Genomic DNA, 144179 nt, shown 5'->3' on the forward strand with positions numbered 1-144179 from the left:
ACACCTTCACTGCCTCCTTCTGCTGCACCCTGATCCTGTCCCTGCGGTGCCTGACCTGCCCCCATGTATGCCCCTTAGAGGGGATGACCCCGGTCCTTAGCAGTGCAGGCAAGCAAGGTGTGACAGTTGTCACTCTACTTCACTCCTTGGCATTTGGACATGGACTGGCCATTGGCCTTTTGTTTGAACAGCATTTAACTTTTAATTTGCTGAATAAAGCTTTTTTCTTTATCCCTGTGAACTTGATTTAGCTGTACATTATGTTTAGGCTGTCCGGTTTTCGGTTAAAACCGAATCTGCCCGAGATTACCCTACCGATTGCAAATCAGCAGACCCGGTTTAAACTGAGTATCGCTGAATTTTTTAAATTGGATTGGATTGGCCATTTGAATCTTTTGGCCACTTGAGGGAGCCAAAGCAGTACAATACAGTCATTGCTTATAGGAACAAATGGAATATAACTCCCTAGTAGGTCGGAACATCGATCCAGTGACTATGCCAGTAGCAACCTATTGGAACGCTCAATGAATCCGGAAATAACTCTACTGTATTGATTTTCGATACATATCGAGATCCCCGCTTTGTGAATGCCGGTTTGCCCTAGATAGCCATACAGTGTCAACTACTATCTTCTACGGAGGCACCTAATGGCTTTTGGGCAGGATACAACAACTTCTGTACATGCCGGACACATCCACATAAAATCTCTAGGCGGTTAGATTAAACATAAAGGGAATTCCTCTATAAAATACAAATGTGGGATTAAGCCATAATCAAACAAATGTCGTTATTGTACTGCTTTGTTCCTAAACTTTCACATTTGCTGGGTTCACTCCTGGTTTGCAGCATCTGCAGGTCTAGGTTCAGGCGAGAGACGTGGCATCAACGACATCTGTACATATTCCATCCGGTTGCCCAAGAGAAATAAGTCCGCTATCATGATACAGAAGGCCACTTGATCTAGCGAACAGAGGGAGGTCTGTTTCTTTGGGGGTGCCTACTGTATCAGCCAATGTTCCGTCTGACGTCACTTGCGCTTCCTCGATGTTCTTCCTGTCTCTGATGCTCTGGGTGTTTCGCTGGTGCACCATATAGTCGTAGGTGCTTCAGCCCCCCCCGTCGTGTTTGGCAGCCCGGGATGAGACAGCTTCCCGGCGCACACACAGCCGCACCCGAGTACTTCACAGGTCTTTAAAAGACCTTTAGCTTGTTAATGAGGCTTTTATGGTTTTCACCCCTGCTTAGAGCCCCTGCAGCTCCACTCTGCCTTTTCCTTGAATAATCACCCCCCCTGTAAATTTTTCCTAGCCCCCCCCCCGAAATTTGCCTCTAGTTGCGCCTCTGGATGGAATACCAGCAAGTGTCCAAGCAGCAAAATAGGTATGATGCCCAATATCACAGTGATAACTGCTATGGCCAGAATTCCTGCTGCAGTCGTCTCAACTGGAGCAGCCGGAAGAAAGACTAATCAAGTAGTGTTTTAGGTCACTCCCTCAAACTGCGGCGCTGTGCGGAGGTCCGCCGGGTTCACAACCATCGTCAAGAGAAAGACTCCAAGGACGGCAGACCCCACCGCGCCGAAGAAAAACCAGTAGTTCTTTCCTCCCACACAATTATTCAGCCACTTACAGTGGTGGTCGAAGTCGGAGATGCACTTGTTGCAGGCGCTACAGTGCTTGGCCCTAGGCCCCACGTCGACTTGGCACAGGTAGCAGTGAAGGTTTTGAATGACGTGCTTGTGCTTGGAGCGGTCCAGAACCGGCATGGGGCGGCTGTAACTTTTCTTGGCCAGGACATTGGGGTCTGCAGGGTCCACCGTGATGGCGACAAGATGTGTGACAAAGTGTCCAGCGAAGAGTATCCCAGTGACCACATAGGCTGCATCCTTCCACCCATGAGGCAGCAGAGGTATGTATGCAGAGCCCACACTAGTGTCTTGTGAGCTGCGTTCCTGGCAGCGGATTCAGAAGGGAGACTGCAATTTCATAATAGCATTAAAAAAAATTTATCTACGTATATTTATTGACCAACACTTGCTAAGTGACCAATTCACGCTTTCATTTTAAACAAGCATTTGCAATAGGTCTTGCATTTACGCTATTGACATTGCAAATAACAATGCCTTTTATTTTTGTTTTTGTTTTTAAAACATAAATAAAAGGCTTTGTCATTTACAATGCCAATAGCTTAAACTCGCATAAATGTGAGACCTATTGCATTGCAAATGCTTGTTAAATCTGAGCTACAGAATCAAAGGACAATGGAAATTTTTTAATGACTGTATTAAGCTTCTGAAATGTAGAGCAGTATACAATTTCTGAAGAAAAATGGAAAAATCAATCATAAAAGCAAAGCATTCCATAAACACCGGCAAAACACTGTTTCATTTGTTATGGCGCGAAAATGAGTAAACACTGAAAAGCACTGTTTTTTTGAGGTATGGAAATCACTGGAAAACACTGAAAAAACACCACCAGAATTTACCAAAAATAGAAACTGAAAACAGGAAAGCCTAATTATGTTGATGATGTTTAACATGCCCTTGCACCTGTGATGCTTGGTTTCCAATGTTGAATACTGATGTGTTGCTGTGAGGTACTCCCTGTGGTCCATGAGATATGTATCCTATTCTGATGGGTATCCATGTCATCCTTTGCAGCTACCTGGGTGTGTCAGGATCAGCTATTTGTGGACATCTCTGTGAACATTTCATTTGCATGGTCACATCTGTGGCTTGCACCCCTGCACATATGATGTGCTTCCCATTGTCCAATTTGTCACTTCAACAGAATTTGTGCTCCTCAACACTGGACCTACAGGTGTGGGCATCATTGGTATGGGAGCAACTGGGTCCTCTGTGCAACTTGATAGACATATGTTTTGGGTATGTGAAGATGACTATGGGGAGACTCACGTACCCAGGCTGTTGTGACCAGAGCCTTCATTGTGTGGTAACTGATGGCTCACTGACCAAGTGTTCTGCAGACATGAGTGAGATGTGCGGGGAATATGTTTGGCACAGCTGGGCTTCCACAGGAGTTGTGTCCCCTCAAGTAAGTGTGTTGTCCAGTGACATGGCCTGGGCCCATGGTGTGTATTGTATGAGCATGTGTGTGTGTCCACATCCCTGTTCATACACAGACAGTGTTCCCTTGATATGTTCCTGTTGTTGATGCTTGCTGAGTGGTACTTGGTTCATCCCACTACTTTTCCAATGGGCTACCAGATGTGTGGGTGCATGACACACTACTGTTAATTGGTGTATCATCATTGGGATTTGTCAGTTCTGAGTGGTGATGATGTTGTCAGACACAGATGGGACACAGTCAGGGTTCCCCAAGGCACCTGTTTATTGCTAAATCATGTAGTTGTCCCTAGGTGGTACCTTTCAGTGATTGAGACGTTTGTATGTGTGTGTGACTGCTCCCACTTGTCGGGTTCATGGCTGCGATGCTGGCAGGTGTCAGCATGTGTGCCTTGTGGTTCTCCTTGGCTTCTGCATTGTCCTGGGACTGTGGCAGGGATTCTGAAGGTTACATGACCTTTGAGGTCATGGCCATGTACCGCATACTGTGCAGTATGTCTGTCATTCCCCAGGGTTGTAAACAGTTCTTGTGTGATGTGTCTGTGCACCTTAGTTCCTCCCAACATTCCTGTGTTTGTCATGGGTGCATGTGCAATGTCACCTGTCCATGTGGGCTTCACAGATACACATTGTTGCAGTTCAGGGTGTGTGGTGTTGAGGGTGGACAGATGTAAATGTTTGCATGGATGGTCCTCTAGCTCCTGTTTGTCCATGGATGAGGGGCCATGCTGAGTGATTTCTGTTTGTGTATGTGTGATGTACGTTTGTGGCACAGGACACATGTCTGGGTTTCCCAGTTTGTACGACATCTGCCTTTGTCATCACAGTGGAGGTGTCATGCATGCTTGTGTCACCCCAATGTCTGGTCCCTGGGGGTAGTGGTGTTGTGTGTCAGTCTCTTGCTGTGTACGTTTGTGTTCATTCCAGCTTGTGTCACATGTGTCTGTTGTGCTCCATCTCATCTCCCAATGCCTGATTGCCCACTGAGGGTGTCCCAATGATGGTTTACTTTTGTGTGGCACTGTGTCACATCTGTGTCACTGTGGTTCAGCCCCCCTCATGTGTTGTGTAGTTGCCTGGGGATACTGTGACACACACACATGCTGTGTCAGATGTGCAGTGTGAGGTTGCCTGTTTGGGTTTGTGCATCTGCACCAGTGCATTGGTATTGCTGTTGTGGGCCTTTGTCTGGATGGTGTTTCTGTGATTTTGCCTGCTGTCCCTGTGAGTCATATCACATCATTGTGCACATTCATCCTGGTTGTTAGGTGCCATTGCTGGCATGGAATGTGTGTTTGTGAGCTGACACCTACAGTCTACACATGTTGTTTTGATTAGTGTATCTATTTTCGAGATGTGTGCATGCTTTGTGATGGTCACTTCTGCTCTTGTGTCATTGTACACTGTATGCATTGTCAGCCCCCATGTGTGGTGCTTGCCTGCACATGGCCAAGAGTGTGTTATGTTTTCACAGCACTGTTAGCCTCACCATATCTCTGTGGGAATGGGACACAACCACTAGTTTGCCCCAGAAGGGTTTAATATGTTGGGAGCAGGGATCATACATGCTGTTTGTTATTTGCAGCTTTGACCATGATGACACTTACCTTTTGGTCACTGTGATGAGGGGGGGGGGGGTTTGTCCCCATCACCACAATGCTCAACATCTGCTGCATTTTGGAAGCCCACACTTAACTTCTGTTCTACACAGTGAGGGGGTGTTCTTTTTACATTGCCACAGTGCTATGGTGATGATTGCCTTGTGTATGTCACACTCATGTGTTGGTCACACATGTGCTGTTAGTTACATTGTATGTTCAAAGTCATAATCACTGTTGTGGGCATTTGTCACAGACTACACACTGTTGTCATGATGTTAGGGGGGATGTATTTTGCTGACATACCTGATGTTGGAGTATGCTGGATGTGTTACACATCACCCATCCTATGGCTGGGGGTGGCAGTAGTGATGGGCAACATAACCCCTATGGCTGGGGGTGGCAGGGGTGATGGGCAACATAGTCTCTATGGGTGGGGGTGGCAGTAGTGATGGGCAACATAAGCCCTATGGCTGGGGGTGGCAGTAGTGATGGGCAACATAAGCCCTATGGTTGGGGGTGGCAGGGGTGATGGGCAACGGGTCCCCTATGGGTGGGGGTGGCAGTAGTGATGGGCAACTGGTCCCCTATGGGTGGGGGTGGCAGTAGTGATGGGCAACATAAGCCCTATGGCTGGGGGTGGCAGGGGTGATGGGCAACATAGTCCCTATGGGTGGGGGTGGCAGTAGTGATGGGCAACAGGTCCCCTATGGGTGGGGGTGGCAGTAGTGATGGGCAACATAAGCCCTATGGCTGGGGGTGGCAGGGGTGATGGGCAACATAAGCCTTATGGCTGGGGGTGGCAGTAGTGATGGGCAACAGGTCCCCTATGGGTGTGGGTAGCAGGGGTGATGGGCAACAGGTCCCCTATGGGTGGGGGTGGCAGTAGTGATGGGCAACATAAGCCCTATGCCTGGGGGTGGCAGTAGTGATGGGCAACATAAGTCCTATGGCTGGGGGTGGCAGTAGTGATGGGCAACAGGTCCCCTATGGGTGTGGGTGGCAGGGGTGATGGGCAACAGGTCCCCTATGGGTGGGGGTGGCAGTAGTGATGGGCAACATAAGCCCTATGGCTGGGGGTGGCAGTAGTGATGGGCAACATAAGTCCTATGGCTGGGGGTGGCAGTAGTGATGGGCAACAGGTCCCCTATGGGTGTGGGTGGCAGGGGTGAATTGGCAGCAAAAGCCCGATGGCTGGGGGTGGCAGTAGTGATGGGCAACAGGTCCCCTATGGGTGTGGGTAGCAGGGGTGATGGGCAACAGGTCCCCTATGGGTGGGGGTGGCAGTAGTGATGGGCAACATAAGCCCTATGGCTGGGGGTGGCAGTAGTGATGGGCAACATAAGCCTTATGGGTGGGGGTGGCAGGGGTGATGGACAACAGGTCCCCTATGGGTGGGGGTGGCAGTAGTGATGGGCAACAGGTCCCCTATGGGTAGGGGTGGCAGTAGTGATGGGCAACTGGTCCCCTATGGGTGGGGGTGGCAGTAGTGATGGGCAACATAAGCCCTATGGGTGGGGGTGTTAGTGGTGCTGGCCATGCAACCCCTATGGTGGGCTGTTGTTAGTGGCCAGGATGTGGATCCCCTGAGTGTGTGTGCCATTTTGCGGGTATGTGTTGTTTGTTTCATAGATGTAGAGTACTGGTATGACCTGCGCAATGGGATTCATGATGTGTTCGTGTCGTACATGCTGCTTGTTGCTCCGTCTCGTACCCGCTGCAAGCTGGTCTGTCTCATAGCCGTGTATTGAGTTGTGGCCCGAATCGTAGCTGATATGCTTGTTTTCCGGATGCTGTGACGTCCCGTACGTGGCGACCCATCCGGCGCGTAGGAAGTACGCATCGTACTTGTCATGCCGGAAACTGCTATGGATACTGCTTCCGGGCGACTCGGTTCAGCGTTAGGAGTTACGGCTCGGACGTAGAATGGAGCTTGAACCACAGCCTACGTGTCGGTCGGGTTTTTGGCAGTTATGCGCATCGTACTTACTCTACAGGACGGACCGGCTCCGGGTACGCGTCGGTCGCACGGTAAGGCTACGGACAGCTGTCCAACCGGGTATCGGAATCGGCCCCTCTGTGTTTGAAAATACCACTTTTATAAAGTAGACATTTTCTTGCCTAACCATCCAGTGTACCTCTGCTAGGTTTGTGTATTGCATGTCTGGCTTTTGGATGACAGGAGCTGGAGGAGCGCTGTTGCTCCAGAAGTCTGATGAGTCAGGGCTGGGATGAATAGACCTAGATTGCATATGGAGTGATGGGAGGAGTAGCATCTTCACCTGAATAGGGCTGTGCCTGCCTTCCACAGTGACGGCTCTGCCCCCCTGTGGTGTGTATGAAGCCAGAGCTCACACTGACAAAGGAGGCTGTTGTGTACTTGCAGAGTGCCCCACAGAACTGGTTTTGGCTGGGTACAGATACTGTCTGCCTTCAGAGAACAAAGGATTTTGGTGTAAAAAGAGGGGGCAGACCCCCAGACTTTTAGATCACTTCTGGGAATCAAGAGAAACCTTTGCCAAGGAAAAGAGCCGGATAAGCTGAGGAGGAATACTACCCCTGTGCTGTTTGCTGTCTGGGGTTGGCCTGCAGTGGCTACTTACTGCCAAGGAAAGGAGAAAAGGACTTTGCTGTTGCTTTGTCATCTTGAGGAAGATCTTTAAGGGCTTGAAACTAAGCTTGCCTCCGTTCTGAAGTCTCAGGGACACAAAGACTTCACCACCTGCTCCCCTGCTGCTGTTTGGGACTCTGGAGACTGTTTGACGCTGGGAGCTGGGAAATCGATGTAACACCGAAGAAGCGTGTCGCATCCACACTGGTTGTCTGGCGCATCGCCGAAGAAACCGTTGAAGCGTCTGCCGCGGCTCGAGGAATCGCCGCCACCGCTCCAATCCCGACGCAAGCCTGCTGTGCGGCTGCACGAAGACACGCATCATACCGGATTGCCGCATCGCATCAAGGCGTCAAGATTGTTGCATCGTTGGGGTCCGCAGTAAGAAACAGACGCATCACCTACCCTGTGTGAAAGGAACCGACGCATCACCTTCCCTGCGGCCATTTTGTTTACTTTGTGTACAGCATCTAAGGTACTTTTGAGAAAAGTGTTCATTTGAAAGCCTTATTTTTAATACTGTATTGTGGATTTTTGTCGTTTGGTCTTGTTTTGGTTTAGATAAAGATTACTTATTTTTCTACACTGGTGTGGTGTCCATTTGTAGTGTTTTCACTGTGTTACTGTATGTGTTCACAAATGCTTTACAGACTGCCTCTCAGATAAGCCTGTCTGCTCGTGCCAAGCTACCAAGAGGGTGAGCAGGGTTTATTTTAGGAGTGTATCCCCCTTACCCTGACTAGAAGCAAGGGCCCCTATTTGGACTAAGGTACCTACCTCTGCCAACTAGAGACCCCCATTTCTAACATTGGTGGTCAGCGGTTAGGATCCCGGACTTGCATTTGTGATTTACATACAGTGATTGGTGTACACTACTAGTGAGTGCAGACCATTACCCAACCACATACATTTTAGTAGAGTTCTTTGTGGGAATTATCTGCATCTTGAGATTTGCCAACTTTTCACCATAAGTAAACAAGGATCCATTGCATCTGTGGATATTGAGTTTGAAGAAGAGAGGGTTGATACCTACACTGTGCCACAACTTAAAACCATCTTCCAAAACATTTTAAATCTCCCTGAAAGGAGGAGTTCCAAAAGGCACTGAGGACCTGGTTGGAAGCAAGGAATGCCAGTGGGCAGGCCGAGGATCCTATGGTAAAAGGGGAGAATTTAGTAGGGCAGCAGGATGGGTTAGTGGGCCTAACTGGAGGGGGAGGGCCTCCCAGGGAGGGCAGCAGTGTGTCTTCAAGGGGTCTGTCTCCAGAAGAGTTGGAGGACAGGGAGAAAAGCAGAGTGCATGAGATGGAGCTTGCTTAGCTCAAACTGAAAAGCCAGGGTGTCTTAGAAAATAAGAGGTTGGAGTTCGAGTGAAAAAAATTGGCCATGGAGAAAAAGAAGATGCTCAGGGAAGAAGTGTTGAAGGAGTTAGAGCTAAAAGCAAAAAGCTCTCCCTCTGGTGGCAGCACACCGTCAGTGCCTGTAGAAGGAAAAGTATTTATTCCCAAGGATGTCATTAAGGATTTCCAGAAGCATGAGGATATTGGGCAGTGATTTAAGACCTATGAAGTAGCGATGAAGTCCCACTGGGTCCCTGAGAGAGATTGGGGAACGGGGCTGTGGGGCCGCTTTCTGGGTGAAGGAAGGGAAACCTTGCTAGCATTGCCCACTGAGGATCAGATGTCCTATGCCCCCATGAAGGAAGCCTTAGTATCTAGGTATGGGTTGACCCCAGAGCTTTATAGGCAGAAATCTTGAAATTGCAAGAAGTTGGAGTCTAGCACCTAGGTTGAATCTGTGTCTTTTTTTTGCAGAGCATTGGATGGTTGGGTGAAGGGTAGTAAGGTGAATGATTTTCAGGCGCTCTATGATTTTATTGCATGGGAGAACTTGTCCAGTAGGTGTTTTCCAGAGCTACGCCAGCACCTGATTGAAAGCAAGCTGACTGACCCCAGGAAACTTGCTGTGGAGGCGGACTGCTGGGTCAGTACCAGGGTACACAAGGGTCTTGTGGGAGACTCTGCCAAAGGTGGGCAGGGTCCCCAGCAGAAGAGTGGGGGGGACAAGGGTAAACAAAAGGAGTTCCAAAAGGGCCCCAAAGTAATTGCCAAGGGAACCAAGGTAAGGGCTCCCAGCCTTCTGGTGACAAAAGACCATGGGTCCCGCCAGGTAATCCTGTGCAGAAGGGTCCCAACACCTGTTTTAGCTGTGGTCAGGTGGGCCACTTCCGGGGGGATCCTAAGTATCCCAAACCGGTTACCACTGTACCCACTGGTGCACCGCCCCGGGAAATGGATAGTGTAGCCTTGGGGGAGTAGATGGGTGCCCAAGGTGGGTGGGGTCCCGCAGAGATGTCCCTGGTCTCTTTAGGAGACAGCGAGATGCTCCCTAGGGCTCATCTGCCTGATAACACTAAGAAGTACAGGCAGTGGGTGATCAATGGCCATAGTGTGGAGGCTCTGAGAGACACCAGAGCCAGTGGGACAGCTGTCAGTTATCGGCTGGTGTCTGAACAGCAGGTGGTCCCCAACACATTCTAACCTGTAGTTGCCGCTGACAACTCAGAGTGCCTCTCCAAAGTGGCACAGGTTCCCTTTGACTGGGGGGGTCTCAGGTATCTTGAGAGTAGCTGTGAGGCCAGTTATGACTGTTGACTGTCTGCTAGGCACTGATTTGGAGAGCTCCCCTTGGGCTAAGGTGGAGCGGAGGCCTCATTTGGAGATGTTGGGTCTGCCTAAGTGGGCATGTGTGACCACTCGGTCAATGGCAGCCGGTAAGGGCACTCAAGAGGACCTGGAGCCTGAAAGAGTGGCCCAGGTGCCTGCTGGGAAGAGAAGAGGCAGGGGGCACCAGAATCCGGCCCCCAAAGTTCCCACGGTCCTGGAGGAGGTAGACCCTGAGGGGGATTCCCTGGAACCTACATGGGAACAGGTAGCTGAACTGGGGGACCTGCCTAAGCTGACCCATTGGCAGCAGGAAGGAGGACCCTCCAGGGAAGAGTTCTGCGAGCAGCAGAAGAAGTGCCCTTCTCTTATGGGTTTGTGGCAACAGACTGCAAACGAGGCAGCAGGTGATCAGTCTGGATCACATTGGTTTAGTGGGAGAATGGTTTCCTGTATAGCAAGCCTAAGGTAGCTGAGCCTGGGTCAGACTGTGTGCTGGTGGTACCCCAGCGCTTCAGAGCCTTCCTACTGGGTCTGGCTCATGATGTACATTCAGCAGGACATTTGGTGCAAGACACGACCTTTGAAAGGCTTGTCACCCACTTCTACTGGCCCCAAATACGCAAGAGTTAAGATACTCATTGTAGGACTTGTCAGACTTGCCAGGCAAGTGGTAAGAGTGGAAGGAAGCACAAGGCTCCTCTCCAACCTTTCCCTGTGGTCAGCACCCCCTTTGAAAGGGTGGACATTGACATTGTGGGGCCTCTGGATCCCAAGACAGCCATGGGCAACTGGTTCACCCTGGTCTTGATGGATCATGCCACCCGGTAGCCTGAAGCCATCCTTTTCTGGACTGTGATGGCCCAGTCGTGAGTCGTGCATTTATGGGGATTTTCTCCTGTGTGGAGTTCCCCAGAGAGGTGGTGTCAGACTGTGGTACCAACTTCATATCTAAGTATATGAAGTCCCTGTGGCAGGAGTGTGGTGTAACCTATAAGTTCACCACTCCTTACCACCCCCAAGGTAATGGGCTGGGTGAGAGATTCAACCGGACCCTGAAGGGCTCGATTATGGGTCTTGAGGAACCCATGAGGCATAAGTGGGACGTCCTCTTGCCATACCTTTTGTTTGCTTACAGAGAGGTGCCACAGAAGTCCTTAGGGTTCAGTCCCTTTGAGCTGCTGTACAGCCATCCTGTGAGAGGACCCCTGAGTTTAGTGAAAGTAGGCTGGGACCTACATGCTGGCCTTCAGAAACCAGACAAGGCGCTTCAGACAACTCGCTCAGGCGAATCTGGAAGCCAGCCAGGAGGAGATGAAACGTTGATATGATAAGAATGCCACTCTAAAGGAGTTTTAGCCTGGACAAAAAGTGTGGGTCATAGCCCCAGTGGAGCCTTGTGCACTCCAGGATAAGTGGACTGGACCATTTGAGGTGGTGGAGCGCAAGAGTAACGTCACCTACTTGGTGAACTTGCAGTCTCCTAGGAACCCTTTGCGGGTCCTGCATGGGAACCGCCTAAAGCCCCACTTGGAGAGGTCCAAAGTGGGCATGCTCCTAGCAACAGATACTGGGATGGAAGAGGAGACTGAGCCTCTTCCTGACTTCCTGTTTGCAAAGGATCAAGATTGGTCAGTGGACAGTTTTGAACCTCTCTTCTGCCCTGACCCCTGAGCAAAAGAATGACTGCCACCAAGTTTTGGAGCAGTTTTCTGATTTGTTCACCCTGATCCCCAGTGTTACTCAGTGGTGTGTCCATGATGTGAACACTGTGGACAGTCCTCCAGTAAAACATAAGATTTACAGAGTGACTGACATGGTCAGAGCTTGCATCAAGGATGAAGTCTCCAATATGTTAGCGCTAGGGGTGATTGAGTCCTCAAACAGCCCTTGGGCCAGCCCAGTGGTCTTGGTCCCAAAGGCTGCAGCACCCGGTGCCACACCTGAACTCTGGTTCTGCGTGGATTACCAAGGGCTCAGGACAAATGGACATCAGTAAAATCACCATAATATAATAGACTCTCACATCTCGCTGAAATGTTTCCCATATTTACACAAAGTTCCTACAACAAAGGGGCCGATTCCGATCTCGCTCGGAAGGGCTCCGAACGCCATCCGGCCGTAAAAAGTACGAGCCGTACGCGGGTTTTCCGTCCGACTCGTACAGCTGTACGAGCGAGCAAGTACGATGCAAGAAACACAAAATTGCCGACCGAATCGTTTCTGGGTCCAATGCGCCGTACGTCTCGTCCGTAAGCAAACTGTGCCGTGCAATGGAGGCGATTTCCGACCGAGCCAGTACGATGCACGATTTGCACAGCCGGATCGTGTCGGAGCCTCCGACATGTAAACGCTCCGGGAAGCAGACTTCGGGGGTCTGCGTCGGACCCCCCTTCACTTGTAGCCCTACGAGTCGATAACAGTCCACCTACACATGCATGTACGGTGCGGGTGGCACGGACGAATCCCCACTACAGGGGGCACCTTTGTGCGCAACGTACCTTTTTCATCAATGGGAGCCTATGTACGCGTCGTACAACAGGCTCCCATTGAGTTCAATGGGGCTCCGAGCGACCCGTGTCCATCAGCTCTTGTTCGTATCGTACTCGGGCGCTCGGAGCCCTGGAGCATTAGTCGGTTGGAAAGCCCTCCGGATCTGAATCGGATGGAGCCTTCTCCCAGTGGGATCGGAATCGGCCCCATCGCCGTATAGTGTTAAGTTAAACCAATGCTGGAGCACAGAAGGTGAGACAAAAACCTCGTAGTGGGTCCGCCATGCACTCTCCATCAGCCCCATCAAACGAACTTAGATTTTTTTTCCAATTGTGGGAACATTGAGAAACAATAAATTAACAACAAGTAAAATGCACTTGTACCTGGCACAGATTACACTACCCCGCATTGCACCATAAAATTGCACACTATGGGGCCTATTAGGATGGCGGTCGAAAATTCTTCCCGACCGCCATGGTTGCGGGAAAAGACCGACCGCAAGGACCGCGGCATGACCACCAGTCCAATTAGGATGCTCCGCAGTCGAAATCCGACCGCGGCGGTCGGATTCTGGCTATTAACATTGCGGCGGTTGCTGCTGCCAGCAGCACCGCCGCAGTGGGAAAAGGAGCATGTCATGCATGTCACTGCACAGTGCCTGCCACCTGGTACAGGGACATGCCCCAGTGCACCCACACACCCCGCAATGGCCCCCGGACCCATTCCCCACATGCCTTTCCATAGCGGTTCCACCACAGCGGAAAGGCTGCCTACCGTCGGCATCATAATCATGCCGGCCCTGCACCGGCATCATTGTAGCGGTCCAGTTCCGTCCGCTAGGCATGCGTGCAGACTGGTACCGGCGGAAAAGTGGCAGGCGGAGGTCTCACCGTCACGGTCGTCACCACCATGCTAATGGGACTGGCGGTTTTCAGGGCTGCGATCGCGGGCGGATGTCCGCCGCCGGTCCGGCAGTTCCCACCGCTGGCCTGGCGGCGGCCATCCGTCCGCCATCCTAATAGACCCCTTTGTCTCGTTGCTATGAAAGAGGTAAAGAAAGTTTCTTTCTGGCATAAAAAAGACAGCCCATAAAAATGATGCCATACTACAACAAATTGCCAGCGTGGGCAGAGATTGTAAATATAGGTACGCAGGTCGGGACTGCGTGAAGTGTGCCCCTCTTTTAATAGGTATATAAAACGCAAAAAACTTGCAAAAAAACACCACGTGCATAGTATTCTGCGCCATTGCATCACTGCAAGGGCAAGTAGATAAAATTGTGGACCAATCGTTCACATTTGGGAAACTAATCAGTCAGTGAAAGGTACCAGGTCTAAAACAGTATGCAGTCATAATATCGAGTTTTAAATATCGATATACCAAAATCTCGATATGACAGAATATCGACCTGCAAGAATATCATCAAAAAGAATATCGACATGCAGGTAAGAAATATAGTTTTACTGAATATCGAAGTTAGTAATATCGTTAGTAAAATTGTCGTTGTTTATAATATCAATTTTTTTTTTAGTGTTCTGTATGTTAGTATATGTGTCAAAAGTATAGCTTATTTTTTAATGTATGTTAGAATTTTTTAGAAATAATTTATTTTATGTTAATTAATTTTTGCGTATTTTAGTTCCGTAGCGGGTTGTGGGTTTATAGGAGATTAGGGTGGGAAGTAATTTAATTATAATATATGTATTATTAATTTTTTAGAAGTTATTATTTTTTTTTAAATAAAATATTGCGTTTTAGTTCTGTAGCGGGTTGCGGGTTTATAGGGGAATAGGGTGGGAAGCAATTTAATTGAAGTTAATTAAATAATAAGTTTATTATTTACTATTTTTGTATTTAATCATTTATATTGTTAATTGTGTTAATTATTTTTTTTAGTAATTAATTATTAATTTGTTATTAATAATTAATTGGTAAATATGTTAATTGTGTAATTGTTTTAGGAGCGGGTTGTGGGTTGATAGGGGAGTAGGGTGGGAATTAATTTAATTATAATTAATTAAAAAAAAATATTAATTAATAATGATATTGTTAATTGTGGTAAAAAATGTATTAATTAGTTATTAATTCGAAATTAATTAATAAAAATTAATTGGTAAATATGTTAATTGTGTAATTGTTTTAGGGGCGTGTTGTGGGTTGATAGGGAAGTAGGGTGGGAAGTAATTTAATTACAAATAATTAAATAATATTTTTAATAATTGATATTTATGTAATTAATATTTCATATTGTTAATTGTGTTTAAAAAAGTTATTAATTCGTTATTAATTGGATATTCATTATTGATAATTAATTGGAAAATATGTTAATTGTGTTATTTTTTTAGGAGCGGGTTGTGGGTTGATAGGGGCGTAGGGCGGGAAGTAATTTAATTATAATAACATTTGTATTAATTTTTATATATAATATATATTAAAAGTTATTTTATAGTGTTAATTGTGTGAACTCATTTATTTTTGATGGTTTTTAAATTGCTTGTTAATTGTTATTAGTTAATTAATTATATTAATTGTGTAATATTTAACAATATTGGTGGTGTCATTTATAGGGGAATATGGTGGGAGGTAAATTATTTTTGAAAAATTAATGATTTGGTCATTTATATTAATTATTTTGCAGGAGTGGGAATAATAAATTATTCCCCTCCACTATCCAACACTTCCCTGCTCTTGTATTTGCTGGAGTGGGAACAGTAAATTACCCAACACTATCCAACACTTTTCCTACTGTTACATGTGGTGGAGTGGGAATAGTAAATTATTCCCACCCACTATCCAACACATTCCCTACTGTTGCACTCTCTGGAGAAGGAATAGTCATTTATAGTCAACCGCTATCCTATACTTTCCCTACTCTTGTAGTCACTAGAGTGGGAATAGTAATTTTTATCCCCCGCTATCCAACACTTTCCCTACTGATGCATTTACTGGAGTGGGAATATACATTTTTACCCACCCGCTATCCAACACTTTCCCTACAATTGCACTTGCTGGAGTGGGAATATACAGTTTTACCTCTCCGTTATCCAACACTTTCCCTACTGTTGCAATTACTGGTGTGGGAATAATAATTTTTACCCCTCTTCTATCCAACACTTTCCCTACTTTACCATTCATTGGAGTGGGAATAGTAATTTTTACCCACCCGCTATCCAACACTTACCCTACTGTTGCACACACTGGAGTGGGAATAGTAATTTTTATCCACTGGCTATCCAACACTTCCCCTACTGTTGCACTCGCTGGAGTGGGAATAGTAATTTTTACCTACTCGCTATCCAACACTTTTACTACTGGTTCACTCAGTGGAGTGGGAATAGTAAATTTTACCCACCCGCTATCCAACACTTTCCCTACCGTTGCAATTACTGGAGTGGGAATAGTAATTTTAATCCCTCTGCTATCCAACACTTTCCCTCCTGTTACACTGCATGGAGTGGGAATAGTAAATTATTCCCCTGCGCTATCCAACACTCTCGCTACTGTTGCAATTGCTGGAGTGGGAATAGTAAATTATTCCCCTTCGCTACCAACAATTTCCCTACTGTTGCACTCTCTGGAGTGGGAATAGTAATGTTATCCCCTACGCTATCCAACATTTGATTTACTGTCATAATTAATGTAGTGTAAAATATTTTTTTACACATAATTATTAATTTAAATATTTTTTTATTTAATATAGATATCTTTTATTTTTATATTTATATGACAGGTTTATGTATATATATTTATATGTATTTATGATTGTTATGTTTCTAACATTTCATAATTAAATACAATAATTATTTATTAATATTATTAAGTTAATATATATAAAAAATAAATAAATATGTGTTTAATTTTTTTAATGTTACATTTATTATTTATCATTTTTAACATTTAAAAACAATTCTACCTACATTTTTTTACATTATATTTAGTTAATTTTATATTATTTGTAAGACATTTTAAAAAAACAATATTTTATACAACGATATTTTAAACAACGATATTTTGGTTTCAATATTTTTGTACTTACCTTTTTAAAGATAGGATGTCGATATTCTGTCCATCGATATTCTAGACTCGATAATCTTGTAGGTCGATAATTGGTCCATCAATATTCTGTCAGTGATCCGTCTAAAATGAGTCAGCACAAACCTGTGTCTTGCATTTAAAACCGCTTTAAGATAGGGTTGCATATCATAGGTACTTAAAATCATTTGATCTTCTAAAACACTAAGGGCATCATTAGGATGGCAGGCGGACTTTGTCCGCCCGCCATCCTGACGTAATAAGGGACCGCCCGCCATAAGTACGGCGGTCCCATGGGGGTGATTAGGAAGCGCCCGCCACACTAGCCGGCGCATCCTGCATTTTTAACATTGCGGCGGGCGATGCTTTCAGCATCCCCTGCCGCAATGCCAAAAATGCATGTTGTGCATATGCATGCACAATGTGGCAGGCACCGCGCGGTGCCTGCCATGTTATACATGCAGGGGGTACCATAGGTACCCCCCATGTACCCCCTCCACCCCCCCAACATCCTGGGGGCCCGCGACGGGCCCCCAACTTCAAGATCTGCATGCCTTTCCGTGGCGGCAACGCCGCCACTAAAAGGCTGCCCCCGCCTGCATCCTGATATGGATGGCGGTGTCTAGCAGACACCACCACCATATTAAAACCTTTTCTCCCCAGTCCACACGTTGACTGGGCGGAAAAGCGGCAGACGGTCTTCCCATCCGCCGCGGTCCCCCCGCCATACTAATATGGTGGGTGGCGGGCGGGGAAGGATGTAGGACAGATCGCCACCGCCATGCGGGTGGTGGCGATCCGCCCTACATCCTAATGGACCCCTAGGTTTACATATTTCAAATGCAGGTCTAACATTCTCCAAATGGGTCATGATTTCATCCTTTAAAAAACCTCTGCTAATGGAAGCCAATGTTTCTGGCTTCTAAAAATACTCAGGGTGCCCCAAATCATTACAGAAACGTTGAATATAAACAAGCCATGGAATGCGCTGGTATAGACTTGATTTAAGACAGTCCTTGATTATTGCACAATTTAAGTCAGTATATACAGACGTCCATACCTTATACCAAAGTAGAATAGGCTGTAGCAAGATCAAATCTGCAATGAATGATGCCCCAAGTTCGGCATGACATACATGTACTGAAGTGCTTTTCGGAACGGCTAGAAGATATCTAAAGAACTCATTTTCCACCAATTGAATATCTCTACTTTTCTAGTATCCCCCATGCCTGTCCCATAAGGTGCAATGCTAAGGCATTCGACTTCATAAATTGACATCATCAATGGGGGGGATTAGATCTCAACCACTTAGCAAACCCCCTGAGTGCCATACAGGCTTTACTAAACATCAACTTCCTATATAGACTAGCCTTCTTCCATAGGCACTCGTTATCAAATAAAATCCCCAAGTACGGGAAAGTAATAGTAGTGCCTATAGTTGTACCATGAATATTTAGGTCTCTGCAGTTAGTGGTGTTCTTCCTACATTTCATGACAAAAGTTTTAGACAGGTTTACCAGAAGGCCAAGATCCTGCATATATACGGCAACATTTGTCAACAGGTACTGGAGGGCAAGAGGGGTACGTGCCATAAGGACGGCATCATCGACATAGAGGAGAACCGGTACAGGGCGAGTCCCAACTTGTGGAAGATCCTTTGACGATTCGGCAAGCACCGGGACAATAAGAAGGGGGCCAGAACACAGCCCTGTCTCACCCCCTCTCCACCCCAAATGATTCAGTGCATTCCCCTCTAATGCCAAATCTTATTCTAGCTTTACAGCCAGAGTATAGGTCCCTCAGGAAATTAATTATCAGCATCTCTACCCCCAGCTCTTTCATAGTTAACCACAATTTAGCGTGTATAACGCAATCGAATGCTGAGGAGAGGTCAACAAAAGCTAAATACATATTTCCTCCTTTGATGTTAACATATTTCCCAAGTACCATGCTTAAATTTAGGTTCTGCTCGTTTGTTTCAACGCCCGGGAGAAAGCCATATTGTAAGTCTCATAGGATGTTATGTGTTTCTGCCCAATCTTGTAATCTGTTCAGGATAATGCGGCCCGCAATCTTCACCAAGGAATCAAGTAGGAAAATTGGAAATTGGCCTATAACTGGCCGAGTTTAATCAATCTCCCTTTTTAGTAAATAGGGACGATAATTGATTCACCCATGTAGGTAAAAAACCCTCCATGCAGCATGCCCTAAGGACTATAGTTAGTAAAGGCCCCCATAAAGTGATGTTGGCCTTATACAAGTCTACTGGAATAGTGTCCGGACCTGAAGCTTTACCGCCTTTACTGGCCAATATGACATCACCATAGAAGTTACCTGTGGAGTATCAGCCATCATCACCTGACTAATTCCGATGCCACATTAGGTAGGAAAGCCGCATCAGCTATCAGTGGTGCGGAGTTAATTATTCTCCAGAAGGCTCTATTATCCTTGATTGCCCATTCCTCACACAAAGATTCCCATGCCTTCTCCCTTAGTTGTGACTTCCTCAATGTTACTGCCTTCTTGTAATCTGAACTACTAGTCTGAACCTCTTGACTACACCTGAGAGATTTGTGTAAGGCCACTTTTAGCCGCTTATGGGCCCTAGTGCATGTCGTGTCAAACCAACCCTTCTTCTCCTTTCTTGCTTTTTTGCTTGCAACAGTCAGGTTCTCCTTCACCCACTGTGTAATTGTCAGAAATGCGTTAATAACATCAGTGGGTGCTGTTGAACAATCTAGACAGGTCAGGAAAGCCTTTCTGTTACTATTTATGAGTTGCTTGAGAAACACCTCTGGAACAATCTGTGCCCATCATAAAGTATACCCTTTGTGTCTTGCTAACTCGATTTAATCTACTAGTAAGGTAGTATTATTGTCCCATTTCTTGATAAACAAATTTGACAATAATTTGATGTTCAAAGGGTAGTGGTCACTTTGTGAAATGGAATGGGTAATACAATTAAATGCCTGAGCTGCACACCTGTTTGATAGTAAGATGTGATCAATGATGCTGTGTGCATTTCTACCATTAAAAGTACACTTGCGTTGGGCAAAGAGGGAATAAATCTCATTTGCAAAGGCCAAGTCGAATTTGAATAGTAATTAGTTTATCTTGACCCCAGCAACACTATGACTAAAATGTGTTTGGTCAACATCTTCCGCAGCTGTCGTGGCACATACCTTTCCTGGCTGTGCATGACACAAACATAAAGTAAAATCTACTCCCCATAAAATAATAGTATATTTCCTGTTATTTGTATATATATATGCCCTACATCGTCATTCAATTGCTGTAGTGTTTCTATGAGGGCTTGCTTCTGGACATTGTTATAGAAGTTGATTATAAGTAGCCTAGCGGTGCCTAAGGAATCACCTAATAGTAAGTGGTAGTACGGATTATGTGTTTCCAGAGAAACTTTAGTGAATTGTAAAAGGTTTGACACATATATACACAATCCACCCTTTGATCTACCATGCACCGAGGGGAGGGCAGAGGTAAAATATGTTTTATACCCATTCATATGTATTGGCTCCATGAGCCAGGTCTCCTGCAAACATATGAAATGAAAGCCGACTACAAACTCCAGCCACTCTAAATTTGGTCCCTTATTGTGCAAGCCTGCTACATTCCAAAAGACGAAACCCAGGTGGTCATAGAGAGATAATTCAGGGTTAGGTTTATTATTGTTACATGTAGCATCTAATTGGGAGTTACTAAGAGATTGGGTGTTGTCAACATATCCTGTGATAGTCCCCTCTCTAGGTGTAGTGGGGTGGGTCCTTTCGTCTTCTTCCCATTCCATGGCGATCTTGCCATTAAGTCAATTCTGCCCATCCAGGTTTGACAAACTTTGAAAACGGTTAAAGATTGGTACCATATAATTATAGTTCTGTACATGCCCTGGAATGGTAATGGGCCACAGCCTTTCACTGTCAAGTTGTCTTACTGGCTGGTAAAAATATCCCAACGGAAGAGATGAAATATTAGTTGGGGAAATATTTGGAGCACTGGACCTAGACAGCACAGTATCTACCAACTGTGGGGTTTTGAGAGAAAGGACTATACAGTCCCCAGGTAGAATCTTTTGACTTTTGCCCACCCATTTGACCCTCCTTGCCATTTTAATGTCTTTAAATAGTTGATCGGTTAACTCTGTTCTTAAACCCAGCCAGTTTAGGAACTTATTTCTTAATGCAAACCAGTCCTCAGTTCAGTTTGTAGGTAGAGGTGGCACATTTGCCAAGTCTAGCACATATTGGGTGACTGCAGGTGTAAGATCAAGGCGATCATCCACCTACTCTTAAGAATTGATGGAATTATCAGCTACAGGTGAGGCTTCTACAATACGTCCACCCCAGTACCAATCACTTCATGAGTTGAAATTCCCCCCTTTAGCGTTCTGGCTTTATTCATGCTTGGATTATTATTTATACCCCTTGAAGAATATGAGTTGGAGCTATCGGAGGCAGTTCTATTAGTTGCAAGGGCAGTTGGTATCTCCCTACGGGGTGGTCATTCTTATTAGGTATTGCATTTACCGTTTTCCCCTTTGCAATGGTGTTCAACAGATTCAGGCAAGAATTAGTTTTAGTTTCTACTGTCACTAGACGCATATGTAAAATATGTATTGTAAAAATGTTGCTCGAGCAGCTTCAGAGATTCACCGAAAGCATCAAATTTGCTGCTTATTAGGTTGTTTGAAGCTAGGTTAATGGTTTCAGGCAGAACTTTTTCTATAGGCTGAGGGCCCCTTTTTAGGTCTCGCCTAGCTATTGCGTTTACGCAATCGCTAGGCGAGACTCTAGTAAAGGGGCATTTCAAAGTGCTCCCAAAAGTGGATTGCATGGCGAGCACGCGCACAATCACGTGCATCGTGCCGCCATGCAATCCGTTTGGGGAAGCGCTTCAGCCCACTGGCGCCCTCGGCATCATACTCCCCCGTCTGGAATGCGCTCCCCCGCCCCCGCCAAGCGCGCGCGCCACGCTTCGCCGGGCTTGTCTTGTTTCAGTGACAAGGATGTGGCGTCTTTAGAGCAACCTTCGTAACCTCTCAGCACTCGCTTAAGTGGAATCACTCGGGCCATATTCCTGATGCTCTTTTCAGAAGCAATTACTTTGCCACTGGATTCAAGCAAGCCTGGCTGAAGACGGCTGAAATGCCAGATACCGGTCCTAGGAAGCTTGTTTCCGGTCCAGGGAAGACATGGCTTGGCAGTTCAGGCTGGACTGTTCTCATGAGGCACAGGGTCAGACTGATTTGCATATGGCCATGTCTGAACTGGGGTGGCAGAGTGGGCTAAAGAACGGTGATGGATTAAACCCAGATCAGTTGACTGGGGGTGAGTGCTTGCTATGTTCAACACTCCGTCCATCATTCCCTTTGGTTTTTGCTTTGTTCGCCATAAGTTGGCAGGGTATGCTCAGACGTGAGTCCCTTGCTCACTTTGCCACTGGATTCAAGCAAGCCTGGCTGAAGACGGCTGAAATGCCAGAAACCGGTCCTAGGAAGCTTGTTTCCGGTCCAGGGAAGACATGGCTTGGCAGTTCGGGCTGGACTGTTCCCATGAGGCACAGGGTCAGACTGATTTGCATATGGCCATTTCTGAACTGGGGTGGCAGAGTGGGCTAAAGAACGGTGATGGATTAAACCCAGATCAGTTGACTGGGGGTGAGTGCTTGCAATGTTCAACACTCCGTCCATCATTCCCTTTGGTTTTTGCAATTACTTCCATGCCATTTCTATAGACATTCATAGTGGGCCGGAGAGATGTTGATTATCCGCCCCGTCGCTTTCTGCCCACTCCCTCCCCCCTGTGCGCCCAGAAGACCAGGCTTTCCGAAATGGAGTATTAAACAAATAGGTTGTCAGTGGCGCGTCGGTGCTTTGAGGGGAGAGCTATGCCGCCAGTGTCATGCAAAGCTCGACGCCACGCGCATCTTCCACATAGCGCCTCTTCACCGTCAATCAAGGCCTGGCTCAACTAATTACCAAAAATTGGGTGAGTCACAAAAGAAGCTACTAAAACTGCACATGTGCGATTTTGTACACGAGTAAACAACAGTGCAAACTCAATTTTTTTTTTGTTTCAGATTTATATGGCGCGTACTCGACCCGAAGGTATTGATTGGAGCGCTTTACATGAGCACCAGTTACGTTACACACGATGCATTCAGTTTTTTGGGGGGATAGGCCCAGGATCACAGGATGTGGAGTCGACCCCGAGGCTTGGTTTCCCAGGTCCAAAGTCGGCATCTCCAGCCGTGAGAGAGACCACATCCTCTCTCCGAATCTCAATCCTTACATACAAACTTACAAGTTTGTTAACACACCCCCTAAAAAATAATACACATAATAAACATCAAATTAAGCAATACTGGTTATATACACACTAGAACATCACAATATTCCATTTGAAAGGCCACAAAGCTCACAAAACGAGCCCTGCACAGGGCCACTGGAAAGATGGGCGCACGGTTCCTGCCCAAAAATGGCGCTTAAAAAGCACTTGCCGATTAATCCATCATCTGCTGCATTATTTGCAGATTTCAACACAACATTGTTTCTAACTCAAATACAACTAAAGTTACAAATATATATATTTTTCTATAAAGAATCGCCATTTGCAAAGGTTAACTGTCACCTTATAGCAGCTTATTGCTGTATCAAGGTGTTAAACATGTACTAATGAGGTGAAATGTTTGCCGAGGCAGTGTTAATGTGTTAAAATGAAAGACTAGACAATATTACTGCTACAGAATGTGCCACATAATTTGCCATTGGGTGTAAAATGTAGTCAACCCTGCGGCGTTATTGTTCTCTGTTGCAGTGGTTGTTACATGCAAACATGGGGGAACCAAGGGGAAAGCAGAAGCGTTGAGCCAGCCCATCAAACACAGGAACCCTCGTCATAGTATGGTATGGTATGAATAGGGCTCGCAAAGATCATGGCAGGTCGTATGACTCATATACACGAACAATAAGAAAGGTTTAAATTCCATATGTACCACACCTGTAAATTCACTCAATAATGTTCGAGAAGCACTTAATGAAAGAACATACTAAACATAACAAGCATTGGCATAGCCAATAGGTCTCGCATTTGGGACCTTATAAGTGATTAACCATGCAACAGTTAATGTTGTTGCACCAAGGATATTGTGCTGCATAACAAAATACTTATAAGGTCCCAAAAGCGAGACCTATTGGCTATGCCAATGCTTGTTTGGGTAATGGATTGCTTTTTCCGTGGACGCTTTTTTACAGCACAGGCGTTTATGGAGCTTTTACGGGGTTTTCTTACTCGCTTAGATGGTGGAGGTGAGTTAGATTTCGATAAAGAGATTGATTCGGAGATAAGTTGAACCCACCCATTATCTCCAACCCCCCACTTGCTACATTACCCCTTCCTACACTGTTTTTTGTAGGACCCACTATGGGGTCCTTAAGGTCCTTAGTTGAAACATGGGTCAAGGTTCCCGGGGCTATGGTGGGCTCTCCATAGGTTAACAGTACCTCCTCCACTGAAGCTATTTGCTTATCTATTGCCCCATAGCCCCTGTAATATAATTTAGGAATGACAGTTGAGACTTATAGGGCGATTGAATCCGGGGCTAGCAACAGAAACTTGATGCTTTCTCTTTCCCATATTTAGTCAATTTTGTTTAGGCGGAAAAGTACTGACAGATTATAAACCCTAGCGAAGAATGGCCTTGGTTTCTAAGTTAAATATCACAGTTAAAGTTCAATAGTTCAACAGAGTAGAATGGTACCGTAAACATGGAGCGGGCACTACGGGAATACCTTGTATCTGGTCCTCTTGCTTGCCCGAACTTTACCAAACTCCTAGCTCAATCCGATCCCTCGGAACAAAGTCGGCAGCACGTGATGATAGAGCTGCCTGGTACCAAAACGTCTAATATACCACTGAAGCTTGCCTCCCTCAGCTCACACTTGCCACAGCAAAGTTGATCAATCTGCAGGTAGAGATAATCAAATTTTTAAGGTCTCTTCCTCAGCCAAGCCAAGGGGGGTGGCCCCGCCCGGCCACCTCCTGTCGCCGACAGGCCTGGGCTTTGCCACGGCGCGTCCCGTGCCGCAGGAGAGGCCAGGTACTTTTGTATGGGTCTTTGACCCCTCCTCCTCCTCTGGGCAACGTGGATTCCTGGGACTGGAAGTCCCCTCACAGCAGCAGTCCAAAATCGGCAAGGTAGCGCGTCCTGCACTGAGGGAGATACCGTGTACCTTTGTATGGGTGTCTGAACCCTCCTCCTCCTCTGGGCAACGCGGATTCCTGGGACTGGCAGTCCCTCACAGCAGCAGTCCAAAAGCGTCATAGTCAGATTAAGAAATCAGAGAATCAGTTGACCTTTAGTTTCCTATTACGATGTCCGGTGGAAAGCCTCTGGCCGACACCGACTCAGAATCGGGGCCGACTGACTTGAGGTCGGCAGTTCCCTACGGTAGCTCCTGTTCTGCCGAACAACCGACCGTATCACAGGCTCCTATGTGGAAATGGGGAGTTTGTAGAAAACTCTGCACCTTGTTGCAGGCACCCCATGTGTCTGCCACACAGTGCATGGTTTTACAGGGAGGTCCCTTAGGTACCCCTTGCCATCAGTAGTAGGCCGCAGGGCCAAGGGGGACCTCACAGGGCCCCCCAAAGTCACTTTCCGACAGCCTTTCCGTGTCGGACAGGCTGGTGCGGAAAGGTTGTTGGAAAACGACATCATACTCATGTGGGCATAAACGCTGCTCATAGGGGTGTACAATGTGGTTCCGAACAACACAGATGCGCCGCGACTAGCTCAGAACCGATTCAGAATGACCACGAACATTCTAATCAGCCAGTCAAATGTAAACCAGCCTAGCCGGTCGGAAGGGATCTGATGTGGTTGAGGAGATATCGACTGTCGGGAGGAGGCTTTCCGCCCGACATTTTAATCAGCCCTTAATTGTTCAGTGGTCCCTCTCCATTTGTCTACATGTTTCGTGCCCTATTATCTCACATGGTCAAGTGGTGTTTCTTCAGGACCTTCTAATCACACCCTACTATTTCAGGACAATGTCTAAATCTGTAGTAATGTTATTATACTTATTACACTCAATATGTATGTATCAACCAGCACATGCCTACATTTAGGTAGTTACTGTCCCTTGTGGCACTCCTTGGTTTGTGTAATTATACCTCTTGTCATTAAATGGAACCCTTTAAGTATATTTTCACCGCTACTCCAACATCGTCATGCTTTTAACCAGATAAATCAATAAACCCAGACTTAATTGAATTCTTCATTCAAAATGTTATTTTAAATGTATTTGTCACTTGTTAATTATAATGTTTTCAAAATTCATATGTTTCCTTGTAAATCCCTAATATTCCAATTCCCAATTGCATTTTGGGCCTCTCCCCCTCTCTGTGATCAAATACATCTGTACTTCGGGCCATATCAGTTCTTTGTCCTAGAAAGGTGATTCTTATTCTGACTAAGCTGTATGACTGCAGCCTGGGAAGCATCTCTGAGAGCTCACTGTTAAGGAAAAATGCTAGAAAAAGTTCAAAAACTTGAACCCCTGATGAATGGTGGGAGGCCCGAAATGCATGCCAATTTCCTGCCAATGTTCTTCACTGTTTGATATAGGGCTTAAGCTACATGACGGAGCTCTGCATCAAATATTTTTCTTTTTTCTTTTTTCTTTTTAAAAAGAAAATCCTTAAACAAGATTTTTTGTTTGAAAATAAAAATGAAAATGCCATCATTCACCATGGGAATCATCTCTCATAGTGAAGGGGCCATTATTCTTATTTTACTGTCCCTTACCTCCAGGGTTTGCCTGGCAGTGACAGGGAGTAAAGAAATCACTATAGGTCCACCCATCCTAATTGGGTGGGCAGACATATAGCCATTTCTCCGATGGCCCTCACTCCATTGGGTCAACAAAAGGGCAGGCACTGTTCCAAAGTGAGTGATGTAGGAGATCACTCACTCACTCCAAGGAGGAGAAAAGGCAGGGGGAAAGGAAAAAGGGAAAAGGAGTGCTAGGTCTCAGACTCAGTGAAACGAGTGAGGGGAGGTTTGAGAAAAGACAAATCTTGTCTCTTGTTGCCCTCACACACCCCGAAGGATGTCATGCTTCATCATTGAGCAGTTGCTTCTCGTCGGTTCGGCGGTGCAATGCCCTACGGGTCCCCCGAAGGGTCCCTTTAGCTGAGATCTTTTTAGAGAACTGCCGTTGGGTGCATGTGGGTTCTTCATTTGAAGCACAGGCATGTTTCCAAGATATGCAATAGTCTCTGGTGGTCAGCAGTATCAAAATCCACCAAAACGTTTAGCAGCACAAGAAGAGATTCAGTTTCATCATCCAGCAGGCAGTAACTATTATCCAAGATTTTTATGGAGGCTGTTTCTGTACTGTACCTCTTTAGGAAACCAGGTTAAGAAGTGGGTATGATTCTTTCTTCAATATGATTGTTGTGCTGAATGGTGACGCAATTTTCCAAAAACGTTTTTGTTTTAGTTTTAAATGGGAAAAAAGTTCAATGGATTCAGGTCGAGGTTTCTTAACAAAAGAGGGATTTGAGCAGTCTTAAGAGATTCAGGGAAAGAACTGACAGATAGAAACGTAGCTTTGCAACTGTAGGAGTTTCAAATTATTGGAATTTGGTGGAAGGAACATTCTTGCTGACTTGATTATTCTGATGGAAAAAGACATCCAACGCCCATGTTTTTGAGTCCGACTTCTCTGATAGTTTTGTTTTATATCCCATCTGGACTCAAAGGTATATGATGGCTTCAGACTGTGATGATAAAGAAGAAGTGGAATTCATATCAGATAGAGTGTTATGGATGTAATCATAGTTAGCATTGACTGAGCAACAGTTTGGAAGGCAGACACAGAGGCGGCGATCACGATCCGTTAAAAACCGGGTACGAACCGTCGGACGGAGCATATTCTCCGTCCGACGCGTACCCGGTCGTCAAAATCTACCAACATGGAATTACGATTCGCACGGAAACACCATTTCCGTACGAATCGTACAAAACCCAGACCGACGAAAATAAACATACAAATGCGATCCGGGAAAGCGCCGACCTGACGTCGGGACGCACGCAGCCTGCCATTCACGAACCAGGAATTACGATTCGCACCGACGTCATCCCGCACGGTGAATATTTTCCGGCAGCCAAAAACTGCCGGGAAATCAGGACGACGCGAACAAGGAGTACCAGTACGCGACGGACAGACAGGACGACGCGAACAAGGAGTACCCGTACGCGACGGACAGACATGGACCCGAACCTACGTGTCATCCCGGCCCTCATAGCAGTCGACCTCCTCTACAGGTTACGACGCAGACGCCGCAGAAGGTCAGAACAACTAAGGGAGGGGGAAAGGGGGGGGGGTGGCAGGACCAGGGCAGGCCACAAAACCCCCACCAAAGTCACACAGCACACATGCCCTGGACATACCTGACTCCCAGGCCCTGGTCACTACGAGGGGGTGGGGGCGTGTCCAGCTAAGCCAGCGACCGCCACAACGGAAGTTCTTGACGCGAACCGGCAACACAACCAGACAGGTACGGATATGTACGGACCGTACCCCCACCCCGTATGCATGGAGCGTACCCCCAACCTCAACAGTGTAAGTACGACATGTACCCCCACCCGCGTATGCAAGGAGCGTACCCCCAACCCCAACAGTGTAAGTACAACCCGTACCCCCACCCGCGTACGTATGGAGCGTACCCCCACCCCAACAGTGTAAGTACGACCCGTACCCTCACCTCGAATGCATGGAGCGTACCCCCCATGCCAACAGTGTAAGTACGACACGTACCCCCACCTGCGTATGCAAGGAGCGTACCCCCCATGCCAACAGTGTAAGTACGACACGTACCCCCACCCGTGTATGCAAGGAGCGTACCCCCCATGCCAACAGTGTAAGTACGACACGTACCCCCACCCGCGTATGCAAGGAGCGTACCCCCAACCCCAACAGTGTAAGTACGACCCGTACCCCCACCCGCATATGCAAGGAGCGTACACCCCATGCCAACAGTGTAAGTACAACACGTACCCCCACCCGCGTATGCAAGGAGTGTACCCCCCACCCCAACAGTGTAAGTATGACCCGTACCCCCACCCGCGTACGTATGGAGCGTACCCCCACCCCAACAGTGTAAGTACGACCCGTACCCTCACCTCGAATGCATGGAGCGTACCCCCATGCCAACAGTGTAAGTACGACACGCACCCCCACCCGCATATGCGAGGAGCGTACCCCCCATGCCAACATTGTAAGTACGACCCGTACCCTCACCCGCGGACGTATGGAGCGTACCCCCCACCCCAACAGTGTAAGTACGACCCATACCCCCACCCGCGTATGCAAGGAGCGTACACCCCATGCCAACAGTGTAAGTACGACACGTACCCCCACCCGCGTATGCAAGGAGCGTACCCCCCACCCCAACAGTGTAAGTACGACCCGTACCCCCACCCGCGTACGTATGGAGCGTACCCCCACCCCAACAGTGTAAGTACGACCCGTACCCTCACCTCGAATGCATGGAGCGTACCCCCCATGCCAACAGTGTAAGTACGACACGCACCCCCACCCGCGTATGCGAGGAGCGTACCCCCATGCCAACATTGTAAGTACGACCCGTACCCTCACCCGCAGACGTATGGAGCGTACCCCCCACCCCAACAGTGTAAGTACGACACGTACCCCCACCTCGAATGCATGGAGCGTACCCACATCCGTGTATGTCATGAGCGTACATATTGTGAAATAGGAGAGGTGGGTGCAGAGTCCTCCCAGCAGTGCCCTGAGACAGGAGGGGTGGGTGCCTAACACGCCCAGCAGTGCCCTGAGACAGGAGGGGTGGGTGCCTATCACTCCCAGCAGTGCCCTGAGACAGGAGGGGTGGGGGCCTATCACTCCCAGCAGTGCTCTGAGACAGGAGGGGTGGGGGGCTATCACTCCCAGCAGTGCCCTGAGACAGGAGGGGTGGGTGCAGAGTCCTCCCAGCAGTGCCCAGACACAGGAGGGGTGGGTGCAGAGTCCTCCCAGCAGTGCCCAGACATGAGAGGGGTGGGTGCAGAGTCCTCCCAGCAGTGCCCTGAGACAGGAGGGGTGGGTGCCTAACACGCCCAGCAGTGCCCTGAGACAGGAGGGGTGGGTGCCTAACACTCCCAGCAGTGCCCTGAGACAGGAGGGGTGGGTGCCTATCACTCCCAGCAGTGCCCTGAGACAGGAGGGGTGGGTGCCTATCACTCCCAGCAGTGCCCTGAGACAGGAGGGGTGGGTGCAGAGTCCTCCCAGCAGTGCCCTGAGACAGGAGGGGTGTGTGCAGAGTCCTCCCAGCAGTGCCCTGAGACAGGAGGGGTGGGGGCCTATCACTCCCAGCAGTGCCCTGAGACAGGAGGGGTGGGCGCAGAGTCCTCCCAGCAGTGCCCTGAGACAGGAGGGGTGGGTGCAGAGTCCTCCCAGCAGTGCCCAGACATGAGAGGGGTGGGTGCAGAGTCCTCCCAGCAGTGCCCTGAGACAGGAGGGGTGGGTGCCTAACACTCCCAGCAGTGCCCATGGAACGCAAAGGGTGGAGTAGCCACAGATACCATGCCCACAAATGTCAGTCAGGTGCACAAAGACCCTGCAGTACATGTACCACATATGTGCGAGGCTGGGAGTATACGCATGCATAGGGCCAAAAAGAAAACATGTACACATGAAGTCATGTCAATAGTCCACGTACACAAGTACAATGACTACCAAGGATGCCACGAATGATGCAGGTGGAGAATGGCTCAGCATGCATGTGCAAAGTTGAAGGAGTCCGTCACACACCCAGCTAATGTACACACAGCTCGGCGCTAAATATTGGGAACACCCTGCAGGGAAGAAGTCAGGGTACACAGAGGAAGGAAAACACCTTGGGACAATTTCAACATGCAGCAACTGCTTACATGAATTGAGAAAGCTAGCTAATACCGTGTGATGGCACACAGATCCCATGGTCCTCCCTATGAGCAGCACACTACTACATTTCCCACACACCCAACACATGAACACCACCCACAACCATGTAGCAGCCCCACCGACAGCAATGCCAGCAAAGCAGGAGTGTTCCAAGGGCAAAAAATAAATAGCTTTATTCAGCATGATCCAAAAACTGGTATGTAGTAAGTTCAATATTTACAAAGCCCATAGGGCAGTCCAGGAGTCACAGCTGGATGGGGGACACAGTGGGATGCGTGTCCCCTAGCTTGCCTGCACAGTTACAAGCCGTTGTCTTCCACAGGGGTGAGGGCATCAAGTGGGGGGGAAGGAACAGGCACCGCAGGGACAGGAGGGCGAAGGGTAGGCGACGTGGGTGCAGGGATGGAGGACTCCACCACAGGGGGTGGGGCAGGGCCAAAGGTGGATTCTAGGAGCGCGCTGCACACCTCGGCAAGGTCCTCCAGGGACTCCCCTGCACCCGAAGGAACCACAGGCCCCAAGGAGGGGGGGGGGTCAGAGGGATGGGTCGCAGCGCCACTGGGGGAGGGTGTGGACAGGGGGGGGGACTCAAGCACCCTGACCGTGGACTTCCTTGACCGCTTGCGGGGTGGTGTCACTGTGGGGCTCAGGGACAGAGCGGCCATGAAGGAGTCTTTGGGGGAGATGTGGCCAGCAGAGCTGAGGGGAGGGGATTTGGAGGGAGTGGATTGGGTGGAATGCGGACTCCCACTCTGGCTGCGTGTCACACGTTTGCCCCCCGACCCAGTGGGTGTGCCTACTTCACCCTGTGTGTGCATGTCAGGAGGTGTGCGGCGGACCTTCCCTGCTGGTGTGGTGCCTGTGTCTGTTGTGGTGGGTGCATGCTTACGTCTGTGTGTATGTGGGACAGGCATGGGAGTGGGAAGTGTGGAAGGAGCAGGGGTAGGGGGTGGGACATAGCGCTGCAGGAGACCCACTGCTGCAGTCAATGTGGAGTCTATGGACCTCAGCAAGTTGCGTTGGTCAGCCTGCGATGAATGAATGCCCTCCAAGTATGCCTCCATGTTGTTGAGGACCTGGCTGTAGGCATGGAGGACATTAAGGATCGCAGTCTGACCAATCTGCAACTGCCGCTGGATGTCCACAGACTCAGCATTGGCGGCAGCAGTGGAGACAGGGGCAGGGGGTGCGGTGCCTGGCAGGAAGGAGACATGTGGTGACCGGGCACGTTGGGAAGGGACACGAGCAAGTGGGAGGCGGCTGATGCCAATGGAGGGGGCGGTGCGAGATGTAGGGCTGCTGTCATATGGTGGTGCAGCCACCGCCCACACAGAGAGATCATCCTCGGACCCGTCAGCTTCATACTCTGTTGTGCCAGTCGACAGGTCCCCGGGTTCACTCTCCTCCACCTCAGTCCCACTCGAAGTGCCAGGCACGATGTCACCGCTGGCACTGGTGCTTGGTCCCTCCGCGCCGTCTGTGTCCATTTCTCCCTCCGTGTCCCCCGACGATGCTGTGGGCAGGGTGAAGAGACAGAAATTAATCATACACCTGTATACATATGTCACATGAGTCAAATCTACTTAGGTCACAGTGCATAGCCTGAAACAAAGGAAGAGTTACAACTACAAAACAAGGTACATATGTAGGCCCTGCAAGACACAGTTGTGTGACCCAACATGCCATGGAAAAACTATGGAGAGCATGACACAATAGCAAATGAGATGACATGGAATTTTGACTGAGGAGCAAGGCCCTGGGGACAATCCAGCACTGCATCTGCACCACACAGCGTGGCAGGCAATAGGGATGAGCAGGGACCACATCCAGGAACTAGAGGCACATGCAGCATAGGTAATACTGATAACATGCCCACCCTGACTGGCACAATGCACCTTGAGTGTATGTCCAGACAAACATCACACACTGGCCAGTCCTAGCAAGGAGATGACAGGTCTTGACATGTAGGCCATGCCCGCACCACCTACCCCCTACATGAGACAAATCTGTGGAGACACAGGAAGCACTTACATCTCTTAGTCAGGGTGAAATACACATGGGATGCAAAACTTCAATATTGCACACAAACTACCCTAGGTGCGCCTGTCCAAATAATCATGTACAAATGGGCATCATCAGATGATTGCAACAAGACACAAAGGCAATGGCCACCGTGAGTATGTAATTGGAAAATCAGGTCAGGCTGGACAGTGGACACTTGTAATACATCTCACGTCAATATACATGGTGCCAGGGGACAATGGCACAGAGCACAACCTATGCTGTAGACACAGAGAATGTCGACATTCTCGGATTACACACATGATACCTAGGAAAAGATGCCCCTGGGGACAGTAGTGGCCACACAACTCCATGCTCCTGAATGTGAATGACTGCAACACACGCTAACATCCCTGCACTATGCGTAACGCACAATCATGCACATCATGTCACAGGCCACCACATGGGACATGCCTGCTGGAAGGCCTCGCACTCGAGAGATTAACTCCCATGTCTGGAATCAGCATTAGTGCCAACTGACATGGAACCCACAAGTCCAGAACTGGACAGGGCACAGGCAAGGTCACTAAACCTGTTACACACCACCCCCACACATGATGCTGCAGGCATTGTACACTTGGAGAAGGTGTCAGGCTACATAACCTTGTGATGGAGTGACTACACACAGACCAGGGAACACATTGCAAGGAGGGGAAGGGAGGCAGGAGAGCCCTGCAACACTGTGGGTAACAGGATCTGCACAGCACCATAAACCCTGGAAGTGTATCCATGGAACAGTGCACTTACAAATGCTGGTGAAACACAACAAACACACACATGTACCTACCCCCTTCCGGCTGCTGCATCTCCTGTAGGCGCCTGTCCAAGTCAGGAAAGACCACCGCCAGCACACGTTTCTGGATGTGGGAGAGACGGCGGCGCCTGCGGTTCTTATGGCTCTCAGGTGAGTCCCCCAGCAGGACCCGTGCGATCCTCCGCGTCCAGCACCGGATATCCTGCCAGCGTTTCCTCACCTGGGACAGGCGCCGCTTCCGACCATCCGCACTCCTCACGGCGCTGACGGCGTCCAGCCATATCTTCTCCTTGGCAGAGGCGTCTACCTGTGAGGATGGACAAGTGACACTACATCAATACACCTGGCACATGTCACAGGGACACAGATTATAACACATTTGCTGTTTACAACAAGGCATAGTATGCATCCAACGCATTGCACCTTTGTCATAGGGACATGATCCTCTGGGGGAAGGCCAAAAGCAGTACGTGCCATTGAAAGGACACAGGTGGAATGAGGGCAACTACACAATCAATGATCCAGGCTCACACTGTGCATCACACCCACCCCTCCTGTCTCAGGGCACTGCTGGGAGGACTCTGCACACACCCCTCCTGTCTCAGGGCACTGCTGGGAGGACTCTGCACCCACCCCTCCTGTCTTAGGGCACTGCTCGGAGTGTTAGGCACCCACCCCTCCTGTCTCAGGGCACTGCTGGGAGTGTCAGGCACCCACCCCTCCTGTCTCAGGGCACTGCTGGGAGTGATAGGCACCCACCCCTCCTGTCTCAGGGCACTGCTGGGAGTGTTAGGCACCCACCCCTCCTGTCTCAGGGCACTGCTGGGAGGACTCTGCACACACCCCTCCTGTCTCAGGGCACTGCTGGGAGTGTTGGGCACCCACCCCTCCTGTCTCAGGGCACTGCTGGGAGTGATAGGCACCCACCCCTCCTGTCTCAGGGCACTGCTGGGAGTGATAGGCACCCACCCCTCCTGTCTCAGGGCACTGCTGGGAGTGTTAGGCACCCACCCCTCCTGTCTCAGGGCACTGCTGGGAGTGATAGGCACCCACCCCTCCTGTCTCAGGGCACTGCTGGGAGGACTCTGCACACACCCCTCCTGTCTCAGGGCACTGCTGGGAGTGTTAGGCACCCACCCCTCCTGTCTCAGGGCACTGCTGGGAGTGATAGGCACCCACCCCTCCTGTCTCAGGGCACTGCTGGGAGGACTCTGCACCCACCCCTCCTGTCTCAGTGCACTGCTGGGAGGACTCTGCACACACCCCTCCTGTCTCAGGGCACTGCTGGGAGTGATAGGCACCCACCCCTCCTGTCTCAGGGCACTGGTGGGAGTGTTAGGCACCCACCCCTCCTGTCTCAGGGCACTGCTGGGAGGACTCTGCACACACCCCTCCTGTCTCAGGGCACTGCTGGGAGTGTTAGGCACCCACCCCTCCTGTCTCAGGGCACTGCTGGGAGTGATAGGCACCCACCCCTCCTGTCTCAGGGCACTGCTGGGAGGACTCTGCACCCACCCCTCCTGTCTCAGGGCACTGCTGGGAGGACTCTGCACACACCCCTCCTGTCTCAGGGCACTGCTGGGAGACATCAGGCATTCCCCCCCCCCCTGGTACCCCCCCTACAGTACATAGCATGTGTGTCACACCTGGACACAATGGCAGAAGTCACAGTCACAAAAAAGGGACACAGTCTGTGCCAGTGGACACTGCACTCACCTGATAACCTGGTCGCCCATACAGCATGGGGTACCGTGGGAGGATCACATCCACCAAAGCCATGTTCTCCTCCAGGGTGAATGGCTGTGACCTCTCCACAGCCCTTGACATGGTTCCAGGGAATCAGTAGCAGCAGCTGGGTCGTGGAATACAGAGATGTGCAGGCAAGTGCTCCCTCATGGGACCTGGCTGCCTTATATCTGCCTTGCTGGCCCATCTCATGCACAGGAGTACAGAGTGATTGGTCACTCACATTTGCATCCTATGTTTCCTCCAATCCCTTCAAACCTAGCAGTCTGTGGGTTCTCAATCTGTTTTTTTCTCCTGCATGATGTCAGCCCCACAAACACATTGCAACAAAGTAGATTCATTCCAACTGACTTCTGCCGTGCAGCTTCCTGAACAAATTCAAAATTTGAACTTGGTCTCCATGACAACCAGCATGCATGTAGGCCTTAATACTTGTCCCTCATGTGTCCCCTATGGAATTTGGAGCTTCACACACAGGTACGGTGCGTTCCGGGGCCCTAGGGCACCCCAAATGCATAGCAACGGCCCGTACACGCGTGCCTAAGTTCACTATCACTATGGGTGTCCTCGCGTATGCGTACTCGTAGTGGTACGGGCCGTACACGCGCCTGTATGCTCCCTATCACTCTGGGTGTCCTCGCGTATGCGTACTCGTAGTGGTACGGGCCGTACACGCGCCTGTACGCTCCCTATCACTACGTGTACGCATACGCAAGAACACCCATAGTGGTAGGGCCGTACACGCGCCTATACGCTCCATATCACTATGGGTGTTCTCGCGTATGCGTACACGTAGTGATAGGGAGCGTACAGGCGCGTGTACGGCCCGTACCACTACGAGTACGCATACGCGAGGACACCCAGAGTGATAGGGAGCGTACAGGCGCGTGTACGGCCCTACCACTATGGGTGTTCTTGCGTATGCGTACTCGTAGTGGTACGGACCGTACACATGCCTGTACGCTCACCATCACGATGGGTACACATACGGCAGCACTCCCATAGTGATATTGGAACGTACACAGGCCCTCTTAGCAGCAGTACGGCGGTTTTCACACATCACAGTGGTGACAGGCAGCACACAGGAAAGAATAGGGCGGACATACTTGTCCATGGATGGACATCAAGGCATTGTCTGTGCATTACTACATGTGTGGGGCACAGGTGTGACAGGCTGTGATGTGGAACATTACTCCTGAGTCGAGAAGGCACCAGATGTATGATGAGATGTGTACAGATGTAATGTGTGATGGTGCAATGTGTGCCAGGCATGCCCTTGACTCCTTTGACATGTGTGCATGTCGTACTGCACACTTGGGATGAGCGTCACTGGCATGGCACGGACACCAACACACGGAAGTGTCCCCTGATGCCCGGTACAGGGGTTACCACACCTGACTTGTCACTACCCACGGTGCACGATGTGACTATGTCATGTATGTGTGGGGGGTTCCCATTAGGTTGATGTTGGAGCACCCTCAAAAGCTGCAGCTGTTGCAGCAACCAACATGTGTCTGTGTGTAGATTGACATTGCACACTGTTCCGCACACCATGCCACATGTGGTATCGGATGTGAGGTGCGTATGTATGCATGGGACACGGAGTAGCGTGACAAGGACATGTCTGCATCCTCTCAATGAATGTGTGGTGAGTCATGACATGTGCACCTTCATGGCAAGGTGTGTGGGCTGTCCTAGTGTAATGTCATGTGACCTGTGGCTCTAGTGTTCCGCTACCAGTCTCTGCAATCGGCATCCTACTTCTGCTGATGTTTGGGAGTATGTCACTCCTGTGTTGCGTCTGGCTGTTCACTTGCACTGGGACACAGCTAATCCCATGGCATGGCATGTGGAGGTTCTCAATCTCCGTGTGTAGCTGGGTCTTGGTAGGAGTGTCACCTGCCAGCCATACGTGTCCAGGGCATGTGGCACATACCTGACTCCGTATGTAGCATATGTGTATAGACAGATTAACATGTGCTCAGTACAAATTATTTGTTGTTGTGGGGCACTCACTCTTCCTTGTCACTTCCAAATTGCTGCAGAGCGCCGCCTCTTCCCCGAGCAATTCCGGACTTGGCTGCCATGCGGGAGAATGATCGTATCCGGTGCTACCGCTTCCCACAACGGTTGATTCTGGAGTTGACGGCGAGACTGGCACCACACCTGCAACCGCTGCACAGGTATCCTACGGCACTGACACCCAAGCTGAAGGTAATGGCAGCCCTACATTTTCTAGCCACGGGTACCTTTCAAAATACCATAGCTCATGTTGGTGGGATGCCCAGAGCATGTTCTGCCGTGTGCTGCATGATTTCTAAGAGGCCATGTTGATTCACCTGGATGACTTCATCAAGTTCCCAACCCCTGAACAGTTGACTGGGGTCAAGCGTGGATTCTATGCCCTGGGAGGGATGCCCCATGTCATTGGGTCCATAGATGGGACACATGTTGCTTTGGTACCACCACACGCACAGGAGGTAGCGTACCGCAATCGGAAGCACTACCACTCCATCAATGCCCTTGTGGTGTGTCTGTCCAACATGGTGATTTCACATGTCTGTGCTCGTTTTGCAGGATCAGCACACGATGCCTACATCATGAGGCGTAGCAGGGTGCCTGAAATGATGACGCAGCTGCGCAACGAACGAGCATGTGTTGTTGGTGGGTACAGTCTGTCTGTCCTGTATTTTGCATAGCCTACCAGCACGACCGCTTCACCAGTTCTAACGATGTCCATGTGCTTCCCATGTAGGGGACGCTGGCTATCCCAACATGCCATGGCTGCTCACACCTCTCCGCAACCCCATCACGCCGGCCCAGCTCTGCTACAACATCGCCCATGGCCGGACAAGGTGAGTGATAGAGAGGACGTTTGGCCTGCTGAAGAGCCGATTTAGGTGCCTACACAAGACCGGCTGTGCGCTCCCATATGCCCCTGCGAAGGTCTGCAAAATCTTCATGGTCTGCTGCATGCTGCACAACATGGCAGTTGAGAAAGCTGTGCCACTCATCCTGGATCAAGATGACGAGGACCATCCACCCGTGGAGGACGAAGGCCTTGGCAATGGGGCTAGTGATGTGGAGGATGTGGAGCCGCAAGAGGACATCCGGACTCGGCTCGTACGCGACTTCTTTGCTTAGTGGTAAGTACCACTGTCTGAGTGTGCACGCATTGCTCCACGTGTGGCATGTGTTGTGATGTGTGTCTCCACCTGCATGTATGGCACGTGAGTCAGAGGTGTGTGTGGGTGTGTTACTGGAGTGATGGTGGCAGTGATGGTTGTATTTCCCCAGTCATAATAGTGAACTAGCATGTTGTCATCCATACATGTGTCGAGTACATGCACATGCAAGTGGCTGTGCTTTTTGTGGCTGACTTCTTGTGTGTCTCTCATCCCCAGGTACCTGCGCATGCCGTCTGCTGGTTGCATTGTTGTGGCACTGCTATTCCTCATGGACACGTCATCGTGTGCTGACTCAGCGTTACACGCACGGACAAGTTTGGAAGTCTCCTTAGGGTAAGGGATGCATCAGGGGTGTATTGGGTGTGGCAGTTGTTCACGATGTATGCACACTGCCCCTGTCGATGTTTGGTTCCTCTGCAGCCATGTAGCATCACCATGGGACACGACATGCAGCTGTGTACACCTGAATAGATGGTCTGACTGGTTGACAGTCATCAGTGATGGGATAGTGGATTGTGATGATGGCATCAATGTGTGTAACACTGCCCTCGGACACATACGGTTTGCATTGGCTTGACATGGTGTGGGACTTCTACATCAGCGGATCAATGGTGTATGGCAGTCTCTCCGTGAGCAGCTGTGGGTGTTTAGCTGTTGGCCGACAATTGTGTGCCAGTTCCATGGCTATCACGCATTTGTGCTGCAGAAGGGGGGTGCCAGTGTTGGACCCACATGTTACTCCACATGAAGTGTTCATGTGTACTTCAAGTTGCCTCTGCAATCCCGAAAACATGACTAATAAAGGTGTCCCTATGCCTCCAAGGTGCCTCTTCTCAGTCAATGCTGGTGTGTTGCCACGGTGCATCCAGCATGTCTGGCATGGTTGTCCCTGGTAGTGGCTATGTGTCTATGTGTCGAATAGCAAGATGCAAGCTGTGTGTGTGGGCTGAGACTGTGTATTGTGCATGATGTCCATGACTGTGTGGGTATTGTGACATGTGCCATCCCCATGCATCCAACGTTGGCCAGGCCCCCATTCTCTGCATCCACCGGACTCAAGCTTGCAGGACATGGTTCTGCCACCTGTCTACACATACCTGGGTGCCCCCCAGGACACTGGACTGGATCCCTAACCTCTGCGCATGACTGTTGCTGTACTCAATGTGTCTGTCAGCACGGTTGTGCGGCCACCCCCTCAGCTGGTTGGGCCCATCACGGGTGTGTATGGTGCTCCATGTCTGTCTTGCCTAATACACTGTGACCCGTGTGTCCTGTGCCAGACTCAGGCCCCAGGGTGTGGATGGTTGAAGTCAAAAGAGAACTCAGGCATGTTTAGACTTTACAAGACACATGTAAGGTAATAATGCAACCAGCAGGCATCTTCTCTTCATGGTGTGAATCTTTTATTTTGGGGGGGGGGGGGGGTATGACGTGAGGGGCTTTCCGGGAGTTTGGAATCCAAAGTTCAGTAGGGAGTTGGTGTCCTTGCCATTGGAAGTCCTCAGAGTCCATGCCACAGTCTTTGTCAACATTGGTCAGACAGTAACCAGCAAGGCCATGTGGCTGAGAATGTCTCTTGATGCTGTGATGCTGTTGCTCCAGTGGGCCAGGTGCCAGGCCAGGTGTCCTGGGAGATGGTGATGTAGCGCCGACCCTCACGGTCCTTTCCGTGGACGACCCGGCCTCCTGCGGGGACCCTCAGAAGCAGGCCGTGACGATGTTTGGGATGCTCCATCGGATGTTTCCTCCTCCTCCTGATCCCTCCCTGTGGGTGGTGATGTTCTACGCCTTCTGGCACAGGGAGGGTTGCCCATGTTGTCGGCCATCCGACGGAGTGTATTGTGAATCCCCTGGAACACCGTCACGAGCTCAGCCTGTCTGTCCTCCATCCTCCGTTGGTGTTGCAGTAGACAGGCATGTTGCTGGGCCTGCTGGGTCTTTATCTCATCGAGGGTCCCCTTCATCTCATTGAGGGTGGACACAACCTGGGCCATGCCCGTGGTGTCCTGCCGGTATGTGTCCAGGATGTTACGGACATGGGAATATACCGGTTCCCCAGCCAACTGGTCAGGCTGGTGCCTCCGCCGTCCTCCACTCCCACCACCCCTGCCCACTTGCTCCTGGCCTGCACTTGTGGGCACATCGGGTCTCCGGGACCCCTGAGGGGTGGCATTGGCGTTGTCGCCTGCCTCCTCCTGGGTGCCCGGGACACCGTGTCCCTCCTGGCCAGCCTGGCTGCTTTGTGGTGGTGGGGCAGGGATCCTGGGTGTCTCCTGGGATGTGGCAGGAGTGGGGGTGGTGGTTGGCCCCGTTGTACCTGATGCAGGTGCTGCAGGTGGTTGGACACCAGAGGGGCCAGGTTGGTCGGGGTCGTCCACAGAGTGGTGAGAGTCGTCGCTGCCGATGGGATCGGCCTCCCGCAGATCCGGGTCCTGTGAGTCTTCCCCCCCAGTGTTGGGGGGTGAACCACGAGGTTGACCTGTGTGTGAGAGAGACAATGTTAATTTTGGTCCATGCAACATCCATGTTTCATCAGTTTCAAAGTTGGCACAATTCCTCTTGGAATTAGGATCTGTCTTGCCTTCCACTCACAGTGCACTTGTGCATGGGTGTGTCCCTTGGGCACCACTTTGGCCCCTTTAACTATGTGTGGCACAGTCTTACTTGCTGCGTCAAGTGTGACTGCAGTCAGCAGTGGAGTGGGCAGGTGTGGCGAGCCATGCATTGGCGCCTTCCGTGTAGCACTGTACATGTGCACATGGAGTGGCTCCACACACTTATATAATGCAGGTAGCTGTTGTTGTGCTCGTGCACAGGTTGTGACATGGCCCTGTGTTTTGCCATGGAGAAGAGGGGGGGTTCTGGCACTGGCCACCCTTGGCTACATGCACGCAGTCTACCTGCTGACGAGCAGACATTCCCACACACCACACGGCTGATTTGCTCTCCCTGTGTCTCCCACCCTCTCTGTCCCCCTCTCCCTCCCTCTGTGTGTCAGCCTCCTCCCTCTGTCCGTGTCCCTGTGTCTCCCTCCCTCTCTGTCCCCCTCTCCCTCCCTCCGTGTGTCAGCCTCCTCCCTCTGTCTGTGTCCCTGTGTCTCCCTCCCTCTCTGTCCCCCTCTCCCTCCCTCCGTGTGTCAGCCTCCTCCCTCTGTCCGTGTCCCTGTGTCTCCCTCCCTCTCTGTCCCCCTCTCCCTCCCTCTGTGTGTCAACCTCCTCCCTCTGTCCGTCTCCCTGTGTCTCCCTCCCTCTCTATCCCCCTCTCCCTCCCTCTGTGTGTCACCCTCTGTCACCTCAGCCCAGCTTCCTGGGCACACACTGTTAGCAGATCTTTGAATGGCCCTTGGCTTGTTGATGTGAGTTTGTTTCTGATCTCCAGGCACCCATTGGGTGTAGTGTGTGTCTCGGCGCTGCTGCTGTGGTGGTGTGTGCTGCCACTCTTTCACAATGTTGGCTGTTCATTAGCTGCTGTCATGTGCAAAACAGTGCCTTCACCCCCATGTGTTGATGCAAGGCGTCCACCATTTGCTGGCGAGTCTTTCCTGTGTGGGGACACACTGTTTGTCTGGCTGTGACCTAGGCCATATGGGCAGAGGGCATTGTTGTCTGCTTCTGAGTTGCACTATCTGATTTTTTGGGCCCACCCTCCCGCCATCCGGGTTACCGTGTCATGTGTTGGTGTCTTGTGTGGCCTGTGACATTGTCCAGCTGGGTGCATGGGGCATGGTGGCGCCAGTGGCATGTGCGTGTTCATGGAGTGTGGTTGGGTCATGTGATAGCTTGGGGTGGTTGCGTGCCTGTTTGTGAGTTTGGTTGTGGATGACGTTCCCCCCATGTGAGGTGCGTTGTTTGTGTACTCACCCAGGTCTCGGAGTCCTCCTAATCCTTCGACTGCCTCCACCGGCAGTATGGCCATCACCCTCTCCTCCCAGGGATGGTAGTGTACGGGTCTGCGGGAGGGCCCTCCTCCAGTGAGGTTGGCCTGGTTGTGTTCGTCCGTCATCTTGGCTCGGACCCTCCTCCGCAGATCGTACCACCTGGCTTGGCATTCCTGCTTGTTCCTTCTGGTGTCCGCAACAGCATTCACAGCATCGACGATGGTCTGCCACATTGCTGTTTTTGCTGCAATGCTGGTCTGTCTGACCAATGTTCCAAAGAGCTGTGGCTCGACTCTGAGGATTTCATCGACAAGGACCTCCAACTCTCAGTTACTGAACTTTGGGTTCTTGTTAGTGGGCATGGTGAGGGGTGTGGGTGTGGATGGTGGGGGGTGTGTGTGGATGGTTGTGGGTGTGTGGGTGTGGTTGTGCAGGTGTGTGTGTGTGTGAATGTGATGAGGGGGTGTTTGTGAAGGTGGTTGTGTGAAGGTGTGCAAGTGTAAGGTGTGGTGAAGCTTGTAGTATGGTGCTGTAGGTTGTCTGTGGTGTCTGGCAGCAGTGAGTCTGTTGCAAAGGCTCATGGTTTGTGTGTGTGGGCCCTTTTTATTGGTCCATTGGTGGGTGTGGCTGTGTTTGAACTTTGGGTGGGTGTGTTATAAGGAGTGGTGGTGTTTTGGGCCTCTGTTTGTTTTTGGCAGTTGCAGGTCAGTGAATGTGTTTTTTTAGTGGTTGTTGGACATGTTTTGTGGCTTTGTGCCATTCGAATGGTGTATTCTTGTATTGTTTTGGTTTGTCCTGGTTGTGTACGTGCGTTTTTAGCGTGTGTACGGTGTGTACATGGGCCATTTGGTTGTACAGTGCTGTCCTTGTGTGTGGCTTGGTACGACTCGTACATGCGGTTGTGATGTTGGGGCCTGGGGTGCGCTCCGTACTTAGGAGGTTGTGGTGGGGGTGCGACTCTGATGTACACGGGTGTACATACAGGGGGGTACGACACGTACAGGGGTGGGGGTACGACTCGAACGTACAGGGGTGTACATACACGGGGTACGACACGTACAGGGGTGTACATACACGGGGGTACGACACGTACAGGGGTGGGGGTACGACTCGAACGTACAGGGGTGTACATACACGGGGGTACGACACGTACAGGGGTGTACATACACGGTGGTACGACACGTACAGGGGTGGGGGTACGACTCGAACGTACAGGGGTGTACATACACGGGGGTGGGACACGTACACGGGTGGGGGTACGACTCGAACGTACAGGGGTGTACATACACGGGGGTAGGACACGTACAGGGGTGGGAGTACGACTCGAACGTACAGGGGTGTACATACAGGGGGGTACGACACGTACAGGGGTGGGGGTACGACTCGAACGTACAGGGGTGTACATACACGGGGGTATGACACATACAGGGGTGGGGGTACGACTCAAACGTACAGGGGTGTACATACACGGGGGTACGACACGTACAGGGGTGGGGGTACGACTCGAACGTACAGGGGTGTACATACACGGGGGTAGGACACGTACAGGGGTGGGGGTACGACTCGAATGTACAGGGGTGTACATACACGGGGGTGGGACACGTACACGGGTGGGGGTAGGACTCGAACGTCCAGGGGTGTACATACACGGGGGTAGGACACGTACAGGGGTGGGGGTACGACTCGAACATACAGGGGTGTACATACACGGGGGTACGACACGTACAGGGGTGTACATACACGGTGGGACGACACGTACAGGGGTGGGGGTACGACTCGAACGTACAGGGGTGTACATACATGGGGGTGGGACACGTACACAGGTGGGGGTATGACTCGAACGTACAGGGGTGTACATACACGGGGGTAGGACACGTACAGGGGTGGGGGTACGACTCGAACGTACAGGGGTGTACATACATGGGGGTAGGACACGTTCAGGGGTGGGGGTACGACTCGAACGTACAGGGGTGTACATACACGGGGGTGGGACACGTACACGGGTGGGGGTAGGACTCGAACGTACAGGGGTGTACATACACGGGGGTACGACACCTACAGGGGTGGGGGTACGACTCGAACGTACAGGGGTGTACATACACGGGGGTACGACACGTACAGGGGTGGGGGTACGATTCGAACGTACAGGGGTGTACATACACGGGGGTACGACACGTACAGGGATGGGGGTACGACTCGAACGTACAGGGGTGTACATACACGGGGGTACGACACGTACAGGGGTGTACATACATGGTGGTACGACACGTACAGGGGTGTGGGTACGACTCGAACGTACAGGGGTGTACATACACGGGGGTAGGACACGTACAGGGGTGGGGTATGACTCGAACGTACAGGGGTGTACATACACGGGGGTACGACACGTACAGGGGTGTACATACACGGGAGTATGACATGTACAGGGGTGGGGGTACGACTCGAACATACAGGGGTGTACATACACGGGGGTAGGACACGTACAGGGGTGTACATACACGGGTGGGGGTGTACATACACGGGGGGTACGTCTCAGACGTACGGGGGCTGGGGGGAGTGTTGGGCGCGTATGCGGGCACATGTCTCCATGGTTGCTATGGGAGTTCGGTGCGGACGGTGTTTTTTCCATACGGTTGTGACATCGGACGCACGGGATGGATCGTGATTCCTCGGTCGGACTTAACTTTTCACATTTTTACGGTAAATCGTCCGAGGACGTGTCGGACACATTTTCCGACCCGAGGACGTGTGGGGAATAATTCCCAAGGCGGTTCGTATGGACTTTTTACCATGCGAATCGTAATTGGCAGTTTGTACGGCACTTGTACGATTCGTACGGTAAAAAGACCGGATACGAGTCGTACGGGGAATTTTTTTACCGGATCGTAATTGGCACCAGAGTGTATCTGAGGAGGCAGTTAGTGACGTTACTGCTGAGTTTTTGAAGAGTTGTTCAATATTTGACAGGTTTCTGCCTCTCGACAGCCTGGTGGGCTGATTACTGATCATTGCAGGGCATGGTAGGCTGTTGTGCTTGTGTAGGCCCATTTCAAGAGTAAAAGAGAACCTTGACAGCATTAGCTGTACAGTGGGGAATAATGGGGTATGTGGAAAATAGTAAGGCCCTGACTATGCTGTGGCAAGGTCAAGGTGTGGTAATCAATGCTATGATTAATGTATGAAAGCAATAGACAGAGAAGTTCACTTCTTGCAAGTGAGGTGCATATTGCCCTGACAAGAACTATATAATTCCTGGATAGTGGTACTTCATAAAATTGGAATTAGTGGGTCTGGCACATTCACAGTATTATATATATACATGGGTGTGTGGGCCAAAACAGAAGAAGTGTGGACTAGTGCCTCCATCTGAGTGCAGGTTGGAGAATTGGTTAAGAAGTGGTGTTGCCTAAACATAGCTAGCATTACTAAACAGTAGCTAGAGTCTATGCTAACCAATCAGAAAATCTGCCCATGAATGTTCATGCAGCTGAGAAGTGAATGGTATCAATGTTAAAGTATTTGCTAGAGCATAGGGATACTTCAGCTGGAGAGGGCACTGCGAGGATAATTGACTAATTCAAGGTACACTTTTCTATACATTGCTTGTTCCAAAATATGTACATATACATTACAATAACACATTAGCCCTTTCCATTCTGCTGCCTCTGAAGTACCTTCCCCTCCATCATTATTGGGTGCTTTTACTGTGTGTTTTAATTATTATACTGGCAATCTTTAAACAGATATTACATTAATCGCGATCAAACTCACCTTGTACTTGTGCTTGATCCTCAAGGTCAGCACTGTTCATACTCTTGACTATGGCAACCAACTCTGTAGAGATGCCACCAGCTACTCCTGTGGGTTCAACTCCTCCTGGTCTTCTAGTCCTCCTCCAGTCCTCAAAGCAGCCTTCCAGTTCCTGGTCAGTTTCTCTTTTATCCTGCATTTTTGTTCATGCTACCTTTTCTTACATTCAACAGTCCATCTGGTTGGTACCAAACCGTTTGTCTTGTCCACCATTGCTTGCCATAATGCATCCTTCTTGGCTAATGGTAATTTTGAGCTCAGAAACAAACGTTTCAAATTGTTTCTCACCTCTTAATTCAAAATGTGGCTTTTCTCTTCAGTGAAATTGACTTTGTGCTTTCTCTTCGCCTGCACGGTAGCCCCCTCTTCCATGTCTCCAATGTGGTGGGGTGTTACAACATACATTATTTGTCACTGCATGCTTATTTGTACTTGTGTGTTGTCATGCAGAGGAGCCAAGCATGACACGAATCTGATTTGCGACATGTAGAGTTGTCCTGTGGCATGCAGTACAGCTTTGTGTCATGCAGGTTGGAGTTGTGTCATGCTTCAATGCGCTGAAACTGCAAACTCTCGGCCTTGCATCATTGTGTACCGCATAATAAATACGGCACACCCATGACACATAAAAGTAGCGTAGCACAGGACAGTGCATTCTCACGCAATGGTAAGCAATGGTATGCAACATAACGCTGCATGAGTCTTAATAAATCAGGACAAAGTTTCTAGTTTGAAATCAAATGAATTAACAGTCTTACATGGATACGAGCTGAAAGTTTTGCCCATGTGCATGGTAGAATCAACTAGGTGATTTTTTTATCTGATTTGAAAGAAACTATGGTGTTGAATACACTGAAAAGTTGTAGATTTCTAATAAAAGTAGTGGCAATTGCTTTAGTTACACTAATGATTAGTTTACTAGTGAGTTTTAGCTCTTCTATCTCAACATGCTTCAACCAAAACTAAGCCTGATTGAGCTTATTTAGAGGAGCAATGTATATTTAACATGAATATTTTACATAACGATTATTCTGAAGATAACTTCAATGAGAATGTGTTTTTCAGACTGCTTCATGATTGTTCTAAAGCAGCTTTTCACAATCCATTGGTGTGTCCTGAACTATTTAATAAAGATGACTTTAAATTCTATATTTATCTTGCCACATTTGCTGCGCTTCAGAGACAGAAGTAAAATTTCAGGCTATGTCTTCGGACAAATTGTAAATATGGGGATTGGTGTTTACAAACTCCTTTCACTTTGCAGTCAGAGAAACAAAGGTAAAGTGAATGATGTGACAACAGTGGTGTAGCTAGACTAGTTGCCGTCCGTGGTGGTCTCTGCAGTTGCCACACAGCCGTATGTAAGGGGGTGACTGGCGATATCAGCGGAGGCCGCCCTGCGGCCTTGTGTAAGAGTGTGGGGGTGCTGGCGATGCCGCAGGTAAGAGCGGGAGGGTGACTCCCCATTGACACCTTCATTTGATTGTGAGTCCATCTGAAATGTACCTTAATACCCAATTAACTGGATGATGCCACCGTTTCCCCAGAACTCACGATATTTAGAAAGATGTCATATACAGAAATGAAAAACAAAAAGAGTACCTGTAGGTAAAGATTTAATTACCCCTTGCGGTTTAAATGAAGTCCAGGTGCAGATATTTCTTGACTCTTGTTCTGTGTCACTTCAATAGTCCTTTTTCACTTTCAATAAATACTCCAGGACGTAGGGGATTGAACGCCTCTTTTTACAGAATATAGAGCACTTTGTAGCAGGACAGACGATCAGAACAGAGAATGCTGCATACAGGTAAGTTTACTTTACATTCTATAACAAAATCAATACATTTACAGCACAGAAACAGAAATGGTATGCGTGGTGAAAGTGTGCATGCGTGTTGTTTGCATGGTAAGTGTACTTTTAATGTTAATGGATGTACAAACGTAATAATGGTATGTGGTTAAATATGTGACAAAAAGATGTGCGTGGTAAAGCCACGCATGATAATGTCATACAACCAAGAAACATCACTTTTACAGACACAGCATTGAAAGTCATGGTGGATGAAACATTAGGGTAGAGCCCCCACTTGTTTGTGTCACTTGTCCAATCTACAACTATTACTCAGAGAAGGCATATGTGAGACAGAATTGTCCACAGAGTTGCTGGGGAGGGTTGGATCTCTAGCCATAAAAGCCCATCTAGCAGCTCAGCAGACTGGTGGTGGTTCTCCCAGACCTATACACCCCTTGCCTTGGAAGAAAAAGGTGTACGGGGTCCTGCACACTGAATACTTTGCAGGAATCCCAGGTGGAGTGGAGAGAGGTAAATAAAAGCGCACTACAGTACACAGCAAATAATTTGACATTTTTCTTTTAACCTGAAAGTCCGAAATTTAACACAGCACATGTTCAAAATCACAAAGATGTTCTAACATTAGTACACTGTGAGTGCCACTCTAGTTTACTAAACTGTGGGGCATATTCTCAAGGACTTATCGCAGCGTTATTGGCACTTTATTGCAGCCAAAGTCGCAATAAATGTATCGCCCCATTCACAAGCTGGTGCAAACAGCCCATATCACCTGTTTGCCTGCGATAGCAGCCGTAAAAATTATCGCCACAGATGACCCCGGCAACTAATGAGATGCAGAGTAGGTGTTCCCAAGCAAAAAGCTGCGACAACACTACACCTCAACATTCTCAACGACCAGCTAGATCAGCGATAAGATCCCAAAACAGGCGATAAGGCGCGTTAGCAGCAGGGATTTAACACCTGCTCTGACCTGGTGCAAAGACGGACGACAACCTGCACCGGAAAAGGGAGCCCAGCCCACAGCCACACCTGAAGATCAACAGATGGCATGGAGCCACTGATCATGCAGCTCGGAGCCCCAACAGGGCCACATCATCCACTGCCACCACCCCCATGCCCCCCCCCCCCGGACCACCACAGAGGAAGCGCAGACAAAGACAGCGGACCTTCAGGAACCGCACTAACCTCACAAACCTAACACCAGACAATGTCATTGCCCACGACAGGCTCAAAATGACAACCATCCTCCGCATCCTGACCATCATTGTCCACAGGCTGACAGTACCAACACAGCGGACAACCAACTTCCCTCCGCAGACAACGCTGCAGGCTCTGCTGCACATGTTGGCCTCTGGCACCTCCCAACCAACAACCGCCAGAGTCGGAGGAGTCTCACAGCCAGTCCTATCCAAGTTCCACACACCTGTCCTGGATGCCATCATCAGCTTGGTACCACAGTACCTATACGTCCCCCACAATGTGAAGGAACAGCTGGAGACCAAGCAAGGCCTATACGCCATAGCTAGATTCACGCACGTGTTGGGGCAATCGACTGCACACATGTCCTACTTGTGCCCCCTGCCGACACTGCACACAATTACCGTAACAGAAAGCACACGCATTCCATCAATGTACAGGCAATAGTGGACCACCGGGGACTCTTTACCAATGTTGTCGTCAATTACCCAGGCAGTGTGCATGATTCCTTCATCTTCCGACAGTCCATCATCAACCTGTGCTTTCAGGATGGCACCTACGGAAATGCTCTGCTCATTGGTAAGTACCAACTGAATACACCACACCCCCCAACTCCACAATCATGCAACTTACAACTCTGGCAATGCATACGTTACAGACTCACATACAACATGCCAAACAACATGCCCACCCACAAGACAAGACAACACAACTTATTGTGGCAACCTGGGCTAGCCATGTACATGAGCCATCAACGGCATGGCACCTCAGCGACACAATAGTGGAATGTGGGGAGAGTTGGGAACCAGGCATGTGCGAAGGAGGCAAGTGATTCATGAATGAGAATGTACACAATGCCAAGTGTGGCTGAGATGTGCTGGAAAGACTGCAGTATTCGTACCACTCATATCATGTACATGTCAATGTCTACATGCACTGCTGGTGTTCGGAGTGTAGTGGACAGTGGACGCAACCATGTCACCTCAGCCAGTGGGGAAGATCGCAGCAATGTAGCTTGTGACGTCCCCCCCTGTAAGCGTGTGCGGATTGGGCTGGCCCGGCGTACGCCAGGCCAGCGTAGGGGTGTGAACAAAAAGCACGTAGCCCTGGGTGTGGTTCTCTTCTGAAATGCCCAACATGTCTGCCAGGGCGGCGCCTCCTACCCTGCCACGAGGCCGACCCTGTCGCCGTGAGCGGTGTTGCCTACGATCCTGTGCGCCTGCTGCACCCTGGGCTGTTGGTCCCCGAATCCGTTTTGCCCGCACCTGCGCACCCAGGCCTCACTGCTCACCTGCTGACACCAGCATGTGTCAAAGAGGGCCCACCACGTGCCGGTGCAAGCTCCAAGCCCGAGGCCCGCGACCTTGGCAGCCTCCTCAGACCATCACGGCTTCCGGAGACACAGGCACGCAGTACTCCTTTCTCGTTGACGTACTCTACCGCTGCCTCCAGCCTACACTACGGTCAAGTAGGTCACACATTTGGAACTGAGTCTTGATATCCTGATGGCAGAGTTCATATGTTCATGGGGCATTTGATGTCCCTGTACTCCCTTCGATGTGCTGCCACCAAGTCTGTGCATAACAATCCAACCATACGTGTCTGTGGTCCCTCGCTGACTACCGCCTTCGGCCCCCACTGCGGGCCAGTAGGTCACACATTTGGAACTGAGTCTTGATTTCCCAATGGCAGAGTTCATATCATTGTACGCCAGGAGAGGAGTAAGAGGAAGACGCGGTTCAGTCCGGAGCAATAAAGGATCATCATTACGGAGGTGTCCAAACACTACCAACAGCTGCCCTGGTGTCACTGACTCTGGTCCAAGCAAGCAAACGACACGTGGCTGTGGGCCCCTGCTGATCGCTGCCTCGGGTCTGCACTGTGGTCGACTAGGTCACACATTGGGAACTCAGTCTTGATTTATTTATTTATGGCAGATTTTATATCATTGTACAGGCCTCATCGCAGACTGCATACCTCCGGTGCCACTAAGTCTGTTCCCCGACATCCATGGACACTTTCTGGTTGAACTTTGGTGGTGACTGAGTCTATGAACTGGAGGTTGTGTTCATCATCATGTCGGTGATACTGACTTGGTGGCAAAAACGAGGCTGTAGCATTCCACTCATCCATTTGTAGCTTCCGTCCGGCTTCTGCCCTCTGCATCATACCCTGGAGGGCACCTTCCACTGTCCCCCGCAACCCTCCGCTACATTCACCTTCGACATCGATGAGGACCCGCTCAGCTCGCGTGGCCCAACCTCAGTTAACCGCAAGTCACCGTCCCGTGGCGGTGTGCCTGTGCCGGCCGCAGTGCATCCGGGGCCACTAACTCTGTGCAGCTCAAGTCATGGACCCTCTCTGATAGAATATTGGATGGCCTCTGGCTCGATGGACTGGGGGTCATCAAGGCCATGTGTCTGTGGCCCTGCGCTGTCCGCTACCTCCGGCCTCAACTGTGGTTCACCTGGGCTCACACATCAAATCGAGTCCTGACCTGCCCGGACGTCACATCACCGCAGGAGGCACACGCCACCACCGCTAGGACCAACTCCAAATGGCAGGTGCCAGAGTCAGAAGTGTCTTACTGCCAGACTATCAGAGTTGCTCACACCTGTCGTGGGTGCCATCATCGGCTTGATACCCTGCTCAGCTCCTCAGGTGCCACTAACTAAGTGCATCACAACTTATGGACCATTCTGGTTGCATATTTGGTGAACACTGTAATTTCTCCGGCTACTACCATGATGCTTCACAGTTGTTTCTGTTATGCTGGTGTTTTCTTTTTCCGCTTTAATTGTGATCACTGTTCAAGTTGTTGCCAGCACCGACGACTCCATGAGGGCTGGCTTACACTCACCCCACACACATCCAGCACAGGTGTCACTGTACATGTGACCCTGGCAATAAAGGTGTTGAGCGCACGTGCCCGTAGCCAGTTCAACAAACTATCTGAGTGTGTCTGTGTGCTCATGATGTATGCATTCGGGCCCCGGGCCCTACAACATTACATTGTGCCATGTACAGCCGACGCAGCCATGTCACCGCAGGCTGCGGGTGAGACCTTGCGCATGTAGCTTTGTCGTCCCCCACTCAATACGTAAGAGGAGTGAACTGGGCCGGCGTATGCCAGTCCAGCGTGGGGATGTGGATGATTATCCGTGGCTCTGGGTGTGGTTCAGTATTGGAAATATGCGTAGGCATGTGTCTCTGTCGCAGTGTGGGTCTCCATTGGGAAGTGTAAGTGGTCCCTGATGGGACTTAGACACCCACGTATGTGATCTAGTTCGGCTTCCATGAGGTCTAACACCACCCGCACCTGTTCGGCCACCCCCTTCTGGCTTTCTAACACCTGGCCTTGGAATGCGATGTGTGCTTCGGTGGGCTGCTGGGAGCCAGCCATGGTGGTGGGTGCGTCCAGCTGTGTGTCTGTGCAGGTGGTGGGGTATCCTCGATGCAGCTGGGCTGCCCTGCTCCTGGAGGTCGATTGCCTAAGATGTCCATGGACGGTTGTTGGGCATTGGTGTCGAAAGTGTGGAGGTCCTCTTCAGCATCACTGTCGAGTTGTCTGATTTGCTCTACTGGAGGTGTTGTTTGTCCCTCTGCAATGTGAAGGGGAGATGCCTATTGACATTGTGTTGGCATGTATGCTGACGCATTGTTCAAGTTTACATAGAGACTGCATGACAATGTACATTGTAACTGTTGTCGTCAATGTGGATGTGCTGTCATTGCTATGTGTGTGTGCTGCATTGTGGGAGAGTCACCCCTGCATCTGTGATTTTGCTGCCCCTTATCCCTTGTAGGCGGTGTGCCTTTGACTTTTGTGCTTTTAAGGTGCTGTGAGGTTGGCGACTTGGGTCATTTATGCTCTTGGACGGTTTTTGTACTCTTGTGCATTGTTTGTCTACAGATGTATTGTTGACGTCAGTGGTTGCTTGTGCACATGGATGTGTCAGAGTGTGACCTGCTCTTTTACGGATGTGATCCACACTCAGCCACCTCAGTCTTTTGGCGTGCACAATGTCATGGTGTTTGTACTCCAGCCATGCTGCTCATCATGTAGTGTCACTTGCATTGTCAGTGTGGCTCACAAATACGCATCTTTACTGTGTTTCGCACGGGTGCATGTGTGTGTTGTGGAATTGGTGAGGTGTGGGATTGGACCCCTTTGGGCACATGGTGGTCGGGGGCCTACTTGATGTTTGTATGTGTGCTGCAGTGTGCCACGGGGATGAGGGACATGATCCAGGGTCATTGTGGGTGTGCGGTGTGCTACATGTCGTTGTGCATGTGTGCCATTGTGCCCGTCACCCCCCGTCCCCCCAGTCCCTGGTCATTACTCATCCTGTTGATGTTGTGTCAGGTCATGTCGGGCTGTGTCCGTACTCCCGACTCCTTGTACCGTCTTCACACTGATGACTGTGGCCACCATTTGCTCCAGCTCCTCCTGTTGCACAGCACTTCCACCTCCAGTCCCCGTTGCTGCCTTCCTGTTGGCAATGGGTTTCTGCTTGGTTTGGCTTTTCACATCATGCCAGCGCATCTTGACCTCCTCGGCACTCTGACTGCAATCACGATGGAATGCCATTTTTCCATCTGCGTTGCCAATGACACGGTGAAGGTGACGGACAGTTGCTGTTTGTGTTCTGTCACCTACGTGATGACGATCCGGTTGTCATGCGGACTGTACCCCGTCTTCCTCTTCTCCTTGGCCTTCCCCGACCCCGTAGTTCCTTGCTGATGGACTGTGGGGCTTGAGGGGTTTGCGTTGGCCTGGGCAGTCAGTCCAGGTGCCTCCATAGGGCTACGCAGTTTATTTATTTTTTTGCCTTTTTTTTTGTTTTGCTTTTATAGTGCATTTTCCCGCATGACGTGTGGGAATTGCAGGCCTGTCGCTGGTTATCGCTGATTTTTGTATCACGATTGGCCTCATCGCAACTTTTTTCGTGTTCGTGCTTCGCATTTTTGCGGCATCATGTTGATTTTAACGCAGTCATTTGCTGTGTTATCATGGGACTATCGCATGGTGCCGCCGGGTTGAGAATACTACGTTAACACGGCGTTGTTTTCCCGCGATAGACTGCGATATGCCAAGTTGCGTTAAGCTAATTTTGCGATGTTTATCACAGGTTCTTGAGAATATCCCCCTGTATTGCTATGAGAATTAACCTAAGAATCTTGTTTTTTTTAAATGGAGTACATAGCAGCAAGATTATTTACCTTATGTGTAATATTTGTGAAACTCATCCGACATGTATCCAAGCAACCACCGCCTACAATTCCCTACATGACACAGGAACTACATACCTTAACCACCGCCTCGCATTCCACGCAGCGACCAGAGACCTCCGCACTGCCCAACTGGCCCTGGCTACCATCCCATGTATCCACCAAAACCATGGCCGGAGGAAGATCCTTCCCCTACCTCACAGAAAAGACCTGGAATTCCCTCTCCACCTCAGGCAATCACCATCCCTGCCTCAATTCAGGAAGAACCTCAAGACCTGGCACTGTGACTGAACCAGAGCACCTTCGATGGACCAGAAGTCCCACCCCTCTCCCCCCAGCACCTTGAAAACCATACGGTGAGTAGTCGCCTTTTACAAGCCACCTTATTGATTGATTGTATGGTCTGGTATTTAACATGAGATACACATACTACTGTAAAGCTGATCCACAGGTTTGTACATGCCTTCTACACATTATAATTGTCATGAAGAACAATATTACATTTCTCTGTCAAAGAAAGTTGGCAAATCATGACATAACTATTGTACTCTAATCTTTATTAACAGTTTCTCCAAATGTTTTACCTTCTTCATCCAGTCCACAGAACATGGTATGGATAGTCTCTTATGACAAAGAAAACCATACCCTTGCTACTCACATCTAGAGTGTTTCAGTTTTTGTCTACTAACATGGTGAATATACCTATGACACAAATTGTCACGTTCCAACTCTTGCCACTGCATGCCCCTATAATGCGCTACTTGTGCGCTAAAAAGCATGGACGACTGGGTGCTTGGTTCATTAAAGAATGCCCCCCTCCCAATGGTTTGTGAAGTGCTTCACTGAGATTTCACGATTTATACATTATTTTGTATTGCCATAAATATCCCTGGTGGAGGTAGTAGGATTACAACGAATAATGTATTTGTGATTCATTGTTTTTATGAACTATACCTGGTGGCAGTGGTTGCACTGAAACAGAACTCAGCACAATCTAGAAAGGCACACAGCAGTTTACAAATGACTAGCACGAGCGCTCTCCAACGTGCTTCAACGGGCACGCCCGACCGCAACCAGCCACTTGAGCACTTGCTCCAACAACAACATGTGCTACTGGCTATAAAAGCAATTTCACATGTTCGGCGGTGCTTGGCCTTGTCACATCATGCACCACTTACCTGCTCTTTGCTACTGGCTCCCGCTGCGATTTCCAGTTAATGACTTCTTCCACTCTCCTTGATCGGCAGCACCTTCAGCCTCCGGGTATTCAAAATCTACTGATTCCTGTAAGGTCTACTTCCTGCAAAAGAAAAAGGACATAGAACAAAAGAACATAAACAAAGTTTGATGCAGATGCATAATGTGCAGGCCATCCGCATAAACATAAACCTCAGAGACTCGTGTGATGCAAATATCATTTCTAGGCTGTGAGAAGTTGGCCTGATGTATGATGTCACTAGTTCTAGTGTACACCTTATATCAGTCCAAACAACCCTTATGGTGATTGGTTGTAAAGTCAACCTTATAGACCAGCTATCCTAGTGGGAGCATGGACAAGAGCAGTCTTAGGCTAAACTCTGAATGGCATGTGAAGCCAGCTGTGATACCATATATAATCCCTTGAATACCAAATGAAAGGACACCACAACAGATATATATATAAAATAAAGGGTATTTATTCTAGTCAAACCCTCAGCACTCTTTATGAGATTAGAGGTAAGTACAACACAGTCTTATTCAAGCATACATTAAGTCACACAGGTAAGTAATACAGTTAGGCCCTAGGGGCCACGCAAACCATATACTAAAGAAGTGGTATAAGGACCACTGTCACGGAAATAGAATAGGCCTAGGCCTAGGGAATCGCTGGGGCTACACTACACTAGCAACAGTTAGGAAGTGGGAGGCCCACGGGATTCAGGTGCAGAGTGGAAACACTCACGCGTAATGCGTAAAAGTCGATAGAATTACTAGCAGTTAGGAATTAACAGTTTAAGGACACTTCTGAAGCAGCTAGAGAGTCGAGACTCGGAAACTAGACCCTAGGATAGTCACTACCCTTGTGAGCACCGAAGTACCCAAGTTACCTAGCCCACGGGCTGCGGGTGCATAGGTGTGAACTTGCGTCGGGTTTCGTCGTGGACTTCTATGGATGCCTGAAGGAAAGTTGCTGACAGGCAGTCAGTGAAGAGTGTTCGGTGGATCCCAAGGCTGGGATCAAGAAGAGAGGATACCTGCAAGCAGAAGGGACAGAGTCAAGGTCACTAGCCAGTGACCACGTGGAACCAGGAAGGAACCAGGCGATGTCGTGAAGATTGCAGGTGAAAAGGTGAAGCTTGTCACTGCAGCCACGGGTACCAGGAGACGTCGAGGATGACCAGGACCAGGAGGCGAGCTGTCCCACGAAGGCTCTTGCTGTCGGCGGCGTCGAAGTTGAACTAGGACTCACCAAGCCTTGGCAAGCGGAACCCACGAAGAACGGAGGACTTACTTCTGGTGCAGACCAGGAAGGTCTGGGGTGCTTCTCTTTTGCAAAGAAGCGAGAGCCAGTCTGGAGGAGCCAAACCAGCAGTGAAGATTTCAAGGTGTGTCGTCACAAAGGCCGCTAGCCAATGGGCAAGCAACCGGACAGACGCGGCAAGCAGGAAAATGCAGAAGGGCCCCACGCAGGACTCGTGAAGTGTGGGGGGCTGATCTTCGGTGCAGATGGTGCTTGGGGTTGGGGCTTCTCAATCCCCGGTGCACAACTTCAAGGGTGCCTCAGAAGCTGCGCTGGAAGATACTCGCCACTTTTCCCAGGTAGCCGGTCCCACGTCTCTCGTCGCCTCCACGGATCTCAGCTCGGCTGTGGATGTGGATCAGGGTCGGAGAAGTCTGGAAGTCAAGGCTCTGGTCGGGCTCTGCAGTCGGTCCCTCGTAGAACTTCAGCAAAGCAAAGGGTAGTCTCTTGATGGTGCCTATTTGCACAGGGTAGCCACTCCTTGGCCACAAGGGAGATTCTTCAGTCTTCTTCTTTCGTCGAATGTCGAAGGTCCAGAGTTTCTGTTCAAGTTGCAGGTTCAGGATATTCTAATCTCCTGGGGCCCAGCTACCACTCTTATACTAATCTGGGGGGCTGGGTTGCCTGCTAGGTCACGCCTTATGGGTGGGACCTGGGAGGGGGGTGGTTACACCCCCTTTCCCTTTGTCCAGTTTCGCGCCAGGACTGGGGCTGGTGTGCCCCAGCACCGGTTTGAACTGGACTATGCATGGGACACCTTGTGTGCCCCAGGCATGTCTCATTCCTTTCAGCCCTCCCTGCCCCAATACACTAAAGTCTGTCTGGGGAGGTGCTAGCACCTCCCCAAGCAGGAAACCTATTGTCCAAGCCTCCCTTGCCGGGATCACTCCCAGCAGCAGGAGGTCAGACTTGTGTCTGTGGCAGCAGCATCCATTTTGTGATGCTGAGGCTTTGGTGAGAGTTAAACAGCAAAGTAGGATTTTAACATGTCTCTCCCTCTAGAAGGGAGGAATAATATCCTCATCACCAGAAATGGTATGGGGGTATTATTCCAAAGTGTTAGACACCCTACATGACATGTTTTGATAAAGCCAAACCATAGTTACCATAACCGTTTAAGATTATAAGGCACTTTAAGAGTATATGGTAGGCTATATCATAGAACAGCTATAAGGACATGGTTCCGAAAGCTGCAGACAGGCTCAGCTCATGCTAGAGCACCATCTCACATGTTACCAAGCACTCTGCCTCCAGGATTGTTAAGGCCTGCCATAGGAGTGACTGATAGGTACACATGTGTCTATATATAAGGGTAGATATAGGTATACTATATCTAAGCAAGGGGTGATTACACGACCTTGCCCCAGCTGAGTGATCAGCCAGTTGTGTCTGATTGGAAAGCCAGACCAGGGGTGACATAATACATGCTGCAGCCCCTGGGAGGCCTAGGGTACACCTATGCCCTGGGTACCTAGGATACACTGTACAGGGTCCAATAAGTGGGACCTAGGGTACCAATTGTGTATGTACCTGTGTATGTACCTAGGGTACATGGAGTCCATTTTAAAGAGAGAGCAGACAGCCTGAGACCCTGAATGGCGGGATCTCAGGCCAACTAAATCGAAAAACCAGCTAGACACTAAGCAAAAAGTTGGGGGTAACCATAGTCAGATATCCACCTTCCTACATAGGCGATACTCTATGTATTTATGGGAGGGATACAGACAACTATAGACCAATGTATATTATGAGAACATTCATGAGGAGGCAGAGTTAATTGTTTATTTTTCATTGACAGATGCCCAGTGCAGTGTCTCTGCAACATCCTAAGGTGCTGAAGCCGATGAACAGTGATCAGTGCCGACGCAGTCGTGCCGTGATCACTCCTTCCACATCTAGTTCTAGTTAGCCTGTGTTTCATGTAACCACTCCTTCCTCTATACCATTAGCATCACCCCTGAATGCTTTATGGGAAATCCATCTAAATTTGCTACATTCATAAACCAGTGTCAACTGCATTTTATGTGCAAAGATTTGTGCTTTCCTACCATGTAGGCTATGATAGCCTTTATTTCGTCGCATCTGGGCGGCACTGCTACCACTTGGTCCATTCCTCTTGTGGTGCGCAATTACTGTACAGCTATGCAGACTTCAAAGAGGAACTACGTAGATTATTCAATAGACATTCTTTTATGCAATTGGTTGATACAGAACTTTTGAATTTGAGGCAAGGTACTAAGGATCTAATGACCTATATCTCCAAGTTCAATAGATTAGTGGCATAGGCAGTGTGGACTGAGGCAAAGCGTAGCGCCCTCTTTTTCAAAGGAATTAAAGATGAGCTAAAGGATTTATTGGCTCAGGTGGTGGATCCTACTGAATTATGCAATGCTCTTATTGACGCCGAGAAAAAGGACGTCTTGACCCTAAAATGATACTATATAAGGAAAGGAAAGTAGAGCCTAAAAGACCTTCTGAAGAACCAGAACAAGAGAGCGGTGTTGCCTACGATCCTGTGCGCCTGCTGCACCCTGGGCTGTTGGTCCCCGAATCCGTTTTGCCCGCACCTGCGCACCCAGGCCTCACTGCTCACCTGCTGACACCAGCATGTGTCAAAGAGGGCCCACCACGTGCCGGTGCAAGCTCCAAGCCCGAGGCCCGCGACCTTGGCAGCCTCCTCAGACCATCACGGCTTCCGGAGACACAGGCACGCAGTACTCCTTTCTCGTTGACGTACTCTACCGCTGCCTCCAGCCTACACTACGGTCAAGTAGGTCACACATTTGGAACTGAGTCTTGATATCCTGATGGCAGAGTTCATATGTTCATGGGGCATTTGATGTCACTGTACTCCCTTCGATGTGCTGCCACCAAGTCTGTGCATAACAATCCAACCATACGTGTCTGTGGTCCCTCGCTGACTACCGCCTTCGGCCCCCACTGCGGGCCAGTAGGTCACACATTTGGAACTGAGTCTTGATTTCCCAATGGCAGAGTTCATATCATTGTACGCCAGGAGAGGAGTAAGAGGAAGACGCGGTTCAGTCCGGAGCAATAAAGGATCATCATTACGGAGGTGTCCAAACACTACCAACAGCTGCCCTGGTGTCACTGACTCTGGTCCAAGCAAGCAAACGACACGTGGCTGTGGGCCCCTGCTGATCGCTGCCTCGGGTCTGCACTGTGGTCGACTAGGTCACACATTGGGAACTCAGTCTTGATTTATTTATTTATGGCAGATTTTATATCATTGTACAGGCCTCATCGCAGACTGCATACCTCCGGTGCCACTAAGTCTGTTCCCCGACATCCATGGACACTTTCTGGTTGAACTTTGGTGGTGACTGAGTCTATGAACTGGAGGTTGTGTTCATCATCATGTCGGTGATACTGACTTGGTGGCAAAAACGAGGCTGTAGCATTCCACTCATCCATTTGTAGCTTCCGTCCGGCTTCTGCCCTCTGCATCATACCCTGGAGGGCACCTTCCACTGTCCCCCGCAACCCTCCGCTACATTCACCTTCGACATCGATGAGGACCCGCTCAGCTCGCGTGGCCCAACCTCAGTTCACCGCAAGTCACCGTCCCGTGGCGGTGTGCCTGTGCCGGCCGCAGTGCATCCGGGGCCACTAACTCTGTGCAGCTCAAGTCATGGACCCTCTCTGATAGAATATTGGATGGCCTCTGGCTCGATGGACTGGGGGTCATCAAGGCCATGTGTCTGTGGCCCTGCGCTGTCCGCTACCTCCGGCCTCAACTGTGGTTCACCTGGGCTCACACATCAAATCGAGTCCTGACCTGCCCGGACGTCACATCACCGCAGGATGCACACGCCACCACCGCTAGGACCAACTCCAAATGGCAGGTGCCAGAGTCAGAAGTGTCTTACTGCCAGACTATCAGAGTTGCTCACACCTGTCGTGGGTGCCATCATCGGCTTGATACCCTGCTCAGCTCCTCAGGTGCCACTAACTAAGTGCATCACAACTTATGGACCATTCTGGTTGCATATTTGGTGAACACTGTAATTTCTCCGGCTACTACCATGATGCTTCACAGTTGTTTCTGTTATGCTGGTGTTTTCTTTTTCCGCTTTAATTGTGATCACTGTTCAAGTTGTTGCCAGCACCGACGACTCCATGAGGGCTGGCTTACACTCACCCCACACACATCCAGCACAGGTGTCACTGTACATGTGACCCTGGCAATAAAGGTGTTGAGCGCACGTGCCCGTAGCCAGTTCAACAAACTATCTGAGTGTGTCTGTGTGCTCATGATGTATGCATTCGGGCCCCGGGCCCTACAACATTACATTGTGCCATGTACAGCCGACGCAGCCATGTCACCGCAGGCTGCGGGTGAGACCTTGCGCATGTAGCTTTGTCGTCCCCCACTCAATACGTAAGAGGAGTGAACTGGGCCGGCGTATGCCAGTCCAGCGTGGGGATGTGGATGATTATCCGTGGCTCTGGGTGTGGTTCAGTATTGGAAATATGCGTAGGCATGTGTCTCTGTCGCAGTGTGGGTCTCCATTGGGAAGTGTAAGTGGTCCCTGATGGGACTTAGACACCCACGTATGTGATCTAGTTCGGCTTCCATGAGGTCTAACACCACCCGCACCTGTTCGGCCACCCCCTTCTGGCTTTCTAACACCTGGCCTTGGAATGCGATGTGTGCTTCGGTGGGCTGCTGGGAGCCAGCCATGGTGGTGGGTGCGTCCAGCTGTGTGTCTGTGCAGGTGGTGGGGTATCCTCGATGCAGCTGGGCTGCCCTGCTCCTGGAGGTCGATTGCCTAAGATGTCCATGGACGGTTGTTGGGCATTGGTGTCGAAAGTGTGGAGGTCCTCTTCAGCATCACTGTCGAGTTGTCTGATTTGCTCTACTGGAGGTGTTGTTTGTCCCTCTGCAATGTGAAGGGGAGATGCCTATTGACATTGTGTTGGCATGTATGCTGACGCATTGTTCAAGTTTACATAGAGACTGCATGACAATGTACATTGTAACTGTTGTCGTCAATGTGGATGTGCTGTCATTGCTATGTGTGTGTGCTGCATTGTGGGAGAGTCACCCCTGCATCTGTGATTTTGCTGCCCCTTATCCCTTGTAGGCGGTGTGCCTTTGACTTTTGTGCTTTTAAGGTGCTGTGAGGTTGGCGACTTGGGTCATTTATGCTCTTGGACGGTTTTTGTACTCTTGTGCATTGTTTGTCTACAGATGTATTGTTGACGTCAGTGGTTGCTTGTGCACATGGATGTGTCAGAGTGTGACCTGCTCTTTTACGGATGTGATCCACACTCAGCCACCTCAGTCTTTTGGCGTGCACAATGTCATGGTGTTTGTACTCCAGCCATGCTGCTCATCATGTAGTGTCACTTGCATTGTCAGTGTGGCTCACAAATACGCATCTTTACTGTGTTTCGCACGGGTGCATGTGTGTGTTGTGGAATTGGTGAGGTGTGGGATTGGACCCCTTTGGGCACATGGTGGTCGGGGGCCTACTTGATGTTTGTATGTGTGCTGCAGTGTGCCACGGGGATGAGGGACATGATCCAGGGTCATTGTGGGTGTGCGGTGTGCTACATGTCGTTGTGCATGTGTGCCATTGTGCCCGTCACCCCCCGTCCCCCCAGTCCCTGGTCATTACTCATCCTGTTGATGTTGTGTCAGGTCATGTCGGGCTGTGTCCGTACTCCCGACTCCTTGTACCGTCTTCACACTGATGACTGTGGCCACCATTTGCTCCAGCTCCTCCTGTTGCACAGCACTTCCACCTCCAGTCCCCGTTGCTGCCTTCCTGTTGGCAATGGGTTTCTGCTTGGTTTGGCTTTTCACATCATGCCAGCGCATCTTGACCTCCTCGGCACTCTGACTGCAATCACGATGGAATGCCATTTTTCCATCTGCGTTGCCAATGACACGGTGAAGGTGACGGACAGTTGCTGTTTGTGTTCTGTCACCTACGTGATGACGATCCGGTTGTCATGCGGACTGTACCCCGTCTTCCTCTTCTCCTTGGCCTTCCCCGACCCCGTAGTTCCTTGCTGATGGACTGTGGGGCTTGAGGGGTTTGCGTTGGCCTGGGCAGTCAGTCCAGGTGCCTCCATAGGGCTACGCAGTTTATTTATTTTTTTGCCTTTTTTTTTGTTTTGCTTTTATAGTGCATTTTCCCGCATGACGTGTGGGAATTGCAGGCCTGTCGCTGGTTATCGCTGATTTTTGTATCACGATTGGCCTCATCGCAACTTTTTTCGTGTTCGTGCTTCGCATTTTTGCGGCATCATGTTGATTTTAACGCAGTCATTTGCTGTGTTATCATGGGACTATCGCATGGTGCCGCCGGGTTGAGAATACTACGTTAACACGGCGTTGTTTTCCCGCGATAGACTGCGATATGCCAAGTTGCGTTAAGCTAATTTTGCGATGTTTATCACAGGTTCTTGAGAATATCCCCCTGTATTGCTATGAGAATTAACCTAAGAATCTTGGTTTTTTTAAATGGAGTACATAGCAGCAAGATTATTTACCTTATGTGTAATATTTGTGAAACTCATCCGACATGTATCCAAGCAACCACCGCCTACAATTCCCTACATGACACAGGAACTACATACCTTAACCACCGCCTCGCATTCCACGCAGCGACCAGAGACCTCCGCACTGCCCAACTGGCCCTGGCTACCATCCCATGTATCCACCAAAACCATGGCCGGAGGAAGATCCTTCCCCTACCTCACAGAAAAGACCTGGAATTCCCTCTCCACCTCAGGCAATCACCATCCCTGCCTCAATTCAGGAAGAACCTCAAGACCTGGCACTGTGACTGAACCAGAGCACCTTCGATGGACCAGAAGTCCCACCCCTCTCCCCCCAGCACCTTGAAAACCATACGGTGAGTAGTCGCCTTTTACAAGCCACCTTATTGATTGATTGTATGGTCTGGTATTTAACATGAGATACACATACTACTGTAAAGCTGATCCACAGGTTTGTACATGCCTTCTACACATTATAATTGTCATGAAGAACAATATTACATTTCTCTGTCAAAGAAAGTTGGCAAATCATGACATAACTATTGTACTCTAATCTTTATTAACAGTTTCTCCAAATGTTTTACCTTCTTCATCCAGTCCACAGAACATGGTATGGATAGTCTCTTATGACAAAGAAAACCATACCCTTGCTACTCACATCTAGAGTGTTTCAGTTTTTGTCTACTAACATGGTGAATATACCTATGACACAAATTGTCACGTTCCAACTCTTGCCACTGCATGCCCCTATAATGCGGTACTTGTGCGCTAAAAAGCATGGACGACTGGGTGCTTGGTTCATTAAAGAATGCCCCCCTCCCAATGGTTTGTGAAGTGCTTCACTGAGATTTCACGATTTATACATTATTTTGTATTGCCATAAATATCCCTGGTGGAGGTAGTAGGATTACAACGAATAATGTATTTGTGATTCATTGTTTTTATGAACTATACCTGGTGGCAGTGGTTGCACTGAAACAGAACTCAGCACAATCTAGAAAGGCACACAGCAGTTTACAAATGACTAGCACGAGCGCTCTCCAACGTGCTTCAACGGGCACGCCCGACCGCAACCAGCCACTTGAGCACTTGCTCCAACAACAACATGTGCTACTGGCTATAAAAGCAATTTCACATGTTCGGCGGTGCTTGGCCTTGTCACATCATGCACCACTTACCTGCTCTTTGCTACTGGCTCCCGCTGCGATTTCCAGTTAATGACTTCTTCCACTCTCCTTGATCGGCAGCACCTTCAGCCTCCGGGTATTCAAAATCTACTGATTCCTGTAAGGTCTACTTCCTGCAAAAGAAAAAGGACATAGAACAAAAGAACATAAACAAAGTTTGATGCAGATGCATAATGTGCAGGCCATCCGCATAAACATAAACCTCAGAGACTCGTGTGATGCAAATATCATTTCTAGGCTGTGAGAAGTTGGCCTGATGTATGATGTCACTAGTTCTAGTGTACACCTTATATCAGTCCAAACAACCCTTATGGTGATTGGTTGTAAAGTCAACCTTATAGACCAGCTATCCTAGTGGGAGCATGGACAAGAGCAGTCTTAGGCTAAACTCTGAATGGCATGTGAAGCCAGCTGTGATACCATATATAATCCCTTGAATACCAAATGAAAGGACACCACAACAGATATATATATAAAATAAAGGGTATTTATTCTAGTCAAACCCTCAGCACTCTTTATGAGATTAGAGGTAAGTACAACACAGTCTTATTCAAGCATACATTAAGTCACACAGGTAAGTAATACAGTTAGGCCCTAGGGGCCACGCAAACCATATACTAAAGAAGTGGTATAAGGACCACTGTCACGGAAATAGAATAGGCCTAGGCCTAGGGAATCGCTGGGGCTACACTACACTAGCAACAGTTAGGAAGTGGGAGGCCCACGGGATTCAGGTGCAGAGTGGAAACACTCACGCGTAATGCGTAAAAGTCGATAGAATTACTAGCAGTTAGGAATTAACAGTTTAAGGACACTTCTGAAGCAGCTAGAGAGTCGAGACTCGGAAACTAGACCCTAGGATAGTCACTACCCTTGTGAGCACCGAAGTACCCAAGTTACCTAGCCCACGGGCTGCGGGTGCATAGGTGTGAACTTGCGTCGGGTTTCGTCGTGGACTTCTATGGATGCCTGAAGGAAAGTTGCTGACAGGCAGTCAGTGAAGAGTGTTCGGTGGATCCCAAGGCTGGGATCAAGAAGAGAGGATACCTGCAAGCAGAAGGGACAGAGTCAAGGTCACTAGCCAGTGACCACGTGGAACCAGGAAGGAACCAGGCGATGTCGTGAAGATTGCAGGTGAAAAGGTGAAGCTTGTCACTGCAGCCACGGGTACCAGGAGACGTCGAGGATGACCAGGACCAGGAGGCGAGCTGTCCCACGAAGGCTCTTGCTGTCGGCGGCGTCGAAGTTGAACTAGGACTCACCAAGCCTTGGCAAGCGGAACCCACGAAGAACGGAGGACTTACTTCTGGTACAGACCAGGAAGGTCTGGGGTGCTTCTCTTTTGCAAAGAAGCGAGAGCCAGTCTGGAGGAGCCAAACCAGCGGTGAAGATTTCAAGGTGTGTCGTCACAAAGGCCGCTAGCCAATGGGCAAGCAACCGGACAGACGCGGCAAGCAGGAAAATGCAGAAGGGCCCCACGCAGGACTCGTGAAGTGTGGGGGGCTGATCTTCGGTGCAGATGGTGCTTGGGGTTGGGGCTTCTCAATCCCCGGTGCACAACTTCAAGGGTGCCTCAGAAGCTGCGCTGGAAGATACTCGCCACTTTTCCCAGGTAGCCGGTCCCACGTCTCTCGTCGCCTCCACGGATCTCAGCTCGGCTGTGGATGTGGATCAGGGTCGGAGAAGTCTGGAAGTCAAGGCTCTGGTCGGGCTCTGCAGTCGGTCCCTCGTAGAACTTCAGCAAAGCAAAGGGTAGTCTCTTGATGGTGCCTATTTGCACAGGGTAGCCACTCCTTGGCCACAAGGGAGATTCTTCAGTCTTCTTCTTTCGTCGAATGTCGAAGGTCCAGAGTTTCTGTTCAAGTTGCAGGTTCAGGATAATCTAATCTCCTGGGGCCCAGCTACCACTCTTATACTAATCTGGGGGGCTGGGTTGCCTGCTAGGTCACGCCTTATGGGTGGGACCTGGGAGGGGGGTGGTTACACCCCCTTTCCCTTTGTCCAGTTTCGCGCCAGGACTGGGGCTGGTGTGCCCCAGCACCGGTTTGAACTGGACTATGCATGGGACACCTTGTGTGCCCCAGGCATGTCTCATTCCTTTCAGCCCTCCCTGCCCCAATACACTAAAGTCTGTCTGGGGAGGTGCTAGCACCTCCCCAAGCAGGAAACCTATTGTCCAAGCCTCCCTTGCCGGGATCACTCCCAGCAGCAGGAGGTCAGACTTGTGTCTGTGGCAGCAGCATCCATTTTGTGATGCTGAGGCTTTGGTGAGAGTTAAACAGCAAAGTAGGATTTTAACATGTCTCTCCCTCTAGAAGGGAGGAATAATATCCTCATCACCAGAAATGGTATGGGGGTATTATTCCAAAGTGTTAGACACCCTACATGACATGTTTTGATAAAGCCAAACCATAGTTACCATAACCGTTTAAGATTATAAGGCACTTTAAGAGTATATGGTAGGCTATATCATAGAACAGCTATAAGGACATGGTTCCGAAAGCTGCAGACAGGCTCAGCTCATGCTAGAGCACCATCTCACATGTTACCAAGCACTCTGCCTCCAGGATTGTTAAGGCCTGCCATAGGAGTGACTGATAGGTACACATGTGTCTATATATAAGGGTAGATATAGGTATACTATATCTAAGCAAGGGGTGATTACACGACCTTGCCCCAGCTGAGTGATCAGCCAGTTGTGTCTGATTGGAAAGCCAGACCAGGGGTGACATAATACATGCTGCAGCCCCTGGGAGGCCTAGGGTACACCTATGCCCTGGGTACCTAGGATACACTGTACAGGGTCCAATAAGGTGATCCTTACCAATTGTGTATGTACCTAGGGTACATGGAGTCCATTTTAAAGAGAGAGCAGACAGCCTGAGACCCTGAATGGCGGGATCTCAGGCCAACTAAATCGAAAAACCAGCTAGACACTAAGCAAAAAGTTGGGGGTAACCATAGTCAGATATCCACCTTCCTACATAGGCGATACTCTATGTATTTATGGGAGGGATACAGACAACTATAGACCAATGTATATTATGAGAACATTCATGAGGAGGCAGAGTTAATTGTTTATTTTTCATTGACAGATGCCCAGTGCAGTGTCTCTGCAACATCCTAAGGTGCTGAAGCCGATGAACAGTGATCAGTGCCGACGCAGTCGTGCCGTGATCACTCCTTCCACATCTAGTTCTAGTTAGCCTGTGTTTCATGTAACCACTCCTTCCTCTATACCATTAGCATCACCCCTGAATGCTTTATGGGAAATCCATCTAAATTTGCTACATTCATAAACCAGTGTCAACTGCATTTTATGTGCAAAGATTTGTGCTTTCCTACCATGTAGGCTATGATAGCCTTTATTTCGTCGCATCTGGGCGGCACTGCTACCACTTGGTCCATTCCTCTTGTGGTGCGCAATTACTGTACAGCTATGCAGACTTCAAAGAGGAACTACGTAGATTATTCAATAGACATTCTTTTATGCAATTGGTTGATACAGAACTTTTGAATTTGAGGCAAGGTACTAAGGATCTAATGACCTATATCTCCAAGTTCAATAGATTAGTGGCATAGGCAGTGTGGACTGAGGCAAAGCGTAGCGCCCTCTTTTTCAAAGGAATCAAAGATGAGCTAAAGGATTTATTGGCTCAGGTGGTGGATCCTACTGAATTATGCAATGCTCTTATTGACGCCGAGAAAAAGGACGTCTTGACCCTAAAATGATACTATATAAGGAAAGGAAAGTAGAGCCTAAAAGACCTTCTGAAGAACCAGAACCCATGCAAATTGGAAGTATCAGTGGCTCACTTAGTGAAGAAGAGAGACATTTGTGCAGAGATAAGAAATTATGCCTTTACTGCAGGAAACAAGGGCACTTTTTACGTGATTATCCAACAAAACCCAAGAGATGTAATGAGTCGGAAACTGCTAAGCTGGAGATCTATGGAGACAAGTACTTTGGGTAGATCAGGACTAATAGTCTCCCAACTTCTAGCCCAAACCGACTCCTTGTGCACTCACCATCATTTCTTTATTACAGGCCAACTCCAGTGGGGAGATCAGTCAATTGAAGTTCCAATAATGATTCTGGCACTACAGGGAATTTCATTGACATAAGGTGGGCTAAATAAATAGAGCTCACTGTAATATGCTAGGCTATGATGAATAAGGTTAACACCATTGACTGTAGAAGTATAAAATCTGGCCCCATTACCCATGCTACTGATGAGTTGTCTTCTTCTACAAGATCAACATAAAGAAACTGTACAGTCTGATCTTATACAATCACCTCAGTTCCAAGCTAATCTGGGAATTCCTTGGTCAAGACAATACAATCCAGATATAGACTGGACAAGTCATTCATTGGCTTTTCGTTCTACGTACTGTATGTTCCATTGCATTCCAGAACAGGTACCAAAGAAAGAACTTGTAGTAGTAACAGAATCCGGGTACTGTTCGTCTATTATCAACACCTGGCAGACGTGTTTGATAAGAAAAAGACTTCTACCCTTCCGCCAGATAGACCCTACAACTGTTGTACTGATTTAATTAGAGGAGCACAAATACCATGTAGTAGAATCTATGCTTTAACCAAAAAAGAAAACCTTTATCTCAGAGAATACTTGGATAGGATGCTCCGTATAAGGTTCATCAGACCTTCTTGCTCACCTGCTTCCTCTCCTCTCTTCTTTATTCAGAAACGAGAAGGTGGTCTCAGATGCTGCATTGACTATAGATCCCTCAATGACATCACAACAAAGAATTTGTACCTTTACCATTCATCCAATCCTTACTTGACCAGGTGAAACAGGCCAAGGTTTTTACCAAATTGGACTTGAGGGAAGCATCAGTGGCATCTCCTCCGCTAAGGCAGCGGAGCGTCGCCCCATTGCTCAAAAGGAAAAAGAAATGGGTTTTTTCCTATTGCAGTCAGTTGCTCTATTTCATTGGGGCGGGTGGGCGGGGCAGGGTGGGGCTGGCCATAGCATGGGGAGGAGTGGTGTGCACACTCTAAGTCCGCATGACTGTTTGGCTGGCCGTATTGGGCTGGCCAAACAGTCATGGACACTTTGCATGTCCCTCACCAGGACAGCCTGGTGGGAAACATATACAAGCTCCCTGTCCCTGTCTGAGCACCGAACCACCGCGCTCAGGCCAATCACAATGCTGCAATTGGCTTAGAGGAGCATAGGTGCTTTCTGCTGCTTCCTGCTGCCGGGACTGCAAACAGGAAGAAGGACGATGAAGAGGACAGAGGAGAGGCCACGGCCGGCCGTTCCAATGCAAGTGCTTTTTTTTTTCTTTTTTCATTCCGCCTGGCCGACCACCCTGTCTGTTAGCAGCCGCTACTGGGGAGCATTTCATTTGGTCCAGGAGTGCGATGAATGGAAAACTGCATTTTGCACTAAATTTGGTTTATATGAATATCTAGTAATGCCATTCGGCCTTTGTAATGACCCTGCCACCTTTATTTTTTTTTTAATAAATTAAGCATTGAGAGACATGCTGGATGTATGTGTTATAGCATATATTGACTACATTTTAGTGTAGTCCTTTTCTACAGCAGAGTGTATTAGACATGTGTGACGGGGCAGGGGACATTTCAGACATAGACACCCCTGCCAGTCACTACTGGGTACAAGACACTCCTAAACCCCCTTCTGTTACTACACAGGCATCCGAGGAGCAGCCCCGGATGGGCTCCGTACGATCCCCTCGATTGGAAGATAGAAGAAGGACGCCGTACCTTTAAGACGGAGTTCCCATGGGCGGAAGCCCCTCCCCTGGATGACGTCTCAGTCAGCGGGACTTCAAGTGAGAGTCAGACCCGGAAGACGACGGACGGCGTTTCCCAGGAGGACGAGAGCGAGCTGGAGCGGAGGAGAAAAGCGGAGCGAGAGCTGGAGCGGAGGAGAGCGGAGGAGAGAGAGCTGGAGTGGAGGAGGAAGGCGGATCGTGAGGACCGGACGGAAGGAGGAAGATCCCACCCCGACGAGACAGCTACGGGAGCGGAGAACTACAAGCCAGGAGGCCAACGTTTCCGCGAAGCGCCCTGCAACGTTCCCGGGGGAGGAGCGTGGCTGGAGCAGGTACGGGGGAAAGTTGCGGGTTGGGTGGGGAAGGGGAAATTCCACTAGACAGTGACACCACAAACCCTGAGAGCCCCGCATTTAGACGACACTCCCTTGTTAAAGCACCTACTCCTCCCCTGATCACCTAGGCACGAATCGAACGTCCCAACCACGGTGTCCCTCACTCCTGGCCCTTCCTCCAACGCTGCACGGCATCCCACTAATACCTGCTTTCCTTTGTCTTTTGGGGCATACCCGACGGAGAGACCGGGTCGGACCACCGATTCCAGAGACCGCCGATAAAAAAAGGGCAGTGCGCTGAAGTGGCCGTCCAGACGAAGCGAAACTGACAACCGTCACCATTCACCCTGTGGGAGCTGAATACTGTATATACTGTTGTGAAATAAAACCCTTCAAAGATTCCTGAGCCTGGCCCTGCGTCTCTGTCACCCCGGACCCACTACACTGGTGGTATCAGAAGTGGGATTCCACCACCTCCTCCATCTGTATGGAAAAGATGGACGTCCTCATCCAACATCTCGTTCAGGGACAGGAGAAATTGGAATGGGCTGTTCTGCGACAGATGACGTCAGCGCAGGCAGACCGGGACCTGTTTCAAAATACCATAACTGCGCAGTTGGAAAGTATTCAGAAGACCAGCGCAGTCCCTCCCCTTCCAGTGCCCATAGACCGCTGCCCCCTTTCCATCCCTAATCCATTAGAGATATCATTACAGAAGTATCTCCCTGGGGAAGACCCCGATGTCTTTCTAATGAATTTCGAAAGAGCCGCCAGAGCCTTGGGGTGGCCAGAAGAAAAGTGGCCTTACTTTTTGGCTCCCCTGCTGACCGGGGAAGCTCAGTTTGCCTATCAGGTGGCCAACCCCTCGGGAACGGTTCCGTATCCTACCATTAAGGCGATCATCCTTGACCACTTAGGGCTTGATGGAGAGGCATATCGCATCCGCTTCCGGAAGGAACAGGGGACGCCGGGTGAGAACCCCAAAACCTTGTTCGTCAGGCTCAAGATGGCTGCCGACAAGTGGCTGAAGCCGTCGACCAGCACGAAAGAGGAGGTGATGACTAAAATATATCTAGAGCAGTTTATGGAGGCTTTGCCGTATGCCAGTCAGAGGTGGCTGAGACAACATTCGGGATTAACCCTTGAAGAGGCCATAGAAATGGCCGCCAACTATGCGAGAGCCCAGCCAAAGTCCATAGGATGGGAGGGAGAAAAGACTCAAAAGGGATTAAGTCTCGGAAAAGGGGACAAGAAACAGAGGATTGTGGCCGAATCATCCAGACCCCGCCCTGTACGGGTGGAGGGTCCTCCAGTCCGAGGGCCTCAGTGCTTCGAATGTGGGGAATGGGGCCACATAGCTAGACTCTGTCCTAGGAAGCGACCAACCGAGGAGCCGATGGAGGTCGGATACCTGCCGTGATCCATACTGTACTCAGCAGAGATGGGGAGCTCCTTCTATGTGAGTCTTAGGTTGAATGGGAGGACAGTAAGAGCGCTGCTAGATTCTGGCTGCCGACAGTCGGTGGTACAGGACCATCTCGTACGCCCTAACCAGTATATACCCGGCGCAGTGGTCCACATCCGTTGCGTACATGGGGACGTGAGACTGTACCCTCTTGCCCAGGTAACAATACATCCCATTGACAAAGAGCCCTGTACGGTAAAGGTGGGGGTGGTGAAGTCCCTACCCGAGGAGATGCTGCTAGGGGTGGATAATCCGGGGTTCATGTCATTGTTCTCAGGGTCTATGGTCATGGCCCCTTTGGGAGGTAGGGTCGCCAGATCTGCTCTCATGTCTCCGGAACCATGGGTCTTAGATCGCAGTTTTCGCTTCGCTCAGGCTAACGATACAACCCTATTTAATGCCTGGGAGTGCGCCCATGTGTCCCAAGCACAGGGGGTTAAGAAGTTCCCCCGGTTTTTAATAAAAAACGATCTATTGTACCGGGAGGGGGCAGAGGGAGGGACTCCCCAGCTATTAGTCCCCGTGTCTTTCCGAGAACAGGTCCTTTTCTTTGCTCACGCACACCTTACCGCAGGCCATAGCGAAAAGGAGAAAACAACAGAGACCATAACACGGTTCTTCTACTGGCCTGGGATATATAAAGACGTACACAACTACTGCATGAAATGTGAGATATGCCAGAGGAAAAACGTACACCGCCCCCCTGCAGCCCCGTTACGACCTCTACCCACAATTGGAACCCCCTTTGAGAGAGTGGGAATGGATCTGATCGGACCCCTGCCAAAATCATCAAAAGGGCACTTATACGCCCTCGTGGTTGTTGATTATGCCACAAGATTCAGCGAGGCTTTTCCTTTACGTACCCCTACAACAGTTCATATCGCGGAGAGAATTGTGGAGTTGTTCTCCAGAGTAGGATTTCCTAAAGAGATCCTAACAGATCAAGGTACACCCTTCACCTCCAAACTCATGAAAGAAGTCTGCAAAACCCTGGACATACATCACTTAAGGACCTCGGTGTATCACCCGCAAACAGACGGTCTCGTCGAGAGGTATAATCAGAGTCTAAAGAGAACACTAAAGAAAATGCTCACGGCTGAGGGTCAGGAATGGGACCGTCTGTTACCTTTAGCCCTGTATGTCTTGAGGGCACAAAAACAGAGCAGTTTAGGCTGTTCAGCCTTTGAATTGTTATACGGACGACAACCCAGATCCTTGTTAGAGATACCCAAAGACGTATGGGAGTCCGAAGAAGACCAAGAACAGAGATCCCTCCTCGACTACACCCAACAACTCAGATCCAAGCTGGGGAAGTTACGGTCCCTAGCCTGCTCCAATTTGGAACATCAGCAGGCGAAGCAAAAGCGGTATTACGATCAGGGAACGAAACTCCGTAGATTGCAGAAAGGGGACTGGGCCCTACTTCTCCTGCCCTCGATCGCCAACAAAACCAAAAACGAGTGGGTGGGTCCCTACGAAGTCCTGGAGACGATCGGAGATACGACCTATATGTTACGGGTGTCCCCCACCAAAACCAAAACCCAAACCTATCACATAAATATGATGAAGAAGTGAATAGGACCGCCGCCGAAAAACACACAGTTCCTTATACCCACGGTTCACAGCACAACCTCCAGGATAGAAGAACTCGTTGTGAACGAAGACATCTCCTCGCAACAGAAGAGGGAACTCATGGCGATGCTACAACCGTTTGAAGACATATTTTCGGATCTACCGGGGAGAACTACATTGGTGGAACATATGATTGAGACCCACCCAGGGAAAAAAGTGAAACAACGACCATACAGAATACCTGCGGGCCGAAGGGAAGCCATAAGGCGGGAGGTTCACGACATGCTGCAGCTAGGTGTCATCCAGCCGTCCAGGAGCGAGTGGGCGTCGCCTATTGTGAGGGTACCCAAACCAGACGGGTCACGACGTTTTTGTATGGACTTCCGTGCACTGAACGCCATCTCCACGTTTGATGCTTATCCCATCCCGCGGGTGGACGAACTGATCGAGAAACTAGGAGACGCTGTGTTCATCACCACGCTTGACCTCACGAAGGGGTACTGGCAGGTGCCCCTTAGAGAAAGCGACAGGAAGAAGACGGCGTTTATCACCGAGGAGGGACTGTACGAATTCACCGTCCTTCCCTTCGGGCTACATGGGGCACCTGCCACCTTTCAACGCCTGATGAATGCCATCCTGAAGCCCTACGTGTCTTTCTGTTCGGCGTATCTTGACAATATCGTCATATACAGTAAAACCTGGGGAGAACACTTACAACACGTGCAGACTATCCTGTCTGCCTTAAAGAAGGCGGGCTTGCATGTTAACGCAAAGAAATCTCGGGTGGCATTCCACCGCGTAAACTATCTGGGCTTTGTATTAGGGGACGGGACAATAACTCTCCAAACAGAGAAAGTGAGGGCCATTGAGGGTACCCCCTTTCCACGTTCAAAAAGAGAACTACGGGCATTCTTGGGACTCATAGGGTATTATAGACGGTTCATACCCAGGTTTTCCGAAATAGCAGCCCCTCTTACCAACCTTCTCCAGAAACTTGCAAAACCCCGAGACCTTCTACACCCATCCCCTGATGCGGTACAGGCCTTTTCGGCCTTAAAAACAGCCATAACAACACAACCAGTATTAGCATCCCCCGACTTTTCCAAAACCTTCATCCTTGCCACCGATGCCTCCGAGATAGGTCTAGGGGCAGTTCTGTCACAGGAAGGGGAGGACTGGTTAGAACATCCGGTGCTCTTTGTTAGCCGCAAGCTCTTTCCTAGGGAAACGAAATTTCCCATGGTGGAAAGAGAGTGTCTGGCCATCAAATGGGCCATCGACAAGCTGCAATACTATCTGGAGGGGAAACCATTCCTGTTATATACTGACCATGCCCCTCTGCGGTGGATGTACCAGAACAGAAGCCTAAATCCCAGGATACTTTGCTGGTTCTTGTCCTTGCAGCCCTATGCATTCACTGTGAGACATAGAAAAGGAAAGGACAATGGCAATGCGGACTTCTTGTCAAGGGTCTTTCCTCTCCCCGAACAGGAGACGCAAGGGGGGGAGGTGTGTGACGGGGCAGGGGACATTTCAGACATAGACACCCCTGCCAGTCACTACTGGGTACAAGACTCTCCTAAACCCCCTTCTGTTACTACACAGGCATCCGAGGAGCAGCCCCGGCTGGACGAATGGGCTCCGTACGATCCCCTCGATTGGAAGATAGAAGAAGGACGCCGTACCTTTAAGACGGAGTTCCCATGGGCGGAAGCCCCTCCCCTGGATGACGTCTCAGTCAGCGGGACTTCAAGTGAGAGTCAGACCCGGAAGACGACGGACGGCGTTTCCCAGGAGGTCGAGAGCGAGCTAGAGCGGAGGAGAAAAGCGGAGCGAGAGCTGGAGCGGAGGAGAGCGGAGGAGAGAGAGCTGGAGTGGAGGAGGAAGGCGGATCGTGAGGACCGGACGGAAGGAGGAAGATCCCACCCCGACGAGACAGCTACGGGAGCGGAGAACTACAAGCCAGGAGGCCAGCGTTTCCGCGAAGCGCCCTGCCACGTTCCCGGGGGAGGAGCGTGGCTGGAGCAGGTACGGGGGAAAGTTGCGGGTTGGGTCGGGAAGGGGAAATTCCACTAGACAGTGACACCACAAACCCTGAGAGCCCCGCATTTAGACGACACTCCCTTGTTAAAGCACCTACTCCTCCCCTGATCACCTAGGTACGAATCGAACGTCCCAACCACGGTGTCCCTCACTCCCGGCCCTTCCTCCAACGCTGCACGGCATCCCACTAATACCTGCTTTCCTTTGTCTTTTGGGGCATACCCGACGGAGAGACCGGGTCGGACCACCGATTCCAGAGACTGCCGATAAAAAAAGGGCAGTGCGCTGAAGTGGCCGTCCAGACGAAGCGAAACTGACAACCGTCACCATTCACCCTGTGGGAGCTGAATACTGTATATACTGCTGTGAAATAAAACCCTTCAAAGATTCCTGAGCCTGGCCCTGCGTCTCTGTCACCCCGGACCCACTACAACATGTGAGGGCTATTCTGTAAAGACAATCAACAGAAGTTACCTTTTTAGAATTTGTGCTATCCCCGGATGGGGTAAGCATGGAACCTCAAAAATAATCACAAAAACACGCTGGTAGTCTCCTCATTCTGTGAAAGAAGTACAGAGCTTCCCTTGGATTTGCCAATTTTTATAGCCCTGGGCGGTGAACTCATCTCCGTTCATGGATTGCGTGTAGTTTTCTGTACTTCACGCTCCGCGGAGCTCGCAGTGCTCCCGAAGTGCAGAAAACTTTGCTCCATGTAGTGCAGCAGAGATTTTCCTCGCTCATGCTCGCGAACGGTAAGTTGGTGAGCGTGAGCTGCGACTTGGGTAGAATTTCTACCCGAGCGGCAGGAAGATAAGCGTGAACGGCACTCTGCTGAGTTTTTTTGTCACTTCGTGGAGTTCCGTGTAGCAAAACTCCAAGAACTATGCCCAGGCCTGAATTTTTATATGCGCTTCATAGATAACTTTGCAGCCTTGGCATCTCCTATCACTAAACTGTTAAAAAAGGGGGTTGCCTTCTGTTGGACTTCTGCTGCTGAAGAAGCTTTTTCAAAATTGAAAGATGCATTTGTTACTGCCCCCATATTAAAGCATCCTGACCCATCTCATTCCCTCATAGTTGAGGCCGACGCATCTCAGGGAGCCATTTTGGGAATTATGTCCCCAAAAGATAGGGAAACCAAATATTTACATCCTGTTCTCTTCTATTCCCATAAATTGAATACTACAGAACAAAACTACGCGGTGGTACATAGAGAGCTTCTGGCCATAAAACGTGTCTTTGAAGAATGGTGTCAATTTCTGATGGGTGCATTACACACGGGTATCGTCCTTACCGATCACAGGAATTTACCATTTTTTAAGCAGCCATGGCTCTGTCCATGAGACAATTGCACTGGACCCAGTATTTCATTGATTTTGATTTTGTGATACAATTCCAAGTAGGCAAAAAACATGGAAAAACAGATGCCTTTTCTCACTTTGGCTTATGAAGAGATGGACATGATTGCTGATCATCCTCCTATAATAGCAAGAGAATGCATTTTGGGGGCTTTATGTTCTGAAGAGACTTTTATCCATGAGGTTTTGCAGGCACAAAAATGTAAGGACAGAAGATCTAGAACAGAAACATAATGGTGTGAGAATAAAAAACCTTCTTTATATCCAGGGAGGATTATTCATTCCTACAACACCTTTACAAAATCAAGCTTTAGAATGGTGCCACACACACATGCTATCTGGGCATCCTGGGTATAAAACATCCTTAGAAATCCTTAAAAGTACCTTTTGGTGGCCACTATGGCTGGGAATACAAAACAGTACATTCAGAGATGCCTTATATGTGCTCATTTTAAAGCTCTCCAAGCTCCAGTTAGTCTATTTATACCAATGCGTACATCCCCTGGCCCGTGGCATTCCATTTCCATGTACGTTATTGTGAAACTACCATAAACCATCCACGGTTATACTGTAATTCTGGTCATGATAGACAGGTTAACTAAGATGTCTCACTTCATTTCTTTTAAAGCACTGCCTATATCTAAGGAGTTAGCCGCTGTATTTTTACAACATATAGTGCGATTGCACAGACTCACTTCTGTGATTGTATCAGAATGGGGTCCCCAATTTGTATCTACATTTTGGAAGGGGGTGGGTTCCTTGTTACAGATTGATGTTCCTTGTTCATCAGACCATCACCCTTAGACAGATAGTCAGATAGAGAGGGTGAACCAGTGTTTGGAGCAGTACTTAATATGGTAAACAAGGAGAGGGGCTCATAAAGTCCAAAGGGACAGAACACCAAAATCAACAATGTAGTTGTGAGGATTCTCTTTGAACTAATATTCTTCATGTGACGCAAAACACCGACTGTCATAGCACTCAATCAGCACTGTCACACTTGGAACAACTCCATTCAGAATATAGCAGTCCTTATATTAAAAAAAAGATTTATTAATATATCAAAGAATCACAATGTTAAATCATCACATAAAAATACAGAATAAAAACATTTCAAAGGGTAACAAAGTACCCTACGGAGAATAAAAAACACATTGAAAATACATGATTTCTACAATAGACATCTCATAATTGAAAAACAATACCACATGGAAGGAGCATGTATAGGGCAGTCAAAATATGCCTTTGCAAAGTTAATTTGAAGCGAATGTAAACAAGGCAAAGAACAATTAATTTTGATCTCTATGCTTCTTGTCCTAATTCAAATTTAACACAACTTTCTGCGTCGTCGATACACTGATTGATCTGAATAAGGAAGGAATATCTTTGTGCAAAGGGGGATCCGAGTTAGCACCCAAAGTACACCCGCAGCGGCGGCTGGTTGCAGGGTGCTGTTTTGCGTCGGATGCCCTGTTGATTTCAATGGGGATTCTCTGGTTGCAACCAAGACTGCAGGCTCGGGGGACGAAGATCTGCTGGATGTGACCACCAGTTGGAGAGGTAAGTTGGGATGCTTGGGGATGCTGGGACACCGCCGGTTGAGCCACCCAAGGCCGTGGGGCGTTGGGCGCAGGGGTGTCTTTCGGCATCTGGTTTTTCTTACCACCTCCGGTCACGTTCGGGGGGATCCTCCAGAAAGGGGCTGCAGGCTTCACTTGGAGATTCGAGGCAGGTCCGAGATCACCAGATCTCAGGTTAGGATCGCCGGGGAAACGTCCTCGTGGTGTTGGGCCAATCGAACTCGGGCCATGGGCATTGGGTGCAGAGTGGTGCAGACCCGCGGTTTTGGCTGGGGCCAGAGTCTGTTGGTGAGCAAATCCGGTACTCACTGGAGACAAAGACTTGGGGTTGGAAGGCAGGGTAGGTCCTTTGGGTTCTTGAGGCTGCTGGCTGCAGGACACACAGGGATTTCACTGGAGCAGGTTTGAAGTGCGGACAGGCCTGTAGGGCTGGGGCCAAGTCAGTGGGTATCCTCCTCTTCTTAGTTTCAGCACAGAGTCTTCGGTCCTTCTTCTTCTCTTCTTATGGAAGGTTCTTGTCTGAGGAGGCAAGGTTCGGGGTGCCCCTAAATACTAGATTGAAGGGCGTTACAGGTAAGTAGAGGTAGGGACCAATGGGTCCCTTCCTTGGGGTGGGTACACTCCCTAATATGCCACCCTCCAGTGGGAGGGGGGCATATGCCTCACTCTGGTTTGACTGGGTCCCCCATCTTTAAGATGGTGGAGACTGAGAGTTGTGCTTCACCGTGCCTCATCCACCTGAGGGGTGGTGTTGGCAAAGGTGGGTAGACCTTGCTTCCTCACTTGGTTTTCCTGCCGATTCTCCCACCCAAAGTGGGGGTCAGAACCGATGGGGGCCAGTTGCTGGAAGCGGCAAAGGCCTAGGGTAGTTCACAAAGGCGGCAAGCCTTTGAAGCTTCCCCTTCGTGGACCTTGCCCATCCTGGGGGATGAGGCTTGGCACCTCATCCCAGGATATGCATTGTTTCAGACCCCCCAAGAGCAGCAGGTTCTCCACCCAGGGGTCCAGAACCATGTCTGGTGGTGGCAGCTGGCGAGCAGCCACTCAACCTGGACACTAGTGTTAGGTCGTTTTCAGGGGGCATCTCTAAGATGCCCTCTGAGTGCATTTTTCATTAAATCCCACACTGGTATCAGTGTGGGTTTAACGTGCTGAGAATTTTGATAAAGAACGTCCCAGTTGTCAGTAAAGCCATTATGGTGTTTTGGAGTTCGTAATGACAAACTCCTGACACCATATACTCTTAATGGCATTACTGCACTTACAATGTCTAAGATTTGGCTAAGACACTGTAGGGGCTCAGGGCTCATGCACCGGTATCCTCAACACTGGTATAGGTCACCCAGCTAGAGGGGTGGCTGACCAATGCCAGGGCAGTGGGTTGTAGGCATGGCACACATGGATGTGTGCTATGTCGACTCTTCAATTTTTTCTGCACCAAAACAAGCAGCCTGTAAGGCCAGTGTGTGTTTGTAAAGGTACAGGGCCTCTAAGCCTTTAGAGGTCTTCCTTGGCCACAGTCCCCTTGGTATCTATGGTATCATTTACAAGGGGCTGACATGTGGCCAGAGAGTGGCAATTGGGTTTTATTTAAATGCAGTTTTAGTGACAGAACAGAGGCCCTGGGTACCTGTTTGGCAGGAACCCAGGGCACACTCAGTTAACGTACATCAGCAGTTTAGCAAAAAGTGGGGGCAACCATGAAAAAGAGGGCACTTTCTTACAGGTGTTGTCCCATCCTATGGCCTCACAGCTATGATGTAGTGCCCCAAGGCCCATGAGATGTGGTCCCACTACCTGGGTTGCACATCCATGGTCCGATGGTGCAAGACCCAGGAAAGGAGAGCTCCATTTCCTGGGCTTCACAGCCATGGTCCCCAGCTATCGCTGCAAGAGCCAAGTATGGTGGCAAATTTCCCATCATCACTTCACATGACAATTTATGCCTCTGGAGAAGCATGGCATGTGTGGAGACACATTTGAAAATGAACTCTGGTATTCAAACACAATGAAATAGTTTTAAGCTTTGAAACATCAGTGGTAAATATCAGTATTTACCATACATACTGTCCAGTAAGTACCCACTGCCACAGGGCCTGGTCCAACTGGTACGTTTTAACCATGGAAGTGGGATATTTAACATCTAATCTCAGTTTTATGATGGAAATATTCATGATGCTCTAAAGCTGAGCAGGGCTGATAACAGAGTGGCGATTCCCTGGGAAGGGCAGCACCTTCCTCTTGCCATCACAATAATTGACACCCACTTGTGGTCTAGTGGACTAGTTAGAGATATGGAACCAGGAGACACGTTTTTGTAATAAAATATTTTACTATATTGTCATTTTTAGGTCTCGACTGACCCAGCGCATGCGCTGGTCTGGCGAGACTTATTGAGAGGGCTCCAAAAAGTGCTACCAGGCCAGCCTAGAGCTACAGTGCATGTGCGCGGGTGCACGCGCTGCTTTTACCGCGATTACTTTCACTTTCGCGGCCGCTTTGATGTTTGATCGCGATCACTTTCACTTTCGCGGCCCCACGGCCACTTGGCATAGCCAATAGGACTCGCTTTTGGGACCTTATAAGTATTTAGTTAAGCAACTGTTGCATGGCTAAGCACTTATAAGGTCCCAAATGCGAGACCTATTGGCTATGCCAATGCTTGTTGCACTTGTTAACACTGCCTGGGCATTGGTTGTACTCAATTAGTACCAGTATGACATCCAAATATAGAAATAAGCAAAAGAAATGTAGCCAGTCTAGCTTTGCAAAGGATCTTCGGCTACATGGCAACATATGTTATGTTATCAGGAACTTTTTAACCATATGAGCTAGAAACAAAAATTGTTTTTTTTTAAACCTGCAGATTATGCAGAAGATTATGGTTTCCGTGGCAAATGTGGGAAATCTATAACTATGGGAAAAATGCACTCGCCGCACAATCGGTATAATTCCAGTGGCCCTAATGCCCAAATGGGAGGCCAGGATTAATCCTGCTAGTTACCGACATTTTTAAAAATGCACTGAATATTTCCTGAGAGAAGGGAGGTGCCCAGTCATATGTAGTAGTCACCTAAATGCAGTACAGAGTAAATATATAGCCTTTGTACCAAGTAGCAGTGTATTGCAGTCCTGGATCTACTAATCTAACAAATAGTTTGATCCTGGGCAAATAATACTCTTCCTATGCCTCGTCCACTGATCTGACAATACAGCAGCGCTTTGAAACAGGATTAATGTGAGAAATAGACACCAAAGGCATATTACCTGGCTCTGGCTCAGCCCGAGGCCCAGTTTGAACCAGAAGTCCAGAAAGAACCGAGCGTTCATGTGGCTTCTGCCTGCCACCCTGCCTGCCACCCTCCGTCTAACGAGGATGTGGCATTACATCTATAGCTGCCAACTTAGTAACTGGGGAATCAGGTTCCAGTCTTGGAGTCACTTCAAGATTTTAGGATTGTGGACAACTCATTTAATCTCCCTGTGCCTTAAAAAAGAATGTGTCTTTGTGTAATGTAACTGGTTTTCATGTATGACGCTCCAACACCTTCGGGTCAAATTTGCGCTATACAAAACTGCAAAAATGTGCTCAGTGCTCATTCAAGGCTGTTTGCACCTAAGGTTGCCACCTGGCTGGTTTTCTGTTCCTTTCTATTCTGTTTCATATCCCGGCCGGTAAAAAATAAGCAAATCACCTAAAGCATTTATTTTTTGCCATTATCACTACATGTACAGAACTGGAAATATTAACCGAAAACACTTTTAAACGTGTTCTAGAGCTGCGTTCGCTCCCTGAATATTAATCAAGGTAAACAAAGAAGAGAAACGTCTTGTTAGAAAGGAATGCATACGATTTTCTTTAAAGTGCTATTTAAGTATTGTGTCCCGGCCTTTGCAGACTCCTAAAAAGGCAACAAATGGCCTGGATTTTTCTCTTGGAAAGGTGCCAACCCTTTTTGCATCTAAATAGTTGAAGGTGATCCTGCATGGCACAGGACCCCTGGGACCCCTCCTGTGCAGTATTCTCCCTCCAAGACACTGACTAGCATTTCTTTCACAGCTCCTCAAGGGCTGAAAGAGTGAGAGTTGATTGTCCTTCTAAAGGGCCTCCCCCTATTCCTGGCAACGCTACATACAGATGCCTACGATGCCCAGGAGAGAAGTGCCCCTCCCTTGCGCCTCACAGTGCTGGAGCATAGGTGCCAGGCCCAGGTCAGGGGGGACAATGGCGCAAAGCCCCATGTTGGTGGCCTGAGCGCGGGGCCCTGGCAGCTGCCCATGCCTAGCGCCAGCCCTGAGTCACATCCAAAGACAGATCACACTGGCATGCCCTTCCCTTAAATGGCGCTCATTGCATCAGCCCGGCCATCAAAGCTGTGCCCCTCTCCCCCATCTCCAGTGCATTAAATGGGATCTAAAAGGGGCTGGTCACAACCTTTAAATAGTGCTTCAGACAATGTAATGTTTAACCATTTGGTGTTGCGGATTGAGTTTTAAGAGCAATACCGTGTAAGTGAGGCAATTCAAATTGCGTTTTCTGGCCCTCTCCTTAGGAAGTGAAATACAACCCCTTGCGACCGACATGGACCTTAGCGACATGGAGGCTTAGTATTCATGCTACATCAGCCCCACCATTGTGTGCTATTCTTCCTGTCAAGTAAAAGGGGTTGGAAAAAGGAAGGGGCGCCTGAGCCCACCCAGCTGCATATTTACCTTTCCACTCACAGCACCTACGCGTACCATCTTTGCTTGCTCAGCGCTTTGGCTGCTCTCTGTCTTTCCGAGACCATAATTGTTATGTTATTCACCCCTTACTACATGCATTCACACCTATCCATGATTTTTGTTAGGACGAGCCAGCAGGCAGCGCGCATGCGCTGTCGCTATGGCGACGATCAATTGTATTTAACAGAAAAACGCACCTGGGGCTTTTAGCCCACCCACACTCACAATTGGTTAAGAGCACAATCACTCTCCTTTGTTTCGTTCTAATTCGGCATAAGTGGCGATGCGCCACTTCCTGTGGCTTGTATATAGAGCACCGCTCAACAACCAATAAATTAAACTTAATTAGTGTCCCTCCTCTGCAAGCACTGTGATTTGGGTACTATTTCTACTTTCTTTGGCACGTATTGTGACGTGCACGAAGCCTGCAGTCTGTCAGGAGGGCAGACTTCAGGCTTCGTGTTAAGCTTTCGCACAATAACTCACGATCCACCACTTCTTTATTAGCAAAAAAGGCCACTTTATTAAGACAGGTGCCAAATTATCATTTTCTCAAAACACCATTTTTCATTATCTGATAATCAAATCCCCAAATTTTCTTTGACATCTATAAAACACCCAACCCCCAAGGTAGACCCCAAGCAAAAACAACTAAATGACTCCTGTTGATAAATCCCCCTCATTCTCATTTCCCGTCCCCCTGACTGCGTCCCCCCCTCCCCCGTTGGAGGATGGGTAATCCCGCTCCAGTCTGCCCACCCCCCCATCAAAAACCCACCAACCAGGAAAACCTACAAGAGTTTTCCTGCCCCACCCAACCGAAAATTGTTAGCATCTTGCAGATGCACACCAGATGCTCTCCTTCCAAATTTGAGCAATCGTGTCCCTCAACTCCAGCAAATAAAAAGCATGTCCCATGGTAGACAAATGTACCCCATCATCCCTGAAAAGGTGCCCTTCGGTGCCCCGTATATGAGAATGAGAGAGAACCTGTATTACCAGTCCCTCACAAAACAATCTCATGGCTCTATTAAGCTTCCGGCGCGCTTTCTCTACAGCTGCGTGGCTTCGTGCTCCTTTCCAGTGCATCCTCGTTATGAACTCAGTCCAAACCACCTTGGTGCCTGTCCAATTAGACTTGATGTTTGTTAAATCCTGCTTCATCAATTTTATTAGTGTCAGTCCGGACAAGGCCACAAGATCATTCTCCCCCAAATGAAGAATCAACAAGTCTGGCGGGCCCTTGTTAGAACACATCATGGCCAGCAAAGCAATTAACTCCCCCCAACGCATTCCCCCTTTACCCTTCCAAACCACTTCATGTCTAGCACTTTGGAGTCCAAGCGATCTCCCACAAATCTGTTGCTCAGCATAAACAGCGGCCCACTTTACGAAGGAGTGTCCTATTATCCAAGTCGACCTTTTCACATTTACCAGCCCCGAAGTCTTACCTAGGCAGAAAAACAAACGTTAACAAAAGGAAACACAACAGCCTAAAGAACTTATTTCCTAACATATTTCTCGCAACATTTGGATTTCCATCTCCCAATCCGTCGTATGTCCGCCCATGCCCATCCCAACCTAGCTGCCTCTGATGCAGCCCCAATACGAAACAAATGTGTTCCAAACAGTAAAGGGTTCTCCCCCACCAGGGCGAGCACTTTCCTCATTACTGCCAACAATTGTGCAACTGAAATCTGCCTCCCTGAGGCATGACAAAATATGGCCCCAGGAGAAAAGAAACTAGACGCCTTGAAACCCTCCCATTCCCTCACTGGGCAGCATTGGCCACCCCCACACCTATTTAGGAAAACCCATTTACCCCTGCCCAACTGATCCGTTTTAGAAACTCGCAACCAAATCCGCAACCTGAGCTCTTCCAGAAAAACCTCCTCGCTGTGAATCCCCACCCTATGCCGCAAACCCAGCAGCTCGGATGCCCGAAATGCCCCCAAAAATAACCATACAAAACATAGCCTAAACAGGCCGCATTCAACCTCATTATAACAGCAAAGGGGCAGCTGGCCAAGCATTCTTTGTAACAAATCAAACGTCACCGGCCGGCGTAACTGCTTGTTCCCAGCCTTTAATCTACTTAAACCTTTGAGAACTCTTCTCACAAGTACCCCCCCACTGGGTCCCTCCCCCACCTCAATTGCCCGTAAAAAGAAATCCCAGCCAATTTACCGGAAATGGTATTGTGGGAAAAACCTTTATCTATCAGGTGTAAAAGAAAACCCCAAACTAACTGTTCATCATCCATCCTTCCCCTGTCAGCACACCTGTTACCATAACAGAGGAATTCGCTCCATGCTTGCCGATAGCTCCATCTCGTAGAGTCCGCTACCGAGTGCTCTACCAAGTCGACAATTCTTAGTCCCCCCACTCCCAGACACACAGTGGGACCTGAGTCTTCTGAAGTGCGGCCCCAGGAGCCAGCCTGCGAAATTTCTCCCACTGCAAACGAGACAGAGAGTCCGCTATACAATTGTTGACACCTGCAATATGACGTGCCTTGAAAACAATGTTAAGCTGTAAACATTTTAACATGAAAGCACGCAGCAAACGTAAAACTCTCAAATCCCTGGCCTTCTGGTGATGGATCAGCTCTACCACTGCTAGATTGTCAACATTAAACAACACTGAACGATTCTGAAACTCCTCACCCCATACATACAATGCCACAAGTAGAGGAAAGAATTCCAAAAAGGCGATACTGCGCCCTTGCCTTAACCAACTCTCTGGCCAACTCTCGGCACACCAACACCCTTCCCAAAAAACTCCAAATCCTTTTGCTCCAGCCGCATCCGAGTAAACTTGAACTTGCCAGACCATGTCTTTGTCCGCAAAAAACAAAGACACTCCGTTGAAGTCCTCCAAGAAAAGCAGCCAAACCCTCAAATCCGCCCTAGTGGCTGCCGACATACGTACCCTGTGGTGTGGAAGAAAAACCCCAGACATGGCCAACCCCAACCGCCTGCAGAAAGTTCTCCCAGCCCGCACCACCCTACATGCGAAATTGAGGTATCCCAACAACTTCTGCACTTTCCTGAGCTCCATGCGCTCTTCGATCACTGATGACAAAAATAAAGAAATCTCCTGCACCTTAGCCTCCGGTAGCCGTGCCACCATGTTCACTATGTCAATTTCGATACCCAAGAAAACCATGGTAGTGCTGGGACCCTCCGTTTTATCCTGGGCCAACGGCACACCGAGCTCCTGCGCCATGCTCTGAAAAGCAAAGAAAGCCGCATGACACTGCCCCGAGTTCTGAGCTCCAATGAACAAAAAGTCGTCCAAATAATGGCATACCAGGGGATGACCAGTGATGTGAATAAAATGCCACTGTAGAAAAGTGCTAAAGGTTTCAAATAATGCAGACGAGATAGAACACCCCATGGGCAGCATCTTATCTACATAAAACTCCCCCTGAAAATGCATGCCTAAAAGCTCAAAATCACAAGGATGTATGGGGAGTAAACGAAAAGCAGACTGTATGTCACTTTTAGCCAATTGCGCGTTCTGCCCTGCAGATCTTACCAAACCCAGGGAGTCATCTACTGAAGCATAAGACACGCAAGAGTCCGCAGGCGATATGAAATCGTTAATGGAGGCACCCTCCGGCCACGACAGATGGTGTATCAGGCGGAACTCCCCAGCTTTCTTTTTGGGCACCACCCCCAGTGGAGAGACAATCAGATTGCGCAAAGGACATTGACCGAAAGGACCAGCCACCCTCCCCGCTTCTACCTCGGACTGCAACTTCTGTTGGACCACCTGTGGGAATTCTTTAGCAGATTTCAGGTTATCCGACCACCTACCCTGCCGTGGGCCCTGGTAGCCTATCCGGAAACCCTCCTTGAAACCCCACCATAATCTGTTAGCGGCTGCAGAGTCCGGGTACCCCTTCAACCATTGTCCCAAAACCTCCAGCCTAATTGGGGTAGGAGCCTTTTGATACAAACTGGAAAGCCTGTCCTCTACCCCGCTGTCCCCTTCCCTGCTCCACAAACCATTGTCCACCAAAACATTGTGTGAGGGGATGCCTGCCACCACATTGCGAGCACTCATGTTTGTACCTGCAAAACTGCCGGCTGCAGAAACCCCTGTTGTAATTCCAACAGGCCCCAAACATGACTGTCTGACCCCTGCCACCCAAACCCGCCCCAGGCTGGGCGGGACGAGAGGGAAAGGGCCGATAAGATACTGGTAACCCACTTGCCGTGTGCGTGGTGGCGGGGGGCTGAGATGAAGCCATCCATTGTAACCACAACTCTGAATCCACATCTCCCCATGGCCTATCAGTGGAAACACTCAAACGGGCTCGAAATTCTTCCTCCTTAGACCCCTCCTTGGCCTGAATGTCCCGATGTAACAACTTAAAAACATCCACAAATTCATGTTTCCAAATTCTGCTTTTGGTCCTATCAGATAAATGTGATCCTAAAGGCATACCTATCCCCATGTACGGCAATTTTTTGTGGATATTCTTATCTTCCTCTACTGACTGTGTCACCACCTTCCCTTTCTCGGTGACCGGTGCATTGCCAACATTATCAATGCCCCCCACTCTTGCCGCATGGTGCACATTACCAGGGCGCACATCCCCAGCAGGAGCCTTACCCCCAACCAACTCCTCCCCCACACCAATGGACCTTGTTGCATTGTGCGGTGTACCCCTTTTTGCCAAACCGACCACCATCCTCCCGTACCTGTTGGCAACAGAGCCGCTCTGAGCTGTATATTCGGATGTTCCTCCTGTATTTGTGTGACCGTGGCATGTTCCCGCAGCTTTGCTTGGTCCGCTCGAGACGTCTGCAAAAGACTAAGCACTTTGTGTTGCCCCGACAAACCCCTCTTACCCCTCACTGATGCCACATACTGATTCCGTGCATCCCCACCATCTCCCTCCCGCAGTTCCCCTTCTTCCAATTCATCGTTGTCAGTAACCAATACCACACCATCAACATTGGCACCACATGAGGAGGAGCCTAGCGCGCAACCAAGATGGCCGCGTAGGTGCGAGGCTCCCGAGGACCTCCGTGACCTCCTACATAAATCCTGAAAATATCCTGTCCTAGATGAGGGGACTGTGTTGGTGAGCCCGAGCTGAGGTGTCACCCGTTTTCCGTTTCCAAATTGGACTTCGGACACCGGCGGGAGCACCGATTGAGGTTTGCGGCCTTCTCCACGCCGGCCCCCCGGATTGGAGTTGCGGGGCGATCCGGAGACAAAGTGATCAACAGCGGCGGGCAGGGCTGGGCGACTCGCGTACCCCGCACTTTCACTTTCGCTTTTGCACCCTCCTTGCTGCGTAGGCGAGGTTGGGTTGCGGGGCGGTGTGCGGTAGTGTGGCCTCGTTGGGGTGCCCTGCTGGCCCGCCGGCTGTGATCCGTCCTGCGGACCTGTGGTGGCCCCCCCCCGGAGCCCGTGAACTGGTTTGTCGGCCTTTTCCGAGGTGATTGGCACGATTTGGGGACTGAAACCATGTCCACAAAGCAAGATGGCGACCGGGCAAAGGTGAAATCGACCCGCCGTGGCGCAGCCCATCAGTCCAACAACATGGACCGCTACACCCTCCAGAAGGGATCTCCCGAGGTGCCGCATAGGTCCCCTGAGGGCCCGACTGATGCTCCTGCGCTGCCCGCGGATCTGACCCTGCGAGATGTCATGGGCGCTATCGCCGAGATGAAGGCCTCGGTGGACCAGCGCTTTGACACACTGGCGCAAAAGATTGACTCGGTCCACGTGGATGTTGGCCTGGTGAGGGCCGATTTATCCAAGACCAATGACCGGGTCGATTCTTTGGCCCACACCACCTCGGGCCTTACAGCGGACGTGGCGGCCCTCCAAAAGGAGGTGCGCCGGCTTGGCCAGGCGAGCGCCCTGATGGATCGTCGACTGGAGGATTCCGAGGGTCGGGCCCGGAGGAACAATGTCCGCATTGTCGGGGTGCCGGAGGGACGTGAGGAGGCGGCGGCGGACCTGTTTGTGGAGGACCTGATTCTCACCCATCTCCAGCCCCGGGGGCTGAGTAAATTCTTTGCGGTGGAACGTGCCCACAGGGTTCCCGGAGGAAGACCTAAGGCCGGAGCCCCTCCGAGGCCTCTCATTGCCCGGATTTTCAACTTTCGGGACAGAGACGCTATTCTTCAGACTTCTAGGCAACAAGGACCGGTCAGACTTGACAATATGGATGTAAACTTCTATCCTGATTTCACCCCAGCGGTCCAGAAGCAGAGACTGAGCTTTCTCGGAGTCAAACGTCGTCTACGGGACCTGAACCTCAAGTATGCGATGCTTTTTCCAGCTAAGTTGCGGGTGGAGGTGGATGGCCGCACGCACTTTTTTGATCGTCCCGAGGCAGCCGGGGACTGGTTGGACTCCTTGCCCGGGGATCGGGGCCGGGGGGGTGGGGGGGGCGCGGTTGGAGGGGAGGGCTCGCCGGATCAGGACTGAGGGACTAATAGTAGGCCTCGCTCTGGACAACATTGTCGTCATTTTTGACTGTTCGTTAAGTCTCCCTCCTGTGGAGGTGGTACGGGGTCTCTTGGGGGCTCTCCCTCCTCCTCTGGGGGACTAGTTAGTTTAATCATTCATGGGGCGACAGGCACACTGCACTTTGGGGGGGCTGTTTGGGCTCATGCAGGGGTGCAGGGAGGGGGGAGTTCTGTTGGGATGGGTGGGTTGGGGTGGGGTGTTGTTCGTTTTTACCGCAAGGCAAACCCTTTATTGTATTGGTATTTTTAAGGTGCTCTCCGGGGGACGAATGATGGCTTCTGTATGTGATGGGGGGTAGGGACCTGACTTTATTGTCCTGGAACGTTAACGGACTGGGGGATAGGATTAAGCAAGGTGTGGTCCTGCAGTATTTGAAATGACTTTCGCCAGATGTGGTCTTTCTGCAGGAGACACACCTTATTGGTAATTCCTTTTGTGCCATGAATCGGCGTGGCTATCGCTTGGTGGCCCACTCGGGCTTCACGTCGGGCTCACGGGGGGTGGGCATCATGGTGAAGAACTCGCTCCCGTTGGAAATAGACGAGGTGCGCCATGATGAGAGGGGACGCTACACTGTCTTAGTGGGGAGAATGGAGGGTAAAGTAGTTGTCTTTGTTTCAGTGTACGTCCCACCGGGGTTACAGTCTACGACTTTTGCAGACCTAGGGCGCCTCCTCCTTGACCTTCCAGGGGGGCTTCTGGTGGTTGGGGGGGACTTCAATGCGGTGGTTTCTGGGACCGTGGATCGTTACCCCCCTAGGGACCTCCCCCGGGCGCAGGCGTGGCTGTCCGGCTTCTTAGATACACTGGGATTGGTGGACTGCTGGCGCTTAAAACATCCCACGCAGCTGCAGTACACTTTCCACTCGGGTGCCCATGGTAGCCTCTCACGGCTTGATTATGTCCTTGTCCCTGCGGCCTATGTTGGGAGGGTGGGAGAGGTGCGCCATTTGGCGCGGGGTATTTCAGATCACTCCCCGCTCCTGTTGCAAGTTGATGTCTTCCCGAGGGGGGAGGGCAGAGTAGCTCCAATCAATGCCTGGTACCTGCGCGACCCCACCATTCGCGCTGATTTGATTAAATCCTTGCAGCGGTATTTCGATGAGAATGCGGGGTCCGTCCCTTCGGCTATCTCCCTGTGGGAGGCCTTCAAAACGGTTCTTAGAGGGGAGGCCCTCTCCTTTATTTCCCATGCCCGGAGGCGCGAGCAGGAGGAGGTGACCCGGGTGGAGGCCGAAATCGCTGAATTGGAGGGTGATCTAGAGGGTGGGGTGACGGATGCTGCACTACATGTCCTACAACTTAAGCAGGCGGCCTACAGGGCCCTCGTCACGGAGGCGGCCAGGGGCCTCTATAGAGAGCAACAGGGGCGACTGTATGATGTGGGTGATAAGGCTGGTAAATTGCTTGCATGGTTGGATAAAAAGGAGAGAGCGAGTCGTGTGGTCCCGCTGATTGAGAGGATGGATGGTGTGCGTGTCACCGAGCCAGAAGACATTGTCTCTTGTTTCGCGGATTATTTCCGCGAGGTGTATTCCCCGGTTTCTCCCTGCTCGGAGGAGGATTCCCATGCCCTGCTTAGGGATATCGCGCTGCCTTCCCTTTCGGTGGAGGACAGGGTGTCGTTAGATGCCGCTCCTACCTCCGACGAAATTGCCCTCGCCATACGCTCAGTCGCATCCGGCAAGGCCATGGGCCCGAACGGCATCCCTATCGAGCTGTATAAGCTGCGACCGGATGTACTGGCACCCCACCTCCGTGCGATGTTCCTGGCGGCCCACTCGCTGGGCTCCCTCCCGCCGGACCAACGTCTGGCTACAATCGTGGTGATCCACAAGGAGGGGAGACCTCGAGACCGGGTTACATCCTACCGGCCTATCTCGCTCTTGAATGCGGAGCCCAAAATCCTCGCCAAGGTGCTAGCCAACCGGCTGGTCGGCGTGGTGGGCGATCTGGTCCACCAAGACCAGTCCGGCTTTATTCCCCATCGCAACACGGCCCTTAATCTGCGGCGCTTGCACGGGGTGCTCGCGCATGTCCCGTTTGTGCGGGAGCCGGCCATATTGGCGTCCTTAGACGCCACCATGGCGTTTGACACGCTCGAGTGGTCATACATCTGGGCTATGCTGGCGAAGTTTGGATTTGGCCCGGGGTTCATCAGCTGGGTCAAATTGTTGTATTCGGGCCCATTGGCGCAGGTGGTGGTGAATGGAAGAGTATCGGTCCCATTCGAGCTGGGACGGGGCACGCGACAGGGCTGTCCCTTGTCGCCGCTCCTGTTCGCGCTGGCCTTGGAACCCCTGGCGGAGTGGCTGCGGTGGCACCCTTCCATCCGTGGTCTCCGTTGGACCCCCGAGTATGAGGACCGCGTGTCCCTATACGCTGACGATATCCTTTTGTACCTAGCCTCCCCGCGTAAATCACTGATTGTCCTGGTTGATGTTTTGCGCTCATTCGGCCGCAACTCAGGCCTTGTCATCAACTGGGCTAAATCATGTGTGTATGTGCTTTCCGGGGAGGCTCCCGTCCTCCCGCGGGGCTGTCCGATCCAGATTGCCTCACAGGGGTTTCGGTACCTGGGGGTTTACATTACTCTGGACCCGGAGGCCCGCTACGAGCGGAATTTGCTTCCCCCCCTCCAGCGCTTGAAGGAGGACGTCGCGCGCTGGCGGCGCCTGCCGCTTTCGCCGCTCGGCCGGGCGGCATTGTTTAAGATGATGTCGTTGCCACGCTTCCTGTACGCTCTCCAGAATACTATGGATTTAGTCCCGGCGCGCTACTTCCGTGAGGTGGAGAGTCTACAGCGCCGCCTGTTCTGGGACGGGAGGCCGCGTATTGCCCTGGCGAAGTTGACGCTCCCATGGTACGACGGGGGGATTGCCCTCCCGGATATTAAACGGTATTACTGGGCCTCCCAGCTAGCTGCAATTAATCATGGCCTTTACGGGCCCGCCTTAAACCCGGCATTTGAAATGGACAAGATGCTCCTGCCTGGTGGCGACTATAATCGAGCGCTCTACTCTGGCGCGCCCGGCCCCCGCCTGACGGGACCTACGCGTGTCATGGTACGAGTATGGCACGCGGCTAACGCAGCTATGGGGTGGAAGAACCGTTTGACCCGGGCATCACCGTTGTATGCGTCTGAGAGATTGGGCTCCCTGTGGACCTCGAAGGGCTTCGAGAAGTGGGACACGATCGGCATCAGTAAAGTGGGGGACCTCTGGACGAGAGGGGGATTTAAAACATTCGAGACGCTGCAGACGGAGTTTCAGCTGCAGGGCAGTGAATACTTTCGGTACTTGCAGGTCCGTCACGCGCTGGGCTCAGTCTTCCCAGACGTCGCCTCCATCCCGGAGTCTTCCCCCCTGGAGGATAGAGTGCTGGATGGCCACGTTCCGGACAGCACGATCTCCCTTATTTACAAAAAATTGATCAATGACCGCTCGGGCCTGCTGACTGGCCTCCGCGAGCCTTGGGTTGCCGACGGGCTGGAGTTGGACGACGAAGACTGGATTTCCGCGGTGGCCTCTCCGAAGGAGGTGGCCATACCGGCTCGCCTTCGCTTCGTCCAGCTTAAGATACTCCATCGGGTTTACATGACGGGGCCAAGGCTTCTGCGTATGGGCTATGCTGAGGATGGGTTGTGTAAGCGTGGGTGTGGTGCTTTGGCGACTTTTTTGCATATTTTGTGGGAATGCCCGAAGGTGGAGCGATTCTGGCGTGGTGTGCATGAGGTCCTGCGAGTGGTTACGCATGTCGCGCTGCTGCCTGAAGCGAGGAGATGCCTGCTGAATGTGTGGGAACCAACTGACTACTCGGTTCCGCAGACGCGATGGGTGACTCTGGGATATATGATAGCTAAGCGTGACATTGCTCAACTGTGGGGATCCCAGAGGCCCCCGGCGGTGTCGGCCTGGAAAGAACACATGGATTGGTGCATGTTCCGAGAAAAGGTGGTGTATGTGGCGAGGGGTAAGCCTGGGGCATGGGTGAAAGTATGGGGCCCCTGGAACGCCTACCGCGGGGGTATCTGCGCGCCACCACTGCTGCCTGCGGCCTCACCAGCCCCGTCCCCTTAGTTGACTCCTTTCCCTAGCCCCGAGCACGGAATTCCCCCAGTCCTCGATCTGTTCCCCTTCCCCTCTTTAGACTCCTGTGGATGGCTGGGGTCCCCCATTCGGGGAGCACGTGCTGTTACTTTCGATTGCAGGTTGCCTTGCGGGTGTGGTTTTTGTGTTGTTTGTATAAAATGAAACCGTATTGTGGGGTCAGAGTGATGTGGCCCACGACGTTGGTACCTCCTATTTTGCTCCTTTGCAACGCTAAGTGTTTTTGTACGTATGTCATATGCTCCTGTCATTCTAGCGGCCGGCCGAAAGGTTGTAGGCCCATACTTGTATATTCTTGAGATTGCAATAAACGGTTTCAAAAAAAAAACAAAAAAAAAAAAAAAACATTGGCACCACACCATGACCCACTTCCCCTTCTCAGGTCCAGAAATCCCCCTTCGCCAGAAACCAAATTCCCAGCAACATTCGTCTGAGCAGCTGGGGTGCCTGTGGTAGAAGGGAAATCCGCTCAAGATCACCCTCCCTCTACAAGGCCCCCAGACAGAACCGCATCGTGCTCTGTCTGTAGCGTGCGCCTGCCAGCCGTCTGCCGTGTGGACAAAACCGGCAGTGTGGTATGGAAGCCGCTCTGACTAGTCTCTTCCTGAACTCCTAAGGCGCCCCCGGGGACCCCCAACACACCACCCCGTAGGTTGCCAGGCGTGCCACCCCTGTTCACCAAGACCCACTGGCCCTCCGTGTGCTCTTGCTCCATCACCCTGGCCGTACCCTGCATGCGTTCACTATGCTGCACCATTCCTATCGGTCGGCTGGGTAAAGGATGCTCAATCTGCTGTCCACCAACCCCTGGTGAACCCAACTGTCCTGCAATCGGTATCTGGGAGGACAAAACTGCCCCCGCGCCACCTCTGCCTCACCCAGGGACCCGGCTTGCTGAGAAAATCCTGCCTCCCCGTGTGCTGGACCTGTCAAGAAAGCGCCCGGAGCCCAGCTAACACTCGTGTGGGGCACCCAACCAGAAGGCCCAGCCTGAGTGGTCTCCAAATGCACAGGGGGGGGGGCAGAAACATGAGACCGGCGGGGCAGGGCTGAGCACATACTGACGCCCATTCAAATTCAGGAACTGAGCACCCCCTTGCCACGCTACACCTGTCTGTTCTGTGGCAAGCGACTGGGCTGGTTCCACATAGGCGCCCTGAACTGCGAGTCCCTCTGCGCTCTTTGCCTGCCGCTCAACACGGAAGAGGCTGCCCGGCTCACAACGCCGCTCCCCCGCGTCCCAGCTGAGCTCAAGGACCGCCCTCTCCTGCCTCCCCGTGCAGCACGCCGCCCGCCTATACTGCTACGGGCGGCCGCACATACCTGAGACTCCGGTGCCTGCTCTCCGAGGGACACGGCCGGTCCCACTGTGACCTCAGCCCCGACCTCCATGGCCCCCTCCTGGCCCGACACGGTGAACACGCCGCCTTCTTCACGCTGCGGCGACAGACACGCCGCCACCGCCAGCGTGACTCCTCCCGCAGCCTTCCGGGGCCGACGCTCTATCCCCAACCACGCCTGCTCTGTGACGCCCGGCCTCAGCCAATCGTCCCGACCAGCCACACAAAGCACGCGCACCGCCGCGCGCACCTCTTCCTGCGACGCCATCGACCCCCACTAGTACGGTGGCAGCAACGGGACAAACGGCAAGTGGCAAATTCAAAACCTTTCCTCCCGCTCCCTGGACACACTGACTTTCCCGCCCCACAGCACCTCTACATAATACCTCGCCTCTCGCGCCTCCCGCCTCCCTAATTACCCATACCCCGCACCTGGGTGGCCGCTCCATTGTGCGAAACCACCCAGGGGGAGACTGGCTCGCGCTCAGCGCCCCCTGGGTCCCCCCTAACGCTCAATGTTCAAGCCTCACTCTGCCCTCACTGAAAGAGCTACTGATCAATGGTGGAACAAGGCATTTATAATATAATGCGTGCCACAAAAGCTGCAATACAATTTTTTTTAAAAAAGCAAACAGATGAGTGCAAACGGTAGCGAGCTGCACACGGGCTACAATTGTAAAACTCATGTTCCTTACTTTAAAAGACAACATTTGCACCTGTCTGCCAGTGACAACAAACATCAGTTGTCCTTCCTTTCCCAGACCCAGAGGCGCAACTAGAGCCAAATTTCGGGGCGGGCGGGGGGTGGGGGGGGGGGGGGTAAGAAAAAATTTCGGGGGGGGGGGGGGTGAATATTTTAAGCCATAGGCAGAGTGGAGCTGCGGGGGCTCTTAGAAGGGGTGAAACAACAGCAAGGACTCATTAACATGCAAATGGTCTTTTAAAGACCTGTGAAGGGCTCGGGTGTGGCCGTGTGTGCCCGGGAAACTGTCTCATCCCGGGCTGCCACACACGACGGGTGGGGGGGGAGGGGGGGGGGGCTGAAGCCCTTTGAGTCCATTGGGTGTTGTGCGCCTGCCCAGACCAGTAAAGCACAGCAGCACATACCACGATAACACACTCTCCATCTCTCACAGTCACCTGTAGTGTCGCGATATCATTCCTGACGTGACACGCGATGGCGTGCGCGTCAGGTCACGTAGTTCCAGCCCAATAAATGTGACGTCACGCATGCACGTCGGCAGAAGAGCCACGGCAGCGGAGACGTCAACAACACCACCACATGTGTCCCGTGTCGTTATTCGACCACGTGGGTTAGGCCTGCACGACAGGGGTCCCGGGTAGTAGCCCCGACAACACCACAAAGTGGCGACGAGGGCGGACGTGCCCTCGCTCCTGCTCCGCGCGTTCGGTTGGTGTGGCGGCCGGTGAGCAGTCCTCGCTCGCGGTGCTCGTGCCCCGCCGGAACGCGCTGCTGTCCCCGCGTCCCAGGCCTGCTGAGGACGTGCGCGGACGCGTCGAAGCGCTCCCTCTCGGCTGGGTGTTCGCGCTGGGGCCGTCTCCTGCATCGGCGCCCCAGCGCGCTACAGTGCTATCGCGTGCCCCGCCCCCCTGGCCTGTGGAGCGCGGAGCGCCCTTCGCGTCCTGCTGCCTGCCTACAACTGCTGAGAAGACTGGTGGGCGTCGCCTGTTGCAGCCAACAAGTCGTGTAGACACACCACTCACCACCTGGGTCACGTGCTGCCAGACGGGTAAGATCCAGTGCCCATGCCTGCATGAGAAGCCCTCAGTGGTAAAATGCACAGCGCTGCGTGGTCCCCATAGCCCTGCTATCCCGGAGGTCCCCAAGGGCCTCTCACACAGCGCAAAGGGGGAAGGTCCTGCCACCCACGTGGGAGCCACATCTGAGAGCCCTCGTTGTCCAGGGGCGGAGGAGGTCTCGCCCAGCGCAGGAGCACACGTGAGCGGGAGGTCCCGCCCAGCGCAAGCCCACACGTGCGACATGGCGACCATCCCGCCAATAGAGCCATTCTCGGTCGAGGGGTCCCCATCAACGGTAGCGGCCCGATGGAGAGACTGGGAGGACAGAGTGCGCATCTTCTTCGAGGCCACGAAGGTCCACAGGGATCAAAAACGCGCAATCATAATTCACCTAGGTGGGAAGGAGATTCACAACATAGTAAAGATGCTTGCAGAAGCCACCCCCAAGACGCACACGACGCTAATAGCGGCGCTCAACGAATACTTCGAGCCAATGGCAAACCGCGACTATGAACGCTTCATATTTCACCAAGCGCGCCAACTGCCGGAGGAGTCGCTCGACAAATTCTACGCTCGTCTAAAGAACCTAGCGGCCACCTGCGGGTTTCGGGATGAGACAGAGGAGATAAGAGGCCAGATAATACAAGGATGTGCATCCGTCAAGCTGAGGGAAAGGATCTTGGAGGAATCCGGTAAGCCCCTAGCTGATATCCTGACGATGGGCCGAACGAAAGAACTGTCCAAAGCGCGCGCTGCGCACATGGAAGCGGCCCTACAGGTGCCAGTAAAGACCGAACCGGTCAACGCAGTGGCGGTCAAGCCCAAACAGAGGTGGCCCCGACGAGGACCAGGCCCGGCCGCTCAAGAACAACCAAAGTCCTGTGGGTACTGCGGTGGCTCGCCCCACACCCCGTCCGAGTGTCCAGCGCGAGGGAGTAAGTGCAGGGGGTGTGGACGCTTCAACCACTTTGAGAAAGTGTGCCGGTCGAAGAAGTTCCGAAAGCCCCGCCAAGCCGTCAACACGGTTGACGAAGGAGGCCCGGGGGCTAGTGACATGGACGATGATGAAGAGGAGGAAAAGGTCATACACCGGGTACACATGATAGGCACGGCGGCCCGCCGGACTAGGAGACTGCCGCAATGCAGCATCCGAGTAGGGTCACAGGAAGTCACGACGGTGGTAGACACAGGAGCCAGCATAAATATTATGGCCGCCGCGATGCACAAATCCATGCGCCCACAGCCCGCACTCCAGCCCTCGACGATCACGGTGTTCGCCTATGGACAGGAGGAACCGTTAAAGGTACGAGGAAAGTTCAGGACGGTGATATCCCATGGGACGCGGTCAATCACGTCGAATGTCTACGTTACCGAAGACGGGCAAGGCATGCTCCTGGGCTGTCGGGCGGCCGAAGATCTGGGAGTGGTGACGTTCGCGTTTGGGGTACACCAAGAGTCAGTACACCACACCTTGGAGGAGTTCGAGGAAATCTTTCACGGGATAGGCAAGTTCCGGGGCAAAGAGGTTCACCTACATATCGATCCCACTGTCCAGCCAATAGCCCTCCGGCATCGCCGCATAGCATTCCACCTCAGGCCACTGGTGGAAGCCGAATTGAAGAAGCTAGAGGCGGCGGGGATCATCGAGAAAGTGTCCGGACCGACCCCGTGGGTGTCACCATTCGTCGTGGCGAAGAAACCCAAACAGCCAGGCGCTGTCAGAATATGCGTAGACATGAGGCTCCCCAATGCCGCCATCAAAAGGGAGCGACACATCACCCCGACTATCGATGACATCGTCGGGGAGATGGCAGGCGCCAAATGGTTCTCAAAGCTGGACTTACGCTCTGGGTATCACCAACTAGTTCTGGACGAAGCGTCTCGGAACATAACCACGTTCTCCACACATGTAGGTCTGAGGCGGTACACGAGGCTGAGCTTCGGGGTGTCGAGCGCTGCAGAAGTATTCCAGAACGTAATACAAGAGCTCATCGCAGGAATCCCCGGAGCGATCAACGTCAGCGATGACATCATGGTGCATGCCACAACCGTGGCGGAACACAATGAGAGGCTGGTACAAGTGCTACGACGCATACGAGACGCAGGTCTTACCCTACATCGGGAGAAGTGTGAGTTCCTGTGCCGGAAAATCCAGTTCTTCGGCTACACCTTCTCGGCAGATGGTGTCAACCCGGATCCGGACAAGGTTAAGGATATCAAGGAAGCGGCCGCCCCTGCCAACGTCACGGAGGTGAGGAGCTTTCTAGGAATGGTGAACTACTGTGGCCGGTTCATCAAGGATCTGGCAAACCTCACGGCGCCACTGAGGGAGCTCACAAAAGAGTCCACCCCCTGGACATGGAACAGTGACCAGAATCGAGCGTTCGAGGAAGTCAAACTGGCACTCTCAGAAGCCACGACGCTGGCCTTCTTCGACCCGGCCAAGCTGACGCAAATCACCGTCGATGCCGGTCCAGTCGGGCTGGGCGCGGTCCTGCTACAACGGAAGACAAGTGCCGAAGAATGGGCCCCGGTGGCGTTCGCCAGCCGGTCACTCACTGAGACGGAGCAGAGATACTCCCAGATAGAAAAAGAGGCGATCGCCATTCATTGGGGGTGTCGTCACTTCCACCTATATGTCTACGGCAAACCCTTTGTTGTGACCACAGATCACAAGCCATTGGTGTCCCTGTTTGCGGGCACGTCCACCAAGCCGCCGCCAAGAATCGAGAAATGGATGTTGCAACTGCAGGACTATAACTGTAAGATTGAGTACCAGCCGGGTGCCCGGAACCCGGCAGACTACCTATCTCGCCACCCTCGCACAGCAACTCCAAAAGAAATGAAAGAAGCGGCAGAAACAGAAGAATACGTCCGCTGCATCACGGCGCGGTCGTGTCCCCGGCCAGTGTCCATGGCCAGCCTCTCTCAGGCCACCAGCGAAGATGAGTGCCTACAAAGAGCAAAAGTGGCGGTCCGAGACAACAGCTGGACCCGCACCCGAGAGGAGTGGAAAAGCCTGACGCCTCGGGCGAAGCAAATAATGGAGAGCCTGTACCATGTAAGAACGGAACTGACGGAAGACGATACAGGATGTTTGTTGAGAGGCCACCGGCTTGTCATCCCGGCGTCCCTCACCCAGAGAATGGTGGATCTGGCCCACATCGGTCACCAAGGCATGGTCAAGACTAAGTCCAGGCTCCGAACCAAAGTGTGGTTCCCTCTCATGGACGAAATAGTGGAGGCCACCGTTCGAGAATGCCAGGCGTGTCAGGTAACCGGGGAAGTGCCCCGGCCAGCCCCTGTGGTGATGGAGCCTCGCCCTCGGAGGCCATGGTCGAAGATCAGCGTTGATTTTGGCAGCTTGCCGGATGGACGGCACACTTTGGTGGCCATAGATGATCACTCCAAGTATCCGGAAGTGGAAATACTGACTGTTCTGAGTGCTCAGGAGGTAATCCCGAAGCTTGAGAAAATCATGGCAACACACGGCATAGTCAAAGAGATCAGAACCGATAATGGGTCACCTTTTCAGAGCCAGGACTTCGCGGCATACCTACAGACTCTCGGGGTCCACCACCGGCGAATCACCCCCCGATGGCCTCAAGCGAACGGAGAAGCTGAACGCTTCATGAGGACACTCAACAAAGTGATACGGATTGCTCACGAAAAGAACCAGTCTGTGGAACTTGCAATTTTCACATTTCTCCGCAGCTATCGCCAGACGCCCCACTCTATTACGGGAGTAGCACCGGCACACCTGCTGATGGGGCGGGTTGTCACCGACTCCATACCGCATCACCCAGAATGGAAGCCCGAAACTCCCAATGACAGTGCCATTGATGAGCATCGCCGTGGAGCGTTTGCTCAAGCCGACGCCCGCCGGCGGGCTGTGTCCTCACCCCTAGTCCCAGGTGACAATGTACTGATCCGCAATCGGATGCAAGGGGGCAAGTTTCGTTTGAACTTTGAGCCACAGCCATGGATAGTTGAGAAAGTCAGAGGCACGTGCGTGACAGCCCGGAGAGGCACTGAAAAGATAACGAGGAATGTGTCATACTTCAAAAAGGTTCCAGTGCTCCCCGGATCAGATGAACGACGCCAGGACAGTTCCACGAGGGACACGCCGCGAGAGGAGAGATTCCCAGAACTTACAGACCAGGCGAGTGGAGGAGCGGAATCCACAGGTCATGGACTTGACACAACGCAGTACCAGCCAGAGAACACGCCACCCGAAGCAGCGGGCGTGCCAGAGACTGGGGAGAGCGGCGCAGAGGGTGACTCCGGGAGTAGAGGCCGGGGTATGGCGTCGGACCGTGGGGGAGTGCGATATGACCTGAGACCGCACCCCGAGCCTTCCTGTCGATTACGTGACTACGTCAAGTAAGATTGTTTCAGTTTTTTTTCCTGTGTGAATTTCAGACTGCAAATGTTGAGTGTAGGGTTGCGGGACACTAAGAGACCTGTTGTCCATACTTTAACGTGCAGTCACATATCTTGGGTTATTGTTTGTTTTGTGCGTTGGGGAGGAATGTAGTGTCGCGATATCATTCCTGACGTGACACGCGATGGCGTGCGCGTCAGGTCACGTAGTTCCAGCCCAATAAATGTGACGTCACGCATGCACGTCGGCAGAAGAGCCACGGCAGCGGAGACGGCAACAACACCACCACATGTGTCCCGTGTCGTTATTCGACCACGTGGGTTAGGCCTGCACGACAGGGGTCCCGGGTAGTAGCCCCGACAACACCACAGTCACCCACCCACAAGTCTACAGTAATATATCCTTCTCTGACAATCGCCTTAACAGCCCCAAAAGCATCCACAACTTAACTTGTATTTTTTTTGTATACACTGAAAATGCGCCTTATTGACCTAAGCAGCGCATCAGCAGACTGACCTTTCCCCTTATGACCACAATATTGGACTAAACCAAAAGCACACAGATAAAGGGGGGGGGGGGGGGGTTGGAGGAAAGGAAGCTGAAAAGATTTTACGTTTGTGATTTCAGTAATTTATAGTGCACGCTCAACAGGGGCGTGTGTGCTGCACAGAGGGTAACTTGTGGCATTTAGAGGGAGGTGTTTTCCGTTTTATGGTTCTGTGTGAAAATAATGACTTTTTAGCAGCTTGCTACTTGAAAGCTAATTAGCTATGCCTGGTCGCTGGCACTTTGTCTGACAGCTTCACAGCAACAAGCATTTCCAATGCAATAGGTCTAGCAATAAAAAAAACTTAAAAAAACAAAAGTGTTTAACAACGGGAAAATCTGCCGTTTTATATAGTACGATATACCGGTTTTTGGAATCCCTACTCTGCAAATCCAACCCCAGCTCAGACAGCTCTCAGCACTAACAGGATTTCTACTTCTTCTTTCCCATTCTCAGTCTATGGATTTGTCCTCGTGCCTGATGGCAGAGTTTACAAGCAGACACTTTGGGTCACTTCTGTGGTCTCCTGCTTCTCAGTTCCTGTGCTGTCACAGAAATGTGTATTATGTGTTTTTCCTGCTTGGAATAACCCGCTCATCCCTCCACACCCCACTTCGAAGTCTGTGGACTTAAAAATCCGGGTTGGTAATGCACTTGCTGCAGTCGTTGGATGTCTTGTCTGCTTTTGACTCGTCAAAGTAGCATACAGTGCTAGTGCACATGCTCCAAAGCACAACCTGCAACATGGAGATCACAAATTTGTGTTTTTTATACCAGCTCAATGGGTCACTGCTTTTATCACAGAGATTCTTTCGTTAGTACAGACAACCCAAAGAACTGCATTACTTCTAAATTCTGTCTTTGTGGTTCTCCAGGTCAAGCACTCTTAACATTATAATGCCTACCAGTTCGAATGATGTGAGACTCCGGCACCTTGTAACCAACACTGATGGGATGAACAGCAAGAAACTAAATAATAAATAAAGTAGTAAGGGCCATATGTAGGTAGCATCACATTTACCGATTCATAAATACCGAATTTTACCGATTCGGTATTTATGAATCGGTAAATGTGATGTAGGTAATAATTCGGTAAATTTTACCGAATCGGAAAAATTCGGTAATTATGAATCGGTATTTACCGATTCGGTAATGAGGCATACCTTCCCATTGATTCCTCATAGGAATCAATGGGAAGGTATGCCTCATTACCGATTCGGTAAATACCGATTCGGTAATGGGGGGAGCATATTCAAGGGTGGCAGGGTGGCACATTGACACCCTGTTGCACCCCTGAATCTTGCATGTGTGCACATGTGGCGCATATACATGCCCTAAGGGCATGTATGTCTGCCACATGGCACTCTTAAATCTCCAAAATATTGCTTTTTGCAAGGTATTCGTTATTTATCACCAACCTGTATTTGGTGGTAAATAACGAATTCTTAATACTAATTTTCACTCTTTTGAGTGCTCCCTACATATGATTTCAGGATTCGGTATTTACCGAATCGGTATTTTACCGATTCGGTAATTTACCGAATCCTGAAATTATGCCTCCTACATCTCAAATAGCTAAATACCGGTCGGTAACGGGATATTTACTGAATTTCGGCCGTTACCGACCGGTATTTAGCTACCTACATGAGGCCCTAAATGCTATATAAATAGTTATTAGTTTAATTACTCCTTCTGATATTTCTTACATCTTTACAGTGCATGCATATCTCTTGCATACAGCGGTTCAAAAAAGTCAAAATGTGCCTCCAAATTATAGTTTGCATTGTAAGCACTTGTAAAGTGACAACAAGCTCTCAATGGCATTGACAGCAAGGTGTTTGGCCAATAGGACCCAGCCATCATAAAACTCTAACAAAAGGAGTGCTCCTGTCCCTTTTAGGTACAGTCTTTGAATAATTACTCCACTGCAAACTGAAAAAAACATCAATAAAAAAACATTGCCATTTACAATGCCAATAGCTCTAACTCCAACATATGCGAGACCTATTGCATTGCAAATGCTTGTTTCAAGGGTGCTCTTGAAGCTCTCTTTCTCCCTCCAGTTTAATATGGTACTTTCTCACTGTAAAGTGCTCGGTAATGTGTACTGTTTTTGGTAACCCATTTCTGTGCGGCCTTCATTCTGACTTTATCCATGGGTGGATGTGGCTATGGATGTGGCCCCCAGTCCTAGGTATAATACAGGATCATAATCAGGATGTTGCTCCCCCGACGGTTCTTAAGCAGGTTTAGGAAACAGCATGCCCGGTGATAACGCAGGTCATCAACGCGTCTCTGGCCTCAGGAGTAGTACCCCCCAACTGGAAGAAGGCAAAGGTCCGGGCCCTGTTAAAAAACCTAATCTGGACCCGGAAGATCTGGCTAACTACAGACCTATTTCGCTGCTTCCGAGTCTCAGCAAAATAGCTGAAAAACACGTTAATCAGGCCCTCTCTTCATTTGTTGAGTCTATGGGCTCATTACATTCAACCCAGATTGGATTCAGAGCCAAGCAAGGAACAGAAACAGCTCTGGTGGCAGTGGTGGAGGCGACTAGGGGTATTGTGGATTCGGGAGGCTTCACTGCGGTGGTCCTATTGGACCTCAGCGCAGCCTTCGACACTGTAAACCCCTCTCTCCTGCTGCATCGGCTACGTCTTGCAGGGGTCTCTGGATTGGCCCTTAAATGGCTCCATTCCTTTCTATTGGACAGATGCTTCTCCGTTTTTGAGGATGAGGTGTCATCGAGCCAGCTGCAACTGAGTCACGGCGTTCCCCAGGGATCATCACTCAGCCCCACGTTGTTTAACATTTACATGAGACCTTTGGCTGAGGTGGTGCTTCCCTGGGGAATCCAGCTTATCACCTATGCCGATGACACGCAGCTGGTTGTTTCTTTAGTGAGGGACGATGCCTTACATCAGGGGATCAACAATCTGACCCCGTGTCTCACCAAAGTCCTTGAATGGATGACCTCGTCTTTTTTAAAGCTAAATGGGGCCAAAACGGACATTATGCTGCTGGGCTACAAAGCCCCAATTAACCTGGACCCCTGGTAGCCGCATTATCTGGGACCTCCTCCGGTGCCCAAGACCAAAATAAAAAGCTTGGAGGTCTGGCTGGACTCCGCCCTGAATTTCCAACATCAGGCTAAGAAGGTGGCTGCGACCTGCTATGGATTGATGCGAGTTCTAAAAAAAGTCCTAGATCTTCTTCCATTTGAAGTCAGACGCGTATTGGTCCAGTCGTTGATTCTTTCGCGACTGGACTATGCAAATGCTATTTATATGGGGGCACTAGCAGCTACCATAAAAACTCTGCAATCTGTGCAGAATTGTGCAGCTCGCTTGCTTATGAAAGTCCCCAAACGATGTTCGGCGAAGGCCTCAATTCGGTTGCTTCATTGGCTACCAATTCAGGAAAGGATTGTGTTCAAGACTATGTGTTTGGCACATAAGTCCATCCACAATGTTGGCCCGTCCATTCTGGACTCCCTGTTTCTTCGCCATCAATCGGTTAGATCTCTTAGATCCAACCAACGAAATCTGCTTGTAGTTCCCAGGGTGAAGTTGGCCCGGATGGGCGGCCGCCTGCTTTCTGTCCAAGCGGCCAAAGGATGGAATAAACTCCCCGACAACATCAGGCATGAATCTAATCATCTGGCTTTCAGGAAGCGACTAAAGACATTTTTGTTTCAATAATGTCTTTTAACGTTCTCTGGTCTTACAGCGCTGGGATGCTCTAGGGTAGCCATGCGCTATACAAGAAAGTACTCACTCACTCACTCACTCACTTCAAATGGGTCCTCCATAAAAGGAAGGAGTACTCTAACCCTTGAACAGCAGACAATACCCTAGATAAGCCCAGTAGAATTGAACATAATACTTTTGGGGCCAAATTGACTAAGTTTTAATGCAACATAGTGCAGCAGCCAAAGGGCAGAACACCACCTTATCGACTAAGATATGGCAATGTTTCTTTCTCTCCTGTACTGACACACTTAAGACTGCCTTGTGCTAATGCACACAATCTTGCACCATTGTGCAAGAGTGTGTAGTGATGTCAAGCATATGTTTTGTACTGGAAGGGTACAATTTATTATATGGGCTGTACAGGGAAGCACACATGGAAAGTTATAAATCATTTGAGAAAAACGTTTCTCAAACTTTATGCCTGCTTTCAGAAGGCAAACATTTTTGGCACAAATCCCTGTATACCAATGTCAGCAGACAGGGATTTGCATCAACATTCATGGGTGCCTGCAAGGGAATTCCCATGTACCACCCATGGTATGTCCCCTTAATGCAAAGGAGCTCAAAGTAGCGCAAAGCAGTGCATAGCGGTACTTCAGGCAACTATCCAACACAAATCTGGATTTGTGTAGGAAAATAAATCCAATACGAAAAGTGCAGAATTTGTGTCACTTTTGTGATGCAAACGTATAACAAAGTATTAGTAAATTTCCTCCTGATGTGATCCTTGTCTCTCATAATTGCCATTCTACAGATGTATCCTAAGAGAGACTGTGTCAGCTGGTAAGCTCCTATGGAAAGAGTCTTGTGTGTTTTAGAAAATGGTAGATGGTGAGGGTCACAATAAATTCATTGGTAAACAACAAATAAAAAAAATTGTAAAACGTGCTGAGGTTGAGTACTAAGATGGTGGTCAACATGGAGGTATGATTACCAGGCATCATACAGAGCAGCAAACGGCCCAGATGTATCCAAAATCCAGACCTATATAAAAAATAAAGGCGTAGAACAGCTACAGAAGGACGACAATGAGATGTCACATAATGCAATCTCTCTGCGGTAGATTAAAGATGCAGTACAGACTGGGAGTGGGAATGCGGCTGGTGAAGATGCTATTTCAGTGGAATTTAATAAAGTTTTCTCAATGCTCTGGAACCTGTACTGGTGATGTTGGCTTGGGAAATTGACATGGGGTAGAACTTCCACCTTCATGAAACACAATAAATGTAGCATTATTAAAAAAAAAATATATATTATGTGATGATTGCAAATGTTATCAACCAATATCATGGATTAATACTGATGCCAAGATTTATGCAAGACGACTGTCATTAGTAATTGAACAGCTGACTTTATTCCTGGATGTGACACTACAGTATATATTAATAATGCAATAGCCATGTTTGATGCAACCCAAATTTACAGTCTTGATCCGGCTCAACAGTGAAAAAGCATTCAAACCGGTTTCTTGGCAATTTTTTTTGTTAGTTTTAAATAGCATGGTGTTCAGTTATTGAAATTGAAATTTTTATTGTTTTACACCTCATCTGAGATCCACAATATAGTAAAATAACATATACAAATGACCTATCTTTTTATATTACAATGTATCATAAAAACTTTATAAGCAAACTTGATTATTGTTCTTAGCTTGTATATCTCTAAAATAGCGGAAGTAACACTTAAAAAAATTTAAAACTTTATAGCATACAAATTCATCAGGAGGCTTTTTTATGATCTCAATCAAATCTGTGTTTCTAAGAATATTATGTTTTGTACAGATAGGTTTTAAAAATCAACCAGACTGCTATTTGAACAGACAAATAAAACATGTGTCAAGTCTTGGATTCCTCCATTACATAAGTCACATTTGCCTGTTTTTTTAAAGTTGCCGCCCCAATTTTTTGTTACATCTTTTAACGAAGTATCTTCAGCCTTAACATCAGAATGCATCGCCTGACCTTATGGTCCAGTGTGAAATTCAAATATTTGGGGCACTCTTTATACTCCACACTAGCTAATGCCAACTTGTAGCGCGATAACTGATGACAGTTGATCTACCCCGAGCTCAACCTCGGGGTAGATTTTTTCAAAAAGAACTTTGGAAGTTCTGGGTACCATCTCTGTAAAAGACTTTCTGAGCATTGAAAGTGTTCTAGAGCGAACTCTAAGTTTTCCTTAAAAGTATATATTCCTGAGTCCGCTTTAAACGTTTTCTGACGTAAAATTGCTCTTAATGTACCATCGGGTGCATGTCGTATATTATATGCCCATCTAACAAGATTTGCCATAGCTCTCGCCTATGCACTCACCACCCCTAATTCCAGTCGAAGTGCCTGAACCGAAGTGGCGTGGCTTGGCTTGTAGTCGTAAGCATGCGCAAGAGTTTTCCCTCCCTGAGATTTAAAAAGCCCCAACGGCTGATTGGAATATATTTTAAGCCATATGTTAGAATCAGGGTAATCTTTGTTCGATAAACTTCAAGGAGAGCTGAAAAATGTCACCTCCCAGTGGAGTAGTAAAACTTTTTTAAAGCACTTGTGTGGGATACTGTTTTTTGTTCAATCTGCTGAAAGTGCGAGGCTGTACCAGTGGGCTGAGAGAAAACTCTCCCCAAATAGATGTAAGTAGATGCTATTTCTACTATTCTTCCTCCTCGTTTCCAGGTAAAAGGTATAGCTTTTTTCCTTCCATTGAATGGTACTATTTTTGTTTTTGAAATATTTATTTTTAAATAGTGACTTTTAGCATAATTTAAAAAAGCCTCCATGTTGCACTGCAGTCCAACAGGGGTTATATCGAATAAAACCACATAATCAGCATCCATTAAAAGGTGACTTTTTTGTGATAATTGTGGTAGAAAATGATTTACCTCATGGAAACAGTCCGGTAAATCACAAAGGAATAGGGAGAAAAGGAGGGGGGGCAAGTAAACATCCTCGTTTAAAACCATTTTGCGTGGATATCTCTTGGGTTAAGCCCTTATCTCCTCCCATTTGTACCTTAAACCATGTGGTTGTATGAAGTGCAACTATTATTCTTAACAAACGTATAGGCACGCCTAACTTCAGTAATTTTCTCCACAGGGAAGGCCTATCTACTTTGTCAAATGCTGTAGAAAAATCTACAAATAAGCTATAGACTACCTGAGCTCTATTAATCACATGTTTATCATTAATAGTTTGAAGGGTGGCAAAATTATCAATTACAGAATGTTTTTGATGAAAACCAGCTTGTACCATAGGTATTACCCCCTAGATTTAGCCCAATCGTTCAGGTGTTCCAAAATGCTGGCCGCAAATATTTTTCCTGTGGCATCAAGAAGGGCAATCTGGAGATAATTGCTTGGAGAGAAGCGAGAACCTTTTTTCAGCAGGGAAACCACTACCTGTCTTTCCATGAGTTTGGAATTTTCCAGTCTGATATCAGTACATACATAGGGGGGCCAAGAGTTTGCTCCAGCCTTTGATTTTTTCTTTTATGACCTTCACCGAAATCCTGTCTGGTCCCATTGCTGCTGTTTTTCTTGCTTTCCTAATGTAAACGGCAATTTACTTATCAGTAGGTGGCTTTATCTGAGGTCGATCTCACTGTCAACTCCATCGCATAGGGATTTCCCGATGGCGTTTAGTTAAAAACATATGTTAATAGACTTTAAGCTTTGTACGCGCAACCTGGCCTCCTGAGTACCCCCGACTGACCTCCACTGGGCAGCCAGAAAAAATCTTGGGGTCTGGTTTGACGAAGACCTCTCTTTCGCTGTTCACTTCAAGAGGCTGGCCGGTGGCTGCTTCGCCCTGCTGAAATCCTTTAGAAGTTTATTTCCCCTCTTGCCACCTGTGGCAAGGCAAATGATCACATGTGCGTTGATCTTGTCCCGGCTCGATTACGCGAATGCCCTTTTTGCTGGCATTCTGGGCTACCTGCTGAAGAAGTTACAGGTGGTCCAGAACACCGCTGCCAGAGTGCTATCGGGTCTGTCATCCAGGGACAGTGTTCATCATCAGTTGCGCTTGTACCTTTGGTAGCCAGAGTGAAATTCAAATTATTGATCATGGCCCACCGTGCGCTCCATGGGTGTGGCCCTCTTTATCTGCAGAAGCGTGTTTCCTTCTATGCTCCTACTCGTTGTCTGCGTTTTTCGTCTCTTTGCCTAGCCCAGGTTCCTCGTTTCAAGCGTCAGAGGATAGGGGGTAATTCCTTTTCAGTTAAAGTAGCAGTTGCATGGAATGCTTTTCCTTTGGTCCTGCGTACCATCCAGGATCCAGGCATATTTAAGAAAAAATTGAAGACCCATCTATTCATTTGAGGCCCATTGCCGCATCCTGTTGGTTTCGCGCCGGGACACTCAGGAGTAGCCGTGCGCGTAATAAGTTTATATAACATAACATAACATTCATTATTGACGCAGTTATGGCTCAATACATGCCTGCATTAATTATTGACTCACAAAACCAATTTTTTACAATGATTCAATTGAGTCATGGATTACATGTGAGAGTTCTTTGGTTAAAGCATGTTGATCCTAACTACTTAAAGAGAGCCTAGTTTAAATTCAACCAAGTGACTAAGACCCTCTGTAATAAATAAATGGGCAATTTTTTTGGCATCTCATCAGTAAATCTTTATTCTCCACTATATGGCAATCCATCACTTCCAAGTATAATTGAAGATCATATTATTCATGCATGCCATGGGCACAATTATATGTCTCAACAGTTGAGGAGCTATATGAGAAGGAACTACTCTGTTCCTCTCGTGACTTGCCAGTGAGGTATGGCTTTCCATGGGCTACTTTTTTCAAATATCTACAGTTTCAGGATTATTTTTTGAAAAATGAAGCAAATATGAGGATAGAGAAAATTGAATTAATAGAACTTCTGAAACCCATACAAAGATCTGTAAGGATTAGAAAGTTTTACAATATTTTCTAACCACTCAAACCAAAGGATGATCTGTGAAAGACAGACAATAAACCATTCAGGTACAGGTCTTGGTGTTCCGAGCCTCTGTAAAAGAAATACCATCTGAAGTAAAAAATCCTAGAGGACGCATCCAACTCTCTCACATTTGAAACTCATCATGATTAGATGTCTCAAGATTTGGGGAGCTAGATGAGCAAGAACTACTCTGATCCTTCTTGTGACTTACCAGTGAAGTATGGCTTTCCATGGGCTGATTGTTTCAAATATGTATAGTTTCAGAATTATTTTTTGAAAAATTTAGCAAATATGAGGTTAGAGAAAATTGAATTGACAGAACTTCTGAAAACTACACAAAGATCTGTAAGGATTATGGTGTTTTACAATATTTTCAGTAATACTGTAGATGATGATATGAATCATTTATCTATGAAATGGTCTGAGGAATTAGGTTTTGCATACATGCAGTAGAAGTCCCTACAATATTAGATGACATGGGCTATAGTATTTCCTGGCCCAATGGCTAAAAATGTTTGAAATATTTAAAACGTTTTATTGTTCTCCACAGAAACATTTTAAATGGAAGTGTGGGGCTAGTTCTAAATGCTATTTGATGCGATCATGTCTATGGCGATGAAATTTATAAGTTTGCTGACTGTATAAATTCAAGATAATTATTTGCCTAAAGATACTGCAGCAATATGGTTTTTATATATTATGATATAACTCTAACTACTAAACACTAAATCTATTATGTTCAGAATAGATGAAATACCCCAGAAGTGTATGTTCTTCATATTTAATGCTACCGCGGAAGCTAGATTGCCATAGCTTTAGATTGGAATATTCCTAATTCATTGAGTATTAGAGAACGTGTGGAACCTGATATACCCCACATATGAATTTAAGGCTGCATCACAATGTGTCATAAATGATCCCAGAAACAAGCTAATTATGATGAAACGGATGCCTCTTATTACGTATTAATAAGAACATAGAATCAATAATATTATTGCTTAAACTATTTATTTATTGCTGTTTGACAAATCTGACTGCAGTCACATTCCTCTTTCATAGTGACTGATTTACAAAACTCAAAGTGTCCGAAGCACAGAACCAAGTTATACAAACAATATTATACATATGTAATAGAAAAAGACAAAATAATGTTATTATAATACTAGAAGCACAATAGAATAACATATCAATTTTTCTCCTATATAAGTGTACTTGGAATAAGTCCAGAAACGAGTACAATAACCCTAACAATGTGATTGAACAGTATTGTTCCATACAATGAAAGCCAAGGAACACAGATAGCATGTTTTCTGTGATCCTTGGTATCCATTGTATGGAGCAGCACTGTTCAGTCCTATTGTGATGGTTACTGTGCTTTGTTTTTGGACTTTTTCCATGTATACTTATATGGGAGAACATTGATGTGCTACATTATAGTGCTTCTTTAGTGTTATAATAAAAGTATTTTGTATTTTTTTTTTTTTTTGACTTTTTATAGCAATCATTTTTATTGATTTTCATAACAACAGTATCATTGCACATGTGTAATCATACAATAACAAGTAACTGCCGGGTGTCCCCTGGCCATAGGTATCTGCAGAATGCCCCATAGGTGGTTCAGATGCTCCATGTGCGGCCCATGGGAACCCCTCCTCAGACTCCTCCGGTACCCCATCCCACCCCCCGGCCCCCCCCACTACCCCCCTCCCGCCACCCCCCCCAGAGGCTGCTGCAAAGCGTCCGAAAAAAGGGGAAACAGGTTCAGTCTGTGGAGTGCCAGGTCCGGAAGATACGCAACGTCCTCCACGCGGGCGGGAAGACAGATGCCGGGAGGCCCCTAGATAAGTAGGCCAGCAACGCGCCCCAAGACTCCTCAAAGGCTGTGGGATCATCCCTAAAGCACACCGCCAGATGCTCCATCGAGAGCAGGCACCACAGGCGGGCGTGCCACAGTGACATTGTGGAAATGTGGATTTTCCTGATCAGTTATGTCCCCTATCTTGGACCCCAACGGTTCTATATGCATGTTACAAGTACATGTATGTTCCCTCCAGTTCCAGTTTCTAAGACGCAAACATATGTGTGTCTACCGTCGACATGTTCTCTGTCAGATCCGCCATCACAGGGCTGGATATTCGATTCCTAAGTATGAAAGGCCACCGACTTTATATGGCTAAGTTACTTCATTTTTACAGTTCAGGCAAGTAGGCCCGATTCTGTCCTCGAGCCTTTCCCCTGCTCTCTGTCTCTGACAGCTTCAGCTTGAGCTCGCATCTGTATCCATGAACTTTGTCCTACTCCCTGTGCAGCTAACGGTGCCTGCCTCGGCCAGTTTTCGCCTGTCTGCCAAGAAGTTGTATTTCACCTTCGAATTATCTATTTTGCTCTCCAGCCGATGCATTCCTGTCTAGTGATTTAGGTAAACATTTCCTTTAGCTCACAAGCAAAGGACTCAGCCTTTCCGTCCTCCTGCAAGTGATTCATAGCCCTGTTGCCATGGAAAGTTTTCTATCCCTCGCATCTCATATAGACACTTAGACGCTTGTACACGCACACAGTCAGTATAGAATAGATTCTGTCCGAGAGTCTCTTCCTTGTGGATAACATAGTTCTTTAAACATAGGATGTTAGATATGATTTGGGATTAGGTTGACTTGACCCCCCAGACTTCTCGTCTCCACATGTAGAGCTAAATGTCAAGTCCCCTTCACCCCCTAGTTGCACGTCAATTACACGTCATGCTGCTGCGCGCGCATCTATGCCAAGTATTATCTTATAGATCCACCTATGTTTGATAATTCTAACCAATCATGTTTCTTTTATTCCTTATTACGCCTAGTTTCGATTATGTCACTGTCACGTCACTTTTCTTATCAAATGTTACGCCTTCTACATTCGTTTCATTGTAATGCATTTATTATAAAAATACATGTCTGTCAATAAAATATTGTACTTCACTTCCTGAACCCTCGTGGTGACGGAACCTGAAGGCCGCGACTCGAGTCGGCCATTTTGAATGGAATAAAGCCCATTAGAAAACCTCTTATACCACGGATTCTGCCTCTTGTTATTTTGAGCTATTTTACTTTATTTAAGATCCCGTATGAAATTCAGTCCGGTATTTTTATTTACCACATAATGGCGCCCGAACAGGGACACTTTCTCATCTCACGCGCCGGCGGTGCGTTGCAGGCCCGGTCTCCTGCCACAGCTGGACGGACCATAAACGCGTACCAGCAGGATTTCCTGTAAGCTCCCTCCGGTCAAGCGGGGGCGACTGAGGCTGCGATCAACCCAGACGAGGCGGTGAGAAGTGCGAAGTATCCCGACCAGAGCCTAGCTGAGAGAGCAAGATCCGAGGTATACAGAGGCCCACCAGGTTTTCCGAAATCCCGACGTCCAGAGGGTCCGCTGTCCGCAGTTATCGAGTCCTGTCCATTCTCTGAGGCCTTCCGTTTCAAGGAGCTACTCGGTGAGTACCATCGCCGGGGAGGCGTGTTGACGCGCACATAGGTTGTGCCGGTCAAGACGGATTTGGGTACACAAATCCGGTCTGCACTGTTTAGCAGTGTATATGTACTGTTTAGCAGTATATCAAGTATTCCGAAGTATTCAGTTATTGTCAAGAATTCAGCGTGGTGATTAGTTAGGCAGACTGTCATCATTGTCGATCATTGTTATAATGTTTAATGTTTAATGTTTAAAGTATTCAGAAATGTCTTGCATATTGTGGTATGAATGACTGTTCATTGTTCACTGTTCATTTATTGTGTTTTTCGTATTAAGAAAATTCAAGAGTAAGTATCAGATCAGTTGTAAATATGCCGCTCTTCTCGAAGTTAAGACAGATTACTACTAGAAAAGGGGTGCTTGAAGAAGCAGTTCCTATTCCTCCTAGGGACACTCCAGGGCATTTTATGTACCATAAACATGGCTTAGATGCCATATTGTTTCTTGATCTATGGGTAGATTATACCAAAGGATTGCCGGAAAGTCAAAGGTGGCCCGTAGCGGGAACCTGGGATGCAGAGTGCATCATGAAAGTGGAGGAAGAGTTATGGAAAAGAAAGGTCAGACAGTCACAGAAAGACGCTGTTGAGTTATGGCGTAAAGAATCTCATAGACGAACAGAAAAAGCACGTAGACAAGAAGAGAGGAGTAAAGAAAGTTCAAATAAAGTTGAAGAAAATCTATTAATTAAGGAAGGTATCCGAGTGAAATCAGAACAAGTAAATAGACAAAGAAATGCTCTTATGAATGGTATGTATCCCCTTCTAGCCGAAGGACTACCTAAGGCTGCTCCAGAGATGCCAAAAGACTTGCCACCCCCATTATTTCCAATTAAGGTACATCCAAAAGGGCATCCCAGAACCGCAGAAGATGTTTTTCTTTCCTCATATCTAGACGACGCAGCTCCGGAGTATGCTAACGCCGCACCACATAGACCGTCTGGTGGAGGGGTTCAACGTCAGGATCAGGTATCTGTCCCCGTGCAACAGCAAGTCCCGATACAAGCTTCGGCAAGCACATCTGTTTCCGCATCTGTCTCCGCAGTCGATCCTATAGGGGTATCGACACCCATAGTTGCTGTGTCACGTTCAACGAATCCATTCACACCCGACGCCCCAGATGGGGCCACGGGAGGTGCTAGCAGTACCTTTACACCACCCAGAATAAATAAACTTGTTTTTCAAGAGTCAGCGCATTCACGTACACCTAAATTCGTAAGTGAACGTACGCTTAAGGAACTCCTTGTAAATTGTAGATATGACCCAGTGGTTGGTAAAGAGGACGAAATGGTCCTGGCATCATTACGTATCAGGCGAGCCGCAGAGTATTTAGCAAGGTTACCAGGAATGACTACGCATCTAGATAACATATATCATTTTGTTCAAACAGGACGAGATCCAGGATGTATTAACAGAGCTATGGAATTCCAGAAAGTAGAGATACAGGGGGAACTGTTACGTTTCCTCATAAACTGTGTAATCAGAAATCAAGATCGTCCGGGGGTAGACCCGAATGCAATGCTTATTCTTACAAGATGGAGTCAGAATATATCAGAAGGGAGACACGATAAGCAAAATTGTATAATAGCCATGTGCCGAAAAATACGTAAAGAAATAGAGCGTATTCATGAAGAAAGATTGGGAACAGACGAGTTTGAGCCAGATGAAGTGTCCGAATCAGGGAATTCCGCAAGACAGTCAGAGACCATAGCCTATGTAGGCAGAGGAAGATACTGTGAAAGTACTAGATGTTTTTCTGATCCCATACACTCTGTATGTCCAAATAATAGCAGAACGTATCCGACGCCTGTAATAAATCTGAAGTCTCCTGAACATTCGTTTCAAGCCGCAGACAAGATACTACGAGAACGAAGGGGTTACCACCTCCTCGATTCCATGGATGAGCAAGAATTAGCCAGATCAGCCGTTCACTGGATTGACAGTCCTGAAAAATACGGTGATGAGACCGTAGCACACACGTTTTTTAATCTCAGTACAGATGAACAACGTTTAGCTGGAATCTATATGATTCAGCAACTCCTCATATTATATAAGAGCCAACATGCTGACCCTGGTCCTTTACCTGATATATTAACGGAACTACTCACGAACAGATGGAGAGGTTCTAGTAACAAGCTAATTAAAGAGATATTAGTGTCACGTAAGCAGTATGTCCTTTTTGTAAGTCCGGATCCTCTCTCGCTGCCCCGCAGAGAAAGAGCGCCGTACTATATGGATAGACAAAATCCTTTACGGGAAGTGCACCCAATAAAAGGCGAAGACAATGAGTTTCACCGTGTATTTGTTTACACACCCATATCAAAAATGGAATTATTAGAAATGAAGAAAGTAGTACCTAGTCACGACAAGGACCCAGCGGGTTTCCACCGAGAAATTAAAGACATGTTACTGATGGGAGAGTACACCTTTCCTGATATTATGACGATATTAAAGGTGCTTTTGCCTGCTGGCATTTATGAAAAACTGAAAGAAAAAGAGTGGGAAGTAGGAGACCAAAAGATAGACTGGACAGCATTAGCAGAGGAAGAAAGGGGCCGAGCTGCAGGTTCAGGGCTCGGGGATAAAGTTAAACTGTTACCAGGTTTACTAGTACAGGTACTGCCACGTTTATTAACTACAAAAAAGGAAGATTGGGGTGCAATCACAGCCTGTAAACAAAAGCAAGATGAAGACACAAGCGATTATTATGCTCGATTTGAAAAATGTTTTGGTATAAATAGTGGTATAAAAGCAAGTAGTGACTCATATCCACATTTATTTGTGACAAAATTAGTGGAAAATGCATTACCTCCAGTAAAGAATAGAATATTGAAATTCGAGAGTACCTGGCAAAGTAACACTCCGTCGCAAATGCTACAAATGTTACAGTATCATCACAATAGAATTAGGGATGAACAAGAACACGAGCATAGACGCATGAAGGATACAAAAATGAAAATGCTAGTTTCTCAGACAGTACCAGCAGATGGTCACAAAAAGGGTGTGACACATTCTGGTGATTCTGCAGTTCCTGTAAAAGGAACCTGCAATTACTGTAAACAACTAGGCCATTATGTACACGATTGTCCAGTCCTGAAACGTAATATAGCTACAGGTATTGCAAAGGAGAGACCACGATTAGTTAGACAAGATCAGAATGAACAAGGAGCTATGCAGCATGGACAGTCCATGCCAGTTCAGCAACAGTCCATGCCAGCCTCACAGCAACCCATACAGTTTGTGCCAGCTGCACCACCGTTGCCTGCTACTGCCACACAAACCACAACACGACAAATGTATCAGACTGCACAGTATGAATACCCTGAGTATCAGCGTTACGCATGAACCAGCCTAGAGAGGGAAGTTGACTTACCGCTTATCGAGATTCCTGTAGATCAAGAAGGACCTTATGTACATAGTGAATTATTAGGTCAAGATAGAAAATTCTTACTCGATACAGGGGCAAGTCGAACAACTATAAAACGTAGTGAAGTTCCAGGGGCACCCCTCTCAGGCTCTCAAAATGTTTCCCTTGGTTTTTCGGGAAAACCTATTGTTAATGAAGTATCACAGCCTCTACCACTTACGATAGGACCTTTGACACGAACTACAGACTTATTACTTACTAAATCATGCCCAGAAAATCTGTTAGGAATTAAAACTCTGAAAGCACTAGGAGCCATAATATGTTGTTCTCCGGAAGGAGTAAGGTTGTTTTTGCGTGATTTTAAAGGTCACTATGTGTCTAGAGACATGGATCCCCGACTACAGACTTTACCAGTACATCTATGGGCACAAGGCCCTACGGATGTTGGCTGCATGAACATTACACCCTATCGAGTTACATTGAAAGCAGGAGTGGTACTACCACGAATGCGACAATACAAGTTACCGCATGATGCTGTAGTGGCTTTGCTGAAAATCATTGATGAGCTGATTGCCCAGGGAGTAGTTGTAGAAACAGACTCCAATGTATGTAATTCACCGATAATTCCGATTCTTAAACGAACTGATCCTACTGCTCCGCCAGTATACCGATTGGTTATTGATTTGCGTGAACTAAACAAGTGTATTGTACCACAATTCCCTGTGGTCCCTGATATATCATCATTGTTGACAGCAATTGATTCCGAAGCAACATTCTTTACTGTAATTGATCTCAAGAATGCCTTTTTCAGCGTCCCAATAGATCCGGAAAGCCAATACTTGTTCGGATTCAGTTTAAATGGGCGCAGCTTTAAATTCTCACGCGCTCCCCAAGGATTCACAGAAAGCCCCAGCATCTACAGCCAAGCATTGAAACGAGAACTTGACAGTATCCACATGCCAGTCAATACTGCACTGCTTCAATATGTCGATGATCTGCTGATCACCGCGAGAAGCGAGTCAGAATGTGAAAAAGCTTCTCTGACAGTTTTACATTTCCTAGCCGACAAGGGGCACAAGGTGTCCCCTTCTAAGCTGCAATTCTGTGTTCAGCGAGTTATTTATCTTGGTCACTCGCTGTCCAAGGAGGGAAGGCAGCTTACACCAGATCGCATCCAGTTAATTGCTAACATGTCAATACCCCAGACACAAAAGGAGGTGCGAGCTTTCATAGGCCTCACTTCATATTGTAGGCAGTGGATCCCTCAGTACGCATTTCTAGCAAAACCACTCATTCAGTTAACCACACAGGAGGCAGCCACATCGACTGTTCTCCCTTGGACTCAGGAACATACACAAGCTTTTGAAAGCCTAAAGGAAGCTTTATGTCAAGCACCTGTTTTAGCAACACCATGTTATAGCAAACATTTTACACTCTTTGTTACAGAACGCGAAGGTACTGCCTTGTCAGTACTCACTCAGGATCAAGCAGGATCACGCAAGCCATGTGCTTATTTTTCCAGTACATTAGATCCCGTAGCTCAGGCTTTGCCTGCATGCCTGAAATCAGTGGCAGCGACAGCTTTAGCAATCAGACAAAGCGATGCCATAGTATTAGGACACCCATTGACAGTTCAAGTACCACATGCAGTAGAGGTTCTTGTGAACCGAACACAAACACAACACTTGACCATAGCAAGACTTACCGGTTATGAACTGACATTGTTTCAACCACACATAGAGATCCGACGGTGTAATACATTGAATCCTGCTACACTATTACCTGTAATTGGAACAGACCCACTAGCTCATGATTGTGTTGAAATCATTGAAATAAAGACGAAACCTAGACAAGACTTGACAGACGTTCCATTGTTAGATCCAGACCTGACGTTGTATGTAGACGGATCATGCATGAGAGCAAGTACAGGAGATTTAGTGGCCGCGTATGCAGTCACAACAGACACTGAAGTTATTGAGACACATTGTATAGATACTTTGTCAGCCCAAGCAGCAGAACTTATTGCTCTAACGCAAGCCTGTATTCAAGCCACAAATAAGAAAGTTAATGTATACACTGACTCACGTTATGCATTCGGAGTTGTACACGACTTCGGCGTGCTGTGGCGAGAGAGAGGTTATTTAACCTCCCATGGTGCCCACATTCAGCACGGACCCCTCATTCATGCTTTGTTAGACGCAATACATCTACCCACTGCTATATCGATTATGAAATGTAAAGCACACACGAAGGTTACTGATACCATTTCTCAAGGCAATGATTTAGCTGACAGAACAGCTAAACAGACTGCTCAGAATCGCACATTAGACATGACAAAGCCAATAGTTCAGACACCAACACAGTGTATGACAATTAAGGATCCCACACTTGACGTAATTGACATACAGACACATGCCACAGCAGAAGAAATAAAGAAGTGGACTGAACTAGGAGGGATCCAGACAGATCAAGGGTGGATGACGAAGGAGAAATCTGTATGGTTTCTCCCTGATTCCATGGTTCAAGCCATTATAGCTACAGTTCACAGTCCAGCACATTTAGGAGAGAAGGCTATGCTAGACAGCATTCAGCACATTTGGTTCAATAAACATTTACGAGCAGCAGCTAAACAAAAAGTTCGTACCTGTATGATATGTTGTCAGTTTAATCCAGGAAAGAGTGTTCCCGTAGAGCAGGGTGGATTTCAGCCTCCTGACCATCCTTTTGAAGTCCTCCAGATGGATTATATTCAGATGGAACGTTGTCGAGGATTCAAATATGTTCTCGTAGTTGTCTGCGCTCTCTCCCGTTGGACAGAGGCGTATCCCGTATCAGATTACACTGCCCCGACTACTGCCAAGCAGCTAGTTCGAGAATTCTTCCCACGGTACGGTTTACCACGTGTTGTATATTCAGATAACGGTCAGCCTTTCTCATCCGAATTAATGAAACATGTCTCACTCTTGTTGGGATATCAGTGGAAATTCCACTGTGTCCGACACCCCGAGGCAGCAGGTCTCGTAGAAAGACATAACCAGACACTGAAAATCAGACTGTCCAAAATATGTAGAGAGAAAGGTGTCGACTGGATAGTAGCATTACCAGTTGCACTCTTTTACATGAGAATGGTAGCACACTCTAGAACAGGGCTATCCCCGTATGAGGTGATCTTCGGTAGACCGCCGAATATGTGGGGGACGCCTATACCACGCAAAATAACTGACATTGACTGTAACATGCTGACAGATTACTTGGCTTCCTTGATGTCTGCACTACAATCTTCTCGTTCACAGGTAGCTGCAGCCTTTCCCGACAACACTGAGGCGAAACCCCATGACGTTGTTCCGGGTAATCTTGTCTTTGTGAGAAATTTCGACAGGAAAAATCAACTGGAGCCCAGGTGGAAAGCACCCAAGTTGGTCCTGTTGACCACAAGAACAGCCGTGAAGATCGAGGGACGCAAAGGGTGGATTCATTCAAGTCACATCAAAAAATTTCATGGACTACCTTCAGATATAGACACTGTGCCCTGCACTCCCTCACAGACTGATTCAAAACTTCCTTTTGTTGAACAGAATGACTCTCAGTGCTATAAATTAAAGCTTAGGCCCAAACAGTCGAGCAATTTGATTGTTTAAGTCCTCTCCAAGGTGAAGCGGTTGAATTGTCTCCGACATGTATCCCTTGGACCTGAGTAGAGAAAATACCCGAGAAATGTTGAAACGACAGGCGTATTGTAAATCACTGCGTAGCTACTGTATGAGGACATTATTAATTTTGTTTTTATTGAGTATTTTAGTAATTATTACGAGTGTGATTTTGCACATATATCATCCTATCTCTAGACATGTTTATAATGTTGCTGCAGAACATTCTTTTAGTGACCTACCGCCACATGAATTATCTTATAGACTTGCGCTGCGCAATAACACCTTCATTAGTATGTTACATCATTCCCATCAGACTAGTAATGCGACCAATTGTTGGGTGTGTGGCCGACTTCCTCCCTATCAGAATAACAAAGGAGTTCTGCCTTTCTTTCCACATCCATTCACACACAATGGCTCCTGTGGAGCATGGTTTAGTTTATTAAATTCCATAGACCCAGACACAGCAGTTTATCAACAACATTGGATATGGGGAAATCTGAATCTAGTTTTATTCAAAGTCTGTCACCCTAATAAGGAGGGTCACCCCAGTAGAACAGGAACTGATTTAGAAAATGAAGTGTATAAATTAGGTAATTTTACGCCTAATCTTATGATTTTGAATGTCAAATCCGAAGTTGAACTAATTCTGCCCACTATGTCAGTATTTCCAGTAAAGGGTGAATTATGTGTGAGAAAAGTTGGTTCCATACATATGGGCCATAGCCAATGCGCTACTACAATAGAATATAGTGATCAAGGTAAATCTTCATTTAGAGCTTCTCGCCATTCTTACTTTATATGTGGTCAGACGGCATATATGCGTCTGCCTCTAGATTGGGATGGTACCTGTTACATAGCATTCCTTTTGCCACCTGTTTTCCTAGCTCCCCCTGATTATTATCGAAATGTTCATTTAGTACACAATAGAGAGCAAAGAGATCTCCCAGTTGTCGATTATACTGAGACAGCATGGGACAAGTATGTAGATTTCAATAAAGGTATCTTTCCCTATATAGGTACAATATCAAATAGTAAGCTGATACGCAGACTCACCAAGACTCTTGAAGCTGTAGTAAACGAGACTATAGCCGCCCTAGGCAATCTGACAGAGGAACAATCAGTGATGAGAATTGTTGTTCTCCAGAATCGTCTTGTCCTTGACGTCATCCTGGCCGATAGGGGCGGAGCTTGCAGGGTCATCGGATCCAGCTGCTGCATATTCATACCAGAAAATTCGCCATCTGTATATAAAGCTATAACACGCCTTCATAAGATTGTAAGCCAGATACACGAAAATCCAGGCACTTGGACGTGGTCCGGGTGGTTTTGGAGTGTGATATCAGCCTGGGGATGGAGAGTTTTATCCTTCCTAGGTATTGGCCTTCTTATGCTCTTCAGTTGTTGTTTATGCCTGCAAAGTGGACCAGCGATTTGTGGTCTGTGTGCCACATCATGCATTCCATATCACAGGTCTCGTTCAAAATGCCGGAAGAAGAAGGAAGAAGAAATGATGCTCCATGAGCAAATCAATGGAATGATGAAGATTGATGTCTCGTGAAGGGCAAGAAGGGGACAAGGAGGGAATGTGGAAATGTGGATTTTCCTGATCAGTTATGTCCCCTATCTTGGACCCCAACGGTTCTATATGCATGTTACAAGTACATGTATGTTCCCTCCAGTTCCAGTTTCTAAGACGCAAACATATGTGTGTCTACCGTCGACATGTTCTCTGTCAGATCCGCCATCACAGGGCTGGATATTCGATTCCTAAGTATGAAAGGCCACCGACTTTATATGGCTAAGTTACTTCATTTTTACAGTTCAGGCAAGTAGGCCCGATTCTGTCCTCGAGCCTTTCCCCTGCTCTCTGTCTCTGACAGCTTCAGCTTGAGCTCGCATCTGTATCCATGAACTTTGTCCTACTCCCTGTGCAGCTAACGGTGCCTGCCTCGGCCAGTTTTCGCCTGTCTGCCAAGAAGTTGTATTTCACCTTCGAATTATCTATTTTGCTCTCCAGCCGATGCATTCCTGTCTAGTGATTTAGGTAAACATTTCCTTTAGCTCACAAGCAAAGGACTCAGCCTTTCCGTCCTCCTGCAAGTGATTCATAGCCCTGTTGCCATGGAAAGTTTTCTATCCCTCGCATCTCATATAGACACTTAGACGCTTGTACACGCACACAGTCAGTATAGAATAGATTCTGTCCGAGAGTCTCTTCCTTGTGGATAACATAGTTCTTTAAACATAGGATGTTAGATATGATTTGGGATTAGGTTGACTTGACCCCCCAGACTTCTCGTCTCCACATGTAGAGCTAAATGTCAAGTCCCCTTCACCCCCTAGTTGCACGTCAATTACACGTCATGCTGCTGCGCGCGCATCTATGCCAAGTATTATCTTATAGATCCACCTATGTTTGATAATTCTAACCAATCATGTTTCTTTTATTCCTTATTACGCCTAGTTTCGATTATGTCACTGTCACGTCACTTTTCTTATCAAATGTTACGCCTTCTACATTCGTTTCATTGTAATGCATTTATTATAAAAATACATGTCTGTCAATAAAATATTGTACTTCACTTCCTGAACCCTCGTGGTGACGGAACCTGAAGGCCGCGACTCGAGTCGGCCATTTTGAATGGAATAAAGCCCATTAGAAAACCTCTTATACCACGGATTCTGCCTCTTGTTATTTTGAGCTATTTTACTTTATTTAAGATCCCGTATGAAATTCAGTCCGGTATTTTTATTTACCACAACATAGCGGGAGCAGCCTGTTTCTTCCATGCCGCAGCCACCGTGAGCTTAGCTGCCCCCACGCAGAGCCACCATATAGCTTTGTCTCCTCTGGACACCTCCTCCCAGTCCTCTCCCCGAAGACCCAGGATGACATGAGCGAGGTCCCCGGGGGGTTCAAAGCCCAAAATCTCTTTAATCTGTGCTAAAATTTCTGCCCAGAAAGGTTGAATACTGGGGCAGTCCCACCAGATATGCTTGAAATCCCCGAGGAGACCACATTCCCGCCAGCAGAGCGCAGAAGTCCCCGGGAAGATCCTAGCCAATTTTGTGGGGTATAGGTACCAATCAAAGATGGTCTTGTAGTGAGCCTCCCGTAAGCCTACCGACAAGTTATGTCTGGGAATATCCCGCCACAAGCCCCTCCACTCTGCTTCAGTTATCCCTCTCCCCAGGAGTTGCTCCCAGAATTCCATATGTCTGGCCCTGGGTGTGTGTAGTGTGGTCAGCAGCATCCCATAGAGAGACGAGATTGCCCCCTTCATAGAGCCCGCCCGCGACAAAACCAGTTTCTCCATATCCGTGAGGCTCCGGCAGCCCGCCTCCCTTAACGGTGACGCCGTGGCCCAGTGTTTGAGCTGCAAATAATGGAACTGCTCACTGTTGGGGACCCCAAACTCACTCTTACAGTTCTGAAACGAGCGGAACGCCCCCTTGTCAAATAGGTCCGCCAGCTTTAGACACCCTCCCTCTCGCCACCCATCAAAGGGACCCTCCTCTCTGGCTGGGGCGAAGGCGGGATTAAAGTGTATCGGGGTATATGGTGAAGGGAATGTCGTCCACCCCTCTCTTCGCGTGACCCTATCCCAAACCTCCAGCGTAGTGCGCGTTGGCGTGCTAAGATATGCATTCGGCGGTCTATCTCTCCTCGGTTTCCACAGCAGATCCCAGATGGATCTGCCGGCGATCGCGCGGTCCATATGAAGCCAATGCTTCTCCGATTCCCGTGCCGTCCATTCCAACACGACCCGCAATTGGGCCGCTTGATAGTAAAGCTCAAAGTCCGGCAGCCCCATCCCTCCGTCCGCCCTCTGTTTCCGAAGCACCGTGAAAGGGAGCCGGGCCCTCCCTCCTTGCCACACAAACTGAGTGATCAACGTCTTTAGCTGCGGAAGAAATGCTTTCTCCAGCGGGATCGGCAAGGCCTGAAACAAGTAAAGGACTCGGGGCAGCACCATCATCTTCACCGCGTTGATTCGCCCCAACCAAGATATGTACAAGGGCGTCCACCGCCTCAACTCCTGCCGCAAGTGCGGCAAAACTGTGGTGTAGTTGGCCCCATACAGTCCCGAAACCGTCGGCGTAAGCTGCACCCCTAGATATTGTAGCGAGTGTTGAGCCCATGAGAGCGTCGTCTGGGATTTGAGCGAGGCCACCTCCACTCTCGAGAGTGTGAGATTGAGTATGTAGGATTTGGTCATGTTGACCTTGAACCCTGCCACTCTCTCAAAGTCCCTCAATTCCCCCTGCACCGCGGGCAGAGAGACATGTGGCTCCCCCAGAGTCAGCAGAATATCATCCGCGAAGAGGGAGATTTTGTGGTCCTCCCCGCCAAACCGAATCCCTTTAATGGATGCATTCTCCCTCACCCGAATGGCTAGTGGCTCTATGCTGAGGGCGAAAAGCAGAGGGGACAGCGGGCACCCCTGTCTAGTACCTCTAGTCAGTTGGAAGGGCTCGGAAGGTGTCCCGTTGACCACCACTCTCGCGGAGGGATGGCGGTAGTTAGCTCGCACCATCTCCATGAAAGCATCCCCGAACCCAAATTTTCGCAAGGTCAAGAAGAGGAAGGGCCAGTCCACGCGGTCGAACGCTTTTTCGGCATCCAACCCGACCAGCACAGCTGGAATCTTAAATCTGGATGATTTCGATAAGGTGGATGGTACGCCGTATATTATCGTGCGTCTGGCGCCCTTTAATGAAGCCCGATTGGTCTGGGTGGATCAATCGAGGCAGCAGGTCATCCAGGCGGCTAGCTAAGATCATGGAGTAGAGCTTGGCATCTAGGTTCAGAAGTGCTATGGGGCGGTATGACGCACACACCAGCGGGTCCTTGCCCGGTTTAGGCAGGACCGTAATCACCGCCTCTGCCATTGACTTGGACACTCTTGCCTCCTTCGCCACCGCCCGAAACAGAGCCGTCAGATGCGGGGCGAGCTCGTCTACAAAGTGCTTATAAAAGTGGGCGGTATAGCCGTCAGGCCCAGGCGCCTTGTGGAGCTTGAGACGCTTTATGGCATTCCACACTTCCTCCTCGGAGATAGGTTCGTCCAGCCGCTCCCGGTCCAGCGCTGATAGCTGGGGGCACTCCACCCCATCGAGATATGCCGTTTGTACGTCGTGCGCCAGCGGGCCCCCCCCATACAGCTCACCATAGAAATCCCTAAAGGCTCTAGTCTTCGCTGCCTCCTCGTGTGTGACTCGGTCTGGTCCTACCCGAATGCCTCCCACATAGGATTTTGCCCGCTGAATGCGAAGCTTTCGAGCCAACTGAGAACCCACCTGGTCCCCCTGTTCATACCCCGCGCGGCGCAGCCTCAGCAAGGTATATTCCGCCCTGGCGCTGTAAATCGCCCGCAATTTACCCCTCACCGCCGTGAGTCGTCGTTGAAGGTCGCGAGTGGGTTTATCTTTATGTCTGCCCTCCAACCCCCTGAGTTCCTCCTCCAGTGCCTCCCGTTCCAATGCCTGTTGTCGCCGCAGCGACGCCTGTAGTTGGATGCATTTGCCCCTCATCACCGCCTTGAACGCGTCCCACGTATTCTGATATGAGGTGTCTTCAGGTGGGTTGTCCTGGAAGTACTCCCCTATGGCCTCGGTCAGCTCCACCCTCCACACTTGGTCTCGCAGGAGGGCCCCTGGAAAGTACCATCTGCCACGACCCCGCACCCCCCACTGGAGCTCCAATAGAACCATCCCATGGTCTGAGACCGAGATGGGGAGAATCTGCGCCCCCGTCGCCTTCCCCACTAATGCCTGGCTAATGAAGATGTAGTCTATTCGAGTGTAAGTCCGGTGAACATGGGAATAGAAAGTATAGTCTTTTGCCGTCTCGTGGAGAGCCCGCCACCCATCCTGCAGACCTAGGGAATCGAAGCGGTCCTTGACTCGCTTGGAAAACACTGATGACCTGGCCCCCGTAACGTGGGAGCCATCCAGGACGCCATCCCACAGGCAGTTAAAGTCCCCCATCAGAATGATGGGGCCCTCCGCGAACCCGCCCAGGGACCCCAACATGCGCGCTGTGAACACCGCCTGACCCGTGTTCGGAGCATACACGACCGCAATTGTGCAAAGTTGGCCCTGGAGCCGCCCCTTGAGCATGAGCCACCTCCCCTCCTTGTCTCTCTGTGAATCCACGACTTGAAAGGGTGTGGAGCTATGGAACAGTATCGCCACCCCATTATGTTTGGTGTTGGCCGCTGAGTGAAAAATCTGCGGGAATGCCCTATGCTTGAGCCTACCCCCATCCTCCCTTGTAAGGTGCGTTTCCTGCAGAGCAACTACCTTAACCTGCCGATCCACAATGTACTTCAAGACCTGCTGTCTCTTCTGGGGCGAGTTCAGGCCCTTCACGTTCCATGTAGCCCACGTCACCATCTTAAGTGAGTGTAAACCCCCCTCTCCACCCCGTGTTGTGGGATCCGCCGATACCAGACCTCAGCGCCTGTCCGCCTCTGCCCCCCGGGCCCCCCTTCTGATGTCTCGCCGTCCCTCCCCGGACCCTCTCCACGTCTTCGTTGCAGCCTACCCCTTTCACCCGCCCCGACCCCCCCACATCCCCCCCCCCGCCCGCTCCCCCCCACCACAAGAACCCAGCCATGGAACCCCTCGTGCCTGGGGTAGTTCCAGGGAAAGTAACCAAGACCCCGCCCCATCGAACTCCTAACCTCATCAACTTGCTCCGCAACCGGCAGAGCATCAACAACATGTGTGCCAGACAAAGGACTCTTAGAGAAAAAACAAAAACCTCAGTGTCCATGTAACCTCAGTGTCCCTGTGGAGACTGCCGCACCTCTCTTCTGAGCCGTCACAGACTCGTCACCAGCCACCTGGCTTCGCCGCTCGGGTTCCCGGGTCCCTCCCGGCCGGAGGACCCCCCGCGGTCGTTCCTGAACTGCATCCCGGTGAATCCCGTACCTCCAGCTCGCGACCTCTACTCACGGTGGGGCCCTCCTCGCTGGCGTTGCGCCCTGCGCCACTGCTCCCCCTGAGAGCCGACTGCCACTGCCCCGGACGGCCCCGGGCCGCCTCCTTCCTCCGGTTCCGTAGGGAGGCCCAGGATACGCAGCCCAGCTCCCAAATCTGTGATGTGGTGTCGTTTATTTTGCCATTCGAAGCTGAGCCCGAAGGGATAGGTCCAACGATAGCGCACATTGTCCTCTCTGAGTTTGCTGGTCACCGGGCGGAGCTGCTGCCTCCGTACGCGGGTGGCCTGCGACAAGTCCTGATATAGAGAGCAACTGTAGCCCTGGAACGAGACCTCCTTCTTCTTCCTCGCCGCTTCCAGGATGGCCTCCTTGACTGGGAAGGCGTGCAGCTTTGCCAGGACATCCCTAGGTCTCCGGCGTTCGCCGTGAGCCGGTGGTCCGACCCTGTGCACCCGGTCCACTTTTATTTTCAGGTCTGGCCTGTTCACCACCTCCCCAAAGAGGCCAATAATAAACGCCTCCAGGTCCGGACCCTCTGCGCCTTCTTCCAGGTCTCTCACCCGTATATTCTCCCTCCGGGAACGATCCTCCAAGTCCTCCAGCTTCAGGGCAGATTGCGCCAGCTGAGCGCGAAGCTCCGAGCACTCCGACCGGGAAGCCTGAGTGGCACTATCCAGGGATTGCACCTTCTCCTCCACCTCCAGGATTCGCGATCCCACGGCGTCCACATCGCGGCGCAGATCACCGAGCTTCTCCGTCAGGTCCCCACGCAGATGGTCCAGGCTGGCGTGGAGGTCCCGTTTAAGTTCACCACATAAATCCCTCTTGAAGTCCCGGAGCGTGGCCACCAGGTCATCCTTCATCAAGGCCATGCTGTCCCCTCCGCCTGGACCTCCCTCGTCTGCAGTGCTGGAGAGCGCCTGGAAGTACTTCGCCACACGGTTTTCCTGTGGCTTCGGTGCCTTTTTTGTCGGGGGCGCACGGGACGACCTCCTCATCAGACCGTCCCCTCCGTGCCTCACGACGTCGCCTCCACCAATTCTATGGCCCCGTTGCGTCCGACCACCACTGCTCGGCCACCGAGACCCCGGAAGCTAGAGCAGGGACCGACTTGTCTCCGCCCGCCGCCTCCAGGCACTCAGCTGTTCCCACGGGCCGTGCCTCAGAAAGTCCTCACCAGCGCCGACCCGCACCTACATCTCAGAGCGCCCTTCACATCTAGCGCGCCAGAGAACCAGTGCTGCGGAGGCTCCCCCGATGCCAGCAGGTGTCTTACTTGGTCGCCATCTTGGAGTCAGGCATCGTCTCGCGCCAGGGCGCGCGGTGATCGCCCCCGGCGCCCCCGCTCCCTCCAGCCTGCCTCGGTCTCCGTCAGGGCGGACCACTCATCTCCCGTCGGCCCGCCGTCCCTCCTCATGGGCTCCGTGATGGCCGCAATCTCCGCCTCCTCGTGCGAGTCCCACGGTAAGGTGGCCCCGTGCGTTGTCCCACTCTCCGGCGCCTTCAGGTTCAGCCTCACTCCAGCCGCGGCGGTCACCCCCGCTGCGCGGTCACCACGACAAGCCTCCAGTCACTCTCCTGAGTCTGGGAGGACCGCCGCTCGGCGAACGATCGCGGACCTCCGCCGCCATTTTGCTCGGCCGCCGCTCCCGGGTCAGTGCTCGCTTTCTAGCCGCACCGGGGCCGCCACATCCTCACCGCCGGTCCATTCGCCTCCACAGGAGTCCCGCGAGTGTTTTCCTCGCAGTGCGCCAGTCCAGAGCCCCCGTCTAGCCGCTTACAGGAGTCCGTGGGGCCGGAGCTGACTCGGTGCACTACCAGTCAGCCATCTTACTTGGCCACGCCCCCAGTATTTTGTATTTTACTATTGCATATGTATAATACTCTTTGCATAACTTGGTTGTGTGCTCTGGACACTTTGAGTTTTGTATGTTTGGGTCTACTTTTACCAATCATCTTGGGTACACCCCATGGCAGCGGGGGTGTTGCCTCTTGTCGCACCATTTGACATTTTAACTTGGATCTTATCACACTGACCACTCTGTTGTTTGGGGAATGTGGGGGTATTCTTCCACTGCTACCTTTTTGGATTCCTACCTACCCGTTGTCTCTCCCATTTATTTTTAGAAACCAGGGAATCTTGAAATTATCGATCCCAGATTTAACAGCTCTGCAAGTAAGTGTTCGGTTAGTGTGTCTTGGGGCCATTTGCATCATTACTTGCATCTTTAGCCGCAAATCATGAGCGTGCTCCATTAGTACCATTTAATTTAATTTGTCCCACGTTTAATTACAGACACGACCAAGGTCCCCTTGTGCAGTCGGAGCCTCCGGGCCCATTCTACTTACCACCGTTTTCCCTTGGTGGATGTAGGGTAATTTAGGCTTTTTTACCATTGATCCATAATTAATTTCTCCCTGTATCACCTGTTTGACTAATAGTGGTCCCTTTTTCGTAGGTGTCCCACTCCTTGTCCTGATGAAGACCCTATTGTAAGAGCCACCAGTATCTATATTTACCCCCCAGGGTCGAAACGTCGACAGCTACTTACCCCCTTCACCATCATGGACAACAGTATTAAGACTCCTATGTGCCCATGAAATACGGTGTTTTAAATAGATTGGCCATGCTGTAGGCCGGATTGGCACTCATAACCTGATTTTGATGTTTATATCTGTTCACTGCCCTCCCTTTTTCTCCACTTACCTTCATTTTAGCACAATTTGACACTTACCTTACCCTTACTTCTGGGGCACCTTCTTTAAGACAAATGTTTGAATTAATGAAAACTTAAATTCATGTTATTTTCTGACAAGGCATGAGATAGCAATGTCTGTTATGAATAAATGTGTTTATTTTTCCCTTTTGAAAATTTTGAATTGTTTTTACAGGTGTATTTACAGAATGTATGTTTATTAGTCTGCCCACTAGAGCCATTGTTCTATGTACCGCATCCTACCCAGGTCATTGTGATTTAGCTGGGTTAACCCCTTGTATTGTAACTTGAACTGAGAAAGGAAGCAACCGCAATAATATCAAGTAAGGACTATATAGGCGTGGGAACAATATCCAAGGTGCTGTAAGGTGGAGTAGGGTGTGACAGTCACTGGCCTGTGATCCTGACTGAGCCTCCCAGATGGTGGTACACAGGAGAGGCTCCTGGATGGAGGGGCTCTCCCAGAGAATTGGTGGGAAGTGTCTGGAATGAAAAGTATCCTGTTTGAGATGTGCTGTTTTGAGTTTTTTGAAGCCCTGTGTGGGTATGCGGGTCCTGCCATAGTTTGATGAGATGCGAAGAAGATTTGACCAAGGGGTAGTTTGATGGATGTGGGCTGAGTCTCTTAGGTGGAAGTTTCTGGAGTGTAGAGCGCTACCCTTGGGAGCATCTGGTGCCTGGACAGTGGACAAACAGCACTCTGAAATACCTGAATTACTCACAAAAATTATAAAGGATTCGTCAAATAAGATAAACCAGGTAACCACAACACAAAATTATTCTGTAGATGGAAACTCTGGATAGGACAGCGCCCTTCATGCATCTTGGAGACGGGAGCTGGTCCATCATCGGTGGATCTCATTCATGCCCTAAGAGGCTCTCACCCTGTGCATGTGCATAATATTCTCTTTTTCTCCCGTCAGAAGAAACAAACTAGGAAGTGAATATGAATGGGGTGGACAGGGATTGTTTCCCTACATCCTGATTCAGTTTCAGGCTGCTCCTTTCTCTCCCAATGACTCTGTCCAAGAGAAACATTAGGGGAGAAAGGGGCTGTGTGGCTGTACCTTAGCAAGACACCAGGTGCCCTCTGGTTTCTCCTTATCCTAAGCAAACATATAGACAGTGTCTGACTCCTTTTTGGGTGTGAACACACAGTTCTACACCCCCGAGAGGATCCCACATGCTGTTTGGATTCTTTCTTTCTATAAAAAAATCCAAATGTTGCTTGACTCCATGTTGGGGCTCAGATGCACACCTGACTTTGTCCTGGCGAGGAGTGCAGATGTTGTCTGGATTTTTTTTTTAGCCTCATAAAACATTTCACAGCCCCAGGCTTTTTACAGGGATCCAGACACACCGCCAGAAAAAAATAATCGCCACCTGAGCCCTCACTGGGGCACAGAAACATATTTCTGGGCCTGAGGTCAACCAGCACCTTGTGAAGTGTTTCATACCTGGACATTTCTGAACACTAGATACCTGAAGGAGTAGCGGGTTGGACTGCTTTTCAAAAGCCATAATTTTTCATACCCAGAATTAGACTGCCTAATTTGAGCTGTTGATTGCAGGTGAGGCACACTGCCAATCTTTTTTAAAGATTTATTTTTCACAATCAGACATTGACCCAGAACAAGAGAGAGACATGCAAAAAACGTGGAAAGATGGAGGACGAGAATGATGGAAAACCAGTTACAAAGGGAAAAGTTATTTCCCCTCCATAGGAATGACGGGTTCTTACTTTTTGTGGTTCCAGCAAGATATTCAGTGACACCAGCATATCCAAACCATTCATGTGTGAGACTCATCCTTCCAATTTATAGTGATCTAGAACCCCTTGTCTACCCTCCACCACTCCCCCCAGAACTGTGAACCCTATGGCCTGCTGGTCCTTATCAGCACAACCGTGTAGGCACAAATCAGGTTAACCCCCTCTCAACTACATCTAATAAACAATTAGAAAACCTTTAAAATTCATATTGCCTTAACAGAACTTCCCATCAAAACCCTGCACATTGCTGGATAATGACCACAAGGCCTACCTCATGGTCAAGCATAGTCAGTGGAAGTTCAATGGGCACAAGCTGTCTCAGCCAGGGTCGTAACACACTCCTCGGTTCCCCGTAGTGGAGGAAGGGAGCTTTCCAAATCTGATGGGGGCTTCCTCAGTCTGGGGGCTCTCTGGCCTTAGACTGTCTGTGCTATGTGTGTGTGTGTGCGCCCATGTGTGTGTGTGCGTGCATGCACCTAGGGGGGTGGGGGAATGTGTGTGTGTGTGTGTGTGGGTGTGGGTGTGCGTGTGTGTGTGTCCCATCTATGTTCAAGTGTATTATTTTCATTTACCACTAATATGTATCTGCAACCAAGTTTTGATCTGAATCAGAAGGCATTGTCCTTACCTCTTACCATATTCGCCTAACATCATTGGCCATGTGAACTCCTGTGTCACCTACCTAAAAAAATGTCATCCTACATTTCTCAATTCTTCTCTGCAAGCCAGGGCTTCACAAACCTGGCTCTAATAATCAAGCCTAGTATTAAAGCACTGGTCAAATATTCCATCAGCCACAACGTTGCTGGAGAAATGGAAGCCGAGACAGTGCCCTATTGTGAGATTTGTGGGTATTACATGGGAGCAGAATGGACGTTGGCAAAAGAACCTATGTGAATGATAGTCATTTGCAGATCATTGAACATTGGGATTGGTTGGGTATGGATACCAACACCGCTCACTCATTTGTAAAAGATACTGTACATAGAGAACTGGGCGCACAGGCAAAAGGTAGGGCAGAGCAGAAAATGGACGAAGAAACAGGGATCAACAGCAAACATGCATACCCAACTCTGCTGTTGCAGATGAAGACAGTGAAAGTCACAATTCATATTGGCAATATCCAGTCAAGGGTCCACTGGAAACTAAAGCCATGAGTAGTGGACAGCACTACACACCAGTACTGTGAGATTTAAAATTTTACTTTAGCGAAGCTGTAACTGTTGCAGCCATCTTTCTGCTCATGCTAACCATGTCTTCATTGTCTACTTCTCTATGATGGGTAAAACCTTGTTTCCATGCTTGGAATCTTAAGTGAGAAACTTCTGATTAGCTTGCCCAGTGGCGAGGGTTTGAAAGTTGTCTGCATACTTTGTCATAACTTCAGAATCCTGCACCTCTGTAACTCCTTTGTCCAGTATCATCACATGATCTCCATTGGAGCCCTGTATACGAAAACCTTTAAATGTATGTCTTGTTCTGCGTGTGCAACTTGACAATGACTGACTATCACCAGCACAGGCAGAGTCGCAGGGTACAAGGTCCCTGAGCCCGACTGGAATTATTTTTATTTCACCTCCTAAGTCAGTTTCTGCTCCGCCTTCCAAACCAGTACATATCACCCCTGATCTCTCCTGTATGAAGATCCTGTCTTGGAATATTGCATGTCTAAGATCTAAAAGAGATGATGTGTTATGGCAGAGGACTCTCCTATGTTGTCATTTAATTGCTTTACAGGAAACATGAGATACTACAGAGAGCTTTTTTCTGGAAGGCTTCACCTCGTTTTCTAACTATGCAACCCCTTCAACAGTGGGTTGAAGGGGCGTCTTCTTCTGCTGGTTTAACTTGAACTAGCACATAAAACTAGAATGGTAGATGGTCTCTCACCCTATCTGTTTGCTGTAGAATTGCTGTTCGGGAATCGTCACCCCCTCCCCCCGCTAGTAGTTAATTTTTACAACTCCTTCACTAGAAGTTTTTAGATCAAACATTTAGTAGCTTTAGAGGAGTTGCTTGAACTCTATGGTGAGAGGAAATACTCTTACCAGGAGGTTATAATTGTATGTGATTTTAATACTCATCAATGACACCTTAATTGTGCTCCCGCAATTGGCCATGTGGATTTTTCACCAATGTCGACTCACTTTGAGCACTTGGAACCAGGCACTTATATAGAAGAGCTCCTTTCAGTTGACAGCCTGTGCTGTCAAGAGAAAACAGGAGCGAATGCTCCTATTCCTACCTGTAGAGGTAGGGGTTGCTCTAGTATTATTAACTTTATATTTCCCCCTGCACCATTAGTCTCTGCAGCCCACAAGTTGAGTGTCTCCTGGAGCAGCCATGGCAATCACAACCCCCTTATGCTTGAACTAGTCTACTCCTTTGCTCAACCCGGAGGGGAGGGCATGAGTATTCCAAATTCTGTTATTAACACCAAAGATCAAACGCTCAGGCTGAAGTGGGAGAAGGTGATACCAGAGACTTTCCTCCACAATTTGTTTGGGGAAACAGCCCCCTTTTTTTCTGGTACAGCTAATTCTAGTACAGACTGTACCATATCCCGCGACGGATGGGTTCAACACTTTGAAGGAATGTACAGTGCCGACGATCTAGAAGGGCCTGATGTACAATGGGACTCTGGCTCAGCTGGGGCACCACTACACTTTTGCATAGATGAGGTACATAAAGCTATCCTGGCCACAGCCGGGGGGTAAGCACTGGGCCCAGATGGGGTCCCGATGGACCTGCATAAGGCTGACCCTCTGGTATGGGCCAGGATATTGGCATGGGGTTTTAACCCCTTACCTGCGGGGGTAATTCCCCAGCGGTGCGGCGGGAGAGGGGGGGGGCCGCGGTGCCGCTGTGCTCAGCTCGTCATGACTCACAGTGGAGCTGTGCTCATGACGAGCTGAGCTTATCACGACCCCGCCCACTGATTAATTCTCCCGCACAGGCGGGGAATTAATTGCGCGTGGGCGGGCCGCGGCAGTTATGACGAGCTCAGCTCGTCATGAGCACAGCTCCACTGTGACTCATGATGAGCTGAGCTCATCATGAGCATGGAATGGGTTAACGCCGCCTGCATGTGTGTCATCCCCTCCTCTTGGGCTAAGGCTATTATTGTACCAATTTTTAAGAAGGGATCAAGAGACGACCCCGCATGTTATTGACCGATTTCCCTCTTAGACTCAGCCGCCAAAATTATGGGGAAATTGATTTTATACCGCCTAACCTCCTGGCGAGACAATTTTAATTTTATCTCTGACCTACAGTATGGCTTCAGGTCAGGCAAAGGGATGCTAGATCAATGCATCAACCTGCATCTAATGGTAGGGAAATACACAATAGCAAAAAAGGGTTCCCGACATATGGCTTTCATGGATCTAACATCGGCATTTGACCATGTAAATAGATCCAAATTGTAGTTGATTCTTCTGGATCTGGGGCTTGACGCAGACCTGGTGACCTTTCTACATTCTGTCCAACTTTCCCCTACCGGAGGGTGCTGTTTGACGACCGAGGGACATGAATAGCGCAAAGTACACACAAAAAAGAACGTTCTGGTAGGAACAGTAGGGGCAACTATGGACTTTGCAAAAAGATTGAGGTCATAGCCCGTACCCGCCCTGCTGAAGGTGTATAGAGAAACATTTTCCCTTTGGCCACGCATGGATGTGAAGTGTGGGGTTATACAGATGTGAAGGACATCCAGGGTGCAGAAAACATATTTATGCGTAGGCTTCTTGCTGTACCTCCCAGCACTCCAGCTTTTATCCTGCATGAGGAGCTTAGCATGGGGTACATTTCTGACCTCATTGCTGTTGCGCCCCTACTGCATTGGTTGAGAATTTGGTCTTGTCCATCCACTACTTTAAACCAACTCTTTGTAGCGGACTGTACTGCTCTTGAGAGTATTCCCTGGCTAAAGCATATTATGGAACAAACGAGGTGGTTAGGTTGCCTTGACTTGTATACCAACCCAAGGCCACTTGGCCTAGCAGCCATCAGGAATATTAAACATTTGTTTTTGGCTAAGCAGCAAGGGATGAGGGAGGGCAAGGAGTTAGCTAAGCCCATGATGAGAAAGTTTGTTACACTGAGTCTGAGCCCAGAGGTGCAGCCTTATTTTGTCACTGGTCACTAACTTGCACCATCTCTTCGTGTTAACCAGATTCAGACTGAATCTGGTACACTGGCTACTAACCTTTCCTAAAGGCTACACGAAGCCTGGTGCCCTAAAGCCATGTCCTTGTGACAATTTCTCTGAACAGGACACTTTCCATTTTACTTTTTTCTGCAAATTTTATGACCCCCTGCATAAAAAATATATTCTCCTGCTACTTAGACCTGGCCAATTTGTTCAAGTAAGGCCTGCATAATTATACCTGTGAATGCTTTCCTCCTCCATGGTTTGTTTTGGGGTTGCAAGTTTTTTTACAGGGGCATTAAGGCTAAGGAAGAGAATATTTTTGCACCAGCTTGGCTGTAGTCATCCAATGCTCTCTGGGAAACACGTGTCATTTCTGTGCTTGATATGGTGTGACCATGCAGTCCGTTTAGCATAATAAAAGTTTTATCAATCTTGCACTTTATCTGTTGTACTCTACCTCTAGAGTGGTATTCTGCGTCTGTTTTTAATGGTGAGTTTTTAGTCTTTTTGTTTGTATATTTAGCCTTAGTTATATTCATCTGGGCCATTTTAAATGTACATGTGGAATTTCTTTAAGCTATTATATTCCTAAAAGGTTTTATATGCTTGCTTTTATTGCATTTTGACTTGAGTTGACTTGACTCCAGGCACCGAAGGAAAGGCAAAAGATGGGCAAAAGATTCTCTGGTGGAAACTTCAGTGTAGGACGGCCCAGCATCAATATATAGAATGTAAAGTATAATTGTGTTTATTGACTATAAGGATTTGAGGAAAGATTTGAAAATTGTTGTCTGGGCAGGTAACAATAGAATGAACTGGTTTGGTAGGTAATGGCGAGTCCCTGGAAAATAGAAGTTTAAAGTGTATGTTGAAAACATTGTACAGAACAGGAAACTCTAGAAAGGGTGCAGTAAGAGGGTGGAAATAAAATAGCCTCTAGAACCACTGGTGAAGTTATTTGCAATTGAATATGTAAATGAAGGAGGGACGCTGAGCCAGTGCTATAATCTATTGTTGTTGTTGTACATCTTTCTCATTACTGTCCTGTCCCTTGCTGCTCAGCCATGAGTGATGTCACTTGGAATGTTGGTGTGTGGGACTGGAGGAGTTGGCAGTTGGAAGAGATGGGCTGAGCAGCAGGGAGGCTGCTCCTGGTGGGGCTCATATAGGATCTTAGCAGTGGCCTTTCTGGTGTTTTACTTGGACTTTGTACTTATGGAATAAACCTTTAACCTGTTCTAAGCCACCTGTCTACGAGACATCTTTGATCATTACACTGGCGACGACTGGGAAGAACTTACGTGTGTGCTTCAATGGATAAAGGATTTTCAGGAGAGAAGGAAAAATTTCAAGAGAACTTTCAAGCTGGTTGCTGTACTGAAACTGAGAGTAAAGAAAAGTAACTTTCTGTGTATTGTGAGGAAACTGACGCTCAAGCCCCACCAGTGACCAATCCATCGATCGCCCTAATAAGTGAGTGCCAGTTTGTTTTGGAACTTTATGTAAAGAGCCTACATGTTGAGGGAGGATGGCTGTGAATACCTTTTCATGCCCTGCTGTCCTTTAAGAGTTCGCAGTAGTAACGAGTGTTTGGAAATTGGCACCTGCGATGCATGCTGGGCAAAACCAGCAACCCTGTGATCTGTAACTATTAGAAAAAAACAGAGACCATTATTTCTTTTAAACCTGGAGAGAGGCTGCTGAGGTGAAAGGAAATCGGCACCACACACGCAAAGGAATTAGCAGCTGCGACGTGTGCTGTAAGCTGTAATGATTTTACACTGGCAGCGTGTGTTTTAGTATACTGGGAGGATCTTTTGCGCACAAAAGAGGACTGTTGTGGTGTTGGGTGCGACTTGTTTCAAGCGTTGCTGTGGAGAGACTGACTAACTTTAATGCGAGTCTTTCTACTGACACTCCTTTGTCGGGGGCATAAGTCGAGCCCCAAGGAGTGTTTGCCTGAACTTTGATGTGATTGAGCACAGAGCGCTGGCAGCATTGGCAACTTGGATGACTTTGGGGATGTAAAGATCGGTTTTTGATGCCGTTTAATTTGAATTGAACTTGGACAAGATTGTAGCCGTTACGAGCGCGCAGACCTCTTTCATTTAAATGAAAATAGAGCACGAGCGCTTACCTGTTCTGTACACGCGCGGCTTCTGATGATCACGTCTTTACTGGTTTTCTGCCCTGCGTCTACACGTTTGAATGCACGAACGTGCCGGCAACCACCCGGCTTACCGTTGTATTGCGTGCCACCATTTTGTACAAGCTACTGCTTTGCCAATCGAGCATCGTTTTCTCGGTGCAGATAGGGATTTTCGAGCAGCGTTCCAGCTTTGCCAACCACGTTTCTTCGGTGTCCGATTATGGAGTGCATGCGCGGTGCACACCTTCGTTTCCATAGCTGATCTCTGCTCTGTTGGAGCACTTGCGCATGTGTAGGGAAAGAGGTGTTCACTTTTGTTAAAGCTGCAGATCTTTGTCAACTGTCAACTACGTTTTTTTTAATGGGAACTTCCTAGTCAGGTGTCTTGAAACACACGGAGGACACTGGATCTTGCCTGCAGTTTGGGTGGTTATGAAAGGTAGTGCGCATCTTGGACGAAGACAAGGACAAGGACTTCACTTTGGGTGAGGACTTCGGGTGAGAGATCGCTCACCGGAGTCAAGAATTTCTTGTTTTTTTTTATTTTCGTTGTTACTATACTGTTTTGTGGGGGTGTGAGTGTGTGCCTCTATCTTGTGGGGGTAGTGTGTGTTCTGAGTGTACCCCAATTTTTGTTCCATAGGGATGTTTGTACCCTGGTTATTGGGTGGTGTTTGTGGAGTTTTGTAGCTGAATGTCCGAAGTTTGAGACTTTTACTTCTTCACATTGCTTCTATTATTATGCATGCCCTTGTTTTTGTGTGTGTGTGCTCTTGACAGTGTTTTGGTCTTATCCGTGATTGGGCAACCTCTACTACTGCACTGTGTACCCTTCTTCACTGCACTGTGTACCCTTCATGCTTTGGTTTGGTGATTGAATTCACTCATGGGGAAGTTGTATGGGCGGTGAGTGTCCCAGTTATGTTCCACAGGGTGGTGTACATCCTGTCACGTGCAGGTTGTGGAGCGGTAAATGCCAGTTCTGGATCATAGGGGGATGTTTCCCTATTACTGTGATTTGAGTCATGGAGTACCACGGGGAGGTTCCCTATTACAGAGTCTTTGGGAGGTGTTTTTCCCCTATAGGGTGACGTAGTTCCCCTATTTCTGAGTTTTTGGGAGGTGTTTTTCCCCTATAGGGTTCCCCTATTTCTGTGTTTGGTATCATAGGGAGGTTTATTTTCCCTATTTCGGAGACTTTTGGGAGGTGTTTTTCCCCTATAGGGTGATGTTGTTCCCCTATTACAGTGTTGGAGTTCATAGGGAGGTGCGTTTCCCTATTTCAATGTTCTTTGTGTCTAAGGGAGGTGTTTTCCCCTATAGGGAGGTGTTTTCCCCTATTACAGTGTTGGAGTTCATAGGGAGGTGCGTTTCCCTATTTCAATGTTATATGTGTCTAAGGGAGGTGTTTTCCCCTATAGGGAGGTGTTTTCCCCTATTACAGTGTTGGAGTTCATAGGGAGGTGCGTTTCCCTATTTCAATGTTATATGTTCTAGTGTGTACCATCTAATTTGTTTCTCTGGGGAGGGGGATGGTGTTCATCATTCTTTTGTTATTGTTATTTTCTTGCGACTATTTGCTGATTTGATGTATAATTATTTGCTTAATGTTCTTCCTTTTTGATTTTGTGCTATCTTGATTCAATGCATATCTTTTGCTTGTTTTTCTAAGGAAGGGAGATGTGCTATAATCTATTGTTGTTGTTGTACATCTTTCTCATTACTGTCCTGTCCCTTGCTGCTCAGCCATGAGTGATGTCACTAGGAATGTTGGTGTGTGGGACTGGAGGAGTTGGCAGTTGGAAGAGATGGGCTGAGCAGCAGGGAGGCTGCTCCTGGTGGGGCTCATATAGGATCTTAGCAGTGGCCTTTCTGGTGTTTTACTTGGACTTTGTACTTATGGAATAAACCTTTAACCTGTTCTAAGCCACCTGTCTACGAGACATCTTTGATTATTACAGCCAGCTACACTGAAACCTCTGCAACCACTGAAAAAGGTGTGACCGATGGATTTTAAAAGCAAGTGGGTCAGTGTACAAGAGTGAAATCAGTGCTTAATTTGTGCTAGTGGTTTCCGGTGCTCGGCACCGGCACTTAATTGTCAGCACCTGCTCTAGTGACAGCCCACCACATGGTGGCGCTGTCTTTTTAAATTTGGGGATGAGCACAGCAACCTTGTTTATTAAGTCAATATACAGTGACAACAAATAATACCAGCCTCTCATGCCATTATTATAGCTTTGTGTGGCCAAAATCGTCTGAATTGTCAAACTTGTGGGATGCTGATGCTTAGGTGTTATGTTGGTACTGTCAATGGCAGCACTGGCAGGGTATGGGTGGTGCAGGCTGGAATATGTCATGTTAGTACGCATGCGTTCACAATGCATGCCATTACAATGAGGTTGTTACAACGACCGCATTGTTACATAGCATAACTTTACAACGCAAGTCGGAACAACGACTTCCTGTAAGGGGCGCTGGATGTTGGATTAGTATAATTTACTATTCCAACTCCAGTCTGTGCAACAGTAGGGAAGGTGTTGGATTTTAAATCCAACACCTTCTTCCCCCTAACACAAGTTGTTCCGACTTGCGTTGTAAAGGTATGCAATGTAACAACGCAGTTGTTGTAACGACCGAGTTGTAATGGCATGTGTTGGGATGTATGTCGTTACAACGCACACTTTTACAACGCATGCACTTACAACGCATTTTTTACAACGCAAAATCCATTACAACGCATTCCATTACAACGCATGACACTACAACGCATTTTTAAAAACTACCTTTACAACGCATTCCATTACAACGCATACTACCTTTACAACGCATACCATTACAACGCATTATATTAAATTGCATTTAAGGTAAGTATTAGATAGTATAGGGGTAAAAATTACTTTTCTAACTCCAGGGGGTGCAACAGTAGGGTAAGTGTTGGATAGTATAGGGGTAAAAATTACTATTCTAACTCCAGGGGGTGCAACAGTAGGGAAAGTGTTGGATAGTATAGGGGTTAAAATTACTATTCTAACTCCAGGGGGTGCAACAGTAGGGTAAGTGTTGGATAGTATAGGGGTAAAAATTACTATTCTAACTCCAGGGGGTGCAACAGTAGGGTAAGTGTTGGATAGTATAGGAGTAAAAATTGCTATTCTAACTCCAGGGGGTGCAACAGTAGGGAAAGTGTTGGATAGTATAGGGGTAAAAATTGCTATTCTAACTCCAGGGGGTGCAACAGTAGGGTAAGTGTTGGATAGTATAGGGGTAAAAATTACTATTCTAACTCCAGGGGGTGCAACAGTAGGGTAAGTGTTGGATAGTATAGGGGTAAAAATTACTATTCTAACTCCAGGGGGTGCAACAGTAGGGTAAGTGTTGGATAGTATAGAGGTAAAAATTACTATTCTAACTCCAGGGGGTGCAACAGTAGGGTAAGTGTTGGATAGTATAGGGGTAAAAATTACTATTCTAACTCCAGGGGGTGCAACAGTAGGGTAAGTGTTGGATAGTATAGGGGTAAAAATTACTATTCTAACACCAGGGGGTGCAACAGTAGGGTAAGTGTTGGATAGTATAGGGGTAAAAATTACTATTCTAACTCCAGGGGGTGCAACAGTAGGGTAAGTGTTGGATAGTATAGGGGTAAAAATTACTATTCTAACTCCAGGGGGTGCAACAGTAGGGTAAGTGTTGGATAGTATAGGGGTAAAAATTACTATTCTAACTCCAGGGGGTGCAACAGTAGGGTAAGTGTTGGATAGTATAGGGGTAAAAATTACTATTCTAACTCCAGGGGGTGCAACAGTAGGGTAAGTGTTGGATAGTGTAGTGTAATATTATGCGTTGTAATAGTATGCGTTGTAAAGGTAGTATGCGTTGTAATGGAATGCGTTGTAAAGGTAGTTTTTAAAAATGCGTTGTAGTGTCATGCGTTGTAATGGAATGCGTTGTAATGGATTTTGCGTTGTAAAAAATGCGTTGTAAGTGTAGTGCGTTGTAAAAGTTGCGTTGTAAAGGTTGTTCCCCATGTGTTGTCTCGCATGCGTGGTAAACGCTATTTACCTGCAGGCTGCAGTAGCCTTCCAAGATTGGCCCTGGTACTTAATTTTTTGCAAATAAACCACTGAGTGAAATAACTCCACAACAACAGATGGCAAAGAGCTGTTAGTCCCACTTTTTCCTTTTGACCCTTCTATCCCAACTGTTCCACATGATAACCTGCAGCACAAGGCTAGTAGACACTTTAATGTTTTACTGGTTGTAATTGAGGACATAGTCAGGGAAATGGAGGCAGATATTTCAAACTTGTTAAAAGGTCCGGATAAAGGGACTCCCATACATGTGGTGCACCACCAATATGGAAAAAGCATGTTCTGGTTAGTGATGGAGCAAGGACTCATATAAAGGAGACTTGCTCGGAAGCAATCCTCTCAATTAACTTCTAATATCGTGAATAATTTTGTTCGTAAATACTAATTACACACCAGAAAAATCCGCACACAGAATCTAGGGGAAGCTTGCCTTTGTGTATTACTAACAAGTAACCCGTGTGTCTCTAAAATGGCCGCTAAACGCGGGATTCTGCATTGTGCATGCGTCTACTGCATCCACGCAGTATGACGTACTATCGCTTGGAGGGAAATCTTTGCAGCTGCGCAGTTGCCTTTAAAATGGCCACTTGAAACTCACAAGATAATGCGCATGCTTTGCTGAAACTAAACCATGTAAGTTTACTAAAATGCTAATGCGTAAGATTTATATAAGTAAACGGGAATAGAGTAGAGATAAGTGGTATACAGTGAAATCATTTATTTTTTATTTTAATTCTCTCTTTCTTTGACCTCTCTATTAGTTCGTATTTGGGCCTCCGTGCAGGACTGATGCTCGCGCATCATGTGACCACGCCACATGCGCAGTTGAAATGACCTAGGAGCCGTGGTGCAAAGCCTTGAACGTCATCCAAAAGTAGAAAAGTAACATGCTCTGAGAACAAGCATGATGTCCTGAGAACGGAAGACATTTTTATAAAACTGTATACTTTGTATTGATTACTTGTGAATACGGGTGGGAAATAAAGCATGGGAAAGTATATTAAGGCGAGGGAACATAGAACAATGAGCTTAAAGAAAAGTATTAAACTTAGCATAGTGTGATGATCATCTCCCCTTTCCATGTCCAATCAGAGATAGGAGTTTCGTAAATTCGAAACATTCAGGGGTGGTACATGCCATGAGAAAGGTATAATGGAGGTAGTTTAGTTAGATTAGTTACCACAGAGAGACGGAGAATGCTGAGAGACTGAGATTCTGTCCGAAATTTGAGAAAATACTGAAGAAGATCCAAATCCAGACTTGAACTTTTGAGCCA

The 144179-nt window shown here is 49.0% G+C and overlaps 1 pseudogene; it reads right to left on the reverse strand.

The window, feature by feature from the left end:
- Nucleotides 1–863: 863 nt before the first annotated feature.
- LOC146812039 (palmitoyltransferase ZDHHC11 pseudogene) lies at nt 864–63349 on the reverse strand (annotated as a pseudogene).
- Between the last annotated feature and the right edge of the window lie 80830 nt (nt 63350–144179).

The sequence above is a fragment of the Triturus cristatus genome, chromosome 7 (assembly GCF_964204655.1).
Source record: "Triturus cristatus chromosome 7, aTriCri1.1, whole genome shotgun sequence".
In the NCBI taxonomy this organism is placed as follows: Eukaryota; Metazoa; Chordata; class Amphibia; order Caudata; family Salamandridae; genus Triturus; species Triturus cristatus.